Below are 144179 nucleotides of genomic sequence, written 5' to 3' on the forward strand. Positions count from 1 at the left end.
GGATCCACCCCCTCCAACTTCACCTTACCCGGTCCCTAGTGACTGCTGGTCCCCTCTCCTGCAGCAAACCTCTGTGGAATTTCAGGCATCATGTACCCTGCCCCCACATTCTCCTGTGGACCTACCCCCTCCAATAAGCCCTTGGCTGGAGCCCATCCAAAGCAGTGCCACAAGTCTGACAGTGTGCAAGCAGCCTGGAGAAAGCCAGCACCACTGCAAAGGACTCCTACCCAGGGAACTAAGATAACACACACAGCGTGGACCCAACCATGGGCTGGGGACAGACTTCTGGTCTGACTGCAGGCCCCACCCACCAAGGAAAGATTCTCAGGAGACAAAACAGGGAAAGCACCTTGCAGGTCAGGGCTACTGCATCTCTGGCAAATGCCTGGTCTGACTCAACTTAAGCCCAAGGCAACCCCAGACTGGCCTACTAACAACACTGGTGTCAAACCCTGCCCACAACAGGGAAAGAGAGCCATTGCAGAAGACTGGACTGAAGGCAAAAGCAGCACAGCCACAACAGTAGGGTGCACACAACACACACAGGAGACACTCTTGAAGTACCAGGTTCTGGTGAACAGGGGGCACTGCACTGCAGGGAACTACAGGACCTCCTCTTCAAAAGGCCACTGCTTTCAAAAGCAGGAGACATAGCTGACTTCCCTAAACATAGAAACAGAGACAGAGATTTAGATAAAATGAGGAGACAGAGGGATATGTGCCAGATGAAAGAACAGGAGAAAATCACAGCAAGAGAGCTAAATGAAACAGAGATAAGTAACATGCCTGATAGAGAATTTAAAGTAATGGTGATAAAGATACCCACTGTATTTGAGAAAGGCGTGGAGAACCTCACTGAGACACTTAACAAAGAGAAAACATAAACCAATCAGAGATGAAGAACTCAATAAGTGAAATTAAAAATACACTACATGGAAGAAATAGTAGACTAGAGGAAGCAGAAGAATGGATCAGTGACCTGGAGGACAGAGTAATGCAAAGCAAGCAAGCTGACCAGAAGAGAGACAAATAATAATAGAAAGTAAAAATAGACTTAGGGAACTCAGCCACACCATCAAGCATAATAATATTTGCATTATAGGGATCCCAGGAAGAGAAGAAAGAGAAAAAGGGCAGAAAATTTATTTGAAGAAATAGCAGCTGAAAACTTCCCAAATCTGGTGAAGAATACAGACATCCAGATCCAAGAGACACAGAGAATTCCCAACAAATTCAACCCAAAGAGGTCTACACTAAGATACATAGTTATTAAAATGGCAAAAAGTAGTGACAAAGAGAATTTTAAAGACAGCAAGAGAAAAGAAAGCAGTATAAACAAGAGAAACCCCATAAAGCTATCAGTGTATTTTTCAGCAGAAACTTTGCAGGCCAGAAGGGAGTGGCATGCAACGTTCAAAGCACTGAAAGGAAAACAAAAAACAAAAAACCCTGCAACCAAGAATATTCTATACAACAAGGCTACCATTCAAAATAGAAGAAGAGATAAAGAGTTTCCCCAACAAACAAAAGCTAAAAGAATTCATGATCACTACACCATCCCTATAAGAAATGTTAAAGGGACTCTTTGAATGGAAAGGGAAGACCATAAAGAGGAGCAAGAAAAGTAGGAAGAACAAAAGAAGTACAATAATTATACCTATAAAAATCAGACAAGGGATTCACAAAAGGATGTAAAGTATGACATGATATACCTAAAATGTGGGGTGGGCAGGAGAGGAGTAAAGAATAGCTTCAAACTTAAGTGACCATCAACTTAATATAGACTACTAGATGCAGAAGATGTTATATACAGAAGATGTTATATACAAACCTAATGATAACCACAAATCCAAAACCACTAAGAGAGGGCACCTTCACAATCAGGTTAAGTGTCCAATTCTTGACTTTAGCTCAGGTCATGATCTCACAGTTGTGAGACTGAGCCTTGCACCAGGCTCCACGCTGGGTGTGAAGCCTGCTTAAGATTCTCTTTCCCTCTGTCTTTGCCCCTCCCCTGCTTGTTCACTGTCTCTCAAACAATCAAAAACCCACTAATAGACATACAAAAAATAAAGAGTAAGGAATTCAAGTATATCACTACAGAAAGCCAACAAACCATGAGAGAAGAGAGCAGTATAAAAAAGGAACAGAGAACTACAAAAACAACCATAAAACAAGTAACAAAATGAGACTAAGTACATACCTATCAATAATTACTTTGAATGCAAATGGACTAAATGTGCCAATCAAAAGACATGGCATGGTTAAAGAAACAAGATCAATCTATATGTTGCCTACAAGAGACTTATTTCAGACCTGAAGACACAGGCAGATTGAAAGTGAAGGGATGGAAAAACCTTATCATGCAATCAGGAGTGAAAAGAAACCCAAAGTAGCAATACTCATGTGGGGCAATATAGACTATAAAACAAAGACTGTAAAAAGAGACAAAGGATAAAGAAATTGTGGTTTATATACACAATGGAGTACTATATGGCAATGAGAAAGAATGAAATATGGCCCTTTGTAGCAACGTGGATGGAACTGGAGAGTGTGATGCTAAGTGAAATAAGCCATACAGAGAAAGACAGATACCATATGTGTTCACTCTTATGTGGATCCTGAGAAACTTAACAGAAACCCAGGGGGGAGGGGAAGAAAAAAAAAGAGGTTACAGTGGGAGAGAGCCAAAGCATAAGAGACTCTTAAAAACTGAGAAAAAACTGAGGGTTGATGGGGGGGTGGGAGGGAGGGGGGGGTGATGGGTATTGAGGAGGGCATCTTTTGGGATGAGCACTGGGTGTTGTATGGAAACCAATTTGACAATAAATTTCACATATTGAAAAAAAAAACAATAATAAAAAGAGACAAAGGAGAACCCTGTATAATCATAAAGAAAAAAATCCAACAAGAGGATATAACAATGGTAAATATTTATGCACCCAAGATAGGAGTACACAAAGCAGCTAATAACAAACATAAAAGAAGTAATCAATTGTAATAAAATAATAGTAGGGAACTTTAACACCCCACTGACATTATGGATAGATTATCCAAACAGAAAATCAACAAGGAAATAGTAGCTTTGAATGGCACATTGGACCAGATGGATCTAACAGATATATTCAGAATATTCCATCCTAAAACAGCAGAGTATACATTGTTTTCAAGTTCACATGGAACATTCTCCAGAATTGATCACATATTAGGCCACAAAACAAGCCTCAACAACAAATTAAAAAAGATCGAAGTCATACCATGCATCTTTTTAGAACACAACACTATGAAATTAGAAATCAACCACAAGAAAAAATTTAGAAGGACTGCAAATACAGGGATGTTAAATAACATGCTACCAAACAAATAATGGCTGAACCAAGAAATCATAGAAGAAAAAAATACATGAAGACAAATGAAAACGAGAACACAACAGTCTAAAAACTTTGGGATACACCACAAGCTGTTCTAACAGGGAAGTTTATAGCAATACAAGTCTACCTCAAGAAGCAAGAAAAATGTCAAATCAACAACTTAAGCTTATACATAAAGAAACTATAAAAAGAACAAACAAAACCCAAAACCAGTAGAGGGAAGGATATAATAAAGATTAGAGCAAAAATAAACAAAATATAAAGTAAAAACAAAAAACAAACAAACAAACAATCAAAAAACAGTAGGCTAGATCAATGGAACCAGGACCTAGTTTTTTGAAAAGGTCAACAAAATTGATAGACCATTAGCCAGACTTATCAAAAAAGGGAAAATAAAGAAAAGACTCAAATCAACAAAATCAGACACGAAAAAAGAGGAGAAATAACAACCAACGCAACAAAAATACAAAGATTATAAGAGAATATTATGAAAAATTACATGCCAACAAATGGGACAACCTAGGAAAAATGGATAAATTCCTAGAAACATATAACCTACTAAAACTGAATCAGGAGGAAATTAAAAAATTGAACATACTGATGACTAGCAATGAAATTCAATCAGTAATCAAAAAACTCCCACAAACAAAAGTCGAGGACCAGATGGCTTCACAGGAGAATTCTACCAAACATTTAAGAAGAGTTATGACCTATTCTTCTCAAACTTTTACAAAAAATAAAACAGGAAGAAAAGCTTCTAAATTCATTCTTTGAGGCCAGTATTACCCTGACACCAAAGCCAGATAAGCACACTCGAAAACAAGAGAAATACAAACCAGTATCTCTGATGAATATACATGAAAAATAGTTAAAAATATTAGTAAACAGAATTCAACAATTTATTTAAAAAGTCACTCACTACAATCAAGTGAGATTTATTCCTGGGATGCAAGTGTTGTTCAATATTTGCAAATCGATCAATGTGATACATCACAGTTAGAAGAGAAACGGTCATTTCGACATACACAGAAAAAGCACTTGACAAAGTACAACATCCACTCGTGATTAAAAACATTCAACAAAGTAGGTTTAGAGAGAACATATCTCAACACAATACATTACATATATGAAAAATCTGGATCACGACCCCACACGCCATTGAAGGGGTCCTGAAACAGCCTCCTGACAGATGGATGAGCAACACACGTATGACTCATTACCAGAACCTCCTACTCAAACCTCTACGGGTGTGGTTCCATCTCAGTGCGGCCCTCAATCCTGTAACCCTGCTGCCTAACCTTGAACTAGATGCTCCACTACATGACTGTGCGGGGATCCTGGAGCAAGTACGTGGATTCCGGACGGATCTGACCGATTGGCCCCTCCCCGATGCCAAGGCTACTTGGTTCACTGATGGCAGCAGCTTTGTGCGGGACGGACACAGGTATGCGGGTGCAGCGGTGGTCACCGAAACGGACACCGTATGGGCGGAGGCTCTACCCTCCAGAACGTCAGCACAGCAAGCAGAGCTCGTCGCCCTTACCAAGGCACTAACCCTGGGAGCTGGAAAATGGCTTAACATCTACACAGACAGCCATTATGGGTTTGCCACAGCTCATATTCATGGGGGAATTTATCAGGAGAGGGGGTTACTGATGGCAGAAGGACGGACTATAAAAAATAAGCAGGAGATCCTTGACTTGCTTACGGCCTTATGGCTTCCTGCCAAGTTGGCCGTTATCCACTGCCAAGGGCACCAGAAAATTGATAACCCAGTAGCTAGAGGTAATCGAAAGGCTGACCAGGGAGCCAAGGCAGTAGCCCTTACTTCAGTCCCCACCATGACCATACAACTACTGGACCCGGGAGACCCAGTTTTACCAGACCAGCCCAAATACTCCCAGGAGGAGTTACAGCGGATCAAGAAACTCCCCATGGCCCAGGAGATAAAGGGATGGTGGTATACACCTAACAAAGAGCTCATGCTGCCACACCGGCTCGGAGTCTCAGTATTAGAGCACATGAATCAGTCTACTCATATGGGGGCCCGAAAATTAAAAGACTTAATCCGACATGCCGGAATCAAGATTCACCAAAGATCCAGTGAGAACTTTGCCCCTAACGTCAGGAAAAAGACAGGGCTGTCCACTCTCACCACTTTTATTCAACATACTACTGGAAGTCCTAGCCATAGCAATCAGATAATAAAAAGATATGAAAAGCATCAAAATCAGTAAGGAATTTTCACTATTTACAAATGATATGATACTATATAGAAAAAAAACCCTAAAGACTTCACCAGAAAACTACTAGAATTAATAAATTCAGGGAGGCTGCAGTATACAAAATCAATACACAAAAACTCTGTTGAATTTCCTTACAGTAATAATGGAGTAGAAGAAAGAGAAATTAAGAAAAACAATCCCATTTACAATTGCACCAAAAATAATATACCTAAAAATAAACTTAACCAAGAAAGTGAAAGACCTATACTCTGAAAACTATGAAACACTGATGAAATAATTGAAGACATAACAAATGGAAAGATATCCCATGCTCATGGACTGGAAAAATAAATATTGCTAAAATGTCCATACTACCTAAAACAGTCTACAGATTTAATGCAATCACTTTCAAAATACCAACAGCATTTTTCACAAAACTAGAGCAAATAATCCTAACATTTGCATAGAACCACAAAAGACCCCAAATAGCCAAAGCAACTTTGAAAAAGAGGAACAAAACTGGAGGTATCATAATCTCAGAGACAAGATATACTACAAAGCTGTAGTAATCAAAACAGGATAGTACTGGTACAAAAATAGACACATAGACATTAGAACAGAATAGAGTGCCCAGAAATAAACCTGCAATTATATGGCCAGTTGGTCTTTGACAGAAGAAGAAAGAATATCCAATGGGAAAAAGACAGTCTCGTCAACAAATGGTATTGGGAAAACTGGACAGCTACATGCAAAAGAATGAAACTGGACCACTTCCTTACACCATACACAGAGATAAACTCAAAAAGGATTAAAGACCTAAATGTGAGACCTGGAACCTTAAAAATCCTACAGGAGAGCACAGGCAGTAATTTGTGTGACATCAGCTATAGCAACATTTTCCTAGCTATGTTTCCTGAAGCAAGGGAACAAAAACAAAAAATTAAACTATTGGGACTACAGCAAAATGAAAGCTTCTGCACGGCAAGAGAAAAAACAAAACTAAAAGACAACCTACTGAATGGGAGTAGATATTTGCAAATGACATGTCTGATAAAGGGTTAGTATCCAAACTATAAAAAGAACTTATGCAACTCAACACCAAAATATTACTACTACTACTACTACTACTACTACTACTACTAATCTGATTAAAAAATGGGCAGGAGACATGAACAGATATTTCTCCCTGGAAGACACATGGCCAGCAGACACATGAAAAAATGCTCAACATCACTCATCATCAGGGAAATGCAAATTGAAAGCACAATGAGATATCGCTTCACATCTGTTAGAATGACTAAAATAAAAAACACAAGAAATGACAACTGTTGGTGAGTATGTGAAGAAAAAGTAACTCTCTTGCATTGTTGGCAGAAATGCAAACTGGTACAGCTACAGTGGAAAGCAGTATGGAGGTTCCTTAAAAAATTAAAAATAGAAACAGCATACTATCCAGTAATTTCACTACTGGGTATTTACCCAAAGAAAATGAATACACTAATTTGAAAAGATATATGCAGCCCTATGTTTATGGCAGCATTATTTACAATAGCCAAATTATGGAAGCAGTTCAAGTGCTCACTGATAGATGAATGGATAAAAATGTGATATATATGTATGTATGCATACATACACATACACATGATGGAATATTAGTCATAAAACAGAATGGAGTCATGCCATTTGCAACAATATGGATAGATCTACCAGAGATAATGTTAAATGAAATAAGGCAGAGAAAGACAAATGTCATATGAATTAATTCATGTGTAGAAATCAAACAAATAAAGAAATGAACAAAGGAAAAAACCCCACACACTTTAAAATTTTTTTCACGTTTATTTATTTTTGAGTGACAGAGCATTATCAGGGTAGGGACAGAGAGAGAGGGAATCACAGAATCAGAAGCAGGTTCCAGGCTCCAAGCTGTCAACACAGAGCCTGATGCGGGGCTTGAACCCACAAACCATGAGATCACAACCTGAGCTGAAGTCAGACGCTTAACAGACTGAGCCACCCAGGTGCCCCCAGACTCTTCACTATAGAGAAGAAAATGATGGTTACCAGAGGGGGAAGTAGACAGTGAGATGGGTGAAATAGGTGATGGGGATTAAGAGTAAATTTATTATGATGAGCAGTTTGTAAGGTATACAATTGTTCACTCATTATATTGTACACCTGAAACTAATATAACACTGTATGTTAACTATACTGGAATTAAAATTTAAAAAAACAAAGAAGAAAGAGAGGGAAAGAAAGAGAGAGGGAGGGAGGGAGGGAGAGAGAGAAGAAGGAGGAGAAAAACCATTATTGCTTTTTTTTTAATGGAATAACTCACTACCTAACTATAATCTGTATTTCTCAGATTTTTCTATTGTTCCTTTAGCTAACCAGCCCCACTCTACTCAGGACAGGAAGTGCATTTTCCTAAATGTAGTGTGTTGTGCAAAGAATACTGCTGTTGTTCAGTGAATATAAAACAATAATTATAGCAAAAATTATTCTGGCATCCTAAATGATGCTAATACATGGCAACGGAAATATGCAAAAGGAAGAATAAAATAAGAGTACTTATAATACTTTTTGTTTATTGATCTCAGACACCTTATTAATTCTCATGATTTATTTTTTTTTAAGCAGGCTCCACGCCCACTGTGGACTCACAACCCTGCGCTCAAGACCTGAGCTGAGATCAAGAATCAGCTGCTTAACCCACCAAGCCACCCAGGCACCCCTCTCATGACTTCTTTTAAAGGTTTTGTTACTTTTAAAATAAATAAGTTAAGTTTCTGTCATTTTCATCTACAATTTGAAGGAAGTAACTAAAGCACAGAAGGGCTAAACAATTGTCTCCTAGTTGAATGGCAAATTAGATGAAAATCCAATATCCACAAGTTACTAGATCCCCAAAACATATTAACCTCATGCTTCACATATGGATGTGAAATTTTTCTTTCAGATCTTGTTTACAACCAAGAGTAAACAAAGTAAATTATTTGTTTTTAAAGAGCTATATATTTCAATTAAAAATACTTAAGGTATTTTAATACCTTAGTGTATCTGCTAACCAGTGTAAAAAAAAAAAAGTAAGGAAAATTTAGTAGTCTGAGAATTAGAACAGGGCATAAAATAATCCTGGGATGAGTCCAGTACCTTTTGTTTATCCATGGGTAGATTATCTGCTTTGTGAATTATTCATGACTAATTTTGAATCTTAGAGCTGTATTGCCCCACTGCCTGGTTAGCTCCAAGGCCCTTTCCTCCCACTACCCAGCTGGTGTGTGCTCAGGGAAGACAAACTCTTTTTAATATGAATCCAAGCAAAACACAATTAGGGAAGCAAATGTGCTAGAAAAATAATAATATCATGGATTACAAAGCCAAATATGAAAGATTTGAATGTCGCCTACCCTTTGGCAGTATCCAACTACTGTTTCCATGTGATAGTTAGGTAATTGAGTTGGGCCAGTGTTTTCATCTATAAGAGAGGTCCCCATGGTTTGGTTTGGTCATAATAATTGAATTGCAGAGTTTGACCATATCATAGCCATAGATGCAAACCTGCTTCCTTTTCAATGGCCTATAGGTTCTCCCAGAAGAAATGGCACCTTACACCACAGCCATAACTTCAGCCACACTTCTCTTCCCTGCTAAAAATACCCAGAGCTAAAAAAGACCTCCTGCCTACATCTGAAAGATAAGTGCTCCCAACCACCTCCCTGTCCATATTCCCACCACACACATGCAAACACACACACACACACACACACACACACACACACACACACAGCTCTCATAACTTTTAACACCAAAAAGATTTCACTATAGATTTTGTGGCTTGCATAGGTTAGCTAATATACATAAAAACTATCATTTTAGGGTGTGGAGTTTGGTGAGCTCTTTATAGATTTTGGATACTAGCCCTTTGTCTGATACGTCATTTGCAAATATTTTTTCCCATTCCGTCGGTTGCCTTTTAGTTTTGATGATTGTTTCCTTTGCAGTGCAGAAGCTTTTTATCTTCATGAGGTCTCAATGGTTCATTTTTGCTTTTAATTCCCTTGCCTTTGGAGAGGTGTCCTGTAAGAAATTGCTGCGGTTGAGGTCAGAGAGGTTTATTCCTGCTTTCTCCTCTAGGGTTTTGATGGTTTCCTGTCTCACATTCAGATCCTTCATCCATTTTGAGTTTATCTTTGTGAATGGTGTAAGAAAGTGGTCTAGTTTCATTCTTCTGCATGTTGCTGTCCAGTTCTCCCAGCACCATTTGTTAAAGAGACTATCTTTTTTCCATTGGATATTCTTTCCTGCTTTGTCAAAGATCAGTTGGCCATACTTTTGTGGGTCTAATTCTGAAGTCTCTTTTCTATTCCATTGGTCTATGTGTCTGTTTTTATGCCAGTACCATGCTGTCTTGATGATTACAGCTTTGGTAGAAATGCAAACTGGTGTCGCTGCTCTGGACAACAGTGTGGAGGTTCTTCAAAAAATTAAAAAGAGATCTACCCTATGACCCAGCAATAGCACTGGTAGGAATTTACCCAAGGGATACAGGAGTGCTGATGCATAGGGGCACATGTACCCCAATGTATGGCAGCACTTTCAACAATAGCCAAATTATGGAAAGAGCCTAAATGTCCATCAACTGATGAATGGATAAAGAAGATGTGGTTTATATACACAATGGAATACTACTTGGCAATGAGAAAGAATGAAATATGGCCTTTTGTAGCAACGTGGATGGAACTAGAGAGTGGTATGCTAAGTGAAATAAGTCACACAGAGAAAGACAGATACCATATGTTTTCACTGTTATGTGGATCCTGAGAAATTTAACAGAAGACCATGGGGAAGGGGAAGAAAAAAAAAGTCACAGAGAGGAAAGGAGGCAAACCATAAGAGACTCTTAAAAACTGAGAATAAACTGAGGGTTGATGGGGGTGGGAAGGAGGGGAAAGTGAGTGATGAGCATTGAGGAGGGCACCTGTTGGGATGAGCACTGGGTGTTGTATTGAAACCAATTTGACAATAAAGTTCATAAAAAAATAAAATAAAATAAAATTCAAATAAAAAACTATCATTTTAAATCACATTCCATCATATTCAAAGATGTTTTACTCATTTTTTGAATTTTTAAAATGTTTTATTTATTTATTTATTTACTTGAGAGATAGAGAGAGACAGAGTGAAAGCAAGGAAGGGGCAGAGAGAGAGGGAGACACAGAATGTAAGCAGGCTCCAGGCTCTGAGCTGTCAGGACAAAGTTCAACACAGGTCTTGAAACCACAAACCATGAGATCATGACCTGGGCCAAAGTTGAATGTTTAACTGATTGAGCTACCCTAGCACTCCTGTTTTACACATTTTTTTTAATGTTAGAAGATGTTTTGGTTTTTTTTTAATTTTTTTTTTGATGTTTATTTCTGAGACAGAGAGAGGCAGAGCAACAGCAGGGGAGGGGCAGAGAGACAGGGAGACACAGATTCCGAAGCAGGCTCCAGGGTCTGAGCTGTCAGCACAGAGCCCAATGCGGGGCTCAAACTCACAAACCATGAGATCATGACCTTAGCTGAAGTCGGTCGCTCAACCGACTGAGCTACCCAGCACCCCTAATGTTAGAAGATGTTTAGCAGAGTTGTATCCAAATCATTTCACATCCTCAAAAATTAATGACTTGCATATACAGGTACATAGATAAAATATAAATTTCCATAAAATTTTCATTATGCAAGAGGGCCAATCCTTAAAATCCTTTTTAAAAATTAGGAAAATAATACATTCTTGCTAAAATGTAAACTCGGAACTTTATTATAATTTGACTAATCATTAAATTTACCACATTATTTTTCCAAATAAATTGACTTGGATGCAAATGCTTAAAACATCCTTTGAAAAAAAAATTCTTTGATAATTTTAGAATATATTCAAATAAGTAATCACTCTTTATATTACAACCTTTCTTTTGCAAACAAAGTTTGCAATAACACTTAGTGTTCATATTTAAGTTAATGTTTATTAACCCATTACCATTTGCTGTTACAAGGGGGGTTTCATTAGATGACTCTTATAATGTAAGGGATCTGAATTATAGCATTTACTGTATGTAGTTCTTAATGTCTTTCCTTTCTTCTTTTGCAATGACATATCTAAAGATAAGCATATATATTTTCAAGAAATTAATGCTCTTCTTCAGACTAATAAATTATTCTCATATTGACCTGTTGAACTAGTTTCATATTTACAAAAAATAATTAAGTGTTGATCAGAATGTGGCATTTTCTGCAGCTTTCTAATCACCAGCTATACCAATCCAAGGCATTTCTTTCCTGACCCAACATAAATATACTTAACTAATGAGTTATGGACCTTTAAGGGCCTTCTCTTTCTGCACTAAACCCTCCTAAAAATTCAAACATTTTTTCTTCATTTCATAGACGCACTTTCTTCTTCTTGTTCTACCTTAATCTTCGATTTTGCCGGTTGCTCAAGGGAGCTGATATGGTAGTTTTGTTTTTTTTTTTTAATTCAAATTAACAGTAAAAAAAGTGTAACAAAACTCCATCAAGGTTATAGAGGTATGCCCACTTCATTTACATTAATTAGAAAACTTCCGTCCTCGTTGTAATTTTCTAACAGGAAATGTTTCTTTACAAAGCTTTGCAAAATTTCAGGTTATTTTTAACAGTTTTAAAGCATAGAATATAAAAAATGTAAAATACCCAACGTATCATCAGATTCAACCCACCTTACTTATAGATATGTTGATCAAGGCTCAGAGAAGTGAAGAAACATGTATAAAGTCACACAGCTAGTTAGTATGATGATATACTATTTTTATGTAGTTTTAAAAAGTATATTTCCTATATTAGTTAACCACTTTTAAATTAGTTGTATATACACACACATATATATTCATGAATTTTGTTAATTTTGCCAACTAAAAATTACTGTTATCTTAATGTAATGTTAAACCCTGAATGTGATCCTAGAACAGAAAGAGGAAATTATTGGCAAAACAGGTAAAACCTAACCTAAGGGTTAGGTAACAGTTGTATACCAATATTCATTTCTTAGTTTTGGCAACTGTACAATGGTAATGTCAGATGTGAACATTAGAGGTATTAAAAACAAGACAGCAGGCCCAAAATGGAGTTGCTTTTGCTAAGTTCACATCACCAAACTGAGGCGTGCAGTTTTGACTCTCCCAGAAATAGAATCTCAGTCAGGAATCACCCAATCAACACTAGTTAGGTCATCAACTGGATGGACCCCACCATCCCCTAAAGGAAAGTAACTTTGCAGTAAATATTTGCTTATTTGTCTCTATAACTTGCTTGTTCACACTCCCTTCTGCCTAATAAAAGTCTTTCATTTTGTATAGCTTTTCAGAGCTCCTTCTAATCTGCTAGATTGGATGCTGCCCAATTCTAATAGATTTTTGCTCATATAACTTCTTAGAATTGTTAATATGCTTCAGTTTGTCTTAACAGTAGAAACTGAGTGAAGAGTACATAGGAACTCTGTACTATTTTTTGCAACTTCTCTGGAAAAGTAAAATTATTCCAATAATTATTTTATATAATTTTATATTAAAATTGTTACTTATGATAATTCAGAATTACAAAGAATGCCATTTATAGTAGGCATTTTTTTGTAGGCATTTTTAAAAAAAGAAGAAGTATTCAGATTTTCTCTACACATCAACTACCCTTCTATTATAACTCGCAATTCTGTTTTGGGCCTTGTGGATGTCATAAACTAAGTTCCTCTGACTCAGACCCTTGAGTCAGAGACTTACCTACAAGAGATTTATTGGGTAGAGTTTTGAAGAACAAAATCTGTTAAATAGAAAAAGTAGGACTGGGCAGAGGGAAAAGTTAAAATATGATGAAATTGTAACAGAGGTGTCAGCAGATCCAGTGGGAGGGCAAGATCTTTGTATTCACCACGTTCACAAGTTATTGGAAGTGGGCTACTTTGAGGAGGGGAATACATTTTGGGTAGGCAGAGCTCTTTGGTCAACCGTGATTCCTGGAAGGTGACTTAGCTGTGATCTCTTGGCAGGGAACACCTCTGACAGCTGGAAGAATGAACGTGTTGGTCCTAAAGTGGGGGGCTAGTTGTTGTGCCACAGTAGCCACTAAAATGAAGCCAACTGTTTAGCACAGTAATTGATCATGGGATCAATGTGAAATTAGGCAAGGAGATTTTGCTAGGCACAGGCAGTTAAATCCAGGTAAATTTTGCTCAAATTTTTCTTGTCCCAGGTACTTTTTCTCTTGAGTTTTTCATGCTTGTAACCTGTAATTATTTATACATTTTATAGCATCTGTCCCAAGATGTCTGCTACTGGAATGGGAAAGGAAATTTAGAATAAGGTAAAAAATAGACTCTTTGGGATCTTTAAGAAGTATGATTTTAGATGTAAGAAATATGTAAAGAAAGTCCACTGGGTTTTCTTACCCAAGGATATAAATCCTCACCTGACCCCTATCTCCTATATTTGTCCAAGTGAACACATCTTCATTTTCATTAGATATGGCTAAATTATATAATGGTAACAAACCAAACCCCAAATCTCAGAGGTTTAACACATCAAATTTATGTGTCCAGTATGGGTTAGCAAGGGTACCCAGAAGACTCTGTTACCATATAATGGCCCTATCTGGAGCATGCAGACTCTTAAGATCACTGATGAAGAAGTAGAGAAGAAGAAGAATGGAAAAGACACATCTAGCTTTTATTTTTCAGTTTTTAATATAAATTCTAGTTAGTTAACATATATGGTAAAAGTGGTTTTAGGTGTAGAATTTAGTGCTTCATCACGTACATACATTTAACATCCAGAAGTCATTACAAGTGCACTCCTTAATAGCCATCACCCATTTAGCCCATCCTCTGCCCACATCCTTCCATTAACCCTCTGTTTGTTCTCTATAGTTAAGAATCTCTTATGGTTTGCTTCTCCCAGCTCTTTTTTTCCCTTCCCCTATGTTCATCTGTTTTGTTTCTTAAATTCCACATATGAATGAAATCATATGGTATTAAGACACACCTGTTCTTAAATGCCTAGAATTAGAGTGACTTTTTGCTGACAGTCCATTGCCTACATCTCGCCATATGGTTCCAACCTAACTGCAAAGGAAACTGGGAAATGTAGAGGAATGCATGAAGTACTAACAGACTTTGCCAAAACTGGCTAGTGAACCTTGTGAAATATTCTTATACATAGCTCCACCCCAGTAAAGAAAGACTCAATATTTATGTCAATGTCCTTTCTTTCATTACTGGCTACAGTCTTATCCATCGGTATCATCCTCTCTGAGCAAAAAATAAGGTCAATCTTTTTGCCATATATATTTTTATATCAGCTATATTGGTTAGTGAGGCAACAACTTGAACATTCAGACAGTTAACATTTTTAGGAACACACATGAAAGTGCTTTAAAGAGTTGCATAATCACGGGAAGACAAATTTCATTTAAAATATCTTGAATTTGTTAGGGAAATTATCTTGATAATTCTACAGTCCTGGACTTAAAATACGTAGGCAGGGACAATTTATGCTCTGGTTGTTTTATAAGGAGCCACAATGTATTAGGACAAATAGGATATGTAAAAGTTGTCGGCAAATATCCAAACAGGGCATGAGGAAACAGCACCAGAGGAGGAGACTTTAGTACAAAGGCATGTATTTCCTTACCATATGGTCCTAGTTTTTCAGCTGAAATGTTTTGCTTTCTGAAAAAAAATTGCCTCTTTTCCCTGCTAATGGTACAGAAGACTTGTTTTATAAATTAGAATTACCGTTTGTCACGAGTATTGCTCACGGGTATATAAGTCTTTTTATTACAAATGGATGCATTAATGGCTGAAACCTGGGTGCTACAGTCAGACTGCCTGGGTGGAGTTCTTGGCTCTGTCACTTACTACATCCCTAGGTAGTCAATTAACTAACCTCTCTGTGACTCAGTTTCTTCATTTATAACATGGCTGTACTACCATTATCCACCTAACAAGGTTGATGTTGGAACACAAGAGTCACTATTTTTAAAATGTTTATTACAATGCCTTTTAAATTCTGTTTATTGTCATTCTCACTATTGTTCAGCCACTTATAGTTTTACAAGAGAGGAAGCCTTTAAAATGGAGAAGTCCATATTAAAACATAAAATAATAGTGCCAATATAAAAATTCAAATGCCAAAATAAGTTTTGCCAGTATGATTCATTCTTTTTTCTCCCCTGTTCTATAGTTTTCCTTTTCCAATTCTGAGGGAAAACATGTTAGCATGTTCTGTTTATTAACTAATGTATTTCTCATGTCATAGTCCAAGGAAGCAATTAAGGGATTAAAAAGGACAAGAAAATCTGTTTTTCACATAGTGAATTCTATATGACTTTGCCCTACTCCTGCACACGTACCAACATGCCCACTGTGCCACAGTAATATGGTGGTTGACACACTGGCTGGAAAGACACATCATCATGAAAGGAAGGGTATAGACAAAAAGAGCTGAAGGATGTGGAGAATTTCAGGCTCAGAGACTCTCTGTAGTCAATGGTAAATGCAGGGTAGGAATTAAAGCTATAAAAGGGTAATCTAAACTTCTGCCTCTCCTCCCATGCCTATAATATATATTCTTCTCTAGCAGGTAAGGAAGATGTGTGATCAAAGCATTTATAGGTTCATAATCTTCCAGATGAGCTTCCATTTCACTTGCATACATGGATAGGACTTCTCTTGGGCCTACCAACATATAAGCAAGAGAGTCCCACCTCTGACTGCTGCAGAGCATTGCCAAGAACTTGGCACCTGAAAGCCATAAGCATCCTAACTCCAGAACACATCTGCTATAGGTTGAATTGTCCCCCTAAAATTCGTATGTGGAAGTCCTAATATACTACAATGCAACTGTATGTAAAGATAGGGCCTTTAAAGAGGTAATTAAGTTAAAGAGAATCCATTAGGGTGAAGCCTAATCTAATCTGACTGGTGTCTTTATAGGAAGAAATTTGGGCACATAAAGAAACACCGGGATGCTTGTGCACAGAAGAAAAACCACGTGAGGACACAATGAGAAGACTGCCACCTGCAGCCAAAAAGAGAGGCCTCAGAAGATACCAGACCTTAATCTTGGTCTTCCAGCCTCCAGTAATGCAAGAAAATAAATTTCTGTCTTTTAAGCCACCCATTCTGTGGTATTTTGTTACGGAAGTCCTAATACACACATGCAACATATATTTGGATTTAGTAAGGCCAACCTATTTGCTTCCTATACACTCTCTACCAGACAATCTCATAATATGTAATATGCTTTGGTCTCATTCACCATTAGTACTTTTGTTGGAGAAAACAAACTAAGTGAAGAATTACACACTTACTGGTTCACTTTAGAAAAAATATTCACACTCTGAAACTTTGGAGTGATGATAAACAGTTACATTTATGTTATTTAAACTCTATCATACATTTATCCATGATAATTTTTAAATTTGGAAGAAGTGATGTTGAAATTGTATTTAAATTATCATTCTTTGCCCCCTCCATTGTACTCCCCCGAGCTAAGTTTATTAATATCAAAGATTTCTATTCATTCTATGTAAATTTACTAAAGTCTGTTAAATCTCCTGATTGCTGACATTTTAGAGTTTTATACACTTTTTGTCTCTCTTTTGACAAATCACACACACATCTTCAGGGACTCTTATTACAGAGCTAAGTACATTGTCTGACAAAAGCTGAAGAATTTTAATAGATAAATGACAAATTCTAACAAAGAGCTCTACTGAGTTAATTTCTAAAATCGTTTACTGTATGTATAGAAAACTGGCAGAAGTAATTTGATGAAGTGCAAGTTTTCTATACATAATAAAAGGAAAGACAAAATTATCAGTAGATTATTCGATAAGATCCATCTATTTGATGGATAACCACACATACACACACACACACACACGCGCGCGCACACACACAAAACCTACCAATACAAATATGTCTTCTTGCTTTCTTATTAGGTTCTTTTTCCTTAGGCTAAAAAAAATGTCCCCAGTTATTAATATCTATTATTTCCATCATTTAGAGTGCTGCCATAGTAGTATTCAGAATGAACCCAGAAAGGTCAAGTTCAAATAAGAAAAGGAAGCAGCAGTTCTACTACTGCAAAATCATGACACCTTAGACTTTAAAAACAAAAAAAATCTTTATAATTTAAATATATACCTCTAGTAGTTACACTTTCCATTGACTACTTAGTTTACCTTGTGTGTGTGTGTGTGTGTGTGTGTGTGTGTGTGTGTGTGAAGGAATGTGCTTGATGGGATCACTGCATGATCTATTCTCTGCAGGTGCTAGGAAAGGTCAGAGAGAATCATTGTCACAAAGTGAAGTGATTTTCTTCTTTACAAGCTCCTGATGTAAACAGACTGATGAACACAACAAGATCCTTACTCACTCACATGATATCATACACAATCACAGCTAAATGTTTCTGTCTGTCAGAGCCTGGAGAGTCACTACCAGATTGTTGCTTGATTAGAATACAACCCCACATGGTATTTCCTTGGTTTTAGTTAGTCACTGCTTATTTTTGCGAAATTTCTGAGCTCTGTAACAAAAGGTCAAATGTAGTGAGCACTGAGGCAAGGTGAGAGTTAGCCGGCTCCAAAAATGAGCAGGGCTGTGTCAGTAATCCAGCAGCCACATTATTGAACATTTGTTGACTGAAGCGCAAAAAAATAAATAAATGACATTTCTTATTTTAAAATCAGCAGTTACATAGCACATTCTCTGGAGAGAGAAGTTTTGTAAGCATGTGGCACTTAATCTTTGTTCATAATTTATGCTCATGTTCAAGACATTTTTTTAAATCCATTTTCTTGCAGACTCCAATTTTACTGCTACATTTATTGCCAGTTAAGCAGCAGCTTTTAGTATATGGAGGCCCCACTAAAAATTCACCTTTCCTAACCAAGACATTTAAGTCAGAATCTGGACCCAATCTGCCACATCACAGCTAGCAGCAAGTGAGGAGGACTCAAAGATCCTGCTGGTATAAACATACTCCTTGGAGGAACAGCCAAATAGTTTGGAAGTTTGGATATCTTCTTTTAAGAAAAAAATGTTCCTGGGTAATAAATGCTCCAGAGTACCTGAACAAAGCTGTATATACCTTTTGGGAATGTTAAGTAATTATTTTTCTTTAGAAATGGAGTATGAAATGACACTGTGTATAAAATTTATGAATAAATCAGATGAGAAAGGAATGGGAGATAAAATTTCCTATAATTTAGCACAGTATTCTCTTCTAATAATTATATCTTAATGTTGTGCAATGTCTTACTATGTTTAAGAACTAGGAGCAGTAGGTCAGACTCCTGTTTCTAAGATGTTGTGGGAAATAAGATGGAAAATTTTAGCAGCTGAGTTACAGTCCACTCCAAACAATGCCAAGTCTCTGTTTTGATATCAATATCACTAACTAAACACTATCACACAGGAAAGCAAAAGATAAAGTACAGTGATAAACATCATATGTGATTATGGATTAAAGTGTCATGTAGCTTATTTGCTATTAAAAGGCAAAAGAGACTAGCAACATTTTCCTCTTGTGTTCTCACTGCCAAATAAGCATATATCCAACGTAGGTGAAAGAACATCACATTATCGTACCATCATCTATGGTTACATCAGAAATGATGGGTATTTTTTTTAGAAAGTTTTGTTAATGGCAGCCCTCTCAGTTCATAGATTTTCACCTAATAGCAAGCTGCATCAGTTTCCCAGAATCAAGGAGCAGTTTCAGTAGTCTGAACTTTTGATTGATTTGAGCCATGTTTAGCTTTAATCTATCCTTGCACATGACTAGGGAAAGAGATGTTCTATCAGATCCTGTCCTTGTAGTTTCGAGTCTTTCTCTGTGTGCATCTAGAGTGGGAAAAGTTTTCAAACCCAAGCAGGGTCAGGATTTAACCCTTATTTGGATTTCATTGTGACTGGGCGGAAGGAGGACATGCAACCTCTACAAAAGCATGGGTCAAGACCTAGCAGAAAAGAGAGGATTTAGGTGGGGTTGTGACTCTTGGCTTGAGCAAATACAGAGTTAATGGCTTGGAAACGGATTTCAACTTACTCTAGTATGAAACTCGGTGCTGAGTCACAGATGACCCAGAGCTGACAGCTTCAAACAAGGATGGGCTGGGAGCAGGGCAGAAAGGAAGTCAATGCTACGTGGAGAACAACAGCAGAAGCTTGATGCAGTGCTGGAAGAGCCAGACGGAGTGTGTTATGAGTTGGGGAAAGAGCAGATAGGGTGTAACTATCAGCCTACTGGCTAATAGAAAACACTGGTTTGTTAAACCTGAGCTCTGAGAGAAAAGTCTTTGATGTGTACAATCTGACAGAAGGGACAGTTGATTATTTTTTTTCCTATAAACACATCCTGAATTCCTCCATAATACCACTTTTATTTATTAACTATATGTTTCTATGACTTGAAATGGTAAGAAATGTCATTTCCTCTGAACAAGGAAAATCCTTCCAGAAAAGTTTCAAAATAAATTACCAACTACAATTTTCAATAAGGTGTAATGCCTCAAGATATTATACAAGAGTAATATAGTTTAATATTATATTAAGCAAATATACTTAAGAATATCTTAATTGTTATTGACCTGAAAATAAACCTTGATTTATTTAGAAATAATAGTTCATAAGTTAAGAATAAACCATCATATTTGGGAAGATGGGTCCATCAAATCACTTTGATACATTATCTTTTTAATGAATCAGAACATAACTCATTGTACATGGAACATATAACTTAAATTTCAATCAGGCCCTATTTTAGTTTCCTGGACCAAAATTCCAATGTGTGCAGTGTGTGTGTGTGTGTGTGTGTGTGTGCGTGTGTGTGTGTGGTTGGGGGTGCTTCCCACACAACATCAAACAATTCTCTGACACCAGCTGGGTGTTGGGAACTCAACTCAATTCTGACACAATCTACTTAGATATAGTGTCATATTCCACAGTTTGAGGGCTCAGTCCCAGAAGACTGACCCCACCTTTAGACACTGTCCCTAGTCACAAGCCCAGGTTATTATCTGTGCTTCTGACCAACCAGCTAAAAACTGGAGGTTCCAATGACACCCCACAACTTGGGATGCCAGTAACAAGTCTGACACTTCTGACCAAATGGCTGGGTTCCAATCTATCCCCTCTTTGGATTCAATTAACTTGTTTGAGTGGCTCACAGAACATGGAGAAAGAGGTTACTTACTAGATCACCAGTTTCCTGTAAAAAAATATAATTAAGGAACAGCTAGATGGAAAAGTTGCACAGGGCAAGATGGGGGGACAGATGCAGAGCTTCTATGCATGCTCTCTCCAAATGTGTTACTCTCCCCACATCTCCAACTGCTCACCAACCCAGAAGCCCTCCAAATCCTCTACTTCGGGTTTTAATGCAGGTTCTGTGACATAGGAATGACTGATTAAATTATTGGATATTGGTGATTGATTTCAATCTTCAGCCCCTCTCTGCTCCCCCAGAGCAGGGGAGTAGGAATGAAAGTTTCAACCCTCTATTCACAAGGTTAGTTCTTAGGCTAACCAGTCCCCATCCTTAGGTGCTTCCAAAAGTCCCCTCATTCACATAACAAAAGAAAGAGTTGTGGCTTTCATCACTTAGGATATTCCAAAGGTATTATTTAGTTCTATACCAGAAACAGGGACAAAGACCAAATATATACTTCTTATCTATCACAGACCTCCTTCCAGCAGCCTAATTCCATCTGCTTTATAGAAGCCATAGCTTAATGTTGACAGATTTGGGGTCACATGCACCATGGGTAAATACTGCACTAAAGCATTGCTTGTGATTCACTTTCCATTCCGTTGAAAGTTAGACCACACTTACCAAATCCCTCTAGCCTGATTTACTCATTATCATTAATGATTGTGGCAGTACTGGGGGTCATAGTAGTAGTCGTCGTCGTAGTTGGCATAATAGTAGTAATAATACAACCATTGCTTGACTGGCCAGAGTTGTGGAGTTTTGTGTGTGTTTTGTGTGTTTGTTTTCTAGCTTTGAATATAGAGTGGAAATGCCTAGACAAGAGGTTTTCATTCTTTTCTTTCCACAGAATATAATTCACCGACTTGAATATTTGTACTACCAAGACAGGAATGTCTTCTAGATAACTATGAAATGTCTTATTATGGAAAGCACTGTCTATTTTGGATCAGAAGTGAAAGGCATCTTATTAACCCCTCTTAGGCTATATTAGATATATTTTATGATGTCACCTGACCTCTGAAATTGAAAAATTAGTTCTGGGGGGAAACTGCTAATGTCCAATCACTTTTTTCTCTCATTTAATTGCAATGGAAGAGAATAAAATGAACCAGAAATTTAGGGTTTGACAAAATGGCAGACATGAAAAGAGCTCAAACTCATGATAAAAATATGAAAAATGTCAAGATAATAGAAATCTCATATTATTTGGATCAAATTCTGCTTTTTATTAATGAGGAAAGTAAAGCTCCAATGTTGTTTTTATCACGTCTTTATTTTCCATTCTTTCCTCAGCCTCTCCAGTCAGGCTTTTGCCCATAGTTTCCCACTGAAACCTTCTCAAGGACATCATTGATACCTTTCATTTGCCAAATCCGATGATCTATTCTCAGCCCACCTCACACTTGATCTCTTTGCAGAATGTGACCGGGTGGCCCACTGCCTCATTATTGACATACTCTCTTAACTCATGAGACACCACACCGATCCTTTTCCTCCTTCCTTACTGATTTTTCTCAATTTTCTTTGTAGGCTCCTCTTCTTTACGTTAGAGAGATCTGACTCAGTTGTTGATTTTCTCTTTTCTATCTACAGTCATTCTACAATCTCTTCTAGTCCCATGACCTTAAATATATCATCTAAATGCTGATGTTGTCTAAATCATTTCTGCCAGTGCAGACTTCTCCCCAAGGATCTCGACTTTTATATTCAATTACCAACTTAATATTCCCTTTCTGTTGTCTAATGCACATCACATACTTCATCTAAATGAGAACTTTCTCACCTTTCCCCACCCTCCTCTGTAACATGTTCCTCTACAGCGTTCCTCACCTCAGCAAATAATGCTGCTGTTCATCCATTTGCTCAGACCAGAATCCTTGGAATCATTTTAAAGATTTAAACCAATTTTATATCTCTCCTCTACAGAGAACTTACTAATGGTTTCTCATCCCACTCATGATAAAAGTCAAACCCATTGCCATGGCTTATGAAAACCTCTGGGATCCCCTTGCCCAATTTTCTACCATGATTTTCATCCATTCTCTACTTAGATCCCACTCTTTGCTTTAATGCTAGCTGCCAAACTTTCTTTTACTTTAGGTCCTTTGTATTTGCTATTCCCTCTTTCCTGAAAATTCTTCCTCAGATCTTTACATGGTTCACTGCCTAACCTCTTTTACATTTCTGTTCATATTCTAGCTCCTCAGGTAGGTGTTCACAGATCAGCCAATTAGGAAATAGTGTCTGCCTTCCCCACCAGAGATGGTCAGTATCATTATCCTCCTTTATGTTTCTTAATAGCATTTGAGACTGCTTGAAGTATAATGTATATTTACTTGTTTATTGTTTGCTTCCTGACTAGACTGTATGTTTGCGGGCAAGGTCTTCATCTTATTCAGCACTATATCCATAGTATTACAACGGTGTCTTAAACACAGATTGTTCTCAATAAATATTTGTAGAGTGAATGAATGATGACCAACTGAATGAAGTACACTCTTTGAATGTTCTGCCTGACTCAATTCAGCAATTAGGTTTGGAAGCATAGGTGCTTCCCAGTGTGGGGGAATGCGTGGTCATTGTGTTTGTAATCATCACTCTTTAGGAGATCGCTCCTCACTTTCGTCACTTCTCCTCCTTCTTCCTTATGTACCCTTTCATACGCAGTGTCCTTATAATCCCTGCCTTTCTTCACCAACCCTCAACTACTGCTTCTTTAGCTATATCAGTGTATGGGAGAGTAGCATAAAGCTGCTCTGTCTAGCTTTGAGTGGTGGTGGCGTTACAGGCTAGATGGAAGAACTCTAGCTCAGAACTCTGTAGTCCCCGTCCTAAATGATAGATTTTATTGGCCCACCTACAGAGTGTTCTCAACTTCTCTGTGCCTGGCCAAAACAAGGATGGCATCACTTTCTGTGAGTTCACCCTCCTTCCTTCCTTTCCAAAGTTTCTGATGTATTTTTTTTTTTTGCCACTGCTGCTGCTGCACATTTCTTTAAAAAACTCATAACAGAAAACTGAGTTCCCAAACAAAATCCCATACCATATGTAAAAGAGCATGTCCCTCTCTCAACTGGAGGTGTATTTTGAAATAAGAAAGTAACAGCTCAGCAGTCATTTGCCATAGCTTGCTGAGTAAGCTGGGCTCAGGTTAAAAGGGGGTTATAGGCTGTCAGCCAAAACACTGACAGCATTGCTGGATTCAGAGATTCAGAAACTCTATATGTCCCAAGGATTCTGTGTGGATGCCATTAATTACACTCCCTTCTGCTCTATCACTGAGAGTATCTCAAATCAGTTACCTCCTGTGGATCAAAACAGATAGGAATTTTAACCTTTTAACTTGTTAAATTCAGTTTTAAAAAATATTCAGCATTAACAAAAAGATCATGGAAAAGTAATGCCATCAAATTGAAATGAAATCAGAAATGTTCATAATCACATGTGTTTTGTGTCACATCTCTCATCAATTTGGATGAAAGATGACTTATACAGAGCATGTGGGTCATAATTCAGCCAGTAGTAATTCTTAATGGTGTTAGAGATGCAGTCATTAGGAGTAATAACAACCAAATTAAAATAAGTCAAAGGGAAATAACTTCAAAAGTATATATACTGTATATGTTACAAAATGACTATGGATGGTCAGCAATACTCAAATTATTTTTTAGTTTATTAATTTTTATACAAGTTCTTGAAACTGAGGAGTTCTTGAGGACTCCATGATTCCAAGAGCACATTTAGATGTATCTATGCTACTCATAATAATGACGCCATTCATTGTCCTGTGTGATTCTGTGAGTAGCAAAGGTCTTTGCTTTTGAAAGTGTCCTATTTATTTCTTATAAAATTTCTGATAACAAGAATCCTCCAGATCTCCCCCAACTCTACCCAGTAATATACCAACACAGTAAACTCTGGTTTGAAAGCAGTTTCATTCTGTAGGAGCTTTTAAACTATCTCCAATCTGGAACTTGGATATATTTCAATCAGCATTTACATTTAAAAAATGTGTATATCCTAAGAAAATATTTTGCCTTCACGTATTTAGAGAGTATCCAGACATAATGTTATTTTCTATTAGGAACAACATTTAAAAGGATAATGAGAATGAAGTTTGCCTTGTGAATCAACACTTACGTTTGTGATCTTTATCTAAGATATTTAAAAAGTAAGTGTACAATTTGTTATCACTATAATCGAGTAGACAATTTTTTTCCACAAGGTTACATCTGTTTATGCTATTTTATTATCTGTTGAATGGTGTGATATGAAGTCTCTTTATTGCAGTTTAGCTAAAGAAGTACCATGTCTGTGATGGAGCTGTCAATCAGCATTTAGTCATACAGTATCTATTTCTATCCCTGTTCTTCTTAGCACAGAAGGGCTATTATAGTCTACATTACGGCATAGCTACTTTGGATATAGATATCCTTGAGGGGCAGGATTTATTTTGAAAGAAGATACTCAACATAACATGACACATCATTCAGACATCTTTAAAAGTACACATGCAGGTATTTCAAAGCAAAATATAGCCAAGGCTAATTTTAAACATTTAACATTTGTGAATGCATTTCCTTTTTTTTCCCTCACCTTAATAGCAGTAAAAAAGACCCGATGGGGTCATGTGACTTTTCTGTAATTGAAAATGCCTATTTAAAGCAATCCCTGTGCAAACCTTTATTGCAGTGTCACCTATGAAGGGATCACTTTGGTAAGATATTATGCAAGTCAAACGAGAGAGAACCATTCAAGGCCAAAGAGAAAGAAAAAGAGTGCTGAAATGCATTTATCAACACCTGAAAAGTGAAACTTTTCCAGCTGTCCAATAATATATATTTCCAAGTACACTAGCATATATGGAATATGACTAAAAATTAACGAGACTGATTACAAACCACAAACATGAAAATCAGTCATGCAGCTGTATACCACACTGGATGTGCTTCCAGATGTGATGATAAAAATGGATACAACCTTTTAAAGCTTGAGCTTTGGATATGCTGTGCATGTGGCACTCATTAGCTAAGCAAATGGATGTTAATCTTTATGACAGTCGATTGCTGTGCTGCATTCCTACAGAGAGCTTATCAGCTGGTCTGACCCGATCATCAAGACCATCATGACTTAATTTACAGGAGGATTATTTTCCTTCCCCTGCAATTCCATGGATTTAAAATGCACAAGAAAGTTTTTCAAAAGAAATGGCTGAAGCATTTAAACTTTCCTATTCCCCATAGCTCTGCAATAAATAGGTAATGGCATAAAAAGATTTAGATTCACAGATTCCATTAGGAATTCAGCTAGATTGCATATCTAATTTCTCATGTTCAAGACTGAAAAATTAACCTCATTTTCCAAACTGATTTGATTTCCATTGAAAAGCTAAAGATGCTCATATAAGAAAAGCTTTAGTCTCTCCAAAAAAAAGGCACTGTCAATCCATAGCATATAAACGGTATCTTCAGTAGATAAACAGAAATGTCATGTCACAGCTTAGGAGGAATCAGAAACCTCTCTAGTGTCCTAACAGACATTACTTCTCTTAGAAAAGTCATCATATTAACATATTTGCTTCCACACTCATGGTATTACCATCAGGAAACTTGTTGCTTTGGGCTACCTAGAGCTAATTAGAAAAGGCGTGATAGAATACCAGATCTACCCCTCTGAAACTGAGTGCTTGACATGCTAGACATAATGCAGGAAGAGGCAATTCAGACTTCTCACGTAACTCTGCCAGCACACATCAACCTATTCGACAGCAACTTCTGTTTCTTAGGCAATTTTAGCTGAAGACAATCATTGTGCCAATATTTTCTCTTTGTGGTGTGCTTCACTGTCCCCAAAGGGTGGCAGATACCAATAAGCCGCATGTGTATTCTAATAATAACAGTTAGATAGAAAGTAAAGATGGTCTCTTCAGAAAAAGACTGAATCATCTCTATTTTTGGTAAAAGCCTAGGGTATCGTGAGCACTTAATTAACGAGTTCATGAAAGTAAGCAAATCACGTCTTTCCAGAGTTTTAGGTGCTTTGGGAGTAGGTTTAACTCATTTAGTTCAGTATGAAACTATTTAATGTCCTGAAATTTATACTGTGCTTTCTTGGTGGTCTGGATTAAGAGCTTTTCAAAATGTCTGACACTTTCATGGAAAAAGTCAGGAATGATACCTAGATTGCTCAATATTAATGAAACAACCCCGGGTTTCAAAAACAATAAGGTATTACTCTTTCAATTAATCTATGAAGGAACTTCACCCCCAAATTGTGAAACTTTCATTGAATATTTATGGGTAGAGTCGATCATGTTAGGCATCAGGGAAAAAGAAAAGATGAATGAAGAAGATTATTCTCTCCTAAGAAATGATGACATATGGAACGGACTGTGATGTATGGCAGAGTGAGAGTCTTGGAGGGCTGAGGTAGGAGGACCTCCTGACGACAAAGAGCAGGAAGAAGCCATTTCACCAGCCCCAGCACAGCTTTTGCCTCAGTGTATTCTACACAATAAATACATGATTCAAGACTAGATTCTTAAAGATATTACTTTCTACACCCTTCATGTCCTAATATTCATTATTCTTCTCAAACAGGTTCTAACACACCTTACTCAAATGTTTTGACCGTTAGTTGTTTTTTTTTTTTTCTTCAAGGAATATCTCTTGATATGAGTTTCCCTTTTAAAAAAAAATCATGGGCACCTGGGTAGCTCAGTCAGTTGAGCATCTGACTCTTGATTTTGGCTGAGGTCATAATCTCATGGTGTGTGGGATCCAGCCCGTGTTCAGCTCTATGTTGGCAGTATGGAGCCTGCTTGGGATTCTCTCTCTATTCTCTCTCTGACCCTTCTCCCATTCTCTCTCGCTCTCAAAATAAATAAACATTAAAATAATTTTTTAAAATACTAAAATCTCTTTAAAAAATCACCTAGAGAAATGAAGTTCTACTGACATTAGCTTGGAGATAAAGGGCTAAAGGACAGAATAATAAGTAACTTTAAAAAAAAATTTTTTTTACCTTTATTTATTTTTGAGAGAGAGACAGAGTGTGAGCAGGGGAGGAGCAGAGAGAGAGGGAGACACAGTATCCGAAGCAGGTTCCAGGCTCTGATCTGCCAGCACAGAGCCCGATGCGGGGCTCAGACTCACGAACTGTGAGATCATGACCAGAGCCAAAGTTAGATGCTTAACCAACTGAGCCACCCAGGTGCCCCAGTAAGTAACTTTTATATTAGATTACATGAGAGATATATGAGATTTGAGCTAGATTAAAGTAGGGACACTGGGGAAAAAATGATAATCATTCCTGATGTATTTTAAAGGGTAGAAGGAATAGATTTTGGTAATTAATTAGTAAGACATTCAGATGGCAGTGTTTAGCAGGCAGAGAGAGGTGCAGGATTATAAGTCACACTTGGGAACCATTCACATAGAAAGAAATACATAAGGCTACCAGGGACTGATGAGGTCACAGAATCTATGAAGGGCCAGAAGAAACAAGAATTCTATCTTCAACTCTGCAGTCTGCCTACCTAGAAGGACCAGACAAAGGGAAAAGAGATTTTCTAGTAAACTAAAAAATAGAGTAAAATTGGCATCTAAGGAAACATTAGGGCAGTGGGAATTAGGGGACAGTTTCAAGGGATAGTTCAGTTAAGGAAAAGACTAAAAATATAGGAGCTTAGGAAGGGTGTGCAATATCACTGTTGGAAACAGAATCTGGATGGCAAAGCTTCAAGGGGTTGACAAAGAGACAAGGAATACGAACTCCCTCCCTCCCCTTCCCCCCAAGTAGATGAAAAATTCCTGAGAAAAGTGGGTTAAAAACTAAGGTTTTATTGTTGTTTTTGCTGTTTTATTTTTTTCAGTTTTTGTTTTGGGGGTATGACTTTATTGGGTTTATATACTAAGAAAGGGCCTTTTGAGAGGGAGACATTAGAGATACACAAGTTGCAGAACAGCTATAAACTTCTGACTCAACATTAATTATAATTCCTATGTTTAGTGAACATAGAAAACACATAAAAATTAACAATAATTATTGTATTGGGTATTACATGCAAGGAAATAGAAAAAGTATCTTTGGAAATAAATTTTGTTCACTTATAAGCTAACTAAGCCCTTTCTAATTTCTGGATATTTTAATGGCCAATCAATATAACCTATTCATCCGTAATATGATGTCTAATCACCTAATATGTTGTCTAATCACAGTTAATTATTACAAAACAGAGACTTTAAAGGCTCCATGGCAGGAGAAAGACGGAAGATCTCATGGAAGATGCCCCAAACTTCCGTCTATTTAGTCAATCAGCTATTATTTTTTGAACATGCATTACTTGTAAGTAGTCTGCTATGTGATGTAAAAGATACAATTAAAAACAAGATCCATATCCAAAGATCTTATAATCAATATGGTGAGACAATCATATATTTATAAAATGAAACTGGCACTGAGAAGAATGCCAGCCTCTATTTTCAGGAGCATAGCTTTGAATCAACAAATGGAAAAAAATACTCTGCTTAGGAAACACACCCGCCTTGCCCAACTAGTTTATTTCACAAGAAAGAATCTTGGATCTTTACCATTTTATAATTTATTATTATTAATTTTTTAATGTTTATTTTTGAGAGAGAGACAGACCACGAGTGTGGGAGGGGCAGAGAGAGTGGGACACAGAACCTGAGGCAGGCTTCCAGGCTCTGAGCTGTCAGCACAGAGCCCAACGCAGGGCTCAAACCTCCAAACCATGAGATCATGACCTGAGCTGAAGTGGGATGTTTAACCAACTGAGCCATCCAGGCACCCATATTATTTATTAACATTTTGCCAAGAAGTCTATTCACAAAGAATTCTTTATTTGTATAAAAGATTTAAAATTTAAAAATGTTCTTTATGGATTGACTTTAATTATTATGAAATTTCTTTATTTCTAGAAATACTACTTGTCTTGAAGTTTACTTTGTTTGATATAAATATAGTTACACCAGTTGTACTTTCTTTGGTATTTTCATGGTAAGTCTTTTTATAGCCTTTCTCTTTTAAACTTTCTACAAACTTATATTTAATACGTGTCTTCTGTAAGCAGCATATAGGTTTTTTAAATCCAGTTAAATAGATTCTAATTAGTGTATTAAGTTCACTCAATTTAATATAACTACTGACATATATTTTTTTAATTTTTTATTTGTGTATAGTGACACAATGTTGCATTAGTTTCAGGTGTACAACATGGTGATCCAACTTCCGTAGACATTATGCTATGCTCACCACAAGCGTAACTACACCGGTTACCAGACAAACACTATTATTATATCAATGACTATATTCCTTTTATTTATTTTACTTATATGTATATTTATAGGCTTTTATTCCCTTGACTTATTCATTCCATAACTGGAAGTCTGTATCTCCCACTCCCCTTCACCCATTTTGCCCACTTTCCACCCCACCCCTCTGGAAATCATACGGTTAGTTCTCTGTATTTACATGTCTGAATCTGCTTTTTGTTTGTTTATTGATTTTTTTTAGGTTCCATATATGAGTGAAACCATATAGTATTACCAACAGACACATGAAAAGATGGCCAACATCATCAGGGAAATGCAAATCAAAACCACAATGAGATGTCACCTTATACCTGTTAAAGTGGCTAAAATAAAGAAGACAAGAAAGTGACAAGGATATGGAAAAATGAACTTCATGCATGGCTGGTGGGAATGTAAAGTGGCACAGTCACTTGGAAAACAGTGTGGAGGTTTCTCAAAAGTTAAAAATGTGGGAGCCTGGGTGGCTCGGTCAGATAAGCATCTGACTCGATTTTGGCTCAGGTCATGGTCTCATGGTTCGTGAGACTGAGCCCCATGTTGGGCTCTGTGCTGACAGTGGGGAGCCTACTTGGGATTCTGTCTCTCCCTCTCTCTCTGCCCCTCCCACCCCAAAATAAATAAATTTAAAAAAAAAACCTAAAAAACCAGAAATACCATATACTCCAATAATTCCACTGATATATTTGGGTTTAATCTACCAATTGTTTTCTATTTGTCCTAACTCTTCTGAGCACATTTTCTTTTTCCTTTCTTGCCTTCTTTTGGAAAGTTTGAGTACTATTATTCAGTTTCTCCTATGCTATTACTTATATTCATTTTTTACCACTCTTTTAATGGTTCTTCTAGATATTACAATATTCATCCTGACTTATTAAAGACTAATGTAAATTGATACTTTTACTTTCCAGACAATGTTAAGGACCTTAGAACATTTAAAACATTTTAGTACCATTTATCCTTTTTCTGCTTTTTTGCTCTTGCTATCATAAAATTCTACATATATTTTAGTCTTTTGAGAATTTTTTTATTACTACTTGTATGAAACCTAAAAGTGTTTCTTATCAAAAGTTTCATCACTACAGAAATATACAACATTTAAAGTATTTCCCTGAGAGAATTACTGTAAACAATTTGGTTTCAGATAGGGTTTTCCCCCACATATTTTAATATGGTTTAAACAAGAGATGTGAAACACCTTCTCCACCCACATAGACAATACATTTGTTCCACTTTACCCTCTTTTTATTGCCCTTGTTGGGGACATCTTATAGTGGAACATGGGATAGATGGAATAGGAAAATTATTACTTCCGCCCTCCCACTTTCACCTTGAGTTGTTCTGGCCTCATCTTGCCTCTATTTCTTCTACAAGCTTAAATTTGGGGTTTGTAGGCATAAAGAGATAATTTGTTGTTTCATGCATCTAATAATATATCATTGAGCTCTGTTCCTAGGGCCAGGACCAAGGCCATTGGAAAGCAGAACCAATCCTGTTTCTGTATTCATGTCACTCACCGTCTGGCAGAACTTGCCTTTGTCCCTGATTCCACAGACATCCAGTATTCAGGATCTAACTCCTTACTTTTCATTGCCTCAGTTTTTCCATCTATACAGTTAATGATATGTCCTTCATCTTTCTTGCCCAGAAGCCTCTTCCAGTGTTGTGATTGCATATTCATATGTATGTATGTATATTTATATTACTCTAGCTATTTATCTTCTATCTACATCTATGTCTATGTCCATATCTACATCTATATATCTATACCTATATATCTATATCTGTATATAGATATATAATGGTGGATATCAGCACTCATTTCCAATGGGAATACACATAGGAGTGAAATTGTTGGATGGCAGATTGAGTGCATGTTTAGCTTTAGACACTGCCAAAGAGACTTCAAAAGGGTTTGTACCAAATTGTACTCCCAGTTTTCTCTCCTATCAATGATATGTTAATTTAGAATTGACCCATTTTTCCCATTATTTGGTATCGCCCATCCTTTTTACTTTAGTTATTCTTGTATGTTGTAGCATAACACTGGGGGGTTAGTTTTCATTTCCCTATTTAGTAATAATGCTGAATATGTTTTAATATGCTTATTGTTCATTTGGATATTTTTGTTAAGTGCCTATTCTCTTGACCATTTTAAAACTGAGTTGTCGGGGCGCCTGGGTGGCGCAGTCGGTTGAGCGTCCGACTTCAGCCAGGTCACGATCTCGCGGTCCGTGAGTTCGAGCCCCGCGTCAGGCTCTGGGCTGATGGCTCGGAGCCTGGAGCCTGTTTCCGATTCTGTGTCTCCCTCTCTCTCTGCCCCTCCCCCGTTCATGCTCTGTCTCTCTCTGTCCCAAGAATAAATAAAAAACGTTGAAAAAAAAAAAATAAAAAAAAAAAAAATAAAACTGAGTTGTCTGGGTTCTTTTTTTTTCCCTATGGAATCCCAAACATGCTATGAATTTGAGTCCTTTGTTGGCAGATATTTGAAATATGTTTTCCTAGTTTCTGACTTGCTTTCACTCTATTAATTCATCTAATTTTGTTTTAATGATTAGTTTTTTATATCTTGTATAAGAAATATTTGCCTATCTCAAAGTCATTAAGATCATTGACTGTTTCCTTCTGGAAAGTTTAGACTTTTTAATTTCCACATTTCTATATGGATCATACACTCTGAACTGATTTTTGTATATGGTGTAAAGCAGGTAAGAATTCATGTTTTTCAAGCAGTTACCCAATTAGTTCACCACCATTTATCGGTAAAGATACGCTTCCCCTCCAGAATTGCGGCGGTGGCTTTGTGCCAATCCTTGTGCCTAATACCTAATACCAATAGAGTCTTAATTACTGTAATCTTATCGTAAGTCTTGATATCTGGTAGTGTGTACCTTCTAGCTTTATTCTTCTTCTGCATGGTTACTTTGACAGCGTTTCCATAGAAACACTAGAATCAGTTTTTAAATTTCCACAGAAAAAAATCTGGAATTTTTATTGGGATTCTAGTGAATTTGAGGTCACCCTGAGTAACAACAGACAAAACAATAGGAGTCTTCTAATTGGTAAAGAGGGCATATTCCTCTGTTTAATTTTTCTTTAACTTCTTTCAATAGTGTTTTACAATTTTTAGTATTGGGGACTTATATCTAGATAAGCATATTTTAAACCCCATAAGATATTAGTATTAATGATTTAGATAGTCAGCATTCATTTGGATTTACCCATATTTTCACTCTTTTTATTTTATGTTTCTCCCTGCACACCCTTGCTTTTGTCTTTCTGAAGAACTTCCTGAGATATTTCTTTAATATGGGTCTGCTCAGCTTTTGAATCTAAGTGGAAACTTCATTTCTGAGGAATATTTTCTGTGTTTATAAAATCGATGGAATCACTAGAAAAAATGTCATATCACTGTTTTTTGGTTTCCATTATAACTATTAAAAATAAGTTATTAGTCTTTCTTTTACTGCTTTGAATATAATATGTCAGGGTCTCTCAATGCTTTTATGAAGTTAAGAGGTAAGTTTCTTTCCACCTTGGTGGGCTATAAATTCCAATTTGTAAGGACTTAGATATGTCCACCTATACCACCAAAAAGCTCCAAATTAGAAGGATATAAAGAAAATGTATTAAAGTGGATTATTTTTTTTTTCTTTTCTGAAAACAGTAGATAAAGAAGGTATTATAAGAAAGGTTGCATCTGACATCAGGTGACTATGGAAAATGGGGACAGATATTTGTCATGTTAACATATGAAAAGATGAAAATATTGTAAGACCAATCTGGAAGAGTTCTGAAGGGGAGATAACCAGCCATGTGGGGTATAAAGTAGAGCAGAGTTGGACAGGAAAGAAAAATATGAAATTATTCTTACTTTGAAAGCTTTTATTTTTCTAAAAAGAAAAGAATTATTCTAATACTTCAAAACACTGTTTCTATAAGAGTTTGAGGTTTAAATTATTATACTGCAGTTAAAATTTTAGGTTTTATCTTGTTCAAATAATCAAATTTGGCACTTTCTTTAATTTTCATTTATGCTCTGACCTGAATGAAAGACTGGCATACTAAATTTAATTGCACTCAGTTTAATTGCTTCTTGATTTTTGACTCATTATTTGAGTTGAATAAGTCAAAATGTTAGAAATGAACAGGGAGTTCTGAGAAGTGAAACTCTGAAGGCATGCTTCCCAGCTAGCATGCTGAATGGGAGAGTTAGAACTGACTGAGGTCAAATTTGACTGTACATATTTTCATGTTATTTGGAAAGAAATATAACAACTTGGTATAACTTTCCTTGAATCTAGTCTCCTCACTATTTATCACAAAGGGGTAATCATCATATATCCTACTGACATCTGAGTAGAGGTAGACATGTGGGTGCTTTGGAAAATGTGCCCTGACCAACATAGTGTCTATTACTAAAGAATATAAAGGAGACTTTCAAACCCTTATCAGTTTCTAGATTTTTTCTTGTGTCTATGCTCATAAGTCAGAAGAAAGTAAGACACTACATTTATGATTATGTGATTAACAAGGTAACAACTGTATTTTCAGTATAAGTGCAGATGAACTGAGGGACAACTTCACAAAGCCATTCATTAATGTAACTGGTTGCTAAAGACAGAACAATCAGTTGTATTCAGTCATAATCAGTTCACATTCAATGGGTCTGAATTAGACTGGAGTCAAATGTTATTTAAAAATTAGAATAATTATTAAAAGTACTTCCTAATGGGGTGACTGGGTGGCTTAGTGGGTTAAACAACCAACTTCGGCTCAGGTCATGATCTTCCAGTTTGTGAGTTCGAGCCCCACGTTGGAGTCTGTGCTGACAGCTCAGAGCCTGGAGCCTGCTTCAGATTCTATGTCTCCCTCTCTCTGCCCCTTACCCACTTTCCCTCTCTCTCTCTCTCTCTTTCACAGAAATAAATAACCATTAAAAAAATAGAAAAAAAATTAAAAGTACTTCCTGATGAAGAAATCTGTAATGCTTTGGAGATTTTCTATATGTTCATTTTGGACTACTTAGGCTAGTTTGCTAGGATTTGGTGGAATGAATTAAAGGATTGCTTTAGTGAAATTGTGAAATATTAGCCTAAGAGAAATGTAACACCCACATATTTAAATCATTTTTATGTGTGAACCCTCAAATATTTCTGAAGACAAGTGTGTGTGTGTGTGTGCGCGCAAGTGTATATGTGTTTTAGCTTATTCAGATGGGGAGTGGTTGGACAAGATTAAAAATTTATGAAAAACCAAGAGTTTCACTGATAAATAAGAGACTGCAAATGCACAAATCTGAAGTAGCTTTTCACAAATGGGCTCTAATAACTGATGGGAGTATTTTTTTGCTGTTAGTATTGTTATTGTTATGAATTAATACCCATGATACAAATTCATCCAAGTTCTAACGTCTTCCTGGTCTTGTTATGCTTTACCCCATAGAATAGAATTAACTTTTTCTTTCCTTTTGAAATACTTATCTTTAGATTGGTCATGCCTATCACATGAAGCATTGTTCATATGAGAATCATGGTATCAATTCTCTTCGAAAACCTCCCCTTTTATCCCCCTGGCAATGGATAACACAGTATGGAATCTGTGCGGAGGAAAACTCCAGAAACCAAATTCTCCCGGATGCTAACAATGCTTCCCTGGGGCATAGTGAGAAGGGTCTCAATTCACCTCCTCTCCATGTTCTAACTAGACACAGGAAGCCCTTTAGCCACAAGCAATGGGGTTTCATTAAAGCCACTTCACTTTAGGTGTAACAAAGCTCCTTCCAGGAAGCAAACCAGAAACTCTAGTCAGATTGTAGAATTGCCCAAACATTGGGGTCCCTGCTTTTACACAGCACAAAATTGTGTAATGGCACCAGAGGCTCCTTAACAAGCTAAAAACCCTATGGAGCAACAATGATCAGGCGAAAGAGTCATGGAGTTTCTGATTGAAGCTGAAGTTGAATTGCCATTTCAATTCTTCCCTCAAAATTATCCAATTAATCTGCATGGATCTTTTTGGAAAAAATTCCTGTTATTCAAATGATTGCTAACGAGAAATGAATGGAGCTTTTTTTTTAAATTACTAAACCTGGTACATTTAAAAAACTTTTACTTCTTAAGTCCATTGATGCTAGAAATACTTAAGTGGCATTCAAATAGAGCAATATAAAATCCCTTAAAGCCAGTAAAACCTGAGGAATGATTATTAAGGAAATCACAAAGATCTTCTCCAAATGGACCTTCTTTCTCTAAATCGCACTTTAATTTTTTTAACATTTATTATCAAGAGACAGAGAGAGGCAGAGCACGAGTGGGGGAGGGGCAGAGAGAGGGGGAGACACAGAATCCGAAGCAGGCTCCAGGCTCTGAGCTGTCAGCACAAAGCCCGAAGCGGGGCTCGAACCCACAAACCATAAGATCATGGCCTGAGCCAAAGTTGGACACTCAACCGACTGAGCCACCCAGGCATCCCTCTCTAAATCATTCTTTAAAGTAAACTCCACTGCATAAATTTCATTTATCTAAAATTCCCTTTTTGTTTTTTTTTGTTTTTTTTTTTTTTTTGGTCAAGTCCCCTCTAGGAAGGGCAGGAGCTAAACGATAACCAGCATGACTTACTTCAACAACACTGATACCTTCTGAATAGTCATGTAAGCAAGGAAGCCAGCCAGTACTTCACCTTTAATAATAATAAAAAAGAGGAAGATAGGTCAGATTACAGCAACATTTTACTATGGAAGCTTTTACAGCATATTGCAAAATATCTAACATCCTAGTGTCCCCCCTTTAGTACTTTTGTGTGTAGAGAGACCACTGACCTCCCCTTCCCAGGGAGTCAGGTACTTAGTTGGTATCACTTCCTCACCCCGCCCTGTGGCCTGGGTCAGATTGCAATATATGTTTTTGGTGTGTTGTTTTTTTTTTTTAACTTTGAGGTAAGGTAAGAAAAGTAAAAATATTACTGTACAGAGGACACACATATGAATCAGAGGTTGCTTTACCTCCTAAAAAATGACATGGATCTTAATCTGAAATTTAATATGCAGTTGACATAATAAATACTCAATGCTCCTATCTAATTTTTCTTCCTTATTCAGTTTGTACCCAACATCTGAAAATTGATACTAACATTTTGGACAAAATAGCTATGTCCTTTGACTTCTAGGACCTGTTCAACTTGCAAGACTCTCTTATGTTCTACTCCAAGGTTTTGTTTATGTAGACGATTGTAGTAATGAAAGGACATATTGTTTAAGGATGTATGAAGAGATTTTCGGTCATTCATAGTGTTATCAGAATTAAATTCGAGTGGAATATCCAGTTATACAAGGATAAAGAGAGAGGCAACACTGCTTTTCAATTAGGGTCTTGACAATCTACATATTTATACAATGAAGAAGTGGCCAAAGACATTTCTAAAACATTTTAGTAGAAGATACTTCTATTCCTGAGAACAAGAGTTAAATCTTAAAAATTAATGGGAATTTAGAAAATAAGATATATATATGTGTGTGTGTGTGTGTGTGTGTGTGTGTATAATTTAACACACCACATATTGTATTTTTTAATGTGAAGAGCCAGTAATGAATAATCAGACCATTCTCCCCGAGAAGGAAAAGAACTTGTGCCTTCTATTTGAAGAAACGAAGGTAATAAGATGCAACAGATTTGCTTAAGGTAATACACTTCAAACAGAGGGTAAACCTGTCTTTTACCTTGATGCTCCAATACACAAAATGATCCTACTTTCCATGTTTTGACATACCTGTGTCTGTCAGTGTTGTTTTGGACCCGTGCCATATGAACCAAAAGTATTGATCCACTAAAACTGCTGTATTGACACCTGGTGAAGTTAGAGCCATTGGAAGATAAACAACTAGTAATAACCATTCTTTTCTTATGATATTAAAATGCAAAGATATTAGAGATGATTTTTCATAATAAGAGTCTTCTTTTTTTCTGGATCAGATACAGTAAACAAGAATCAAATATAGGCAGAAATATGTAATTTAAAATTTTATGTTACATTTCGTTGAAATGTTAGCTGAATAATATTGCTTTGGCACATATGTTATATTCATGTCAATATGTTTCATATGCTAAAAAGATCTATGCAAGAGTGCCTAGCCTTCCCTGTTTACAAAAGAACTAAACAGCTGTGTAAGTTCATAGAAGAAGACAGAAAGTGAAATAAGAAAGTTCTAGGACCAGTTCAGATTATTTAACTACAAATATCTAATGAATCTTGTGACTTATTATAGAAAATAAAATATGCTTATGATGAAAATATTAACTGGCTGCTCCAGCTGAGAAAGAAGAGCCATTTGGTTGAATTTAATATCAGAAGGTTCTTCCCCTTCTCTCCTTTCTTTTTATAACGCTATGTTAAAATTTCTCCATTCAGGTTCTTTTTTAGGCTTCACTTTGCCAATAGGTCAAACATATAATAATACTAAACATTATAGAGAGATAGATACATAGGTGGATAGATACACACACACACACGCACTCATGTAAGTTATAATGAAAGTGATGAAATGAGTATTAATGTATAGAATTTGACTGTAGGAAGAACCTTGAAGCTTTCTCTAACACTGTATTCCAGCCTGGACTCTTAAATCATTGGCTGGATTGCAGACTATGTGAATAGCCTCAGCAATGGATGGATGGATGAAAAGTCATGGATGGATGGAAAGTCATCTAGAAATCTTGTAAGATAATATCCTGGTAACTTCTTAAAGAAACTACTCATTTTGCATAGTTCCAGATCCAAATGCGGCAGCATAACATTTAAAATTTTTGTTGTCATATTTGCCTAATTTTGACCAAACACACCTTTTCTTCCCTTCCTCTCTCATCTTAGAAAATTAATTCTCTGTCAATTCTTTAGCAAAAAGATCCACAGCAGAGAGAACAGGTCAGTCACAAATCATCCAGAGAGGTCTGGAATTATTCTCCATCAAATTGGTCTCCACATGATAGCTTATAATAGCCCATCAAATGTTTTATTACAAAGATTTTTTAAAAGTCTTCTATACTATCAGAAAGAAAACATTGAATAACATTGATTGGTGCCTAAATATTGCAAGGATAAAACTGTTTGGATTGTAAATCATATTGGTTTCTCAGCAATTTACCTCAAATTTGTGAATGAAATAAAGTTTATATTATAGCCACATTATAAGCATTATTTATTCTTTTTCTCCACAATACTCAATGAAATGTTAAATACCTTTTTCATAAGTATTCTTGCATATATAGATGTAGACTGCTATATGAGGAGTGTCTTTATAGATAAAAACTATTCAGACATATTGGGAAAAAAAAAGCAGTAAACTATATCTTTTAATCTGAATAGCCAGTTCTTTTTTGTGATCCTACAGGATAGGATTTCCTGGCTGTTAAGTGCCTTTTTATTTCTCTGAGTTGATCTTGGAAACGGAGTGTTTCAGATTTTAGTTTATCTTGATACAAGCCAACCTGTTCCTGCTTAGAACACTTTGGTTTTATATCTGAGAGCTTAATTACTAGATCCTTGGGTAGAAGTTGTGCTACCAAATCCTTAAAAAAAAATGGTGACAAGATAATTCTAAATGAAATTTTCTCTAATCTTACTATCTATATACCCCAGAAATTATTCACTTCACTAGAAAGTTTGGATTGGGAAAATAAAAATTGCATTTTTCATTAAGCATTGAGCAACTAATATGTTGATAGCATTATGATATGCATACATGGATAGTGATTCCTCTGTTTAAGATTATAAATATTCCAAATATGAATCATATATATTTTTTGTTCCTAATTTTGAAAACATGAGTTGGTAATAGCACAGATATATTTTGTTTTTATTTGCAGTACAGAATTCCATTCTATAAATATAACTTATAGAAAGCAATTTACCATTTTAAGCACATGGATGAAAATACTACCACATAGAGTGATTGGGACTTATTCTGAAAATAAATTACTTCAGTGATGGGGCAAAAAGCCCTGATGAGGAAATCATGAGGTGAAAACAAACAACACTTCTATACAACAACGAGAAACCTTTTAAGTGCAAAGAAACTGTAATCCATGTGGCACTTGTAGGTACATTAAGATAAAACATCCAGGAGCCAGTAAATTTTTTCATGCTGTCAGAGTATTCAGCGGTACATATGAGCTGTCGTACTTCAGTCATCAACATCCAAAAAAGCTTAGCATTTTAGAAAACAACTTCCCATAGAAACAATTCAACTCCATACTAACAGGCATATGGATACTAACAGAATAAGTAAAATAGCAGTTGTCAGTCTCTCAGTCTTTACGATCTTTCTCCACCTCCTATTTGACCAGAGCCTGGTCGCCTCCAGTATCAATATCTTCCTTTCCTTTTTGCTAAGGCAGAGAGGAGAAAAGGAAGAAAGAAAGGAGATTGAGAAGGAGACAGGGAAAGAGAATGAATCAGAAAAGCCAAGAAGCACCAAAAGGCAACAGGGCTTTCTGGTTCTGAGAAGTCTGTGTGATCATTTGGGTTTCTATTTGCACTGGGTTTTACCATGGGTTTATCTGGGGAAAGAGAAGCAGAAAAGGAAAATATTGAGAAAGTATGTGTGCTCCTCATGTTCTCAAGTGATGCCTTCATTTATAGGACATTCTGGAACCACCTTTCACATAAACACTGATACAGATGTCTTTGGCATGAAAGTCAAAAGAATATAGGAATTTATTAAATTAGAAAAAGAAAACTCTATCAGCTCCTTCACCTCCACGCCAAAAAGGTTTTGACATACAAGACGTTGGTTTCCCTAATGCTTAGAGTTGAGTTTTGCGATTCAAAATTCAAAACCAGGAAAAATATTAGATCGGTTGAACTACATTTATTAATTCTCTAATTCTTTATATTTTATAGGAATCCATTCTTAAAATATAATGGCATATATAGCTAAAATAATTAATTCTTTGGCACTGTACTAGTCACATCTTCCTTCTCTCTAAGACAAGACTTTTCATACTTACTTTTCACTGCAGTGACCTTTACAATACCATCATTTAGGGATAAAGCATTCAAATATGACTGCTCAACAGGAATTCCATAACCATGGTTTTAGAGCCAGAAGTATATTTTAGGTATATAGACATATAAATACATTTGGTTTTGGAGCATTCATTCTGCATTTATAAAAACCTAACATGGTATTCTCCCAGAGAACAGAGAATGATTAGAGTGTGTATATGCAATATTCACCATTAAAATATATTTACTATGCATGACTGTGTACCCAGAGATAAGCAAGTCATAGTTCTTGTCTTCAAGGAGTGTATAGTTTATGAAGAAGAGAGACAAGAAGTTTAATTTCTTGCTATTTAAAATTCACCCTAAAGACCAGCACAGGTACCTGTTCTGGGAGCTTGTTAACACTGTAAAATCTCAGGACATACCCTAGACATCCTACGTCAGGACATACATTTTCACAGAATGCTTAGGTGATTTTTATGCACATTAGAGTTTGAGAAACACCACTCTGATTGGAACCTGAGTGTGATTATTATCCTAACACCTAGAAGAAACATGGAAATGGGCAAGTTAGAAGGTGGAAGGTGGCATGATGGGAAGGAAGGACCCTGGTGCCTGCGTTTGGTTTCTCAAACAGAGGACAGATTGCCAGTCAGGCACCTTTTACTAGCATAAAAATAAATGTCTTAAAAGGAATATTTGTTTTTGAATGTTTTTGTTTTACATATTATTTGGAAAAAAAAACAGTCATATTACTGTTGACAATATGTCAGTTTGACAGAAATATGATTGTATAAATCCATGTCAAAAGAAAGTTTTATATTTTAATGTTTTCCCTCTTATGGTTTGCTGAGGAATAAGTGACCATGGCTTTTAAGAATGGCTTTGTCAGTTATGTCACAGTTCTTCAGTTATGAGCATGGTGACAACCTAGGAAAACTTCTGCCTCAAGATCTCAACTTAGAACACATCAGTAGGACCAGTTCACATAAAGATGATCATTTGGAAGTGGAGACATTTAAATTCATTTTTATGTTGTTTGCGAAGCTCCGAATAGATCTGGGAATGAAGATCAGAGCAACGTATTTTGATCAAGGCTGTTTGGGCACATCAACACCAGCCACACTCTGCCTCCTTCCACTGCCTCCTCCACTCAAGACACTATGAATATGCTGTCTATGGCCAGGGCAGAGTCATACAGGGAACAGACCATCTTCTCTGCTTTGCCTTTACATGTTATATTAGTGTGTTTGAATGTTATCTCTTTTGTGTGAAAGACCAAATAAGGGATGCGTTCTGAAATATTTTCTGAATGTGACTGTGTGTATATATATCTATATACATATATATATATATGTAAATGACATGTAAGAATCACATATAAGGGCTGACAAAAACATAGTGTATTAATGGGTTAATAATACCCATGATACCACGAGTAAGATGCAGAAACAAAAGTAAAAAAATAAACCCTTAATGTTTCAGGGCATGTGGAGGTATTAAATTATTCTAAAGTAATTCTTGATAACATTTGCCATATTAACTTGTGTTATACCTCCAAAGGCAAAGATATTTTGTGATAAAATACTTATTACCTAGAGTCGAATTAGGAAAATAACAGTTAAGAAGGAGAGAGCCCTATTTCTGGAACTTGATCCAGTTATTTCGTTAATAATTATTTGATTCAATTAGACATAGACTTTTTTTAACCTCTGCATGTCTTTTTTATTCTTTATATATCAGTTGTCAGGTCAAATCATAGTTAGATTATAATTTATTGTTATTGTTTATATTTTAATATCAGTTCAATTGAGATTTTCTTTCTCTTCATTCAGGAGGAAATGCTTGGACACAAAAACTGACTTTATAAATTAGAAAAGGTAAATAAGTTTTTATATGCCATATAAAACTACCTTACAAATAGCCTAACTGCTTTTCCTAATAAGTTTTTTTTTTAATTTTTTTTTTTAACGTTTATTTATTTTTGAGACAGAGAGAGACACAGCATGAACGGGGGAGGGGCAGAGAGAGAGGGAGACACAGAATCGGAAGCAGGCTCCAGGCTCCAGGCTTCGAGCCATCAGCCCAGAGCCATCAGCCCAGAGCCCGACGCGGGGCTCGAACTCGCGGACCGCGAGATCGTGACCTGAGCTGAAGTCGGACGCTCAACCAACAGAGCCACCCAGGCGCCCCTCCTAATAAGTTTTAAATGTCTCAAGTATTTCCAAATATCCAGTCCAATTAATCCCTTTCTGAGATGGAGTCCCATCATTAGGAACTTTTTAGAGGATTATTCCAAACAGTAGAAATACTGTAAAAATATAATTAGTTATTTAAAATATACAATAGCCTTCATAAATCCTCTTCAGCAAGTGCCAGTGATAAGTTTGTTAAATTTAAAATATTTTTATTTATATTTAGCTAAGAATTGATGCTTTTCCAACTGGATTTTAGCCAGCAAAACATAATCTACTTCAAAAGTTTATAAGAAAGGGAACTTAATGCAGGGAATTAATTGCACAGGTAATGGAATCACTGAGAACAATAACCAGTAACAACAGAGATAGAGTAACTCACACATTAACACCATCAGGAATTCACTAACATCCTTACGCTGGGGAAATCAAAGGAAACTGGAAGACTGGAACCCCAGATCTGTGTGACTCTCAGGTTGGATGATAGAATCACTGGGGGGCCTGATGGTGGCAGCTGGAGTCACAGAAGAGACAAGCTGCTACCAGTGAAAGTGGTTAAGGGAGGATATTTGAGCTGCCTCCCTACCCTGCCCCCCATCTCTCATCTTCACCTCCATGACCAACAGAAGCTGGGAGTCAGCTAGCATGGGAGCCAAGAAAATCAGCCTTTAGGGGTCACAAAGATTAAGAATCTATCTGCCAGCAAACAGGCCCAAGTCCTGCAAAATAATCTTCCAGGCTTTTACAAACAAATGTAAAAACTAAAGTTTTAAAAGCAATTTGTGACAGTAAAGATAGGAATGCACACACATTGCCCTCAAACTTAGCCTTCCAGAGAAATCTAGCACCTACATTTTTCACTCATCAAAGAGGGCAGTGAACAGCACAAGAAATCATAGCCGAAAGAGAATTATATTAATCAAAGCAATTTCTGGTGAAAGGAGGCATGGAAATCTCTAAGCAAGTTATAGAAAGAAAGCTACACTCTTCAAATCACTGAATTGAAAACAAAGCTTCAGATGATAACTATATGATTTGACAAAGATACTTCAAATTGCTCAGGAAAATCTTCTTCTTTACAGTAATGTTTCAGGCTATTTAAAACAGAATCTCAGTCGAGGAACTAAACAAAGATGCTAGGATTGGACATAGAAGACAGATGAGTTTGGCTGTTATCCACATAAGAATAGAAGCCAAAATTATGCTGACTATAAATGGAGCCAAGCGATGTCATATAGATTTGAAAACCATGTTGTGCCAAGGAAGATGTTAATGTTTTTCAATTTTCAGGTTCAGTAAGGATCATAAGTTGTTTGATTTCTTAATCTAGTTTACATATCCTAAATATCACTGCAACTCTGCAAGCCCCCGACCCTCCACTTTTTTTTTTTTTTTTTTTAATTCTAGATTTGACAATTTGGTCTAGATTCCAAGACTAAGTAGATGAGTGGTATGTTCCAGTATATTGGTTCATTCAGATATATCTCAGCAATTTGTACTTCATGACTTACCAGATCTATTAAATCTTGGGAGTAAAAATAATTTAAATTATTTATAACTCTTGCTTAGACTAGTAACTGAGTCCATCTTGCCCTTGAAGGAGATATACTGGGACTTTACTAGAGGTGAAAGTTTCAAAGGATGTCTCCTTGCTTTCTCTCTCTGCGCCCTGTAACTAAGATAAAGAACAGGGATCATTTGCTTACCATAATGATGTAGAGAAACTACACCAAAGAAATATGTGGTGACATCATTTGTGAGCGTATTTTCAGACATGTTCAAAAACTCATGTGCGCATGTATGTTTATCCATTCGGGGCCTGTAAACATTTCCTGGTATTTTAAATCTCTGAAATGATTATTATAGTATTTGGTATCCTCAGATAAGGAATGAAGTTTAACTGGAAAAGGAATCTTTTATAAACCTTTTAAAGGTTGCCATTATTTTCTTTGTAAATCTATGGATGATAGCTAAAGTAATCAAAATCTTCCAGAAGATAAACCTCCTAATGTTAAATGGCATTTGTATATTTGTACCACTGCTTTGTTTCAGAAAGGATTTCCAGAGGGTTGTAAAGGTATATAACATGAAACGAAGTGGCACAAGCTAAAAAGTAGCATGACAAAAACTAAGAGGGATTAGAAAAATATGTGTGTGTGTGTGTGTGTGTGTGTGTGTACCGGGGGTGTTCTTTTTATTTTATTGTTAAACAGGATGTAAAACAACCCAAGCAGCACCATTAAATGTTCAAGTTATATAAGGCAGTGATAATAATAATAATAATAATAATAATAATAAATGCCAACATATTATGTAAATATTATAGAATAATACACATGAAATGTTATTATAATTATCTTATTTGAGCCTAAAAACACCTAGTAGAAAGGAAAACATATTGGATTCTATTATTTGTTTCAGTGGTTTTAAAATTTTTAAAAAATCTAACATTTTTCTTAAAATAGACCTTTATACATCATCTTTGTCTTACCCCACTCCCTATTGTTAACATGACTTTCTTTTTTTTAAATTTTTTAATATTTATTTATTTTTGAGAGACAGAGTGTGAGAGGGGAGGGGCATAGAGAGAGGGAGACACAGAATCCAAAGCAGGCTCTAGGCTCTGAGCTGTCAGCACAAAACCTGACACAGGACTCGAACTCACAAACCGGGAGATCATGCTCTGAGCTGAAGTCGGATGCTTAACCAACTGAGCCACCCAGGAGCCCCAACATGACTTTCTTTACTACATCACACTTTCATACAATTAAAGGTACTTTCCAGTGATTAGGTCCCCCAATTCAGGAACCTGGAATCTACTTCAAGGCCTTAAGTCACCATCTGAGTCATACCTCTTAATCTCTGCTCTGTATCAACTGTCAGGTGTATAAACTTCATCAGTCTGTATCACTGGATCCCTTGCACAGTCTGCTTTTTCCAGCCTCCAGAATATTGCTGGTAAGATCAGTGATCCTAGTTTCTTGTCTTGCTTATCTTCTTTCTCACTTTATCCATCATTTACACATCAATTTTCTCAGCTCTCACTTACTGTAGCTTCTAGGTTCCTGCAGAATCCTGCTTTGGGTTAATGGTGTGAACATATCACCTTTGCATTTGACCACTCCCTGTTGCCCCACGTGACTGAGTTGCTCTACTTTCTCCCTCCTGTTTGTCCTCCACCCCCCAGACCCTCTCAGGATTTTAGTAAATATGGCCTCTCATCTCCCTTGTCATCCCCTTCTAATTAGGATATCCTATTCTAATTCCTCTTCCTTCTTCTATCAGAGTCCTTTCCATAGGAATTACCATAATCCTGCCAGAGTTACTTCCAAATTATGGGAAAAACTAAAAGCATTTTCAAAAACAAGTACTTTAACCATTCATTCATTTATTTTCTCTGCTCTGTAATCACAACCACTGCCTTATGGAGCTCATGGTCCAGCAGGGAAAGAAATAATTAGTTATGATATGGTACAGTAAGTTTTATGACAGAAGAAAGTCTCAAATATTACAGGAGCCCAGAGGAATATGGAGGGGGCATGAGTGAGAACAGTAATTTTGCCAGGAATAGGACATTTCAACTAGATCTTGAGGGATAATTGGGAAAATGTGGCAAAAGGCTTTAGAGGAGAGGCAACCTCAAGGGTACAGGCTTGGAAGGCATTTTTCAGGCTTGGAAGGCATGAAAAATTTGATATTGATTTGATATAGAGTGGAGTGTCAAATACCTACATATGACCAGAGTGTGAGGCTTAAAATACACAGTTGGGAATTGGCACTGGTCCTGCAAGTTATAGAACCCAAGTGCATCTGAAAAGAAAACTTAAGTTTTGGGTGGCTCAGCTGGTTGAGCATCTGACTCTTGATTTTGGCTCAGGTCCTGATCCCAGGGTTGTGGGATCCAGTCTGTGCTAAGCATGGAGCCTGCTTAAGATTCTCTCTCTCTCTCTCTCTCTCTCTCTCTCTCTCTCCCTCTGCCTCACTCCTCTGCTCTCTCTCATTCTCTCCCTAAAACAAAAAAAACAAAAAATGAAACAAAACAAAAAAACCTTGTTTTTAACTGCCCTGGGCTATTCTCTCAGGAAAGCCTATAATAATAAATAAATCTATAATAAATAACAAATCCATAATAATAAATCCATAAACTAGTTCAGAAGTTAGATTACTCTGACATAGGAGTCTGCACTACCAAATGTTATAATGCAGGCTTTGTAAACTCAACTATCTACAAAGCCTAGACAGTAACATAAATCAGTAGCTCTATATCAGTAGCTCCATAATAGGGTAAATTTATGACAAATATGGAGTTCTGTGAATCTGGAGAATGGATGTACTGTTTAAATTTTTTTTATTACATTTATTTATTTTCGAGAGACAGAGAGAGACAGAGCTTGAGCTGGGGAGGGCCAGACAGAGAGGGAGACACAGAATCCGATGCAGTCTCCAGGCTCTGAACTGTCAGCACAGAGCCTAACACGGGGCTCAAACCCAAGAACCATGAGATCATGACCTGAGCCAAAGTCATCAGATGCTTAACCAACTGAGCCACCCAGGCGCCCCATGGATGTACCATTTAAATATGACTCCCTCTTCTTATGTTTACAGATTGATGCCATAGAAAATGCCAACTTATCACTGCCTGACACTTTCCTTTCCAGAAATCATAGAAATCCAGATGTTAGCTACCCACTAATTTAAACTTTTTTTTTTTTTAAGTAGTCTTCACGTCCAGTGCAGAGCTCAGTGTGGGGCTCCAACTCATGACCCTGACAGCAAGACCTGAGCTGAGATCAAGCATCGGACATTTAACTGACTGAATCACTCAGGCGCCCCTAAACATTTTAAAGTGGGCCAAACGTCGGCAACCAAACAGGTTGGAAACCTGCATTGGGAACCAAACAGGTCTGTAGTCAATATTTGGCTCTCCAGCAGTCAGTTGACAGCCTCTATTAGACAACCAAAAGACTCTTTTTCTGAGGCTAGCCCAAGAGCTTAGTCCATAAATGAAATGTATCGGGTCGCCTGGGTGGCTCAGTCGGTTAAGTGGCCGACTTCGGCTCAGGTCATGATCTCTCTGGCTCAGGTCATGATCTCTCTGTCCGTGAGTTCGAGCCCCGAGTCGGGCTCTGTGCTGACAGCTCAGAGCCTGGAGCCTGTTTCAGATTCTGTGTCTCCCTCTCTCTGACCCTCCCCTGTTCATGCTCTGTCTCTCCCTGTCTCAAAAATAAATAAAACGTTAAAAAATTAAAAAAAAAAAAGAAATGTATCAAACACAGCAGGAAAAAAACCCAGCATTCTGCTTAAAACAATTTGATGGCTCTGGATTCTGATTGATGTGAAATGCAGCATTCTTCACTACCAGCAAGGCCCTGCATGATCTGGCAACTCCCCAAATCTCCAGCTCTCCACTCAGGTACCTTCCTCTTTGCCGGCCACAGTCTACCCGGCTCTACTTTCTCGGAGGTGCTAAGCTCCTCCTTCTCAGAAATGGGCGAATTATTGCGTTAGCTTAGAATGCGCTTCCTCCTTTTCTCAACTGATAAACTCTTATCCATCATTTTTACCTTGGATTAAATGTCACTTAGGAAAATGACCTCCACAAGATGACATTATGTCCCCTCTTAAATGTCTGCCTCATGTCACTCTGCCTGTTTTCCTTTATAACTTCTCACTATGGCAATTAAATAACTATTTGAAGTTTTGGTGTATTTGATATCATCTGTCCCACTATTCTATAGCTCCATGGGGGCAGGGTCTGTCATCATGGAATAGAGCGCCTTCCACACAATAGGCACATGTTATTAGTTGAATAAATAGATGAAGCATTTATCTGTTCATAAATCGTGTATCACATTTAGCATTTCTTGTGAGATTTAAATAAGTTAGTCTATGTCATATGCTTAACACATTAGGAATATAGTAGTAGCTCAGTTAATGTTAAATATTCTTATATGTATGTTTTCACTTCCATGGTTAGAAACAGAAAAGAAAAAGCACAATTTCTATTTTCTTGTGTCATACATTGGGTTTCAAAAAAAAAAAAAACAGACCCTGAGGCAAGATTTTGTTGCAAAGTAAACTTTGGAGGTAAACCCCGGCAGCAACGGCAGCAATGGCAGCAACACAATGGAGTGGGAAGGGAGGAAAGCCAATAAAGGGCTTTTTTTTTTTTTTTTTGAGTTTATTTTTGAGAGAGAGAGAGAGAGAGAGAGCGCAGAGGAGGGGTAGAGAGAGAGGCTCCCAAGCAAGCTCCGTGCTGTCAGCACAGAGCTGCACACGGGGCTTGAACCCACAAACCATGAGATCATGACCTGAGCTGAAACTGACTCAGTCGGACAGTTAATGAACTAAGCCACCCAGGTGCCCCCCAATAAAAGGCTTGTTAATTAGCAATTCACCACTGGGCTCAATCCTTCTAAAGACCTTTTAAACAAAAAGGCCACGTTAAATATACCCTCAGGTTTGCCCCATCCATGAGCAAGACAGCTGGCTTATTGTATACAAACTTCTGTTTCTCATTAGGTGGGAGTTGTTCCTGGGGGCAACTTTCACCAATAAAAAGCATCAAAAGAAACTCCTGAGGCTTTTTGAACTGATTGATTTTTGTCTTGTTTTTTGCTGGATGTCTGAAGGTGTTTTTTAAGAATCATATGTGCTTTCTTCAAAATAAGTGTTTGTTTTGCTAGCATTATCCTAATACGGTACAATATTTTTGTAAGGAGACTCAGTAATGTGTAGCAAACAAATACATGTCCTCTGACCCACATAAGTCTTCCTCAAGATGCTTTTCCTTAGGCAATAATTATGAATATGTGCTAATACTTCCTTATTTTACAGATACACTAATTTTTGTAAAAATGTAAAGAACACTTAAAAATATGTAGAAAATAAAAGCTAGCAGCACTGCCGCAACAGTCATAAAGAGTATTTGTATCAAATATAAAATATTTTTAAATGAAATTATACTACTCCCGTTGAAATTTTCTATACATTTTGTATGATAAACAATTCCTCATGGTTTTACACTTTTTAGTAAGTCTCATTTGCAATAATGGTGTAATTCTAAGACATTCTAAAGCGTATTTAAACATTACATGCCAATTTTTAAACAATTACGTAATACTCAGGCCCATAATATTCTAAGGCTAGATACACAGTAAGCACCCAATAAATGAAAAAAATAAGGCAAATGAAAAAGAAATACCTCAGGTTAGTTGCAGATATTTCCATTATAACGTTGTTGGTGCCAAGCATCCTCCAGAATACTTCAATGGTTTTCTTATGACGTACTTCCCTGCCTTCTTCCTCTTCTTTCTCCATACTTCATTGTTAAAAATTTGTTGACATGGTTTCCCAAAAGGACCGTAGTCAAATAATCACTGAGATGTTTTTATTCAGCGAGAAAATTTGTGGCACTGAGTATCTCACTGCTGTCCCAGTCCCAGAGCTTTCCCTGGAGACCATTTCCCATTTTTGTGTCCCTGCATACCAAGGCTGAGATGGCCACTCTTAGCATCAGTCCAGAGACACCTACATTCCTGTCCTCTTACTTCACACCTACTCGTCACATTCCCAACCTCCACTCTTAGGTTTCCATTCAAGGCTAATGATTTCATCTCTGCTCTGCTTCCCTTCCCTTCTGGCTTCCATAGTAACAATTAAGCTCTCCAATCAGTATTTGAATTTGCTAAATCTCTACCTTGTTAAAACAAAACAAAATTATCTCCTTGATCTAAATGCTCTAATTACTGACCCATTGAGTTTCTATTCACAACAGAACATTTTGAGAGGACCCCATGTTCTCACCTAATCCTCATCCCTCATTCACCCCTTAGCCCTCTGTAATCTGTTCCAATGACCTCAGCAAGGCCCAGCCACTCCCTCATTTCAAAATTCGATCATAGCAGACAGCATTTTTCATTGTTCTTTGCTGCAATATCACAAATCTTGTTTTTTGCTTGTTTGCTTGTTTTATTTTGTTTAGTTTTATTTAGTTGTTTTCTTGTTGTTTTGTTTTATGGGCAGCCTGGCTAAGTTCCCTCTGTGGCCTCTCCATGTCTGTATATTTTATGGTGTCTTCCTCTGGTGCCCCTTAAATTTTGCTGGTCTTACGGATCTTTATGTCTCATTCTACACACTTCGCTACAGTTCCAAAACTTCAACTCTTATTCATTTGTTAATGACTACAAAAGCTATAACTTTATTTCACAGGGCTCTTTCTCCTGAGCTCAATAAACACCTATTCATTCAAAAAATTCTTTAATGAGTGTTCACCATGTGATAAGCAAATTGCTACATGCTAAGAACACAATGATGAACAAGGAATAAGAGTTTAAGTTTTGGTGATGAATGTAAACAACAAATAAATAAGCAAACAGATTTTTAAAAGCAATTTCTATGGTTATAAGGACTAAAAAGAGACTAAGAAACTAGTGTGATCAAATAACCAGAGAGATGATGGTTACTTTGGAGAAAGTAGCCTTGAAGCTGACAGAATATGAAATCAGGCAAAAATGCCTATTAAAGAGGATCCCGGCATGTACAAATGCTTTGAGGCAGGATAGAAGTTGGCATGTTTGAGGAACCGAATAGAAATTTATAAGTCTGAATATTGAAATTAGGGTAGGATAGGACATGAGGTTGAAGAAGTATACTAGAGCCATAAAAATCTTTGTAGCCCCAATCTGGAGTTTAGATTTTTATTTCAAAGGCAATGAGAAGCCACTGGAGCATTTTTAACAAGACAGAAATACATTAATAAAAAACACTTTTTTTTTTAAGTACAACCAGGGAAATTGCACACGTCGTGAGCGTATAGCTTGCTAAAATTCTGTAAATTGAACACATCCATATAACCAATGTCTAGGCCTAGAAATGAAACCTTATTTCTATGTCAGATGTTCCCTGTGTCCTCTCCCAGACACTAATCTGTTCCCTGCCCAAAGTAACCACAATCTTGACTTCTAACGTATTCACATAGTCTGTTTTTGTACTTTATATGAATGTAATCATACAGTATGTGCTATTTTTTGTCTGGCTTCTTTCCCTCTACATTATATTTTTGAACTTCTCCCTTGTCATTATGTCTATTGGTGTTTTTTTTGCGAAGAATTCTATTATATGAAGATTCCACAATTTATTTACCCATTCAACTGATGATGGGCATTTGAGGGCTTCCCAGTTAGGGGAAATTATTAATACTACTCCTATGAACAATCTAGAACATGTTTTTTGGCATGCCTCTGTTTTATGGGACTATACCTAACAGTAGACTTGGGGGTAATAATTAATGCATATATTCACCTTTAATTAGGTTCTACCAGTTTTCTGAAGTAATTATATTTGTGTGTGTGTGTGTGTGTGTGTGTGCATATTATATTTAGCTTTTTACTTGGAAAATATTTCAAATATATGGAAGAATTGCAAAACATTTTAAATATTCTTTTACTTAGAATCAAATGTTAACATTTCCCCCATATTCTTGATCATTTGTTCTCTTTGCATACGTGCATATTACATTTTCTATACCATTTGAGAGTAAGTTACATAAATGATGGTCTTTTATTTCTAAATATTTTATTGAGTATTTCCTAACATTAAGGATTTTGTTTTATATAATCATAGGACAGTTTTGTATTTTAGTAAATTTAACATTGATACATAATATTTTTCCTAATCTATTGTTGTAATTCTAGTTTTATGAATTTACCTAAAATGACCTTTACAGCATTTCTTTATACCACTACAGGGTCACATAATGCATTAGTTTTCAAATATTTCGGTCTCCTTTATTCTAAGTTCCTCTGTTCTTTAAGTCTTGTATGATATTGAAATTTTTGAAGGGCACAGTCCCCCTTTTTAATAGAATATTTCTCACTTTTGAGTTGTCAGGTAATTATTCATAATTAGTTTCAGATTATGCATTCCTGGATGGAATACTGCAAATCTATGTTGTATACTTCAGAGACAATTATACATAGAGACATACCATATCTATTTTCCCCAGCCAAGGTTGTCTGACCTATCATTATACTTACTAGTCTTTCCCTTGCTCCTGAAAAAAAAAAAGTGCAGATACATTTTAAGATCATGCAAGTATCCAGCTCTTCACCAAAATCCGTCCCCTCTAAATTTAGCCTAAATTGATAATTCCTGCTTAAACCAATGTGTACACTGATATTTGAAAGATGATGGTTTTTGTAACCCTAACATTCTCTTTACATTTAGTAGACATCACTTAGCCCTTGCTATGCTTAGCCCTTGCTAAGCAAAAGCCCTTGCTATGCCTTATTCATTTATGATCGTAGGATATATACTTTATTTATTTTAATTTTTTTAAATTAATTTATTTTTGAGAGACAGAGAGAGACAGAGCACAAGTCGGGGAGGGGCAGAGAGAGAATGAGACACAGAATCCGAAGCAGGCTCCAGGTGCTGAGCTGTCAGCACAGAGCCCGACATGGGGCTTGAACTCTCAAACCATGAGATCATGACCTGAGCCAAAATCAGATGCTCAACTGACTGAGCCCCCAGGCACCCCTGTAGGATATAAATTTTAAAGAATAATTTTGATTGCTGTTTAGAGTATGGTTTAAGTGGGGCAAGAGTAGAAGAAAGGGAGACCAGTTACCTGGCTATGATGAGTTAAGGCAAAACTCAAGATCTTAAATGAGAATGGTAACAAATAAAATGGGGATAAATTGAAATAATGTTGGAGTTGAAATAAACAGGATTGGTTTCGATAAAAGGATGAGAAATAAGGAATCTCCCAGGTTTCAATCTTGAATTTCAAGATGGTGTAGCTATTGGAGAAAATTAGGAGAAAAGTAGGGTTGGGCAAAGATGGGATTGATTTTAGGTCTGCTAAATTTAAGATGCCTCTCAGACATGAAAGTGGTCCTGTTAAGGAGGCAATTGCATAGTTTGTAACTCAGGATTTTGATCTAGATTGGAGATTTATATTTAGAAGCCAAGATCATATAGAAGATATCTAATCATTGAGGTTTCACTTAGGAAAAGGAAAATGAGAGGGTCTAGGATAAACCTGGGCCCATTAGAATTGGGTAGAGAAGAGAGAGCCAGCAAAGAAATATTAGAAGAGTATTCAGTGAAGTAGAGAAAATTAGTAGAGTCATCCCTCTTGGAAATGCAGAGAAGAGAATGTTCTAAGAATAAGACAATAGCCAATTGGGTGAAATATATTAAATTCTTCTGAGAGCTGTTGAAATATTCTGTTGGTTACATAGACACTGCCACTTAGATGTCCCATAAGATTCTCCAAAACGTTGAGTCATCCTTGAGTCCTTTCTATACCCATTTTTACTCTATTAGGAAATTCCTCTGGGGGCACTGGGTGGCTCAGTCAACTGAATGTCCAACTCTTGATTTTGGCTCAGTCATGATCTCACAGTTTGTGGGTTCAAGCCCTGCATTGGGCTCTGCAATGACAGCGTGGAGCCTGCTTGGGATTCTCTGTCTCCCTTTCTCTTTGCTCCTCCCTCTCCCTCTCTCTCAAAACTAAATAAACTTGAAAAAAAAAAAAAAGGAAATTCCTTTGACTTTACTTTTGAAATATATACTGAATTTGACCACTTCTCACTACGTGTACTGCTATTCTTCCCATCTAAGCCACCACTATGATTCAAATGGCTAAATGTAATAGCTTCACAAATGGTCTCCATCTTTATGCCTTACCTCTCTTTGGTTATGCTCAACATACAACAATCCAGTGAAAAAGATAGTTCAGCTTATGCCACTCATCAGCTCTTAGAATAAAAGCCACAGTAATTCTCTAACTTCATTTCCTATTACTTTACTCCTCATTCTCTCTTCTAGCCACACTGGCTCTCCTAAAACATGCTAGCCAAACCTTCACCTCAAAACTTAAAAAAAAACAACAACAAAAAACGCCTTACATACAGATGGCAAATAAGCACATGAAAAGTTGTACCACATCTCTACCTATTAGGGAATTACAAATTGAACCATAGTGACATAGCGCCATACATCTACAGAATGGTTAAATAAGTTATAGTGACAGTACCACATGCTGGCAAAGATGCAGAGAAACTGGATCACTCCTACATTTCTGGTAGGAACGCAAAATGGTATGGTTTGAAAGGGTTTTTGTTTGTTTGCTTTTATAAAACCATACAGGAGTCCAGCAGTTACTCCCTTGAGCATTAAGTCAAGAGACATAAAAACTTAGGTTCACACAAGAAGTGGTACATGAGTGTTCACAGCAGCTTTGTTCATGGGGTGAATGAATGGTTAAATGGAGTGTGGTACATCCATACACAGAAAATTACTCGGAAAGAATAAAGTAGCAAATTATTGATAAAAGCAACCAATTGGATAAATCTCAAGGGGATCATGTTGAGTGAAAAATGTCAATCGTAAAGGTTATATACTGCATAATTCCATTTACACAACATTCTTAAGTTATTCAAAAATTCTTAAGTCATTCAAAATTATAAAGGTGGAGAACAGATTAATGACCACAAGAGGTTAGAATAGGAGAGATAACAGGAGGGAGGCAGGTTTGGTTATGAAAAGGAAGCATGAGGATCTTCCTGGTAATGGAACTGTTTGTTCTACATCTTTACTGTGGAGCTATTTATTCCCACACACATGACAAAATTGCATAGAACTCATTGTACACACACAAATCCATATAAACTTGGAGGAATCTAAATAACATCAGTGCATGGTATTAAGATCAATTTCCTAGTTGTGATATTGTACTATTACATGATGTTATGGGGCAGGGGAGAGTGAAAACTGGGTGAAAGATACACAGATCTTTCTGTGTTATTTCTTACAACTTCATGCGACTCTACAATTATCACAAAAGTTTTTAAAGTTATAAAAATTATAAATCTTTTATAATTGTGAAATATAATTATATAGAGAGTACATGAATTATAAATGTGTAGAAGAAAATAAAAGTAATTCCTTCCTTATACCATACATAAAAATCAAATTCAGATAATTTATAGATCCAATGTTAGAGCAAAACAATAGAGCATTTAGAAGATAACATACAAAAATATTTTAATAACCTTGGTGTTGGAAACTAATTTTTATTTTTGTTTTTAATTTTTTTTAACGTTTATTTAGTTTTGAGACAGAGAGAGACAGAGCACGAACGGGGGAGGGTCAGAGAGAGAAGGAGACAGACTCTGAAACAGGCTCCAGGCTCTGAGCCATCAGCACAGAGCCTGACGCGGGGCTTGAACTCATGAACCATGAGATCATGACCTGAGCCGAAGTCGGACGCTGAACCGACTGAGCCACCCAGGCGCCCCAAGGAAACTAACTTTTATATAGGGCACAAACTTTAAGATAAACATAGAGATAAATCTGACTACTTTAAGAAGTATTTAGCAGAGCCTTGTTCTTTCTGGTCTCTCTCTAGAATGCCATGCCTCCGGAGCCCCCATGGCTGTCTCCCTCACCTTCTTTATTTAGCTTTCACCCTGTCAGTGAAGCTTTTCTCGGCTATCCTATGCAAAATTGTAATGCCTCCTCCCTGTTACTGTTCACATTTCCCATCTTTCTTTCCTACTTTTTTCCCCCTCCTTAACATTCAACTCATTTAATATGGTGAACTTCCTTGAGGACAGAAAATTTTGTCTTTTTTATTATAATGCTATATTCCCAGCACTTAGTCCAGTAATTAAGTGGCAAATAGTAAGCACTAAACAAACATGAGCTAATGAAGAAATCTTCTAAGCCTTCCCTGGCTCTTATTTTCTCCTTTCTCGAACACCCAGTGCTCAAACAGAAACCTGCGTGCCATATTAGATAATCCCCCCACTTACACTTCGCACCCAGCCAAGTCCTACAAATGTTTTGATAATGTTTCTATCCACCTCAGCTGGCACCCCTTAGTTCAGGGTGCTGTCATCTCTGACCTGGCCTACTGCAGCCACCTCTTACTGGCCTCACCCTATTTTTCTCTCCTGGGTTATGATCCTTTCACAGCAGGCCAAGTGGTATTTTTTAAATACCAATTAAGTAACCATCTTTAATTCAGTGTCTCCCATTGTCCTCAAGATGAAATGCAAGTTCTTTAATGTGATTCCAAATCCCTACATTTCTCCATTCTCCAGCCTCATCTTTAGCCCATTCCTGTAAAATTCTCTCCTCTCCTCATCCTCCCCCTGGCCCCAATACTATATTCTTCCTCATCCCCTTATCATTGCACTCAGCACATCTCTACTGTCCCTTCAGGTGTCAACTTATTTCTTTCAGGTCATCTTCTTGTTCTACTTGATGCCCTGGTTGAGTTCTTTCCCTCTTTCCCTGACAATGAGGACAGAGTAACCTGTACTTCCACCATGACACTGTTTTTAAAAATGTGTATTTATTTATTTTTGAGAGAGAGAGAGAGAGAGAGAGCGAGCGGGAGAGAGAGAATCTCAAGCAGGCTCCATGCCCAGCATGGAACCTGATGTGGGGCTCAATCTCACGACCATGAGATCATGACCTGAGCTGAAATCAAGAGTCAGACACTAAACTGACTGAGCCACCCAGGCACCTGATACACCATAACACTTTATATCACACAACATTTAATTTCCTGGAGACTTGTCTGTGTGTGTCCCCTGCCAGATGTAAAGAAGATGACGGTAAGGACCTGACTATCTTGGCCTTGATCCCAGAAGAATTTCTATAGCTGTCCAAACTCCTGCAATATGTTATATGTATATATGATATATGTATATGATATATGATATATATGATATATATATATAGGCTCAGCAAATATATGTTGAATGAATAGTGCCTTTCCTTCTCCATAGTAACCCTGACTTTACAATAGAGATAATCAAGTGATAATAGAGTATGAAATTAAAAAAAAAAAAAATACAGAGAGCGCTATGGTCAGACTGTGAGTCTTTAAGTTCCAGGTGTTGAATGTAAGTGTTAAATCACTAAATGGTACACCTGAAACTAATATCACACTGTATGTTAACTAACTAGAATTTAAATCAAAACTTTAAAAAGAAATAGAGCACTATGTTCAGAATATGAGTCTGTGTGTAAATAACTGCAGGAACGTATGCAATTAGCATGGTCAGGATATTTTCTAGAAATCACTCACAACTATAAGGTTGAAAATTCTTATCATGATGAAGATTATTAAAAGATGATAGCAATGCGACAGATTGATAGGGCTCTTTTTCTTCCATGTTTCCTCAGTATTATTACTTTCAACACCTGAGAACAGACACAAATGTAGACAAAAAATGTTAATGATCCTAAAATTTCCATTTCAAAACATCCAGATCCTGTCTATTTCTGAAAAACATCATTTTGAATTTATGCAGAAGTGTAACTTATTTGAAATACATCTCACATTAGTAGATTCAAACTAACATCTAAATGTCAAATAGTGTTGCTATTTCTGATTTTTATTAACTCTGATAAAAAAAAAATCTATGAATGCTTGCAAAACGATGACCGCCTCAAATTATGTAGGTTTCTTCCATTATTTGTCCTTTTTGTTTCTAGTTATTCAGGAAACTATGAGCAGAACTTAATTCAGTGTAATTCATAACTGCTGCTAAGAAGGGATGTATTAAATGTAGACCCTTTCCAAAATCACATTTCTCCTAAGAAGTGCAATACTTCTTGTATGCTGAATATGGTGGCAGAATTAAAGGCAAAAGTTACTCTATATATTCCTGAATATGGAATAAAACTGCTCTTAGATCCTGAGCTCACCCTACAGTCAGTGTTTCTAATATCGAATAATCACAGGGAAACATATGATGACAGCCCTGACAATCACTGAGGAGGATGTGGTGAAAGGGGTACACTTAGGCACGTATGGTGAGAACTGCCCCCTATTCAGGGCTTCTAGAAATTGATATGTTCCCAGATTGCCAAAATTGCAGGGTGTAATCTCCCTCTGGAGTCCACGGAGTTTCCTGTGGGAGATTCAGGCCACTTACAGAGGAGAGGCTGAATGGACAAGTCATACAAGTTGTCTGATGGTCACAGAAAGTGAGACATTCTTTTATCTTTCAATGGGTGGGGGTATTCTGCATGGAGAATTGTTAGCAGACCATGGCAATGCAAATGATTACCCAAGAGCATCAGCTTCCCCAGAACAAGGATCTTAGTCACTAAAACTATTAGAAATTGTGTTTTTACTCCTAGCTATGAGTCTAAGCTATACACTGACATACTAGAAGAGAACTTTTAAAGTAGCATTTAGGGGAGGTGGACTGAAATATACTAAAACGTACTTTATAAAGGATTATGGTTTTCAGTGTTCACTATTATTCTCAAACAGAAATTCTGAAGGTTAAAATTAGTGCTGCTTAAGATTCCTCATGGATGAGTTCAATTATTTCTCCTACAGTTGGTATTGGGACAACCAAGCAGTGTTAAATTTAAATGAAAGTTATACATGTTTTTGTATGTGTGTAGATGTGACTCAAGTATAACACATAGGACAAGGACTGCTTAAGAAATTCCACGGAAATTTGGGGCACTTGGGTGGCTCACTCGGTAAAGCATCCAACTTCGGCTCAGGTCATGATCTCACAGTTCATGGGTTCGAGCTCCGCATTGGGCTCTGTGCTGACAGCTCAGCCTGGAGCCTGCTTCAGATTCTGTGTCTCCCTCTCTCTCTGCCCCTCCTCCACTCATGCTCTGTCTTCTCTCTCTCTCTCTCTCTCTCTCTGTCAAAAAATGAATAAACATTTTAAAAAGAAAAAGAAATTCCAAGGAAATCCAAATGTTTTTATTGTCATGAAATTCTGAGGGAATGACAGTATTTCCAGAGACATCTCATTCCCAGCAGGAAAGGGTATGGACAGACTCACAGAGCCAGGAAAAGGAAAGTCCAAAACACAAAAGCAAATATAACTAAAAGGACATTTTGTCCAAATGGTAGGTATATGGAAAATACTATCAAAGAAGGAAACTTGGTGAGTTAGACTTTATTATATCTGACAATAAAATAAAAGTTGGACTTTGTTTTTTTTTGCTCTATTTCTCACTATCTCAATCATAATAGTCTTACAACATTTTAACTATAAATATATAGGTATATAATATACATGCACATTTATATACATATACACATATAAGTTTATATGTACATATATATTTTTAAATATAGAATCTCACTGTTTTGAATTTACAAAATATTAAAATTCATTTTCCTCCAAACGGTTGGAACACAAGCTACTCTGATTAAGTAAATGCTATATTTGGCTTAACTGAGATTTATTATATATAATGTGTGATATACCCAGTTTCAAAGACTGAATATGGTAAATAAACACAATATACTTATAGCCTAAATATCTTTAATCTCTTTCTTTTTGGGTGATTTAAAATATGCTTGTATGTCTTCCAGTAAATGTGATTTTAAAATAATTAATATTAACAAAATGAAAATATTTCCATATTTGAAGCCTGAGTGCATTATTCATCTTTATATTTGAAATTGGCCACTGTACAAATTGTGGTTGTTCAAGAGGTGATCTCCTAACTTCAGATTTCTCAAGTACAGTCTTTAACATTTTTCTTTCTGCCTTTGACTATTTATTGTCCTCTCACAAATCTATCACAAAAGTCAGGACATTTTTAGAAAGGAAAACAAAACATAAAATACTATTTACAGTGTATAACATGTATTGGGTGTACTATATTCCTCATTTTATAGACAATAAAACTCAGTTCTGATAGTCTAGATGCAGAAAGCTATTAAGTGGTAGATTCCTAAACTATCAGGACAGACTGAAAAGACAATTATTTTGTTCTGTAAAATGAGCCAATAAGTAATTTTATACTAACTTGGAAGTTTAAAAGTCAGACAAATTACTGCAAAGCTTAAATAAAATGGGGTTCTCTACGTAGTAATGAAATATTTCTGAAACAGTGACATTTCCAGAGACTTGGCATTCCTAGCAAGAATGGGTGAAGACCCAACCAACAGAGCTAAGACACAATAACCACAAAGGTGACAGCATGAGTCAGGATTTGAACCCAGGCTCTCTGGCTCCAGAGTTCACAACCCACAAGCAGTGTTCTATGATGCCCTATTGATAGTCAGTCTTGCAAATTACCAGAAATGGTATTGAAGTGGTTGGTAAAAAAAAAAAAAAAATCCTTTACACTATTGATCAGAATTATATTGTGAACTCCCTGCTCTGAGAAAAATCTCATTCTCTTCATACCACAGACTATTTATTGGCAATCAGTCACAATGTTATCTAAACTGATGAGGGAAATTAGTTACATAATATTAATAACAATCTGCTAATCCAGTTAGGTATCTATACAATATGATACTTCTATAAACAGAAATATCCTATATAATTTGTTAAAAAATAAAGGTATTTAAATTTTTAAATGTTTTTATTTATTTTTGAGAGACAGAGCACAAGTAGGTGAGGGGCAGAGAGAGAGGGGGGCAGAGGATCTGAAGCAGGCTCTAGGTTCTGAGCTGTCAGCACAGAGCCCCGACATGGGGCTAGAACTCTCGAACCACGAGATCATGACCTAAGCTGAAGTCAGATGCTTAATCAACTGAGCCACCCAGGTGCCCCCTAAAATAAAGATATTTTAAAAAGAAAGGCATATACTTTTGAAATAGTAACTCCAAATGGTTCAGTATTAACTAATACATACCAATGAGTTCTAATTATTATATTAACTGGCTGAATATAAATGCTAAGTGTAAAGGTCTTGGAGGTGATTTATTCTCTTATTTAGATAAACATTTCTCTAAAATTATTAATTACATTATGAATTTTCTCTACAAACTTGTTTAAGATAATTCACACACAGAGACTCCAAGCTCACTTTATTGTGAATTACTTTAAATTCCATATAATAAGGATTCCAATTAGCATTTTCTTTTAGGTAACTTAACATAAATATGTGTATAATACAGATTGGGAAAGATTTATAATTTTTTAGCTCTTAGAAGGAAAAAACTCAATCAAAAATAGTATAATGATGCCCCTAGATAATTATAATGAAGTAATAACTGACCTTAGCCGTGTACTAAACTGTGACATCTTGAATTCAGTTGCCAATATAAACTACAATTACCAAATCACTCGGTAGTTTAGAAAATCAAACCATATTCTTTCCAGCTATTCTTCTGGCTTGGCATTACCTTCTAAATTTCAGGCTTACCCAGGTCTGCTGTGGTGTAGCAACTGCCTACATTTATTGACAAGCAAATATTTTCTGATCTGTTGCCACAAAGGAAGGATCACCCAAACTGGGAGGCCAGAATAAAATTGAAATCCTGTCAAATGTCCAATTCTCAGCATGACTTATTATTTCGTATTGTCATTTTCTGTACCCACAGAGTTAAGTCTTGTTAATTTTAGCACATTTAAAAGAATCCTAAATCATGGGTTTAAAACTAATGGGGCTGAACAGACATTTATTTATCCTGCAAAGCAGGCCAATAAACAATTTTATGTTTCCAAATGCCAATTTGGAAGTTTGAAAGTCAAAGAATGTATTGCTAATTTTAAGTAAAATGGATCACTTCAAGTAGGCAGAAAAACAAACATACACGCACAGAAAAAAAGGTTCTTGCATGATCCATGTGATGACCATTTTTACTGATGAGATGTAATAGAAAGTAGAGAGCTTCCGTTCTTTAGCTGCCATTTAGATGCAAGGTGTTGGGGAGGGTGAGAAAAAGGCATGGACTTGTCTGCATCACCTCAGTTCTTAGGTCTGAAACAAACTCCATGCCTAAAAACAATAGTTTGAGCTGATGGTCCCAAACTTTATTGTGTTTACCTGGTATGGTGAACTCGCCTGCTGTTTACGCTTAAATCTTTTCTAGTGTGCACTTCAGTCATTAACATATCAAGGTTAGAGAAAAAAACAGACAGTGAACATTGATTCCCTTAAATGGAGTTCTCAGAAAGTTGAGAATTTACCAAGCCAGGCATATTTTCAGTCTTCATAAGGAAAGCTTTAATTTACAATCACTGTGAAACCCCATGATTCACTAAAATAGTACATTGTCAAAAGTACCAAACTATTGGGAAAAAGATGTTAATGTGATGATATTTCTAATTTTAGTCTATCCCTATATTACAGTCCTATAGCACCTTTCCTCCAAAGAGATCAGGATGTTTTATATTTAGAAAAAGACGGAAATGCAAATCAAAGTGAAATTTCCCCCAGAATTATGTTGAAAGATAAAGAGTCATAAAAAAAAAAAAGAGAGAGAGAGAGAGAGAGAGAGAAGTAAAGGGCATTAGAAAAAAATAGAAACATGAGCAATAGGAATCCATGCAGGTCCTGGCAAGTAGTCTGATTTAAGTGTTATGTTTTTATACTCTCTAAATTTAATAGCGATGAGAGACAACAGATACTGTCTAAGGGAGACCTCAGGTCTGGTCCAATCTAATGTATCTTCATGTAACACCCTCATTTGGCCATTTCTATCATTCCCCAAGATCTTTAAGGCTTAGTTCATAATTTCCCTTGGAGAATTATAAAATATCCAGGCTGTCTCATGAGTTTATTTTGCACATGTGATTTGGTGCCTGATGACAGTGGTAGGGAGGGTCACTCAGAGAGTAAGTACTTTGCAGCTATTACTGACATCTTTAGGAATTCAGGTATTTCTCAGAAGCTATGGGCTCTATACCAGACTTACACCATTGGGGTATGGTAAGAGTTTTGTGATGTCAAAAGATGGCAGTGAAAAACTTCCAATAATTCAGAAATACTTAAATATAAATTTCATTTTTGCTTATCTAATGGAATCTATATATAGACATGCAGTCTGAATTAAGATGGCCTATGTTCAAATCATGCCACATTAACATTTGCTAATTACTGCCTGAATTACTTTGGGCAAGTTATTTAACCTCTCTGTGCCCCAGTTTGCTCACCTGTTCAAGGGGGCATAAAACATATCCTATCTTATAGGCTGTTGTGAGGTTTACTGTGTGGCACATAGATGCAACTCAATAAATGTATGTATGAAATGAATAGGAGACATTTTTTGTTCTGTCTACTAATAACAGTGAAGAAGTTTGACTCATTGTCTCTTGACAACACTCTATGCTCTGTCTCTGGCATCTTGAGCTCATCGTTTGGGAACTATGACTATAGGACCCTCCTTAGGGAGCTTTGGAATAAATCCTGACACAAGTACAAGTTTATAGGGATATTTTGAGAAACAGTAAAGGGGGACAAGCCATAATGTTAGACAGATCTTGATAACTACAGAGTTCCACTGTTTAACATAGACCTGTAGAGTGCACAAATATAGTAAAGAAATAAATATAAAAACAGTAACTGTTCATTTTTATCTTCTACTCAGTGAGTTCTCATAGTACTTTGAAGGCACAGATTCAACTGTCACAAAAATAACAGCCGAACCTATGTTATGTTTCTTCAGAGGACTACAAAATATTTCCAACAAGAAGCTATATACACTAAAATATTATGAATTCTATCATTTTGATGCCTTAGGATAAGTAGAAAATTTTGATGAAATTTCTTAAAAGAACTGGACAACACCACCAGTAGCTTAGGAGAACTCCTTCACATGCTTCCCAGAGTCAGGGCTCAGAGCAGTAAGTCACACAACACTCTAGAGGCCCCGTGAACCCAACAGAAGGCACTAGGCTTTGGGGTTTCATCTTAAACTCTGCACCAAACTAGAATGAGGCTAACCTCACATAGAACAGAAACATCAAAAGGGCTTCCAGTTCATAACACAACACAGTAAATCTTCCATTTTGAATTCTTATTGTAAATAGCAAAGTCTTGACACTTGAAGATTTATCATTTCTATTTCTTAATTATGCAGATGCCAAGAAGTAGACCTGAACTGATTCAGAGAATCTGCCCCATGGAAAGGTATAAAATTTGTTCAAACAGGTAAAGAACACTTATGAATATTCAGGTGTCTGCTCAACCTTCTACAAATCCCTAGTTAACATAAAGTTTTGTGGGCAAGAACAATTTTTAAGCAGTATTTCTAAACATATACCTTCTGTTGGAAAAGATAAATAATAAATTGTTATCTTTACCATCTGGTTAGATGCTGTGATTTAAAACCTGGACTCCTGTGCTTTCTAGTTGAGATTTTCCTTATTCTATTCATTTACATCCTCATCTCAAAGACTTTCCCAAGATTAAATGAACATTGTGAATCCTCTAACGGGTTCTGTCAGTCTGGCTGCCCTCCTACATGCGGAGTCAGCACTTTGAGACTGGCATTTTTCTTCATTGATTGATAAGCGACACCACTTTCCTGGGTTCCCAGTCAGAGAGATAGGAACAGACAGTCCGGCTACGCCATGGAGATTTACACACAGACACACACACACACGCACACACACACACACACACACACACACACACACCCTTTAACTGAAGTTAGTTCTTTTTTCAACTAGGGAAGCAATCTAATAAAAAATATAAAGCTATAACATATTTTATGTATCTAACAGTTCCGTGTACATAGAGACAACTGAGTTTTTCTACCCTTGATTCCAGCAGCTTGTACCCACTCATTCATTCATTTACACAGTCAATAAATGAGTACTTATCAGGCATTGAGTGCTATGGATACTATAGGAGCTCTAATCTCAATGGAGGAGGTTTTTGAAAAGACAATAAAACATCCCGTATTGTTAAAGCGCATGGAGTAGAGACGTTTGAACCATTAACTCCATTGGGGGAAGCTCTGGAAACTTCCTATAAGGAGTGATATCTGTTCTAAGTCTTAAGATATTAGCACAAACTACAAATTTAGATTATATCCTAGTTATCTCGCAGCCGCTGGTGATTTTAAAATTTGAGAATGACAAGTTTACCTTTGATGTTTTAAAGGCAGTAATTCTGAGTGTTCTTTTGGACTGGAGTTCAGAGTGAGACTCTAGAGACTGGATACAACAAAATTAAAAGAGATCAAGAAAGAAAAGCTTAGAGTTCCCAAATAAGACAGTGGCAGAGAAGGTTTGGTCACATATTGAATGTTTTAAAGATAATAATGTATATGACTGTTGATTACCATTATAAAAAGTTACCACTTAATGGAATTAATGTATGTAAAAATAATTGAGTTTATCTGTTTCACTTTAATTTTGCTGCCTTATATTTAAAGGCAACTTACTCTTTAAAAAAAAAGTTTACTTATTTGAGAGACAGTGCATGCATATCTGTGACCACATGCACCTGCACGCACGAGCTGTGGAGGTGCATGAGAGGGGTAGGAGCAGAGAAGAAGGAGAGAGAGAATCCCAAGCGGGCTTCACACTGTAAGTATGGAGCCTGATGCAAGGCTCAAACCCAGGAACCGTGAGATTGTGACCTGAGCCAGAGTTAAGAGTCTGACACTTAAACGACTGAGCCACCCAGGTGTCCCAAAATGCAACTTATTTTTGCTTTCTCTATAACCTTACCTGTCACTTATTTCTAAATACACATCAGTTAGATTTCTGAATACACCATTATATTTTAACTATTTCAGGAATTGCCTAATCTCATGGGTGCTTTATAGACCTTTTCCATACCTGCCTGTGGCATTTGATATGGTTGACCATTTACTCTTCTCGAACTCTGTTTTCCTCTGGCTTCGATGTCATTATTCTTTCATGGTTATTATCCTACTCCTCAGACAACTTTTTCCTCAAGGTTCCACGTTGCCTTCTCCTCATTATCTCTCTCCTTAAATGCTGCTTTTTTCGTGGTTAGGTTTCTTCCCCAGCCCCTTCTTAGTTGGCCAAGCTATTTCATTCACTTCGTTATTACTAATCATTATGTATCTGGTGATGACTCCAGTTAGACATCTTTCAACAAATACTTTCTAAGCACTTATCTTGTGCTAAGCTCTATGCTACATGCTAGGATTTTGCGATAAATAAATCTAGCCTCTTTCCTCAAGGAATAAACTGCTATTCACTTTAAAGACAAGTGGGAAAAGCTCAATAGCAAGATGTGATGCGATGACAGACAAAAATTATGTTTTGTAAGGGATACAGGATGGGTAGAAGTTAGTTAAGCAAAGAGATCCATTCCTGGCAGAGGAGATAAGGGAAGAGTAGAACCACTCTATGCCTTGAATTTTATCCTTATCAGGATTCAGGCAGGATAGAGAGTGGCAAGTTGTAAAGAAGGTGGGGTTCAGATGAAGCAGAGCCTTGTAGGACTTGTTAAGAAGCTGAGATTTTATCTTATGGGTCATGAGGAGCCAATGAAGTGCTGATCACTCCACCAGGTATGCAAAGGAATGATTAGAAGGGGGCAATACTAGAGCCAGGGATTTATTAGGATGCTGCTGCTTGATAGTTAACATGAAAGACAATAAAGGCTGACTTAATAGATCTGTGATAGTGGGATGGAGAGAAGGGAACAGTTTCAAGGAGTATACAGCAGATAAAAGCAACAGAATCTAACAGTTGATTTGATAAGACATGAGGAAAACAGACCATCTGGGGAATCGTCTAGGTCTCCTTAATATTTGTGGTACCACCAATACAGGAATTAAAAGTTTATTTATAGCATCACTAGGGAAGGGCACAAGACACATAAGGTGTTCACTCCTGGACATGAACCATTTTAGAAGGTGATAAGATATTGGCACCAGGAGGTGAATCCCTGGTTCTAGCATCCATGTTCTCAACTACTCTACCAAACTGGTTTCCACATATTTGCGGTAAATGAGTCAATGAAAGGTACTGGCATCAGTCAGGGACAGCATGTGAAGTGATATAATTAGTAGATCAAGGACAGTGCCCCTGGAAACACCCCAGTCAGTATATGTGGGAATAAGATAGAAAAAAGTCCAGGAAGAAGACAGAGATTGATGGACTAACGACTCCAGTGTCATGGAAGGGGGTATATGGTTTCTCAAGGAAGAAGGAGTCAGCAATGAGGCCAAAGCTACATCTCTAGGTATATTCTGTATCATCAGCTCCAAATACAAGTTACAATTCCCTCAGGACCTATCTACCTAATGTTTCTTAAGCATCTCAAACTCAACCTGCCTCTAGGCATCATACTATTCATTGCATCCCATATTTCAGGCCAGGGTTTCATTACCTCCACTGGAAATGGGCATTTCTGGGCTGGGTAATTATTTTTGTTGTGTGGGACTGTCTTTGTGTATTGTAAGATGTTTAGCAATAACCCAGGCCTCTGCCCAGTACATGTTCATAGCACTCTTTCCCTGAGTTGCAACAACCCAAAATGTCACTAGAAATTGTCAAATATCCCCTGGGGCAAATAACAGCCAATTGAGACCCATTGTTCCAGTCCCATCCAGATAATTTGTCATTCTCTACAAAATAGAGTTTTGCACATACCATTCTCTGGAGTGGTTTTCTCCCTACTTTCCTACTTTCTGTTTGCCCAGTACCCAGGTTGAGTGTCACCATGACAGTAAACCTCTTTGGTGGTGCCACAGTACCTTCCATGCAATACTTTTATTCCACAAATAGCATTTTACTACAGTTATATCTGTGAATTTGTTTTCCTCAACTGGACTCTTACAAGTTCCTCCAGGCCTGGCACATAGAAGTTATTCAATAATATTTGCTTAAATAAATGAATGAAAGGGGCGCCTGGGTGGCTCAGTCGGTTAAGCGTCTGACTTCAGCTCAGGTCACGATCTCGCCGTCCGCGAGTCGAGCCCCGCGTCAGGCTCTGGGCTGATGGCTCAGAGCCTGGAGCTTGCTTCCGATTCTGTGTCTCCCTCTCTCTCTGCCCCTCCACCGTTCATGCTGTGTCTCTCTCTGTCTCAAAAATAAATAAACGTTAAAAAAAAATTAAAAAAAAAAACTAAATAAATAAAAAAATAAAAAAAATAAATGAATGAAAGAAAATATTTGTATTTTTTTATACAAATGGAATACTAACACTTTTGATTAAAGTTTTCCCATGAGAGGTTATCTTTTAGAAGCCAAGAAAGTATTTCTGACGAATTATTTTTTGTTGTTTATTTTTAGGGTGTACTTTAGTTTTCTGTATCAATATATTTCTTATTGAGCCAATATTGGTATCTATCCTGGCTATTTTAATGTCTTATTAAATTTATTAATAATCATAAATTACATTTAAGAATCTAATTATATTAAATTTAATAATATAAAAATATAAGCATATTCATTATTTTAATCACTTTCAAAATTATCAATTATTTTAATGGGATATTTTATATAGATTTTACTATTTTAGAGGGTGTGTATAGAAAACATGTACAGGATTTTCATGCAATATTTTCAATGTTCTTAACAACAGGAGATTATCTGTCTACATATCATTTTTTATCAGGGAATCATGAAACCATCTCATTTAGGAAATCCCTACATGTTTTAGTGTGGAAAGTAAATGTGGTCATTCCCATTCTGTATTTGAAGAAATAAAATGCAGTATTTTTTTTCCTAGAAATTTCTTGACAATCCCGATTAGCACTAGGAGCACCTGTCACAGGCTTACTGTCATGATGCAAAGCTGCTGGAAATACTAACTGGCATAACCAACCTTAGTGGACTGGGTATCAACTCTGTGGGAACACATTGAGAAGAATCACATGTGGAAATGGTTGTCAGAGAACTTCATCAGATATCAGATTCATACTGAGCTAATATAAGTCTTCCTCACTCTAATAATTTCAATACTTTATCTTATAGACATAGGATTCGTAGGATTCCATTAGGATTTGTGGTAAAAGTTAGAGAACCCCAAATGCTCTCAAGAGAAAGTTACTGGTATGTGTGTTTTTCTAAACATACAAAAGAAAGTGCCTCTTATTAAATAAGATACATAACTTCTTCATAATCCCTTTTGCGGTGTTAAGTCTGGGAACATGGATTCATCACCAGGGAACCACTATAATAGCATTGAGTTTTAAATCCTAAATTACAAAATTCTCAACAAATAATAAGGTTGAGTCAGTTGGCAGTTACAGGCATACAACAGGAAATAGCACCTGGCATGAACTAAAAAAAAATTTTTTTTTCAATGTTTATTTATTTTTTGAGAGAGAGACAGAGCATGAGCAGGCAAGGGACACAGACAGAGGAAAACACAGGATCTGAAGCAGGCTCCAGGCTCTGAGCTGTCAGCACAGAGCCTGACATGGGGCTGGAACTCACAATCTGTGAGATCATGACCTGAGCCAAAGTCAGACATTCAACAGAATAAGCCACCAGAGAGGTACCCCGACATGCACTTTATGATATGCAGATTGAGGCCAAATCCTTAGTTCAACTTCACTCGTAGAATGGTGATTAAAGGTGCCCATCAAATTAGCAAAATTTTAAAGGGAAAGTGCATTTAGGTTGTGGGAACTATAAACCACTGGGATATTTTTTAGAATAGTATTCTGGTAAGGGTGCCTGCATGGTTCAGTTGGCTGAGCAACAGACTCTTGCTTTTGGTTCAGGTCATGATCTCACAGTTCAAGCCCCAAGTCAGGAGGCTCCTAGCTAATAGCACAGAGCTTGCTTGGGATTCTCTCTCTCCCTCTTTCTGCCCCTTACCTGCTTGGGTGCTCTCTCTCTCTCTCTCAAAAAATTAATAAATAAACTTAAAGAAATAACAGGGGCATCCAGGTGGTCTTGATTTCATCTCACGTCACCATCTCTTGGTTCGTGGGTTTGAGCCTCATGTCAGGCTCTGAACTGCCTCTCTGCCCTTCCCCACTCGTCCTCTCTCAAAATAAATAAATAAACAAAACAAAAAATATGAATATACTTTAACCTAGTCTTTAGTTCCTACACTCGATTTCAATGTGTATGTTGGGGGTGGGGGAGCTTCCCATACAACACCAACCAATTCCAAGGACATCAACAGGGTGGTGAAAATTCAACTCAATTTTGACTGACACTATCTACCTGGATATAGTGTCCGATTTCACAGTTTCAGGGTTCAGTCCCACAAGATTGCCCCCACTTCCCATTCCACTTCAAGTGCCAGTCACATCCAAACTGTTGCTCGTGCTTCTGACAAACTAGCTACAAATTGAAGGTTCCAACAACCTCAGGATGCCAATTCCAAGCCCAGATTGTTACCTGTACTTTTGACCAAATGGTTAGTTTCGAACAACCTCCTCCTTAGGTTCAATTAATATGCCAGAGTAGTTCACAGAATGCAGAGAAACATGTTACTTCCTAGATAACCAGTTTATCATAAAATATACAACATGGGAACAGCCAGATGGAAGAGATGCATAGATAGGGCAAGATACAGGGAAAGGGCAAGGAGCTTCTATGCCCTTTCTAGGCATGCCACTCTCCCCCATACCTCCACGGGTTCACCAACTGGGAAATTCTCCAAATTTTGTCCTTTTAGATTTTTATGGAGACTTCATTACATTAGCATGATTCATTAAATCATTGGCCACTGGTGATTGACTCAACTTCTAGCCCCTCTCCTCTCTCTGGATATTAAGCATGTGTGTGTGGGAGGGGGGTGGATACGTGTAGGTGTGGGTGTGAGGGTACTGAAAATTACAACCCACTAATTATGTGGTTGGTTCCCCAGCAACCAGCTCCCATACAGGACACACCCAAGGGCTTTCCAAAAGTTACCTCATTAACAAAACAAAAGACACATTTATAGCTCTTATCACAGGAAATTCCAAGGGTTTTAGGAGCTCTGTCCCAGAAATGAGGTCAAAGACCAAATGTATACATTTCTCATTATAAATCACAACATCACACCTAGAAATCCCACTAGTTACTTGTGATAGAAAGATGAGAAATCTTTTCCACAGAAACGAAATTATCAGTATGTATCGACCTACAAACAATGATGTTTATCACAGCATTTTCTTTTGCAATGCCAAAAAATTAGAAGCAATTTAAATGATCATCCATGGGGAGTAATTGAATAAATTATGCTGTGTCCATAATCTTATGCAATGACGAAAGACACTAAAAGAATGCATCAGATCGGTCTACTACTCTGGAATGTGTTCGCGTTTTATTATAAAGAGAGAAAAGTAAAGTTGTAGATCAATGTGCATATGTGATTTCATTTTATTTAAAAAAAGGAAAAAAGAAACAAAGAGAAAATTTCTATATTTGCATATACATACCTATATGTATGTATACATATGTGCATATTTGTATAAATATCTGTACACATTTGTATAAGCATAGAGATAGGTGTGGAAGGAATAACTAGGTGAGGAAGAGAGGTAGATATAAGTGGAGAGATGGAGAGACTAGGAAGTTATTATACATACATATCCCTTGTGTTATATATATAATATATACATACAGGTATATATGTGCAGTTGGACTTGTTACGAGAAACAGATATTATTTTCAAAATTTGAGAGTCTATTTAATATAAAGGTTTTAAAAAAATACAGTAACAATAACAAAATCATTTCCATCCCTGAGATCAGCTAACGCATATATAAAAAAAGGACTAAAAATGTGTATGACAGAAATTTAGAAGTAGTAGAAAACAATAAAAATTCAACCCCAAGATAGTGGTAACTATAGTGATGAGGCAAGAGAAATTCTGTCTTAGTTTTTGCAACAACATCAGGATAATCTACAAGAAAATCAAGAGGCTGAATACTTAAGTTGACATAGTTTTTTCATTTCTGATGCTCTTGGACCAAATTTTGTATTATGTTAAGGAAATACAATTTGTAAAGTTAAGCTGAAGTTAAATTCACAGAGGTCAAGGTTTGGGCCAATGATCTATCAGCCTGGAACTAGTTATTTAGATAGAACTATCAAAGGAAATAATTCTTGAGTGATACACAACAGTAAGGATTCAAGAGCTAAATGTTGTGATATGGACTTTTAATGCAATATCAGAATGTAGGAAGCCAGTGAAACCTGGAAGAAGGAGACTGGAGATAGTACAGATCAGCTAGGGGAGTCAGCAGGACATGACAGAAAAAGGAATGTGGGGGTGCCTGGGTGGCTCAGTTGGTTGAGTGTCAAACTTTGGTTCAGGTCATGATCTCATGGTTTGTGAATTCAAGCCCCACATCTGGCTCGTTGCTGTCAACTTGGAGCCGGCTTCGGATGCAGCCTCTGTCTCCCTGTATCTCTGCCCCTCCCCTACTTGTGTTCTCTCTCTAAAAAATAAATAAACTTAAGAAAAATGTGGCCAGTGGAGTAAGTAGGCTGGAGTAAATGGGGTGACATCTGAAAAAGAAGAAGACCAAGATCAAGGAGTGGAAAGAAATACATGAGCAGGAGAGGAACAGGTGGACTAGAAGATTAAAATGGTCCTGGAATGCCAGGTAGAAGAGTTTAGGCTTGATTCGATAGAAAACTGGGAGCCTGTGAAGATTTTTTTAAGGAGAGCGATGTGCTCTGGAAAGAGACCATGTCTGGCTATGTACATAACAGAGGAGAGGATGAGGGAGCTGTGCTATTGAAACATTCCTGAAAGGGAAAGTAAAGGTTCAGTCCAGGCACAGGCCACCTCATATGAAGATTTGTCACAAAACAACCAGATTGTGATCCCCTTGGGATTCCCCACGCCTTTGTATTCTACAGCCTGGAGCTGTGCTATACATAGACAAGGATACAATGGATGCATGCTGATGAGAGAAAGAAAAGTAAATATAGGAAATGGGATGAATTTTTAGGGAAAAATTAGATGGAATCTGATTAGTGGATAGAAGTGCCATAGAGGTAGAGCCCTTCCCTAAGGAATATGGTGGAGGCCTCCTCAGAACCAAGGAAGGCAACGTGGCCCAATCACCTCCCATACACCTACGCAGAACGCTGACAGGACTCTGTAACTTGGACTGTGTCCAATCAGACTATATGTGTCCCCATATAGAGGAGACAAGTAGAAATTGCATAAAAGACCACACCCCACTGCCCTCGGGGCTCAGTTTTCTGGTAGGAACCCACTGAGCCCATGCCAGCATGATGAATAGATTTGCTTCCTGGACAAAGAAAGCCTCCATGTCCAGTCTCTCTGTGCGAGAATCCTGTTATAGAAGGAATAAAGAAAAAGCTCTCATCAAATATGACTCCAAAATTCCAAGCTTTCCTGATGAGATAATAGCAATATCAATGAAGGAGATAAGGAGAAGGTATAAAGAAAATAGTTTTAAGGAAAATGCATTAAATTTTTACTTCCGAAGTCCAATTTTTCTAAGCAGCAATTTGATCAGTATCACCGTTGAAACACCAGAGCCTCTTCTGACTTTAAAAACAAAGGGACAATGTCGCTCTCTGAGCAAAGGCAGCACAGCTACTACTTGTACACACGGCAGGTCCATTCAACAAACGTGACTGGAGAATGACTGTGAACCAGGAATCATCCAGGTGTTCATGATGGAAAAATAAACAAGATGACATATTTGCCTTCAAGGTGTTTACTGCCCCAAGGGTGAGACCGACATCATTTTATAGAGTGGTTATTTCTTCATGTAAACGTTCTGAAAAGTGCTACGAGGTTCAGTGGCTATATCAGAAAATGGCTGGGGCACTGGAGAGAACTAAACAAAACGTCTCAGGGGAGATGTTATTTGAGCTTGATATCGAAGATATAGCATAAATAGACAGTTGAAGGAAAAGGGGAGGGAAAGAACATTTACAAATGTGCAATGCATGATATCACCTGTGAGCAATGTTTCTAAAAAGTGACCCTTCCCCATGCCCACCACTTCAGAATCGATCTGCTGCCTTTTTTTGTACCACCCAACCCAAGATGGATAAAAGAGTTCTCCAGGCATGTGCACTCTGAAAGTTTTAATTGTCTGGAGTGAAGCATATATAATTTGGAAGCGACAGTAAGCCATGTCCTACCATTTAAACTGAACCACAGAAGCACCCAAGAGAAAACAATAAAGATTTACCCAGAAAACAGAAAACATGAGGTGAAAAAACGATTCTCACAGTGTTCAAGTGCCCACCTGAGGCCACTGTATTACTGAGACCAACCTTCATTCTTGTCCTTGGCTTCAATTACACACTCCCTTTTGTTTACAGTGATAATTTCTTTTTTGTTTCTTTTTTTTTCTTTTGTCTTCTTTCTTTGTTTTCTTTTGTTGTTGTTGTTTTGTTTTGTTTCGTTTAACTTAAATTTTGTTAGAATAAGGGAAGTCAAAATATATGAATGCCTAATACACTGAGGCAATTCTATTAGGTCAGTCTGCATACATCACTTCACTGAACTGCTTTCAATAGTCCTGGTATTATTTTCCCCATTTTATAGCTGAAGAAATCAAGACTCAAGATTAATGCAGGGCTTTTAGCAGCTAATTAGTGGTAGACCTGAAATTGTGGACCAGATCTTGTTCCAAGGCCATTTTTTTCCTCACAACATCATATTGCATTCCAAAAAAGAACTGCATGTATTAAAAATTCACAGAGTTTTGAAAGGGCAGTGAATGTTCTGAGGACCTATACCCATTCAATGTAGCTGGGGAAAGGAGCTCACAGGAGAAAGCTTTACAGAAAAGAAGCTTGAGAGGAGGTTAGGGTGAGCTCATGAAGAATCTTTATGCTAGGGAATTTGAACCTGATTTACTTACAATGGAGAGTATAAACTCTCTTTCTCTGTTAAGCTTTTTTAAAGCCAAGGGAGAGATGTTATCAGATTTTGTTTAAGAAAGACAATAATGGCAGCATTAAAGATAGATTTGAAAAGAAAAAGATTGTTGAGAAACTCCTGTGATAATCTATAGGAGAGATGGTAAGGGCTTGATCGAAGGTAGTGGTGGCAGGACAGAGAGGAGGTTATATTACAGAGATATTTCACATAATGTCCAGGACTCAGGGCCACTTGACAAATGATAGAATTGAAGCTGATTCCATGGTGTCCAGCTTAGACATCTGACATAATGGAGATTCTTATGACAGGGTAACTTTGAGGTCAAGAAAATGGCAGAACTGGAGGTAAATCCCAGAGCTCTTCAACATGTTTTAAAATGGACCCTTTGTACTGCTATCAGAATCATGCAGACATTCGATTCTATCTCATTGGGCTTAACTCTCTCACTAAGTCTCAAAAGATAAATACAGGACATGTTAGTTTTGACCTTTTCCCAGTTACCAAATTTAATGAACTATGGGTATATACTATTTTAAGTCTAAATCTAATATCAATCACGGACTTTTAAATTTCTTCTTCAGCTGACTGCTCTGGACCTGGATTCTTCAGAATGATAAAAAGAATTCTGTTTGGGAAACAAAAGCTGTTCAGAACTGAAATGGGGGGAAAACCCTCTCCATTTTGAATCCTGATGTATTATTCCCCAAGGCAGTCTCCTGAATGAATCTTTTTCCTTTGTTGTGTAAGAGCCTTCAAAAGCAGTGAAGAACATTCATTTTTCTACTTGATTTTGTTACTTTGCCAGGAATAGCAGAGGGGTCCCTTTAGCAATTGAGACTAAGGGCACTAAAATGGTTGGAAATCACTGAAAACAGTAGCAGGTTTATTTGAGCAAAATCGGCAGGGTGGTGTAATATACATTTTAAAAAATGCATTTTCATTAAAATTAAAAATGAGCTTCCAAACAAACTCTGGAAAGGGCTCCAAATACAGCCTTACAAACCCAAAATGAAATCAATAAAAAGAAACCAGCCAAGCAGCAAGTTGAGAAAACACCAATTAGAGATTTTAACAAACAGAGAAGCTCACTGTGGGGTACAGTTTTTAAATCAGACAAGAGAAATTTGGGCTCTTTTTTTTTCCCACCTCAGCACTGCTCTACTGTGCTCTCCCTGGAACTGAAATTGATGGGATTCAGAATGCACCCCAGGAAGAAACCACAAACAAGCGGGTGCTTTCGGCATTATATCTGAGCAGATGAAAGCAAATATTATTCTGATAGCTTTTCATTTTGCCCTCCAAGGAGCTTTGCATTGTTATCCATGACTAGGGATTTTAATAGTCAAACTACCACAAATTTGTCAAACACTCAATTTCTGCCTGGTTTCAGAGCACAGCTTCCACCCATGTAGGTTAACTCAGGTCTCTCCAGCCAAGGAATTTTTTAAAGCAAACCATGCTCTGATAGCCTGTCTCCACTAACACACCTCTCCATAGATGATCTGAACTCTACAGGCAGGCAGGTGAGGTTCATGTTTAGCCCCCTCCCACCTCAGCTCTCAAGCCTGGCTAGACACTCCTGGACGTAGTGTGGTGCCCAGCAGTGCCCGTTCTTCTGCTTCTCCCAGGCTGGTTCCCTTGGGGTTTATTTGTCCATCTCCTACTGAAACCGCCTTATCTTATTCTTTGATGCTCAGAAATAAATCTCTGTGCTTCCTCCCAGGTGAGGCAATATAGGCTGTCACGAAAAATTACCCTGTCCCGTGCTTAGGGGTCCAGTGCTTTGATCAATTTCACTTAACGGGAGGCACTCACAAAACCAGAAGAATAATAAAGCACTTTTTATGTGTGGATTATCTTGTTTGGTTTTTTCTATATATATATGGCCCTACATAGGTGTGTGTGTGTATGTGCACACAGATGTATGTATATGTGTAAACATCTATGTGCTTATGTCAATGGTCACATATGTATGTGTGTGTGATGAGTATAAATATATATATATATATATATAAATATATAAATATATATATATATTTTCCCCAAATATTTATAAATATTTATTATATATATATATATATATATATATATTTTTTTTTTTTTTCCCCAAACCCTAGAGCTGTTTTGCCTGAAGATGTGGTTTTAGGTTCCTATACAATAAGGAGTGATTTATTTAAAAAAACACCTCCCATGTTAATTGTTTCCTTTTAGCCATGAGTTTTAACTCAAAGTTCATAGTCCTTACTGATATGGTAGGTTACAGACATGTTTATTTGCACATTGCCCACCAATATAAGAACGTAACTTGTGAGATATATTCAGAATCCTACTACTTGTATCACTTCCACTGGCACCACCCTCACTCCCAAGCCACCATGTTTTCTTTCCTAATCATTTTCCTTCCTTCTACCCTTGCGTCCATCTGTCTGTTCTCAACACAGTGTATAGAGTTATCTCAACACAGCATATAGAAGTGACAAGCAAGAGAGTGATTCAGCCACAAGTTGGACACTGCTGAGGTTACAGCAGGATCTCAGTACCGTCAAAGTAACTCTTGAGACCCGGAAACACATGGGAGGGTCTACGATTTGGTTATCTGAATGCAGGGGCTCCTCAGCCACTCTGTTCTTTGAGTGTTCCAGCTCCATTTAGGCCAAGCTTGGGACACAAGCACATGAACATCTCAGAGCTAACGTGCAGATCAGGATAGGGTACCACCGTTGAAGGAGAAGAGGAACAGAAATGAGAGAGAAACAACCCTCCTGCCTCTGTAGGGAGCTCAGGTTATGCCATATCAAGGCTCTACAGGGTAGACGTCAGCACTGACTGGCACCCCATGGCCTTCCAGGAGTAATCTACAAGTAACACACAGAGCAAGGGTCCACTGGTAGTTACAGAAGAGAGAGTAAATGCTCATCCTTGCCCTAGGATTAGAGAGCTCTAGCTCACTGCTCACAGGATGGAGAAAACAAACACAATCACGGCTATCGTCTAAACGTCAATGTGGACCCAACGATAGGCATAAATTGTGTCTGTTTATTTACTTATTCATTTACTTTCAGGTCAAGTTTTGTGCTTGAGTTAAGTTTCTATGGAAATTCTTACTCCATGCTGTTAGGAAGAGACAACTCTGCTTCAACAGGCTTTGGATTCCGGTCCAGGCTCCAGCCTGTCTCAAAATCCAAACAGAATCCTAAAATCTGTTCCTGCCTCCACCAGAACTTGCTGTATTTTCTTTGCCTCCTGCTACCACACAGTTGGATGGACACCAAGTATAGAAAATTTCAGCCTCAAAGGAACATTTTAAGAAAGTTATGAGCCAGATTCAATTATTTGTATAAGAATCATCTCTGAAATATTATTATTGGAATATACCTCGAACACAACTTAAAATAACTATGAGTTTAAACCCTAGATGCAGATGGAATCGCAGTGGCTAGTTGTCCACTTATTGCCTTTTTTACTTTGTGCCTTAGTTTTCCTAATCTGTAAAATGGGGGTAATAATTAAAATGACATCACAGTGATTTGAAACAGCTCTATGTATATACAGTGCTAAGCGTGGTAACTGGCTCCTAACTAATGCTCAACAGATTAAGTATAATTGTTGTCATAGTGATTAAAAATTTTAATCATCAACCCTTTGTAAAATGTTTTGTGAGTTTTCCAACAGCAAACTGACATCTGAGCATTTTTTCAATTTTCCATACACAAAATAAATCCAGTGATTACCATCACTTCTGTGGCATGGGTATCCTCTCTCCCAGGAGGGGAGAACAGTAGGGAAAAAAATGACAATGACCATTATTTTAACAGGAGTTTCCTTGACAAAAGGGTCAGGTGAAATGTTTGTTAATAAATTTCAACCTCACTTCGACATGAGCATGTTAACTGCAGAAGGTGATTACAAAGTTGTAAGAGGAAAATCATGTAAGATTTTTTATGCCACATGTTATAATATAGGCAGTACATAGATTTAGGAATAACAGTTTTATTTACTAATTACAAAATCCATTCATTTTGTACACACTGCACCCTGTCTTTCCCCTCTCCCTTCCCCCTCATCAATAGATTCAGAACTGACAGGGCTTTCACTTCGAAGTATAAAGAATCATTTTCTTCTGAACAGAGAGACAACTATGAAATCAAAGTTTAAAATATAGTCCTCCTCTAACAGTGATTCAGATTTCCATTAAACCTCCTCCCACCCTCTCAAATTAGAGTTTGAAAAGCAGAGCTCAGAAATAAACTGACAGGCGCTCGTACTTCGTTCATTTCCAGCAAGGAAGCACCAATTTGATTCCTACCATAACAATTTTTGCTGTTGCCAGTGCATCAAATTTTTTTAACACAGCTTCTCAAGTGATAGAAATCATCCCGTCACTTTGTTTCATAAAATTGACACCCTGGGGAAATGCAAAATAGGGTAAGAACTTCAGCAAAGCAGCTCCTCCAACCCCTGCTAGGTATTCCTGAAATTCTCTTTTCCTCTTCAGCTAATGTCATCAAGTCCCAATTGCTTGTTGTTCTTTTCTCCTGTTCTGCTCATGTGCTACCACATCCCTTGGCTTCCCTCAGCACGGGAGTTGGTGTTTTAAAAAGTGTTACTCCTAGATCGGGATTCTACTGCTGGCTGATTTGAATGCAGTGACAAAGGAAAAAAAAAAAGAAAAAAAGAAACCTGATGAAATTATTTCACACACAGAGCAATAAACATATGGAATAAATTACTACAGACGATGATTCAAAGAGTTTAAGAAACACCTGGATTTGTTTCTGGAGGCAGCGGGTTAGAGTGCTAGAAAGGCACACTCACAAAGCAAAGTGTTAAGGCTCCACCTCTTATTGAAATGGCACCTCGTGCACTTAGCAGGAGCACCAGCTACGACGCAAGTCTATTTTAAGGGAAAGGTTTCTCAAATACCCTGGAAACAAGTCAGACTGAATCACAGGAGCTACCTTCCTAATGGAGTTGGCCTCTGGCTTTAAGGAAAGGGGGTGAATGATGAAAGGTTCTTCTCGATCCAGAAAGGGGAAGACTATCCGAATATGCAGGAACTAAAATTCAGCAGTCTCTTGGGAACTGGTCCAGCTGTACCTTGTCAGCCACATCTCTGATCTCCTTACACCACCGGCCCTCCCTACTCTCCAGGCACATTCCGACTTTGGATAAACGGCTGGCCATGCTCCCCTGGGCACGAGTACGTTGCGGTCTCCTCTCTCTTCCCCTCGTTCTTCAGTCCAGAGGCCACCCTTTCTGTGATATCCTTGTCTATAGTCGCATCTCCCTCAGTGTCCCCCATACCACATACAAAATGTCTTTAAGTGTTTGCTTTATTAACCTCTATTTCCTTGGCCCTTCACGAAGTGCCTGGTTCATCAGAAGATGTTTAGCATTTTAAAAATTTATACTGCCTCACTTTGTTCCAGAAAGTGCTTGATAAAAATCACAGCTATGGGGTGCCTGGCTGGCTTGGTAGAGCATGTGACTCTTAATCTTGGGGTTGTGTGTTCGAACCCCACATTGGGTGTAGAGATTGCTTGGAACTAAAATCTTAAAAAAAAACAATAGCTAACATCACTGTGCCTTTAAGTTGTACCAGGCACTGTTAAAGTGACTCACACATTTTAACTTCTTTCAGTGCACTGCGGATAAGTGAGTTTATCATTTATCATGTAGGTCCTAAAGTATCCCTATTTTGCAGGTGAAGAAATGGAGGTGCCTAGGTGTTCACTAACTTGCCCAAAGTCAGGTGGCTAGTGAAAAGCAAACTTGGAATTGGCCTCAGCGAGCTGGTTCCAGAGCTAGTATACTTGGCCATGACTCTAACTGAATGCCTAACAGAGAGAAACAAAAATTGGAGAAGGTGATAAGAAATAAACAGTTGAGGTCATAAAATGGAGTTCTTAATTAGGCTAATTAAAAATGCATGTAATAAAGCCCTACACAGTTTATGGTCAAGAGCGTGGACAAGGAAGCCAGCTGCCTGATCTCAAATCATCGCTCTGACACTTACTTAATAGGTGTAAGTGACCATAGGCTAGTTGCTTAAGTGAAATGTGCCTCAGTGTCCTTAATTGTGAAGTACTGATAAGGAATGATATTTACAATGTACAAGTGGTATCACTACTTAACTGTAAGAGTAAAGTTGTTTACACATAAAAGAATAATAAAAAAATAAAGCCCTACACATAGTATACCATTTTTCAGCAGCCAATTAAAAGAAAAGGTAAACTTTTTATCAATTACTCAAACAAAAATACATCTGTTACTCAGGAGAATATTCCTGATATCAGTCCTAAAATAAATTTCTTCTATGGTATTTATAAAAGGTGATGGTGTGTTAGGTCATGCTTTTATTCACCACCTACATGTATGTACGTATCCAGTAGCAGATCTAGGTGTTCAAAACAGAAAGAATGGTCACTAGACATCCTGCAGAGTTGTATGTGACTGTCCAAAATGATGCACATTGAACTTACATGTCCAAATGAACTACACACATCCACTCATTGAACAAATGAACGGAACACATGCTGTTCTGGGCCCTAGTGACTTCATGGCAAACCACAAAGGACCCAAGTCTCTGCCCTCATTGAGTTTCAGTTCAAATGAAAGGACAAATAATAAACAAATAAACAACAATGTCGGCTGGTGTTAAGAGCTAAAAAGTAAAATGAAGCAGATTGAGAAAAAGAATACAGGAAGGGGAGAAGGAGACCTCTCTTTTTAAATAATAGGATCAGGAAACACCTCTCGGAGCAAGTGGTATGAAAACAGAGTCCTGAGTCAGAAACATATTAGACGCAGCTATCTGGTTCCTCCCCATCCATTCCAGCCTAGAAAATTAGATGAAATGTTATCACCTGCCTGTCTACCTTCAAGTCAATGATATCAAATGGTCCTTGAGGATTTATTCCGTAAATCTCCCTCAGTCCCTGAGGGTGCTGCCAGGTTTCCTTTATTTGTAGTACAAATTTCCTTCGGAGGTTTGAATGCAAGCAGATGAAGAAAATAAAAGGGACAAATTTCATACACACCAATCTAGCAATAATCTGAGAGTGAGGTGATTAATTTAGTCTAATAAAAATCCCCAAACCCTACCCTGGAACTATCAAAAAGAAGAGAATGAGAAACAGAATTAGATGCCTTAGAGGTGAGCTAAACGAAGCTATTTCAAAAATGTTTGTTCAAAATGGTTTTCAAACAATGAGAGAGGTTCTTTGAGGCCTGTTGGCTAAGAAATATGCTATTAAGATAGTCCAACTTTGGGAAATGCAATATTTTGAACCTATTTGACAAAAGTTATTATATTCAACTCATTAAAATATATAGGGACTTTAGACCCATGTGTTTGTCATACTGGTCAATTTTGGCCATTTCACACTTGAGTATAGAAAAGTTTGACCAATGGATAAAAGCTCAAACAACGTCAATATGTTAATGCGTATGTTTGCAACATGTAGTCTAGATTAATTCTCCTTTTCAGAGGAGTCACTCGTTCTTTTTTTATTTCCTCCCACCTTGTACTTTGTCGAGAAATAAGCTATTTTCTAACACTGCACACTAAGACAAGGAACTTCTGCCTATATTATGACTCAGTGATTGTCAGATATCAGACTGATTTTAAGAAATTGAAGTTTTGATCTTTAAATACTTTCTGCCCTATAGACATTATGCTTGATATGTGACAAGTTTGTGTTATTTGGGACCACTCTAAGTGAAGATAGCGATAAAACTGCATGCCATTACTTACATGAAAAAGGGATGCCATCATACATTTTTAGGTGATAGTGCCTTGACCTTCTATTCTTTTGATATTAGTTGGTTTTTTGCTCAATCTAAATTGCTCTGCAGTGAAGGGGAACAAGAGGCAAGTCATTTATTTTCTTCTTCACAATGGTGATGCCCTATGAGATTTCGTCATTGGAAGGATGGGGCCTTAGATATTAAAATCCTCTGAGATAAAAATACAAATGGAATAAAAAGCAGAGAGCGTTGGGGGGGAAGCCTCTAAGGCTGACAACCTGGACTAAAACAACAGGGATTAAGTGTGTGTCTATTTCTCTGCTAAAATACATACTAGAACCTTGACAGTTTCTTTGCAAAGTTAGTGCATGTGCTTAATTTAGACTCACTGTTTCAGCATCCAAGAAGCTACCATATATGGGTGGGGTAAGGAGGCAAAATAGGTGTTGGAATCATATGATGTCACATAGTCTCCAGCAGAGCAAAGAGACCAGAGCTTTGTGAGTGCTGTTGCTTATGAACTATATAGTGCTTTCCTTATTTATAAAGCTGAGGCATACATTCTATTACTCTTGTTCTTAGGTTATCAGACAGCCATAATTTCTGGTCTTTTGTTTGAAATGAAGGCCTGCCTGGAAAAATTGAGGGTGCTGCCAGGCTTACTAAAAGACATTTTTTTGTAGCACACAGTATTTTTTACTTCACTACCCCACCCCTCCCCTCTTGGGTGTAGGGGGAGGGGCACAAGGTTCGAGAAAGAGATATAAATTATGAAACTGAAAACACTTTAAAGCAATTTATGGACAGAATCTTGTCAAATGTTCTCTTAGCCATAAAAACACTGACATGAACCAATGTACAGTAATGTGCATCTAAGCGTACCTCAAAGAGTATGTTCCCAGAGTGAAGTTACTTGCGAAATGCAAGTTAAATTGGATTCCTTCTGAAGGAAACAAAAAGTTAAAATTCAGGTTACATATCTGGAAGACTAAAGTAGGCAATCAAAATCAAAGTTCTACACCAGATTCATCTGACATGATTTCAAAATAAACTAAGTTCAGCAAACCTGTTGGCAGAGAAGTATCATTTGTCAAGCGATTAACAGAGGCACAATCTGTAATTACGAATTGCTGAAAGCAGGCTTAATGAGAGAATGACTCACTCACGTTTTGGGGTGAAGGGGGAGGGGTCTCCGAAACTGTAATTTGATTTACAAAACTCTAAATAGCTAATGGCAGGTAACTCTTGCCAACTAACCAGCCAACTCTTGCAAGCTCATTAACAGAACTCCATGGTCTCACTGAAGGATAAACCATATGGAGGTGTCACTAAAAGCTGGAGATGAGAGACTGTAATTCACGTTCAGTCCTTCTGTGAGTCGGTCATATGGGCATTGATTTGAGCCTTTGTTTATCTGACATGACCTGTTCTTAAGAAAGAAGAGAAAATAAATTTTTAGGGGTTATTGGTTTTTTCCCCCTACTGCTTCACACTGCAGTGTTCAACTAATTATTAAACTTCTTTATTCGGCACTAGTTTCTCCAGCTTCCCATATCTTTGTCACATTTTAGTTTCAGAAAACAAAAATGAATAATAGCATTACACAAGAGCCTAATTCGCGGTTTGCTTGAGTGCTGATCTTAGAGGGTTGTTAAATTGCTATTCTACGATCTCCCTCGTGATTGTAAACCTGTGACTGTAAGACCATTTTTAACCCTTTATTCACATGGACCTTGTGAATGCTTGAGGGAACTAATGTATGGCAACACACCTTTACAAGGCATCATTTTGTAAGGGGTTCTGTTTATTTAGTCCATCCAAACTGGGTACCATGGTAATGCGTGCATATATGCTCTGCAATTTTCATTTGATGTCCATCTGGTCCAATAATCTCTAAAGAAATGATCAGACTAATACATGAATATAGTTTTTAAAATAGTATAGTAGGCTAATGATAAATGAGTCTCTTCGTACATTTTTCTATCTTCAGTCTGATTCCCAGAGATAGTTTTAACCATTTCTGTGTAGAGTCAGTCATGGCTCTGAATAATAAACTTTAATGACCAATTCTTGATGTGTTAACTGTGACATCAGCTATTGCTTCTGGACATGACAGATAAAGATTTAACTCATGTATATCTCCTTTCCCATCACCTTAGGTTCTGTCTTAAATTTCTTTAGTATTTTAAAATTTTAAAATAATATAATCATTTATATATTATATACAATACACATATCATAAATATATCTTATTTATATAGTATCAAATATTATTTCATTAGTTTTAAGTTGTACTTATTACCTTCCCATTTTTTAAAAAAGGGAATGTTAGCACATTTCCCCCCCCCCCCATTTTCCTTTCTTCCTATCCCATCTCTAACATTTTATCAGCTATATTCTTAATTTTCTGTCACCAAGATGCATGTCATTTACATTGTTTTATAATCATAATTAAGATTTTTTTTTTTTGCTTTTTCTAGGTCAATACCAAAAGCTGCTACTCAGCACTGACATCATATGGTTTCATAAATACTGTTTACATGTATGCTTTTGTTTCATTTCCTTTCTCATGGGTTTGATGACATGGCTTCACCGCTAAAAATAGAATGGTCCTGGAATCAATGCTTGATGGTCTTTTCTTACATTACTCCAATTGTTCAAACTCAAATTTTCTTTAGTTTGTTCCATATTTGGACTTTTGGATGAGTCTTTTGATTCCATTTTTTATGTGTTCCCCAAGGTTGTTTTGTTTTTTGTTTTTATTTTATTTTATTTCATTTTATTTTATTTTATTTTTGAGACAGAGAAAGAGAACAAATGGGGGAGAGATGCATAGAGAGAGAAAAAGAGAGAGAGAGAGGAAGAGAGTCTTAAGCAGGCTCCACGTTCAGCACAGAGTCCTACATGGGGCTGGATCTCACGACTCTAGGAGCCAAAATCAAGAGGCCAGCACTCAACCAAATGAGCCACCCAGGCACCCAGTTTTCAGTTTCTAATTAATATATCTAACACTATCCACCTCCATAATCAATCTATTCCATTTATTTTTCTTTCTGACATCATTATTCTTAGACCCCATCTGCAAGTCTTACCATAATGGATTAATGGCTTTCTAGACCTGATATAGAGATGAGTTCTATTCTTTCTATTTTATCTTTTCTCAGTGTTTTCCACTTACTTTGCTTTTCTTCTCCAAATGGGTATATACAATTGGATTTTTAAGTTACCTTGGATTTGAAAATGGTTTAATTTTGCTTTCATATTGGTTGCCCATTTGACTGGGTGGAATACCTAAGATTAAAAGCAATTCTCTTTAAACTTCAAAAGTTTTAACAGCTGTTAGCAGGAGTTGTCATTAGAAGCTTGATATCAGCCTAAAATCATTAATCCTTTGTAGGTAATTTGTAACTCTATTCACCTCTTACTTTAATCATTTCTCTTTATCTTTAGTAATGATCAATAATTTATATTATTATTAATTACCTAGACCTTAACAATTATGTGTCTTGCTATGAGTGGTTTTTGTTCATTTCTTATTTAGATGTGTGTGTCTGTGTGTGCGCACCAGTGTTTGTCATTGCTCTTGATAGATGAGGAGGTTTTAAATAATGGTGGTTGCCTCATCCTTCTTCTTTTACTATTCATACCCAACATGACTTTAGTGTTTTCACCATTCATCACAATTTTAACCATTGGATTTAGATATGCATTTTCATATATATATATTTTTTCATCAAACTGCTCTTTGTAAAAAAATTTTAGGATCAAAGTCCAAATTCTTTTTTTTTTTTTTTTAAGCCAGCTGACACAGCACAGACCCAAATTCCTTTTCAGCATATATTGAGGTAATTCTATTATATCTTGACATATTGAAACATATTATTAATATATTTGCTAGTATAAATTGCAGTTGTAATCTAAAACTTTCTGGTAATGAAATAATTTTTAAAATAGCATTGTACTTAATTTGATATAATTTTCTTATTTCTAAATATTGGTGGATTATTTTATTTTATCTTATTTTATTTTATCTCATTTTATTTTATTTTATAAGTATTCATCTATTTTTGAGAGAGAGAGAGAGAGAGAGAGCGAGAGAGAGAGAGCACAGAGCCCGATGCGGGGCTTGATCCCATGAACAGTGAGATCATGATCTGATCTGAAATCAAGAGTTGGACGCTTAATCAGCTGAGCCACCCAAGTGCCCCTATATTGATAGATAATTTTAGAAGGTAGTGTTTTTAGGAGCTAGTAATGACTTTGATATTGTAACATACTACCTTCAGTTCATTTAGAAAGGTTTGTAAATATTATGTGTTTTGAAACATTTTATAGGCAGGAGTGACAATCATCCCATCTTTGAAACCGGAAACATGAGGAATTCACCAATAAAATTATCTATATCTTGTGCCTTTTAAAAAAAGAAACAGTGTGTATGATAGCCTAAATAATTATTGAATTCTTCAGATTTTCTACATTCATAATCTTTAGTATGTCATATTTTTCTAGATAGTTTTCTATTTCATCTACATGTTAAAATTTGCCATCATAGAGTTTGATTTAGCATATTAATCCTCTCGGTGGTTATGATTATATCATCTCATTTAAATTTTTTCAATGTGTATTTCTCTCTTTAAACTTTTTTGTTTTGCCTAACTACAGTTGTTCTATATTATTTACAAACCAATTCCTAAATATTTTTATCAATTCTGCTTTTTAGTTTATTACTTGCTTTTTTATTAATTTTTTCTTAAAAACTTAATATATCTAAATCTCGCAATAAAATTTTAACTTATTTACATTCTTTTTTTGCCTAATAATGAAAGCATTTAAGGTTGTGAATTTACCTCTGTAGTTGTATTTAATTTCTGCTGTGTAGTTTCCTTTTTTTCTTTATTTTTGAAATATTCACTTTGTAGTATTAATTGGTCACTTGATCCAAGGACTACAGTAAGTTTTATTGATTTCCAAGTTGATTTTAAACTTTTGTTATTACTTTGCAATCTCCTTTTTAGTTCTTAAAAATGTGGCCATTTATTATTGACCTTTTTAATGCATTAAAATTATCTTTGTGGTGGGGTGCCTGGGTGGCTCATTTGGTTAAGTGTCTGATTTAGGGTTGGGTCATGATAGGGTCATGATCTCACAGTTTGTGGGTTCAAGCCCCACATTGGGCTCCACGCTGACACTGTGGTCTCTCCCTCTGAAAATAAATAAATAAACTTAAAAAGTTATCTTTGTGGCTTAATATATGATTACTTTAATAAATAATTATGGCTGCCTGAGAAAAGGTTTATTTTCTTTGTTATAGTAAATTATAATCATATATAAGTTATTAATTATGTTATATATACTATGCCTAGTTTATCTAAGATATACGCATGTGTGCATACTTAATAATATCTTCTAAAACTGTTTTTCCACATATTGATACATTTAAAAATATTTTGTTGATATGTAATTTGGAATGCAAATATTAATGTAGTTACATATTCATTGTAGATTATACCTTTTTGAAACGTACTGTCTCATTTAACCTTTTTCCTTAAGTTGTTTTCTCTAATGCTAATATAACTTCACCAATTTTACTGTGTTACCTTATTTTGGGTGTAGATTATACAACATGTAGTTAGAATTAATTTTTCAATCTAACCTAAGGTTTTTAACCATTTTGTGGAGGATATTAATATATATCCATTGCCATACTTGATGTTTGTTCATAATGGTCATTTTATTCTAACTTTTTCTTGAAGGTTTCATTGTGATTTCCTTTGTTTTATGTCTATTTATTTGTCCATCCATTCATTCAACAAATATATATTGAGTACTTATAACCAGAAATTTGTTGCACACTAGTGAAACAACTGTGAACAAGTCAGCATCAATGGAACTCACTTTTCCAGGGAGAAAGTGTCTACAGCAATGATAATACATCGTGAGTAGAGCATAATGACAGGTAGTCTGCTTGTGGATGACAGGCACACAAAGCACCTGCTTTGATGGGAAGGGGGTGGGGTGTAAGAGAAGGTATCTTGCAGAGGTAACAAGCTAAGTATTCAGCAATGAGTAAAAGTCTGAGGGAGGGGCAGAGGAAACTCTGAGTGCATTGAGAAAAATACATTCAAAGACCCAAAGGCCAGAGGGCCTACTATTGGGGGAAATTAAAATAATTCAGAATGGAAGGTAGCATTCAAGAGGTACATGAGTGGAAATAACACAAAGACTGAGGAATTTGATATTGACTTATTGATATTCAAGGGTGTGTGTATGTGTGTGCTCGTGTAAGTAGAAGTGCAGTGGCTCTGGAAAGATGTCTAGATTTCCACGTGTCAAACAACTGAATCCTTACGGATATTATTCGCCAAAGAAGAATGTGGGAATCAAGAAGATATGAGGTCCTAGGAGAGGACATCAAGATTGCAGGGACAGGCAGCAAGTTAACAGTGATCAAAGAAGATTGATCAAAATGATAACCGTATCAAAAAGGTGTGGTGTCATGGTGCCACCATGATAGCTTTTCAAAAAGAATGGATGGATCAGAAGTTTCAAGAGTTTCCACATGGATTATATCTTATTTGATAGACAACTATAAGTTGAGATACATATCTCGCTTCCTATTTGCTTTTAGCTCGACACAAGTTACAAAATATGGCTCCACCTGCCCTTCTTCCTGGCACTTATGTCCACCAAAAAATCCTGCTATATTAAACAGAAGTCCTCTACACTGCAGGTTTTTCCCCCATTTCTCCTCTGTGAGAACCTGAGACCTTTCCGTGTGGATGTTTTGCGTTTTTTGGTTTGCTGTTGTGAAAGGTATAATTTTTAACACTGCTCAGTCTATCAATGGTCTACCCTTGTCCTAAGCCCCCATTTATCTTAATAGGGGTCACTTTAAGTCTTTTGCCTGAGTTTCATCTTAACTGATACTGTGATGTTTTCTTAGGAAATAGAGCTGAGGGTTGGTCTCCCATCTCTCCCTTCACGGTTTCCTCTGTATCAGAAGAAATATATCCGAATTTGTAATGTATGGTCACACTCTGCTTGTTTCCAATAATCGTACACATTTTAAAAATTTCATTCCCTAGATTATTTCCATAAGAATATGGAAAAGGGATTATTAGAACCATTTTACCTGGAGTTCTTCAGCCATTTTATGATGGCAAAACCTGACAGGTTCAATTTAAGACTCAAAAAGTTAACAAAATGGTCAATTAACATTTTGGGGGATAATTAAGATATATTTAATACAAAATAATGCAAACAAAATAAAGTTCTACAATGAAATTTAAGTTTCTCCTCACTTAGCGAGATTAAACAATGGGGATGGCTCTTAAACACTTTCAGATCCATTCCTCTGTTTATTATTCTATTTTTTGGGTCTTTGCCTGCTCTTCTTGGTGTTTCACCTAATTCCTATACAGGCTTTGCTACATCGTATTTGTTTTTATTTCCCCTAAGTGTGTTTATTAATTTTCCCCTTATTTTGAGATAGAATTGATATATAACATTATATTAGTGTCAGGTATAACACATAATAATTTGGTTTTTATATTAGTCGTAGAAATATTTTAATCTCTCTAATTGTAGTCGTTCAATTCACAATTAAGCTTACACAGATATTAAATTATACTTACAAAGATTTTTATCCTTTTCTAGTATTTAATCTTGCAAGACATTCACTATAGCTCCCCATCTGGCTTATTTAATGAACGTGGCATTTTGGCGTTTGGCAGAATCTTACGGATTCTAGGTTAAGATCAACCTTTAAACTCTATCAATAAGTCTAAGAAACTCTCAGGTTATTAAACATACTTCCTGTTGATGTTAATCCAGTGGCCCGGGCTAACTGGGTGGGTGTGGCTACTATACTTGCGTCAGTTTCGATGGTACCTCCTCAGAAGAGCCAATTCCTGACCACCTTATCTGAGTAAACACCCTTATTTTCTAATCATTCCATAATATTTATTTTCTTCAAGGAACTCAACATTATTTGTAATTATTAACTGTTTTATTTCTTTGCCTATTTTTTTGTTTATTTTCCTCACTAGCCTGTAAGTTTTGTGGGAACAAAATGGTATCTTTTTGGAGCTTCACCACAGTCTACATAGTTCGCTAGTAGAATACCTTGAGGTTTAATATGTATTTGTTCAGTAAATAAATGAATAAAAACATTGAGTGGAATGGCCTATGTTGGAGATCGATGTCTACTACATATTTATTGAGTTTTCAACAAATCAATTTAAAACATGTATTAAGCAACTATATCTGTCTGTATATGATATTTAGTAAATACTACCAAAAAGAAAAAAAAATACCTATGGAACAAAACAAGACAATACATTCTAAGAGTCACATGCCTTAGTTGGTAAATAAGTGAAAATCTTATGTTTAGATTTAGATGGAATTATCTGATAAATTGATACAAACTTTTTCAGTTTGAGGTATATAGACATGTCAGTTCACCCACTAAGATTCTCATACAGTTTAAAATCTGATTAAAAATGTACTCCTCATAATTTAATTATCCTTCTGAATAGATAACAAGTCACAAATACTATATACTCATAAATGAGGAGCTAATTGTGAGAAAAACAATGTGGTGCAGTAAAAAAAGGAGCTATTATTTGGTCCTAGATAGTCACTCATCCTTCAATCCACCTACCCATCAACCTTCCACTTAACTTTTGATCTACTTAACAAACATACCAACTATTTACTAAATACAGCCACACTTTGTATTGCTTGCTCCTGCTCACTGGATTTGAATAGATAGAGTGCTACATATTAATGATGTGCCCTGGGCAACACTGCTTAATCCTCAGTATCCTCAGCCACAAAATAATTATTTGGGATTGTAAGAAAAAGAGATAGTACCATTAAAGCATAGTGCCTGACACTCAAAGGCTATGAGAATATGGGAACAATTATTAGTTTTAAAGAATGACTTTTATTTTATGATTACGTAGTAGAACCTAGATTTGAAGCATTCCAAAACTGAAACAACACTGGCTGGCACTGGTTGCAAAACCAGATTTTACAAACTAAGAACAGAATTTGATGAGTAGAGAGAACTGAAAGTTTGCAATTCTGATGATAATTCACATCAGAACCTTAAACATTATTTGTGGGCCACCTGTCTAAAGGCATAAATTTTTGATATAAAGGCATAAATTATAATAATATTGAATAAGCAATGTATGGAAGAAACCTAGATGGTTTTCTCTATCTTTAGTTAGACTGCCAGAGAATGGAAGAGTTTCACTTTGTCAGAGGGAATTTTTCCTTTTGTTGCCTCTTTCTAAGCTGTCCACTTTTCCTATTAGTTGAAATTTGGTTACTGCTGCTTTGTACTTATCATTTCCAGCATTTTAGGGAAGTAATCTGAAAAAGCCATAAAATCCTGTTTAAGGCACGGAAGAAAGTTTCTCGATATGAACAGCTCCTTTCAAGCATATAAATAATTAAAACGTAACACATATTTTTGCCATTCAAAACTATATATCATTTCCCTTAGGAGTAGCCAAATGAACTGTGAAAGAAATTTTCCTTCCTATTAAAAACTTTTTATTTTCATTCTGAGGTATTTCATACAAAAAGAAAACTACTAAAAGTTATACAACAGATATCTATACTAACATTTGGCCATATCTGGTGATATTTACTTGAGTCATTTTTTTATAATAAAAAAGAGATAAAGGACACATAAAGTTACAGCCCTCTCTCTCCCATTCTGTCCCCTCCCCACCTCCTAGGAGACACACATTGTCTCAAAACTGAACACTCCAAGACATGTTTTAAAAGTATTTTTTGAATGTATATGCATTTCTAAACCACACATTCTAATGGTTTTTTGTGTATAATATTATTCATGAGTGGTATCAATCTGAATTTACAATTTCATTCCTTATTTACATTGCATTGTTGAGGCATATTCATGTTCCTATATGTAGATAAAAGTCCATTCATCTAAACTTCCAGATTCCACAATTTCACTGTATGCATAAATCAGGACAATAAGGCTGTTACTTTTCTATTACTTTACAAACAGGGCTGCAATGAACACTACTGGATTTGTCTTTAGGTACGTGTATGGAAGTTTCTCAAAAGGAGACACTTAGTATTGGTTGCTGGGTCTAGGGTCTATACATCTTAGACTATAATAATTTACCTTTCCATCACTATATATATAAGAGATCCATTTTCCACTTTCCTCCAAATTTCTATTACTTCCAAATAGTTCATGTGGGAGGATTAATGGTGAATGGTCTACTTTCATCTGACTTCTCACTTTTTCAATTACTGGTGAGGTATAGTAAATTTGTACAGTTTTACCATATTCTATTCTGCTTCTGTGAATTTTCTGAAGTCCATTTTCCAAATGGGCTGTTCTTTAACTTCTAAGATTTTTTTTTTTATGTTGGATATAACAGTTTGTCAGTCATATGTGTTAAAAATATAACTTTCAGGGGCACCTGGGTGGCTCAGTCGGTTGAGCGTCCGACTTCGGCTCAGGTCATGATCTCACGCGTTTTGAGTATGAGCCAAGCATCGGAGGGCTCTGTGCTGACAGCTCAGAGCCTGGAGCCTGCTTCAGATTCTGTGTCTCCTTCTCTTTCTGCCCCTCCCATGCTCATGCTCTGTCTGTCTCTGTCTCTCAATAATAAATAAACGTTAAAAAAATATAACTTTCAGTTTGTGGCTTGTCTTTTCACTTTAATTATGATGGCCTTGCCATATAGAAGCTATTTAATTTTAATGTGAAGTTATTTCTTTTCTTTTATGATTTTTTGTGACTATTTAAGATAATCCTTGCCAATCCCAAGATTCAAAATAAAATAGCTCATTCTCATTTCAATCCTTAGCTGAAAATTCCTTCATTTGATTGCACTGTTTAAATTTTATTTCTCTCATTTTCCATTATTTAATAATTCCCTTGAATTATTTAGTTATTTTCTAAGGTGTTTTAACATAATTTGTATGAAAGATTCAATATAAAATAAAATTGTTCTATTTGAAAAAACAGTAAGTAGAATATAATCATTTGCTTCTGGACTCCATCCAAGTTTTTCTTCATTTTGTATATAAATTGTCTAAAGGCAACTCAGCTATATTAATGACTATATCATAAAGCATAGCTTCGTTAAGATTTAATAACTGTTTGTAGAATAATAAGGAACTTTGGTTGACATTTTGTTACTATAAATAACAAATAACTGGCAATTATAGACATTTCAGAGTATATCTGAAGAGTTTACCTTGAGGAAAGCAAAACATTTAAAAAATATTTTAATTAGACTTTGGAAAGTGTGCCCAGGATAATGGCAAAAAACAGATAGGACACATATATCAGAGCTATACAAATGTCCCCAAATAACCTAATTAATTTATTACTCTTATTGAACTACCCACATCCCTCTTTGGAGAATCACAACATGAGATTTATAATTGGATATTTGTTAAGTGTGTAGATCTTTTGGGTTCTTGGACCCAGTTCCAACATGGTAGGGGGCAGGGCCTCCCACATAACATCAAGCAATTCTCAGACACCCTGAGAATTCAACTTAATTATCCAGAGATAGCATCGGATTCCACTGGTTAAAGCTCAGTTCCATAAGACTGACACACACTCCCACCTTACTTCAGACACCACTTGCAAGTTACCTGTACTTCTGACTGACTGTTTACAAATCACAGGTTCCCACAACCTCTTCCTCAGGTTCAGTTAATTTCTAGAGTGGCTCACAGATACCAGGAAATCATTTTACTTAATAGATCACGTTTATTATGCAAGGATGTAATTCAGGAATAGTGCAATGGAAGAGGTAACTAGACAAGTTATGGGGAAAGGCTGTGGCGTTTCCATGCCCTCTGCAGGTGTGCCCCTCTTCCAGCATCTGCATGTGTTCACCAAGCTGGAAGCTCTCCAACTCCATACTTTGGGATTTATGGAGGCTTCATTACATCTTCAGGGTTGATTAAATTATTGGCCATTGGTGATTGATTCAACCTCCAGGCTCAGGCTCTTTCTTCCCAGTGGGTGGGTAATGGGACAAGGTGCTCTCCTGAAAACCAGCCTTCATATTTAGGTGGGGTACAAAAGTCACCTCATTAACCTAACAAAAACTCGTATCACAGGAAATTCCAAGGGTTTTATGAACTGTGAGCCAGGACAAAGACCAAATACATATTGATACATACAAATTGCAATATCACAATAGAGACAGAGTAGAGGATCGCGGTGTGAAAATATAAGACCTATCTTCTCTGATATTCTAATACATATTGCTAAAAAAATAAAACAGGCTTAGAATTGAGTAGCTTATGCTAAGCCCCACATCACCAAATGAAGACTTAATTACACTTTGGCTCTCCTAGAGAAGGAATCTTAAACCAGTGTAGGGGCTAAGGGCAGGCTGCCCCAAGATGGGCCACTTTGGCATGAAGATTATTTTGAGTTAAAAGCAATTGAAACCCAGCAGATTCAGGAAAATCTCCTTATCTCCTGCTCAGCTGCCTAGAAAGAATTTAGATAGGAGATCTATTCCAGGAAAAGAACTATCTGAATAGGTAACTACACTATACTATGAACTAAGTATGGTGGACAGCATGGAACCTAGCAACACCTGCTTGATGGAAATCCTCTATATCCCCTTTCTGCGTGGCCCAGCGAACATTTGTTTACCAAACATTTACCTTTTCTCTATTTCTGTTAATTGTATTCCTGCCCTTTGAAGCCCCAGACCCTTATTCCCTATTCTTCAGGTCAAGATGACATATATACCTAATTTGCCTGATTGTCATTGGAATTTTCACATCTGTGTGGATTCCCTGTAAATACAAAGTTAAATTTGATTTTCTAATAACCCGTCTTATGATTCTTAGTCCAGCTAGAAAGATCTTGAAGGGCAGAAGATATTCTTCCTACCCAATACCAGTCAATCAGGAATTGCCTGATCAGTGCTAGTTAGGTCAAAGGTTGCCTGGTGGACCATTGCCATCCTCTGAAAGAAAGTGACCTTGCAATAACCAACCCAATTATTTTGTCTAGTATAACTTCCTTATTTATGCTTCCTTCTAATTGTAAAAGTCTTACATTTTGTACATCTCCTCGGAGCTTCTTTTTTATCTGCCAAATTGGATGCTAACCAATTCATGAATCATTGAATAAAGCCAATAAGATCTTACACTCTACTCAGTTGAAGTTTGTTTTTTAACATTATTCATTCATAAACAACTTAGAACAGAGTCTAGCAATGTAAGAATTTTTATCTTAAATTTGAGATTTATAACTTATCAGTAATAAATCTGATCAATGTATGTGATTTATTCCAAGTAATGGCAGTCCAGGAAACCCACTTTCTGCTGAGGGCCCTTCTCTTTTTTAAATCTATTATTCACATCTTAGTTTAGTGAATGAGATATGATGACCACTAAAATTACTCGTATAATAGTTGTAAATGCAGTGGCAAGATATATAATGATCTATTAAAATATATTCTGAAAGTTAGCAATGAAGTGATACATGTATGAGGTATTATTTACATTGTTAAACTTTAACAGTTCTTCAACATTTGAATAACTAAATAATGATACGCTTTGCCATATGTTTCCATTTAATGAAGCCTTGTATTGATACTTAAATGCTTCATTAAGTCACAAGCTGCCAAAATAAGTAGTTTTTCTCTTGTCATAAATGTGACATGGTTTAACTAAAAAGTCTTGTCATTTTAAAAATTAAGAATGCTTTTATTCTGCATATGTTATAAGCAACATCTCAATATTTCAGGTTTAGATACAAAACATTTTTAGGAGGCTGACATCGTAGTTTGGGGATTTTTGTGCACAATTTTCTTGTCAGTAGAAGGTTGTATGAGTTGTTAAAACTATCATTTCATCATAAACTAAACAAAGTTTATATGCAATTTTCAAAAGCTTCTTGAAATGACACCTGTTTCATTAATAATAATAAGCTTAAAAAAGTCCTAGTCTGAGCTGTAAACACCAAATAAAAAACTATAATTTCACCAAAATCATATTTTTTCAAGGCAGCAAGACAAGTTACTTTGAAAATGACAAGTTCAGAAAATGATGAGTTCACATATCCTGCAAAACACATGTGGCTTTGAACAGTAACATCAGATTTTGCCTTTCTACTTTTTCCATGACATACCTAAGACTTGATGATACAATGTTAAGGTTTAATTGGTATGCAAGGTCTAACTTGTGTTTATTTTGAGCAAAAATAAAGCTTTTAGATCCTGATGTATTATTTTCTGGGAGATTCACTTAGATCAGAGACAGTTCAGGAATAAATAAGTGATTATTTCAAGACTGGTTCATTAAATATGACTGCTCTTAAAGAAAATGAAAGGACAACTGATTATATCTAACAGTGGACAAAGCGATGTGTTTTTGTAAACGATAGTTTGCAGAAGAAATGAGGCACTGCTGTGTTTCTGTACTTGAGTGTTAACACATTTGGATTATAACAAATATATTTGAACACATAGGAAATGTTACCTGAGATTTTAAAAATACAGGATTTGTAAATATTTACTCAGGACTCTGAAGTTTCATTTCTTTTTTCAAGTGAAATTAATGTAGCTTATTTTAACTCAGATCCAAAAGAAAATACATTTTAAAAAATATAGTCCACCAATTTTTAACCTCTCCCATAGAAGTTTCCAATTAATAACACTAGAAATTAATAATTTATCATTATTATCTGATGGTCTTTTCAATGTACTATTCATTCAAGTTATGTTAAATAATTGTCATTTTTCCTACTTTTTTCTCCTTTTCATTTTCCTCTCTTTTTACACCTCAGGGTATAGAACTATAAAAATAAAAAACAGGATGGACAAAGAAGAAGTATTTTTTTAAATAGATATTAACTTGTTTCTCAGTGAGAGTCACATAGCATTCTTATGAAAAGATCTCACTCTGAATGGTATCGCAAGCACTTCAGGGTTTTTTGTTTGTTTTATTTGTAGAAATTGGAGGACATTTGTTAGCAAAGCCACTTAAGACAATGTATCCTGAACCTGGCTGTCCATTAGAATCACCTGGATTTTATTCATTTATTTATTTTTAATGTTTAATGTTTATTTATTTTTGAGAGAGACAGAGACAGAGCACAAGCTGGGGAGGGACAGAGAGAGAGAGAGAGGGAAACAGAGAATTCAACACAGGCTCTGAGCTGTCAGCACAGAGCCCAACGCGGGGCTCCAAAGCAGGAACCAAGAGATCATGACCTGAGCCAAAATTGGAGGCTTAACTGACTGAACAACCCAAGTGCCATGAATCACATGGGTTTTAAAACTATGCTCCATTTTGGTGATTCCAGTTCAGTAGGCTAGAAGTAATTCCTAGAATGCTACTTTAAAATGTCCTTAGGTGATTCTAATTTAGAACCACTGGTCCAAGGCCTTAATTATTCACAAGGTGCTTCACACCCTAGCAGCAAGGGCCTTCCCTGAGATCTTAGAAATGCATAATCTGAGACCTCACCAGAGATTTACTGAATCAGAATCTGATGTTCACGAAGTTTCCAGGTGATTCTGCCTTACCTGGGAGCTTCTTAGAAATGCAAAATCTGAGACCTCACCAGAAATTTTACTGAATCAGAATCTGATGTTCACAAAGTTTCCAGGTGATTCGTATGAACATTAAAATGTCAGGTACTCTGGATTAAAAATCAAGAAACCCTTTTGGATCTAGATAGCCCTCTACTAGGACTATAAATAAGACTTGCTCTTGTTAGATTTCGAAGGTGACCAGAGACTGACTAAAGAGGACTAAAACAGGCCCAAGTCTTGAGAATGACACTGACCCCAGAATGCTGATGCATTTGTTTACAGTGAGAAATGACAGTTGTCACAAAGGCCAGACTATTAAAATCAATATAGTTAGCATCGTCTCTTCCAATGTAACCAACTATGTGACAAGCCAAATTACAATCAGAAGAAATTTAGAGGATCTCATCCAAAGTTATCAGTGAAGATAGCTAGAAGAACTCTTCTAATGGAGCCACTAGATGAGAATACTCTTCCAAAGAAGATTCCTCCTCCTCTGGACAGTGCAAACTGCTCCTCTGTGTAGCAGCGAAGTTCTTTACCTATTTCCCCCTTGTCTGTTTGTACTCCTCTGTTTATCTTCGTGGATATTTTCATTTCCATCTCTTTATCTGTATAATTTAACACTGTTATCTGGATCACATCTTTAATACTGATGGCTTGCCTAGTAAAGATGCTTACAATTTACTGACTGCTTCTCAACTGTCAGGAATTACTTCATGTAATATTATACTTCCAAGTTTTAAGATGAGAAAGCCAAAAAATATAGGGATAAGTAAATTGCTCATTTTTCAAAGTGAGTAAGTGATAGAACTCAGCATTCAAGCACAGGCTTTTCTGAATCTAAGCCCATAAAGCAGAAACTGGAGCAAACTCCTGTATTATCAAGTGTAGAAGCACCCCCATATCATCTGATTAAAAGAAACACTTATTTTGCGTTATACTTTTAACCCAGTGCTTTTGGGGCTGGTCACATTTCACCTAGGTGTTGTTTCCATAGTTTAAATTACATTTTTCATCATTCCAACATTTTTGGGTAATTCTTTAGTGTAATTCTCAAGCACTAACAATTATTATCTTTTCTAAGATTATTAAATGCTTACAAAATATTTATTTAGTAATGCTTTAGGTTGGATGAAGATATCGTTAAAGAATCTCAATAATTGGGCAAAATGAAAAGAATGCGATTAAGTTACTTGAGATTTATTTTTATTAATCTCTCCTTTGTGCTGTTGAGTTTAGCAATGAGGAATTTTAAAGAAGAGATCAGTGATGGGTAATTAACTATTCTCTATTTTCTTGATTCTGGGGTTTAAAAAATATGTTCTCAGCAACACAAATATTAATTAGATGCTAATTAATAATTTCACCCATGAAACATTTACAAAACAAATATGCAAATCCTCATAAACCAACTTGCACTCTAGTGATGATTAGGCTATCATTATACTCAGGAGCAATTCTGATGAATGCATAAGATTTTAAGAGTATGACCTAATGCTAATATAGTGAAAACTTAGAACTTTTTTTCTCGTTTTTGTTTCTCTCTGTAGTTCATAAGGATGACAATACATTTCTAAGACTCATTTAAACTACCTTTATACTTTACTACTTCATCTAATCTTTAAAATTATAGTTATCAACTTGATTTAGATCAACGGTTCTTAACGTTTCTGGTTCATTAACTGCTTTTAGAACATAATGAAAGTTGTAAACCAGTTAACAATAAGTAATGTACTGTCCATGTGAACAGAATTTTCCACACAATCCAGTGAATTCAGAAGCTTCTCTAAATTCATACATGGATTTCACATGGATAGCCTCTGATGTAGGTGATTAGGAGATAAAGCGTCTAGTCCTAGTTTTACCACTAATGAGATATGTGATCATCAATCAGCACTTTACATTTTATCTTAGGGTATATGATTCTTGATCCATAAAATTAGCGAGCTGATTGTTAAGGTACTCTCCACCTCAGAGAAAATGAATATGAAATTTAATTCTTAGATGTGGATATAACGATTGTTTAAAAAAAAATAAATTCAACAACTTAGAGTCCATATGAATAGATTATCTTTAAAGCACTCACCTTGGGAGGCCAAATGCTCACTCTAGGGATGAGGATGTATCACTCAATAAAGGAAACAGTGCTCAAAATATTTCAAAAATCATAGTTTTGTAACTGCCAGCCACAAAAGCTTTTTACAACTTAGTATCATGAAAACACTTGTAGAGAAATTGCTGGGCAACTGTTGGGATTCTTTGAATCAGCACTAAATATCAGGAGCTCCAGAAAATTGAGGCTGGGTGAGATTGCCAACATCTTTGCAATAACCGAGATGGTGTGCATGATAGAATATGGACTAATCAATTTGATATCAATCACAGGTAAAATATGGATTATGTTATAGGCAGAGAGTTTCTTTTTATTTGAAAAAAAGTATTTATGTATGTATGTATTTATTTATTTATCAGAGAGAGGGCACGAGTGAGTGAAGTTGCAGCAAGTGGGAGACACGCAGTCTCTGTGCCATCAGTGCAGAGCCTGAAGCGGGGCTCCAGCTCACCCAATATGGAGCTCAAAGTCACAAACCATGAGATCATGACCTGAGCCAAAGCAGGATGCTTTACTGACTGAGCTACCCAAGTGCCCCAATAAGCAGAGAGTTTCTAAATCATATGTCGGTAGTCAGGGGATGTTAGCTTAAAAGAAATGATGTCAAACAAGTTTCATTTCCTTTCCTGATAGGGTTGCTAGGTTGATTGATCAGAATTGCCTTTTTTCACGATGTTGGACAGTCTCTACCATACTGGGCTTGTTAAGGGGAGAGGGATATTTGGGTAAAATGATAATGTAATAAGTGGATTCATAACTAGAAAAAAGTACCTCCTGTAACCTGTTATTGGGCCCTGTATCTGTGCCTTCCTTAGCTATGATATATATTGATGAGGTAGATGATAGCACAGATAACAATGAACTCTGCAGAAGAGCAAATCCAACAAATGACAGAAACAATATATCTAAACTCCTTAGCAAAAAGATAAATCCATTTTAGCAAAGTATATGTTTTTAAAGAATCAGTATACTTTGCACTTGAATCTAGACACCCATGTGAAATTTAAGCATCCATCAAATATTTACTGGACAACTACTGAATGCCAAGAGCTGTGTCCCATGCTGTGTAATACCTTGTTACTCCCCAGCATGGAATACAACAATTGGCATATATTATTGTCCCTTCAAAGTTTTAAGTTGGAGACTAAGTAATCAACAGTAATAATGCAAAAAAAGTGATGAGACATTAATAGCAGCATGCACATAGTACCAGGGGAATAAAGAACAAGGGGCTCCTAACTCTGACTTAGTGGGTAAATCAGAGAATGCTTCACACAGGATGTGCTGTTTTAGCTCTGTTGAATAGAACTTTGTCCAATGGGTAAGGACAGGAGGACGTGGTGTGTGGCAGGGATGGAATCCCCGACAGAGAAGACAACACCCACCAAGATGTGGAAGCCTGGTGCCTTTAAGGGAACTGCAAGTAGTTCCAAATAAATTCAAGTGAGTAGAGAAAGTTTAAACTGGAAAAGGCAGATGACAGTCAAGTAATGGAAGGATTTTTGTACATCCTATGAAAAAGCATTGATTGTTTAAGTGGGGAAAGGAGTAAAAGAGAACTAAATTTTAATTAATCCCTGTTCTATGGCAGACATTTAACTAGATGCTTTTCAAAACTCACTTCCTCAATGCCCTCCAACTGTTATTAATGAGAAAACCCCTTGCTTGTAGGGAATTATTATTCTTCCCATTTTGTAGACAAGAAAACTGAAGCTCAAAAAGATAAAACAAATTGCTGAGGTTCAATTTTTTTGTTTGAAAGATCACTCTAGGGAATATGGAAGATGCATCCTGTGGGGAAAGACAGGAAAATTACAAGCTTGTTTTTAGGTATGCTGTTAAGACATCTAAACATTTTCAACTAATGATGGGATATCTTATGTGAGGTGTGTTGACAAACATGACTGGGATGGCTATTGTTTTTGTCGAATCAACCTCTTCTTCCTCTCCTGGTAACAGACCCTACTTTTCTGCTTATTGGGTAAGAACACAGTAAGTTGAAATAATTTTTAAAAATCATATTCCTACCACCAAATTCTGGTACAAATAAGGACAATGATGCAGACAGAAGTAATCAGATCATCAGATCCTTCCTAATTTTTCACTATAGCCAAAAGGAAAGAGTACCTTCTCCCTACTTTATCACTAAAGCAATAAAGTCATCATCACAAAACTGCAGACAGCCATGGCTCTACTATATGAAAAAAGTCAGAAAATGAAGAAGACCACCATAGAGGTCCCACTGTAAATCCCCAAAGTCCCCCAGATTGGCAAGATTCTGGAAGGTATTCGAGTCTTTGCTGTGCTTCAGTTTCTTTCCAGTAATTCCCTTTGCTGTTTACGTCAATTTACAATCTACTTCCATCACTTGCAATCAAAAGTGCCCTAACTAAACTCTAGAGTTTCTTTCATTTCCAAACGGAGGTTAGCTAGGTGATTTCCAAAGACACATTGGCTCCTTGCCTTCAGCTGACTTTGCTCTAAATCATTTCATTGTTTCCAAAATCCAAACCCACCCTCACTGCAAATAGTTGGACACTAACCAGCTATCCCAGGAAAGAGGAGGTCTTTACTCTTTAAAATTTATGTAGTCTGGGCCTTTTATTCTTGTGACTTATTCATCTTTATTTAAACACAAAACACTGACAACACAATTGGAATACCTATCGTGTCCCAGATGCTTACATTAAAAGGGGTAGCGTTCATTTTATATTCTGATTAATTTGCTATTTTGTTGATTAAATTCTATGTAAAGTTGAAGACTCTGAAACCAACATTACCCCATATTTTAATTAACTAGAATTTAAATAAAAATTTGAAACTAACTAAATAAATAAAGTTGAAGAAAAAAGAAACAAAAATGGTACAACATACTAGGTGCATTTTATGTTTTATTCTCTTTCATCCACCTTCCTTTTGTGAATATGTGTGTATGTATACATGTATGAATATTTATATGGTAGGTATGGATATAATTTTTACATAAATTTTCTTACTTTAGATTTGCCCTCTTTCATGTTAAGTTTTGCAAATATTTAACCTTTAAATATCTCTCTAGAAATCATTCAACTAAAATTAACTAGACCTATTTAAATCCTTCCAATTTTCTTACGAAACCAATTATCTTTAGATTGAAAATATTTTTCTTATTTCTTCTCTTCAGTTACCGATTATTTGATTGTATATATTGAACTTAGGAACAGAATTTTTAAATTATGGTATCAGTTTAACATTGTCAGCTTTATCACTCATACTTTGATAAAACTTCCCTTTCAGGTTTCACACTTCTAAAATTTCCCTTAATGTGCTTTGACTTCATTAGAAGACTTTCTATAATCAACTCTATTTCATGACCACTCTGTCTTAGATACTATCTATATCAACGTGCTAATTGTCCTCCATAATACTTGTTTCTTTGCCTTGCAGGGACACTGCTGTAATGTGGGTGGAGTTCATTTTGCCTACAATCCGTCTCAACTTTCAGATTGTCATGCATGTGGCCTCTACCTATCAATTTCCTATTTATTTGAGTTATATATGGCCTTCATTTGAAAAACACATCGTACTACATAGAAGATACTTTTTTCTCACTGTGAGCACTAAACCACTTTTATAGCATAAACTATATATATATATATATATACATATATATATATATGATGGGATTTGGCTAAAAACAATCAAGTATGAGGAGCACATGGGTGGCTCAGTGGGTTGAGCATCTGATGACTTTGGCTCAGGTCATGATCTCACAGTTCATGGATTCGAGCCCCGTGTTGGTCTCTGCACTGTGAGTGCAGAGCCTGCTTGGGATTTCTTCTCTTTCTCTCTCTCTCTCTCTCTCACTTTCTCTCTCAGCTCCTCTCCCACTTGCGCTCTCTCAAAATAAATAAATAAACTTAAAAAAAAAAAAAACAATGGCTAACAGTTAAGTAAAGGAGAATAAAAATAAAGAACAGTAACAGTATACTTAGAGGCATATCTAGCCTAGATCTCTGCCTTTTGAAATAAAAGATAATTTGTAGGCTCCTTACCACCTGCCTAATAATGTCAAACTTCTGAGCAAGGTACTGAGTCACTGACATAAGTTTCCTTTCTAGTTCAATCTTCCACTGAACCCAATGTCAGTGAGACTCCCTAAACATGCTATCTTACCTGTTTATCTTATTAATGTTGTTCCATTTTCCAAAAAAAAAATTCACCCGGCCAGAAATATCTGACTTCAGAAATATCTACAAGTTTATCTTTACAGTATTTTGATACTTTCTCTATATTCAAATACGCTTTTCTTGGATTAAAAAATGAGATTGAGGGGTACCTTGGTGGCTCAGTTGCTCAGTCAGTTGTGCATCTGACTCAATTTCTGCTCAGGTCATGAACCCAGGGTCATGGGATTAAGCTCTTCATCAGGCTCCACAGTGAGTGTGCTTAAGATTATCTCTCTGTCCTTCTGCCCTTCTCCCCAACACATGGATGCTCGCTCTCTCTCTCTCTCTCTCTCTCTCTCTCTAAAACAACAACAACAACAGCAACAAAACAAATGATATTGAAATGGAGAGTAAGCAAGAGAAGTGAAATTTTAACACTAATAACTGAATTAGACACATTCTGCCTTATAGTACAAGTTGACATATAAGCTTTATCTCATATCATAGGGTCTATTCATTATTTGTCTCTCTTTTTTCCAAAGAGATTTAAGATAACTTACAAAATAAATGACTTTTATTTTATCTTATTTTGAGTTCTTTTGTTCACTAAATAGATGGGAGCACTTCAGGGGATGTACAGAGATGAAAGGACGAGTTTTATCCCTCCTTTTCCATTGAAATTATCTAGAATATTCACATGGGAGAAGATCTATGACAAGGAATGTCACAGATGAGGAAGGACACTATCTATATGACCCAAATAACCCTAAGAAATTCTTTTAAATCTAGTACATGTGGGTCTACTTAAAATGTGATTATCAAGGACATTTAAGACCTCTCCTTGCTAAAATTTATATGGTTCATTAGACAGATAGAAAAGGCTGCCTTGAGGAAAAGAAAATAAATCTGTTGATCAGGAGGAGTAAGGACTGGGGACACAGTGGGCCTGACTATTTTGTGTGCATTTTCTGCTCCTTAAATAAGCTCTTACGAAACCAGCACTAACACAGACCTGTGTTCACACAGCAGCTATCTACATCCTAAAACCTGCAAACGGATACCTCTAGCTTGTTGTAATGTATACAGGTAGGGCTTAGAAGTGAGAGGAGGCACTGAGGCAGAAGGAGACCACACTATTTAGGTAACTATTTTTGGCTGATATTGTATCAGTAGCATGTCAAAGATTTTGTTCCATACCTATCCCTTGGTTACCCAAAGAGAAAGCAGTGTTGTGAAGAGCAAAACCAGAAAGGTTCCTGTGAAAAAGCCACTTTTTGGGTCTGTTTTGGTGGAACAGGCCAAATATAATTATGGGTAGAACTTAGGACATACAGTAGGCTTATCATTATCATCATCAATGGGACAAAACAGAAGGGACACACTGAAGAGCCCGGTTGCTAATGTTCACTTTTGCGCTACTTGGTGGTTGTAGGTTGGCTTCCAAGGCAGCAGATTTAGTCATGCTAATTCTCATCATGCAGATTCATGGCCAAGATCAAGTGAAAATATTTCCATTGACCATAAGGGTAATAAAGGAAGCCGCTCGCACTTTATCCGTAGGCACATATTAGGACTGTGTATATTTCTACTTTAATAAAAGTGAGTAAACAAAAACAGGAAAGAATGTGGTGTCTATAAAAAAAAATCTGCAAAATAAATTAAGGTAAATATGGCATTCAGGTTACAGTAGGGAAATACTTCCTAAAAATACTTAGTATAGGAAGGAGAAGAACATTTGGTATTAAAAATTTTGCTTTCTGTAAAAAATATCAAGAAAACACAGCCTGATGAAATAAGGCCAAGTTGAGAGGATAAGGAAATGGAGTTGAACTGCACACTTGTTTCCCCTGCAGCCATCTGTTCTTGATAGCTACAAGTCCATTTGTCTCCATGTTTCTTCATTCTCACCTCCACTCAGCCATTTCCTTTTCATTCTATCCTTGAGTAGAGGCAAGTGGAAGAGGCTTCAGGCCTAGCTTTACCAAAACAATCTTATGTCCACATTATAGATATTGATTTGGGTAGGCTCAGGGCTGGCATCATAGGGGGCAACCTATATGGTTACATAGGATCCCTGTATTCAGAAGGGACCTACACTTGGTTTAATGCTCTGCTGTTGCCATCTTGAAATTCTTTTTTTTTAATTTTTTAACATTTTATTTATTTTTAAGAGAGAAAGCAAGTGTGACTGGGGGAGGGGCACAGAGAGAGGGAGACACAGAACCTGAAGCAGGCTCCAGGCTCTGAGCTGTCAGCACAGAGCCCCATGCAGGACTCAAACTCATGAACCATGAGATCCTGACCTGAGCCATCCAGGCACCCCAGCCATCTTGAAGTTCTTAATTCTATATTGGAACTTGGGTTTTGCAAGTCAAGTCAATTAGACAAGGAAGCATGTGCACAAGCAGAAGAGGTACCTGCTCTCAGTGTGTCTGCCACTAGTCACATTTAGCATTTGCTGTGTTTCATGAGCTAAGCACAGAATGCCAGTGGCTCCATGGTGTGTGGGAGTTCAGCAAAGTTTCAAAATTTGTACAAGGTGTTTTCTATCTATGACCGAGGAGAGCACTAACAGTTTCAGGAGGCCACGATTTCCATTTAAACCAGACTTTGCTTCAAACAGAAAGAAGTCAGTAGAGTTTTAAATGGTTAAGGAACCCATCATCTCTTTTCTCACTCATGTAACTTTTCCTATTAGCTAACCACTTACATCGAAAATGATGATACAGAAAAAAAATTAGAAAAAATAGAACAACCTTTTCAGTCCTTTCCTTCCTTATGAATACACTGAAGATAGAGCGTTGGTAGAGTGTCCGAAGAGCAAGGGAAAGAAAAGAGAGAGACAAACCAAGAAACAGACAGTTAACTCTAGAGAACAAACTGATGGTCCCCAGAGGGGAGGTGGGTAGTGGGGATGGGTAGAATAGGTGATGAGGATTAAGGAGGGCACTTGTGATGAGCACTGGGTGATGTATGGCATTGCTGAATCACGGTATTGTACACCTGAAACTAACATTAACACCGTTAGTTAACTATACTGGAGCTACAATAAAACAGATTTTAAAAATTTTTAAAAAGAAATAAAATAAAAACATAAATTGGTTTTGTGCAGGTTTTGACAGTAGTGGTAAGAATAACATATATATGCAAGTACTACCTGAGGGTTATACAGCTTTGGTGATTCTGCAAGTGTGTTAAATGCCGTTCCATTTGCATTTAAGACTGGCATTGTACAATATACAGGTAAATGGTAAAACTGCTTGCTAGTAATTTAAATTTTTTATCTTTATTTACTTAGAATCATATACAACAGCAAATATAAAACACCATGACAAATCAAATAAGGGACCATAGAAAAAATGAAAAAGATTTATATTTTACCGCACTTAATAGCATTTTTATACTGATTTTTAAACTCTTCATTTGCATTTTGCATTGAGCCCCACAAATTACACATCCAGCATTGGGTAGGGAAGCGTGTAATCCAATTTGGGTCAAGAAGATCATACATAAAGTTTGCTGAGAGCCTCTAGAAAGAGAAAAATGTTTCTTTACCTTCTGAGTGTTTCTAGAAGAGACACAACTTCTCTTTTCCTGGATATGTAGCTGCAGAAATACTGGGAAGTACTGAACCTTAATTAGGAGTCATCTTTGGATGAAGGTGATGCTATTGGAGGACAGGAAAGAAATAAGGCTCTTGAGCCTTTCACTAAATACCTGTTGAATGGAAGACTACATGCAGTCAATAGATTTTTAAAAGTTTGGGTAGGGTTTTTAATTTTTATTTTTGTTTAAGTTTATTTATTTATTTTGAAAGAGGGAGAGAGAGAGAAAGAGTGAGTGCATTCATGGGCAAGCAGGGGAGGGGCAAAGAGAGAAGGAGACACAGAATCTGAAGCAGGCTCCAGGCTCTGAGTTGTCAGCACAGAGCCTGACATGGGGCTCGAACCCACAAACCGTGAGATCATGACCTGAGCTGAAATCGAGTCAGATGCTGAACTGACTCACCCACCCAAGTGCCCCTGAGTAGGGTTTTTAAAAATATAATTTGTTAACTGCTACTTATATAAGACTTAGATGAAAAGACAGCTAGATATAAGTCAGAGATAATTTAAAAATAGAGCTAGGAAAATATTGGAAAATATTGTGCAGAAGATAAAATGCACAAAATCAGAAACTGCAATGTAACAAAATCAGAAACTGCATTTAAATAATAAAAAGAAAAATCTACAAGCTGGATAAGGCGAATCAATAATGTGATCAAACTTGAAGTACTATTGCAGATTGAGAAAATGGCACAAGTTTAAAACAATGACAGAGAAGAAGGTTGATATAGAGGGTAGGTAACAGTTATCCAACACATTTCTGATGCTTTTTCTTAAAAGGAGACCAGAACACATAGACTCTAACAATAACCGAAAATATTCCAAGTGCAAGAAAGATCCAAATCATTTCAAAAGAATTAATCAAGTTATAACCAGAATCAGTAAAAATAGATTAGTGTTTGAAATAACCTGGTGATATTTTATGTCTCAAGAATAAAGAATGTATAAGCATCAAATAAGAGAAAAACAGATTATCCAGCGACTTAGACTTCCCTTTCCAATAGTAAATGTCAGAAAACAGTAGAGCAATATAAAAATAGTTTTGAGGAAAAGAGTTATGGTTCAAGATTCCTAAACCCGGCCAAGTTGTGATTAGTATGTGAAGTCAACACAAACATACACTACCATATATAAGACTCAGAAAGCTTTCTATCCATAGACTTCCTAAAAATATTTTTCAAAAATGCAATTCAGCCAAACTAACGATGAATCAATATAACCAGTATCCCCAAGTCCTGTATATTTTAAACTTTAAGATTGCCCTTCCTATTAATACTCAACTAAATATTTTTGGAGACTCGATCCAAAGAGCATGGAGGGAAGATAATGTTTTCCCAAATATTTCTTGGGATCCAAAGGATCTGTTTTATTACATTACTCCCTTTGAACAGTAGCTCTTGCCATCTCTTTACCATATCTTCATGGTATCCCAGAAGTTGACAACCTGATTTATTTCAAAATATAAATATAATTGTTTTATTTCCCAAGCTTTTGCCAAAACAAGATTATTACTCAAATATAATGACTAATAAAATTTACTAAGGATTTTAGTAAGGGCTTAGTAAAATTTACTGTGGGTTTCATAAAAGAATGATAACACCAAAACGAAACCCTATACTCCATGTAGATATCTGTTCCTAAATTCCACGGTCCAATCCCCACAAGATCTGGGTCCCAGGCTAAACTCTTTGTCAGTGAGAATCTTCTTATCACAGATAGAGGCCTAAAGTATATTCTTACTCTGCAAGCTGTAAGTCTCAGCCCCTCTCTCACTTTATATTTCAATCTAGGAAACCAAAATATCAGTTAACAGAAATTTCAGTACCTAAGGAAGTCTACTCCTTACCATTTATTATCCATTCATTCAATCATAAAACAGTTTTTATTTTTATTGTTCAATCTTGGTCAATCAGTAATAGTATTTTACTTCCCACTGCCCTCTTTTGGCCTAGCTAATGACTCATTATTTTTCCCCCAAACAGTAAAAGTGCTCTTACCAAGTAGGTATATTTGTATTTAGACCTTTAAAAAATCACACACGCGCGCGCACACACACACCCCACACAGGTTCCTAATTAGATTTTCTTTACTGAGCTCAAAGTTACCTATTGAATTCTTTGCTGTGGCTCATATTCAAAACACCTCTGCCTTTACAGTCTTCCAAGATAGTACATAAGTTTAAAAAATAAACCGAAACCTATTTGGAATTCTACTCTCCTTTGGCAATGTGATCCAAAAAAAGATATCTCTTCCCTCCCTTCATAAACTCTTCTTTTTCATCCATTATAAAGAATTCAAGAAAATTTATAGCATTTCAACTATTTTTGTCATTATAAATAATGCTAGGACACAGAAATCATCTTATTCTTGCCATTGATAATTACTGATTTGTTTGTAGTTGTAGAACAATTAGGAAAAAAGATGTATATTTTTCAGTAGAGGAAAACAAAAGAAGAGTGATCCTTATTAGCAAATACAGAAACATCAAGAAACCATTATAAATAAAGGCCACCAGATAAGATGACTAATAGAAAACACATCAACTATAACAAAAGACCTCATATAGGGTAAAAATTAAAATCCAGTTGTGGCCTGTGTCCATTATACTAATATTTGGTAATAGAAAAAAAATGAAGAAAAACAAGTAGGAGAATGATGACTTAAACTACAACGCATCCACATTAGGAAATATGTAGCAGCTAGAAAGAATTTGGTTACGTTATATATTCTATGTGAATGTTCCCGAAGACACAGTAAATTAAAAATCAAAATATAAGGGCACCTGGGTGGCTCAGTAGGTTAACCGTCTGACCTTGGCCCAGGTCATGATCTCCTGGTTCGTGAGTTTGAGCCCCACATTGGACTCTGTGCTGATAGCTCAGAGCCTAGAGTCTGCTTCAGAGTCTGTGTCTCCCTCTCTCTCTGTCCCTCCCCTGCTCACACTCTGTCTCTTTCTCTCAAAAATAAACATTAAAAAAAATCAAAATATAATATCTAAGGCATAATATCATTTATTTAAAATAAAACTGTATATTTCATATATACAAACATATGTAGGTAAATATATAGAGAGTTCTGAGACAATATATCCCATTCAGATAGATGACAAATGTTATGTTCAAAGAGAGGACTAGAACTAAGTGGGATTCAAGGGGCCTTTCACTGGATGTGCATTGTTGCTATTTTTTTACAGTGAGAATTTATCTACCTCTTCTATTTAAACTTATAAATACATATAAAATTTTAAATAGGAACAACAATGCCTATTACTGCTTGAATTAGAAGACGGTTTATTTTAAAATGTTATTTTTCTTCAAAATTAATTTCTAAATTAATGCAATCCATTCTGAGCAGTAACAAGATTTTTCGTTTTACATCTACATTGTTTCTTTTTTTCTTTCTTCACAGTTAAAAACATCTGTAAATTATTCTCATTGACCCTTGACTCTGGAGAGAGGACTCCATGATGAATTCTCTAACATGGAGCTTCAAGCTTAATATTACCCTAATAGGAAATCTTCCTTTGATGCTCAAACAATAGTTTCCCTTGTGACAAACGGAGGAGGTGGCTTTTTCTCAAACTATTATTCGAGATGGAACTTTGTCCTCAGGTGTGCATCTTTATTTTTAGGGTACAAATTCTGTGCCTTTCACCAGTAGGTGGTTTGTTTTGTTTTTAATTCTGGCTGTATTGTTCGCAACAATTCAAGGGGTGTATGTTCTCTTCCCACATCAATTTTTTATCTCTATTTTCATTTAGAGGCAAAGGAATATATTTTATCCCCTCAGTAATTTTCTGGTTACAAAGCAATAAAGTGTACTTCTCTCACTCAGTACTTGTAAGAAATACAGGCAACATAGCTGAATCAAAAGAGATTTGGCAAAACAAGCAGTAGCTCTTACCTTTCTATTACATAAGTAGGATGACCATTTGATTGGTGAACTGGAGAAAACTTAGCATCTACCTAATCACCATATCCAGGGAATGTTAAGAAGCAGGTTAAGAAGCAGACATGGGTTCAAGTCGAAGATGGCTGATGTGGGAAGTCTCTGAACTCATCTCCTCCCAGGAACACAACTACAGCTCCATTTGGAACACCTTCCTCTAAAAATGAAACGAAACGAAACAAAACAAAACGAAGCGCTACCAAAACTTAAAAACTAGCAGAGTGACTCCTTCATTCAGAAGAAATGTGAAGAAAACCGCGTTTGAAGCAGATAGGAAAGGCTGAGAAACAACCTTACCATAATTTCCTCCACCCCGCCCTGTGGTCTTTAAGACCTGCACCTGAGACACAGCCCCCAAACTGTCTGGCTTTGAAGACCAACAGGGCTGGTGCCCCAGAGACCTGTGGTCTGTGGTGAACTGAGGGGCGGCTCTTAAAGGGCCCACGCGCCCAGACTCACAGGCCCCAGGGCTCAGCGCAAAGCAAGTTTTTTGAAAAGCATTCAGACTTTATGTGAAATCGGCTCATTTGGTGACTTTAAAGCATCAGACTGAGGGGCAGGCAATACTCTCTGAGGAAGGAGGCTGGTGGGCGTCGGCTTTGCCCTACCAATCTGCCTTGCTGAAGCTAACAGGCACCAACTTTTTTCCCCTTTTCTCTTTCCTGGCAGGTGCTATCTTTGCACTCCCCATGTGCATCCCACCAGCAAGAGAGCACTCTCCCTCTCCACCTACAGCTTGTGAGTGTCTCCCAGACAGGAGCCTATATACTGGTGTGGAGCCCCAATTGTGTGACTGCTGCCCAAGGCATGCCTCCAGATTTCCTGGTTCTGGTCGCCATTGGGGCTTACACTTGTGGTCCCACAGGACTGTATGTATTTGCATGTTTTATTTAAATAAATTTTAATTCAAGTATAATTAACATATAGTGTTCTATTAGTTTCAGGTGTACAATATAACGATCCAACAATTCTTTACATTTCTTTGTGCTTATCAAGGTAAGTGTACTCTTTTTTTTTTTTCCAATGTTTTTTATTTATTTTTGGGACAGAGAGAGACAGAGCATGAACGGGGGAGGGGCAGAGAGAGAGGGAGACACAGAATCGGAAACAGGCTCCAGGCTCCGAGCCATCAGCCCAGAGCCTGACGCGGGGCTTGAACTCACGGACCGCGAGATCGTGACCTGGCTGAAGTCGTACACTTAACCGACTGCACCACCCAGGCGCCCCAAGGTAAGTGTACTCTTAATCGTATTTGCATTCCTTAAAAGCTGCTGCCTGAGACTCTGACTTCCAATGGCCTGAATCTAGATTCTGACTGAGATCCTCCCCTTTGAGACACTGACTAGTCTTGGCACATCCTCAACTGCTGGGAACAATTAAAGATAAAGTAGGCTGCTTTGACAATTACAAAGGCTTGAGAGACAACCAAGAGCTAGGACAGGGTTGAACCCTAAGATTCATGTCTTATACAAGGCCACTCTAAGACTGGGAGAAATGGCTGTTTCATTTGAAGAATAAAAAACAACACAGAGAGTCAAGCAAAATAAAGGAACAGAAGAGAATGTTCCAAACAAAAGAACAAGATAAAACCTGAGTAAAAACAAACAAACAAACAAACTTAATGAAACAGATACGTGATTTACCTGTCAAAGAGATTCTCTCATCCTCTTGCAGCCAAATGTTGGTTGGAATTTAGTCATCTGAAAGACTAAACTGGTCTAGAAGTCTACAATGGCCAATGATTTGATGGTTAATGCTGGCTAGTGGCTGCAGGGCCAGTTGGACTGTCAACAGGAGCATCTACATGGCCTTCTCCAGTATGGCAGTCTCAAAGTAACTGGGATTCAGGGGTCCAAGCGCAATTGTTCTAGCAAACAAGGTGAAAGCTGCTTCACCTTTTGTGACCTAGTCTTGGAAGTCATGCAACATCACTCTGGGCTGTAATCTTGTAGTTTATGTCTTGTAGTTTGTAATCTTGTAATTGTTATATCTAGATTCAGTGAAAGGAGGTATAGATTTCACCTCTCCATGGGAAAAGTGTGAAGGTTACAATGTAGGACAAATATGTGTCATAGGAGATACTATCTTCTTTGGAAAATATGATCTACAAAAGGCCATCATCTGGCTCTAAAAAGTCACATATTTCCCACATGTCATATGTGAATGAAGACAATTTTACTTCTTACTTTACCATCTGGATGTCTTTTATTTCTCTTCCTAGGTTAATTGCCCTAGCTAGAGTCAAGAGTACAATGTTGCACAGCAGTGATGAGAGCAATATCCTTGTCTTGTTCCTGATCTAAGGGGGAAATGTAGTCATTCTTTCACCATTAAGTATGATGTTTGTTAGACATACATCAACAGGTGGAAAAAATTTCTTCCTATTTCTAGATTGCTGAGAGATTTTATTGTTGTGGCTCTTAATCAGTAATGGACGAGAGATTTTTGCCACTTTTTTTTCTGCTTCTTTTAAGATTATCATATGATTTTCCTTTTCTAATGTTACTATAGTAAATTACATTAATTGATTTTTAAATCAGTTATACCAACCTGATTTTCCTGAGATACATCCCACCAGGTGTATTTTTGGATTCCATTTGCTAAGATTTTATAAAGAGTTTGTTATGTCCATATTCATGAAGAATATTAGAATGTAGTCTTCTTTCTTGTAATATATTTTTTCCATTTTTCTAATAAGCCTTATGCTCCCAGCCAAATGTGTTGGAAAGTATTTATTCCTTCTCAATTTTTTGGAAGAATTTGTGTAGAATTGATTTTATTTCTTCCTTGGTAGAATTAAAAAGTAAAGCCATTGGGACTTGGTTATTTACATACTTATTTATTTATTTATTATTTATTCATTTATTAGAAGGGTTTGTCTACAAATTTAATTTTTAAAAATAGATATAAGTCTTTTGGAGCTCTCTCTTGAATGAACTTTGGTAGTGTGTCTTTAAAGCAATTTATCAATTTCACACAACTTTTAAAATTTATTGGCATAAAGTTGTTCATATTTTATTATTCTTTTAATATCTGTAGTGGTAGCTGCCAACTTTTCTTATTCCTGACAATTGCTAATTTCCATTTTCTTTTTTTGTCATTGGCTAATTTTTTTCCTGGAGTTTCAAGGCTTAGGGTTTTACTGACCATCTCAAAAAGCAGCTTTTGATTTCATGTGTTTTTCTTTATGTCTTTTCTATTTTCTGTTTCATTCACTTCATCTCTTCGTTTTCTTATTTTCTTTCATTTGCTTGTTTGGAGTTTAATTTGGTCTTCTTTTTCTAGTTTCAAAAGGTGGGATTGTCATTGTTTTTAGCCCATCGTTCTCTCCTTCTGAAAATTATTTTACCTGCATCCCAATTTTGACAGGCTGTTTTCGTTTTCATTTAATTCCATTTCATAATTTTTCCTTGACCAGTAGATTATTTCAAAGTGTTTTGTTTGTGAATATTTGAGGATTGTCCAGATATCTTTTTTGTATTGATTTTTAATTTCATAACAATGTGGCCACAGAGCACACTTTGCATGATCGGACTCCTCTTAAATGTTAATGAAACTGATTTTATGGCCCAGCATATGAACTTAATAAATGTTCCACATGTGCCTGAAAAAATTCTTGTGTTGTTGAGTGTATTGTTCTGTACATGCCAGTTAGTTCTGGTTGGTTGATAGCATTTTTCTGGTTGGTTGATCAAGCCTTCTTTACACTTGTTGATTCCTTTCTACTTATATCAATTATTGAGAGAGACTTGTTAAGTTTATGACCATAATTGTGGATTTGTCTATTTCTGTTTCCAAGTCCATTAGTTTTGGCTTCATGCATTTTGAAGCTCAGTTATTAGATATATACACCAAGGATTGTTATATTGTCTAAATGAATCAATCACTTTATCATTATTACTCTCTTTATCCTTGTTCATATCCATGTTCTGACATCTACCTTGGCTGATGTTAATACAGCCACTTCAGGTTTCCTTTGTTTAGTGGTATCATAGTACGTATATTTCCACCCCTTTATTTTTGGTCAATGTGTGTCTTCATATCTAAAGTGAATTGTAGATTCCCAGGAAACTCATAAATAATTTTTTAGGGGAGTGGGTGGACAGCCAAATGATATGTGTGGAGTGCTTCTCAACTTTTTAAACTCATGGTAAATTAAAGGGAAAATGGTTGTTTTATTGATTCCTTCTTCCTCTGGAGCAGTAGGGGATTGAAAACTAGACATACTGTAACCAAGAAAAGGAATACTGGTTAAAAACTCTTAAAGAGAGAAACCGTGTGATTTCTATCCTAAATTATGAAAAGCCTGTAGATCCCATTTCCTGAATCAAAGAAATGTGGAGGCAACATTGTTGAGGAGAGGTAATAGAAACTGCAGTCTTTTGTTTTCACCCCCGCAAGTGTCAGGAGCAGTGGTTGTTCCTGCTGTTGTTTTCTATTCAGGACTAGAGAATAAATATTTTAGATGCTGCAGGCCTTACAGTCTCTGTAGCAGCTACTCAACTCTGTCACTGTAATGCAAAAGCATCCCCAAATGACACCTAAGGGAATGAGCATGGCTGTGTTCCAATAAAACTTTATGTATGGACCCTGTAATTCAAATTTTAATATAATTTTCACATGTCAGAAAATACTAGTCTTGTTTTCATTTTTTCAGCCTTTTAAAATATAGAACTCATTCATACTACCGTTGAGTCAAATTTGCCTGTAGGCCATAGTCTGCAGACTCCTGCACTAGAATGGCAAGTCAACAGCTTCATATCATGATAAAGAATGACCATATCCAGAGGACTAGAGGTAGAGTCAGAATCAAAGAGATAGGAAGATTATGAAAACATAGCTGTGAAGAGAGGGAGATGGCATGGAAAGGAAGGGAGCCAAAGGGAAAGAATTCTTTGCAAATATATAGTTTTCCCTATAAAAGAGTGACTCAGAGTATCATAGAGATTTCCATGGCATTATACTTTTCTTGCTTCCCAGAAGTCTCAAACTCTATCTCATGCACTTGAGGGATCTGCTAGACTACCATTTGTGATTTGAGGACCAAATATTGTAGTTGGCTTCACATTTCCTTTCTTTCAGCAACCTCTTAGGTACAAAAATCAACTAGATACAGCTGTAAAAGCTATGATTCTTAGCTCTCAGCAGATGGCAAATATCATTCTTCCTTTTCCCAGAGGACCTAGACATTTAACATCATATTTAAAAAAACTTTGGGATTCCTGGATGCCTCAGTCAGTTGGGTGTCTGACTTTTGATTTCTGCTCAGGTCAGGTCATGATCTCACAGTCATGAGATCAAGCCCCATGTTGGACCTGGTTGGGATTCTCTCCCTCTCTCTCTCCCTCTCTCTGTCTGTCTCTTTCTCTCTCTCTCTGTCTCTCCCTCAGAAACTTTTAAGTCAGAGACTAAAGCAGAATTCTCTTTTAAATATCAAACATTTCTTTCTATCTAACCCCTCAATTCCCATACTCTCTTCTTTCCCTTACTATTATTCTGCCTTAAGGGGAGAAAAGAAGAAAAAACAAGTTGAAGAAAACAGATTTGGAGTGTTGTATCTGGCAGGTGGCAGAGAGTAGAAATAGAGACCCAAATTACAGATCCTTCTCTATCTTTGCCCTCCACCCATGCCCCCAATTTTCTCATAATAAAATCTAGTACATAGAAATAAAGATGGGTCACTTTGTCCTTAGGTTTGATGGTACAATATATTCAGGTTTTACAAATTTACACCTAAACTCATGGCCCTAGAGGTTTTTAAAAATTATTAAATCAATTTTTTAGAAATACTGTAAAATTATTTAAATTTCTGTGTGTGCAATGTGATATTTCTGGTTCTCTTTCACACTTAAAGCTCTCATTGAGAATAAAACAGTTTTCTGCATTAAACTGTAACATGATTTGGCATTTATACATCCTGTAGGAGAGAGTGAAACACTACCTGCTTTAAATTGTGATTTCTAGGAGGGTTTCTGGATATAGTAAAGCCTCAGATACCAGAAAAAATAAAATAAAGATTTTGAAATTGCCTTGCCAAGGCTAAGATTCATATGTCTATTTTTACTCAACACCAAATAAAGGTACCATTTCTAATCCAAGAACTTCACTCTGCCATCTTCTAGCACATTGACATTTTCCACAGGCGTTTCTTGTTTTACTTAATGTATTTTTTCTAGTTTTTCTTAATATGATATCTGAGAATTTTTGTTGCTAAGTATTGATTCAAAAATTTTAAATTATGGTTAAACTGTGGCTATTCTGCACAGTGTCAAAGGTGATTTACTATTTTCAAAGCTTTATCATTCTTGACTTTGACTAAAATAATATCCAAATAAAATTTCAAGAATGATTCAGAGAATTTTAAGCTATACAATGAAGCAATGCTCTGAATGCAATATTAAACAGAACTCTGCAGCCACACTGCAAAAGATTTCCATTGCCTTCCATATGTAGCTGGAAAAAGAATAGTTTTGATCAAAAGATTTAATTTTTCTATAGCTAAAACATGCTGAAGGATAGTATGATTTCTCTGAGTGCGAAGTTTATTTAATTACTTGGAAGTATTTTGCACATTACAATTCAATCCAAATTAAAGTAATCCATCCCATTGTATTTTCAAGCAGATGAGGTCAAATTTCTGTCTTTCATAACTATTTTGTATTCATAGATTATTACTTTCTTAAAATTTTTTAATGTTTATTTATTTTTGAAAGAGAGAGACAGAGCATGAGCAGAGGAGGGGCAGAGATAGAGAGGCAGACAGAATCCAAAGCAGGCTCCAAGTTCCAAGCTGTCAGCCCAGAGCCAGATGCAGGGCTCGAACCCATGAACCACTAGGTCATGACCTGGGGTGAAGTCGGATGCTTAACCGACTGAGCCACCCAGGTGTCCCTCATAGGTTATTACTTTCTAAGGTTACTTACTTGGTTTCAAAACAGAAAACATGGTTACATGTACATGATTACTATGAAAAGAAGATTTTTAAATATTTGATTTCACAAATTCATGAGAAGGCAAAATTTTCATTTTGTTTGGCTTTCTGATTGCTTCACTTAAATTTTCCCCAATAAGGCCAAAAATACTTTCTGATATTATAATAAATGCCATTTATAATATTTCAATAATATCTGTGGCATAATCTGTACTTTGCCCTACATCTTTTTTCATGAAACATAAGCAAGAGAAATTCTCACTTTCTGTGTAACATATACTTTACCCAGTGAAACAGTCAACTGAAGGATGCTGCTGAAGCCAATAGCTCTGAAAGTTTAGGAGAAAATGATTAGAAACTGATAGGAGCAAAACTAACAATATCAGGGCAATAAATTAGGATAAAATAACCAGATTTATCCATGCTTATTCTGCAGAACATAATCTCCTAACATTTACAAAAACACCCAAGCTCTATTCTTGGATTAAGTGACATGTCTGCATTTTACCACTTATTTAGAATGGGCTGTTGGTTATATCATTTTCCCAGTATGATTAGACTCAAAACCCCAAATCCAGTTTCAATAACAGCCCTGTTATTCCTGTATATCCCATAATCCTAAAAGGAGACATAGAGGTAAAGGTTACAAAAGTGTTTTCTCTGCCACACCATGAAATCTGTCCTACTTGCAAGTGACAAGGCTCCTGTAGGACCCTTTCTTGCCATCAAGAATCCAAATTAGCAACAGCTTGCAGTGATAATCAGTTCATTTCAGTGTACTCAAAATGGGCTCATTATTATTAATTTTTGCCAACTCCCAAGCAATTCATGAACCATTTTTAGATTTTCAAAAAGCAGTTCATGAATCAGACAAAAAAAAATTTAAAAGGAACCCATCCCACAATGAGATGATGACTCAGAGTCCTTTGCTGTAGCTGTGTCAACTGCCGAGCATCTGAAATCTGATGAGGATGGGGCTGATGGAGAAAAGGCCATGATGAGCATGAAACAATGTGTTGAATTTACATGTTAAAACTTCTTGTTGGTTTTGGCAATTTTTGCTGAGGATTATTGAGAAATCCATAACATCTGGATGTGGGGGAGAAGCTCCACTAAAATGATGAAGTTTATATTGGTCGACAAGACTATAAATGGAAAAGAAAGTAGTTTCTTAACACAGCTGTTTCCAATTTTGTTAACATTTTAGGCCAAATTCATTTGAAAAAAAAAGAAATAACATAAAACTCTAATGTTCAAGATATACTTTACAAGTCTGATTTAATGTACACATGCTGAAGACATTCTTGACTCAAACTAATATACCCAGAGAATGGACAAATGAACCAGTGATCTAAGTCTAGGCTCCAAACCTGTCTTTGAAATGGACACTAGCAAGACATTTTGCCAATAAATTTGGATTTCAAAGTGAAATAATCCCTTCAGGTTAATTCATTTTTAAGTGAAATAAAACCATCAGATTCCTGGCACTGCCTTATGTTTCAATACATATATCTCTTAGGTCCTAAAATAATTGAATGGACAGATCATTGATCGAATCTCAAATGAACTAGATAGTCTCCATTTTTCCCACCAACTGGGTGACTTCTTATTCATCACTTACTCTTTCTGCACTTTATTTTCCACCTGTGTAAGATGAAAATTATGTAAAAAGACAAATAAAATATATGCAAACATATTTTCTTGTTTTCTTGAAAGTAACACCGCGTAACGCAAATACAAATACACACACACACACACACATACACACACGTACACGTTCCTACACATGCAGCTATATCTATTTATTTAAATCACTCTCTCCTTGGTTTCCAAATTTTCATTTTCCTATTATTAGTTTTTTGACATCTCTTTTCTCATATTTTAGCAGAAAAACTATGGCAAACATTAAAAACTTCTCTATTCCTTTCTTTCTTTGTCTCTTACTTCCTTCTTTTCCTTTCCTTTCACATTTCCTCCATTGTGGCCTTCAAAAAGCTTTCTGTTTTCTTACACAAAGAACAAAGGCAAAATAGAAAACTTAGAGATAAATATGCTTTCCTATGATTTTCATTTATGAACCCCTGAAGTCATTATGCAGTTGAATAAAGTGGGAGCAGCATCTTTGAAAAATGTTCTATTAGCTTGTTGATGCTTTTTGGCTAGAGATGACTCTTAAATATTGATGACAATTATAATCTACTTCCTATGCTTTTTTTTTTCAGAATTCAAGATTTGGTAGAGGCACGAACATACCAATATCAGATAGATTTGTTAATTCTCCTTGACATAAGTAAAGTCTGGGATAGCAAGATGTTTTAAAGATCATCAACAATATGATCAATACAGATTGCCAAAATCAATTCTGGAGTCTGACTCTGCCTGCTGTGAGCAGTTGTCACAATGTTCTTTGAGAAAATTGGCAAGAAATGATAAGGATTCTGTCAACAGACACCCATCAATAGAAAATAATCCCCCTCAAGAAATATTGCACTCTTTTTTGCCTTTTCCTTGCAAATAGGTTATAAATAAGGAAAGTCTGGTTGAACCTTGTAATTAACCGAGTTGATATAAAAGATCTTATGTAAGATCTTTGTTATAAATAGATTAAAATGTTAACTGGGATAATATCTTTCTCAACTTATAGAGTGTTTAAGGACTCAGAAGCAATACCTACTAAATGAAATGTACTTGATGTCTCTATAAGGAATTTTTGATTCAGTAAGATCCTTTCCATAGGTATAAAGTTTCACACTTTGGGTAGTGTGTTGATGGACTTTGGTGAGGATCATTTTGTTTTTTTCTAAATTTCATAGGTTTACCACAATTAAAAGCAGCAGGATATTTGGCTAACTATAGCACCTCTGGTTTCACATTTTTCCTGAATTTTTTCAGTTGAGACCTAAGGATCTTGAGATTTTATGAGTGTCTTTACGATGTCTGTGAATTTCTTAAATTGAATAAAAATTTTTGGTGTGTGTATATATCTGTATTGTTTAGGGGCACCTGGGTGGCTCAGTCGGCTGGGCATCCAACTTCGGCTCAGGTCATGATCTCGTGGTCCGTGGGTTCAAGCCCCACCTTGGGCTCTGCTGACAGCTCAGAGCCTGGAGCCTGCTTCCGATTCTGTGTCTCCCTTTCTCTGGCCCTCCCCGCTCACACTTTGTCTCACTCTCTCTCTCAAAAATAAATAAACATTAAAAAAATTTATATTTATATTGTTTACAGTAACAGAAATCCTAACAACTGGCTGGCATACCAAGTCATCTATGAAATTTTTTGAAGGAATGGAGGAAGAAAAGAAGGACAGAAAAAATTTATCTAGAGCAAAATGATTTTTTAAAACTTGAATAACTTAACCCTATCTCGGTATTTATTTAAAAAAGTAAATGCTTATGGAGTGCCTATTATGTGCCATCGTTAAAAAATAACAATAACAAAAAGATCCACACTTAAAGAGGTTATATATAAGTGACAAGAGAAAGACAATAAATTATGTCAAGTTCTACATGATGCAAGTCTAATGTAATACTCTCCAATAACAATTATGATATTAGGGAATGTTAGAAAATTGTTATAAACACAAAGAGGCTTTCTTTTTAGTGTAACTAATATCCTCTAACACTTACACAACATTAGAAACAATGTCCTATTTTAAAGATTTGTCCCTTCTCCTGGGCACTACCAACATTTGAGCCAGATAATTCTGTTGTGAGGAGTTGTCCTATGTATTTGTTTAGCAGCAATCCTTGCCTGCACCCACTAGATGCCAGTAGCGTCCCCCCTCCCCAGTTGTTATAACTAAAAATTTCTCTAGACATTGCCAGATGTCCCCTTGGGGGCAAAAATCACTCCTGTTGAGAACCAGTACTCTGAAGGATGCATCTATCAGTAGCTCAGGCCAATGGCAAGATATGTAGAGATAAATGCAATGTTTTCATTGTCATGGAGAACTTCACATGTCTCAGAGAGAACTCAGTCTTGAGAGAACCTATTTTGGAATCCATTAGTCTACAAAACATCTACTAAAAATCCATACCTTGCCCTTGAAGGAAGTTTCTCTCTCTCTTTCCCATTGTCTTTTACTTCTTAGTTGCTTATTTATATTTAGCCTGCTTTTCTTCCACACCTAAGCTCACAGAGGGCCAATGTCATAGGCATTCTTACTTTATAAATATTGGCTTTGTAACAATAAAATTGGCTGTTTAAAATGTAACACATATTGGATATACCTAACTAAAGGAAGGATAATACATAGAAATGCAATAAAATAGCTAATGGAGTAAAATTTAAAGAAAGATTATATACAGATTTGTTGACATTTTCATTCACTGAAGCTCAAAATTTCTGGTTTTATTTTGTCAGAAATTCAGAGCACAGCAGTAATAATCTCTTTTGACTGTCACTGTCATCCCTGTAATGGAAACACCTCACCTTTATTTCCAGAAAAAAAGAAAACAATGCAGTATTAAAATGAATAGAGGAAACTGAAGAGAGCCAATTTATGTACAAATAAACTATTGGGACTTCATCAAAATTCAAAGCTTCTGCACAGTGAAGGAAACTATCAACAAAACTAAGAGGCAATCTATGCAGTATCTTGCAAATATCTTACAAGTATATGTATCCAAATCTATAAAGAACTCATAAAACTCAACACCAAAATAAAATGAATAATCAAACTAAAAAATGGGCAGAAGACAAGAATAGACAGTTTTCCAAAGAAGACATCCAGATGGCCAACAGACAAATGAAAAGATGCCCAACATCACTGATCATCAGGAAATACAAATCAAAACTACAATGAGATATCATCTGACACCTGTCAGAATGACTAAAATCAACAACACAGGAAACAACAGGTGTTGGCGAGGATGTAGGAAAGGGGAGCCTGCTTGAACTGTTAGTGGGAATGCAAACTGGTGCAGCCACTCTGGAAATAGTACAGAGGTTCCTCAGGTCACTAAAAATAGAGTTATCCTAAAATCCAGCAATTACACTACTAGGTATTTGCCCAAGTAATTCAAAAATACTAATTCAAAGAGATACCTGCACCCTGTTTACAGCAGCATTATCTACAATAGCCAAATTACAGAAACAACCCAAGTTCTCACGGACTGATGAATGGATAAAGAAGATGTGATATATGTATACAATGGAATATTTCTCAGCCATAAAGAAGAATGAAATCTTGTCATTTGCAACAACATGGATGGAGCTAGCGAGTATTATACTAAGGGAAATAAGTCAGCAGGAGTAAGACAAATACCACATGATTTCACTCATGTGTATTTAAGAAACAAAATACACAAGCAAAGGGGGAAAAAAGAGAGGGGGGAATAAACCAAGAAACAGACTCTTAACTATAGAGAAAAAACTTATGGTTACCACAGGAGAGGGAGGTGGGGAGTGGGTTAAATTGGTGATGGGATTGAGGAGGACACTTGTGATAAGCACAGGGTGATGCATGGAAGTGTGATGGGTCATAGACATGTAATTTTAGTAGGCCATAAATATGGAATTTGACCATTGGATGTCTCCTAAAGGCTTTGAGGAAAGGTTTTGCTCCATAAAAATTCAATGGGCATGGTCGTGCCTGCACAGGATACCTGGAAGTGTTACAGCTGTCTTGCAACCAGAAAGGCAGACAACGTTGATAGACCAAAAGTGAAAGAATGGAAGAGCCCAAAGAATTCCAAATGATACAATAAATATGTCTTCTATATCTTCATCCATGCTTTCTTTGTATTTATTTTTCATTGTACTAATCTGAATTTAGGAGTACAAGCATAGAGCTGATTCTTTTGAAGAGTTTACCAATCATAAGTTTCAGATCCCTTTATTCAGTGGCCTCTACTTTTTCAGTTAATTCCATCACTTTTCACCTATGACTCATCCTGGAGTATGGACTTTAGTCAAAGTAAGAGAAATATGCAGAAAAATAACATTTGAAACCAAAGTGTATGGAGTATATGCAGACCATATATGGGGGAAAGAGGAGAAAGTCAAGAGTGATGGCTCTGGAAATCCCTTATTTTATAGGATGTAAAAAATTTAAACTGTAAAGTAGACTAAGGAAGCATCTGAGCAGAAGGGGGACAGAAAAGATCGCACCATACGTTAACAGGAAGCAGGCAACCTTCAGAAAGAAAATTCAATAAATTCTTGGATTGGATCTTTCAATGTCCATTTTGCCCTTATTCTACAGAAAGTCTAAGGATTTAAAAATCTCTATTTCCTAAATTCCCTGGCAACTGCGCTTCTGGATGTGGCTTGCATTCTATTAGATGCTCTTGCGCAATATCTAAAAGGCAGAAGAGAGACAGAGGTCATCTTGCAGTAACTAGTGGCTAATACGTTGTGGGCAGACTCCACCCTCCAGTGTCTAGTTGACAGCCTTGCCGGTGGGAGGTCTTTGCAGCAGCAGAAGCAGCAGCAGCAGCAGCGGCAGGAGCAGGAGTAGCAGCTGCAGATTCCTGCCGGCTGCATCATAGCAGCATGACTTTGATGAACAGGCAACCTTTATGATGCACAGGCAGCCTCCTGAATCCTATTTCACCAGGACTTCCAACAAGTTTAACTTTAACTCCCCAGAAGAAATCCTTTTCAGCTTAAAATACCTAAAGTAATACGGAAACATAGGCAACATGGTCAAACACTGAAGGTTTAAGATCATGACTATTAAGAGAACTTTGGGGGTGCCTGGGTGGCTCAGTCCATTAAGCATCCCACTTGGGCTCAGGTCATCATCTCCCCGTTGGTGAGTTCCAGCCCCACGTAGGGTTGTGTGTTGACAGCTTGGAGCCTGGAGCCTGCTTCAGATTCTGTGTCTCCCTCTCTCTCTGCCCTCCCCTGCTCCCACTCTGTCTCTCTCTCTCAAAAATAAAGCATTAAAACAAAACCAGAAGAATTTTGAAGGGCAATTCAAATATCTAGAGAGTATTTCAGCACACTAATGGGAGCACAGACCCAGTCATCAGGCAGTCATCAGGAATTAAAGAATATAACTCAGAAAAATGTTGATTACAAGTTAAAGAAAACGAACTTGTGCAAAAAAAGATATGTGCGACACCTGGGTTGAGGCACACCCTAATTCTAAGGGACATAAATAAATTCATTAAATCTCTCTCCTTTCCTCTCTTCACCCTGAACTCTTGGACTTATTTCTGATGATTTCTCTCTCTCTCTCCCTCTCTCTCTCTTTCTGTGTGTGTGTCTGGTGTGTCTGTGTCTTTCTGTCTCTAGATGAGAGAAAGGCTTCATACAACCTTAAGCTCATAATATCCCAGCAGCCATAAATGAATTTCACAGAAAACTCTGATTCACTCTGGTTGGTTCACCCGCCCACTCTTGGATTAATTTCTGTTTGTGCGTTATTTTTCAGGTTATGTTAGGTGCCCTCCTCTTTGATTGGTAACTTCACCAAAACCACGCCAACAGGGGAACAAATTTCTACAAAGAGAGGGAAATATTATTACCCCATTAATGAGGGAAAGGATGATGCTGAAATAAAAACCGATAGAATTTTTTTTTTCAAGGAATAAGAAAGTAGGGAAAAAAGAAAACACTAATGCCTTAAATGAGATCAAGGCCACTGTAGGATGTATAAGATATTAGAAGTCTGATGTGTATATAGGCTGGGAGAAAGAAGCATTTCAGAGGAAGGAATGTGATTTTTAATGGAAGAAAAGAGAAACATTTGCTCAAAATTTCTAAATGGTTGGGGAGGAGGAGAGACTAATTTGGAAAATAAAACAAAGAACTTGTTCACCTAAATATATATTTTTGAATTGTCGTAGATCATTGATCATTATACATGAATGCTCTAGAAACATTTGAAGTACAGAGGAAACTAACCTGGAAGTTTCTCTATTATTCTTAAAAGAAAACAAGATCTTTTGCTGAGATTTAGGTTTTAGCCACACAGATTGGAACCTTAACTAAGAGGAGGAGGTTTGACCTTTAATTTCATTTGCACACTGTGTTATGTTTTCAGTTTCTATGATGACCATATACTACATTTACTAAAAATAAGTAATGAGAGAGCCAGGTTAGAAAGTTAAGCATTTTTAGGGACACCTGGGTGGTTCAGTCAGTTCAGCATCTAACATTGGCTCAGGTCATAATCTTGCAGTTCATGAGTTCTAGCCCCCCCATTGGGCTCTGTGCTGACAGCTCAGAGCCTGGAGCCTGCTTCAGATTCTATGTCTCCCTCTCTCTATTCTGACCCCCCTCCCTTTCAAAAATAACTAAACATTAAAAAAAAAATTAAAGAAGAAAGTGAAGCATTTCTGAATAGTGATAAGAAATAATGGATGGCTGTGATAATCACAGCACAATATTACATAAGTTACATAGCAACTCAAGGAATTTTACTCCTAGCCTTGCCTTCATGACTCAGGGGGAGTTCAAGAAATATGTGCCACTGGGGATGAGTGCTGTTGTTGGAGGAAAAGCACAGGTTTCAGGCTGGGAAAGGAAGCCGGAAGGGCAAGTGAGAAAAGTGAAAGATAGAAACATCACATTAAATCAAGGGTGCAAGTTGGTAGCCCAGATCGTGTATGTTCATTTTGATGCTTTTATTCTGGGCTTTACGTTTCCTCATTGATCAAAATTTCCACAACTTTTTCTATTTTTCCCCTTATTCTGCTACCTACCTGGTCTCTGAATTTTCCCTCTAGAGTTCTTTTGCAATTTTCCAGGGCTGGTATTTTTACCATAGGCATCTTTGTGGCAAGCTTCCTTGCTGCAAAACTAATTGGCTGTAAGGCAATTTTGCCATAAAAGTTAAACTCATGAAAAATCAAAGACGGACATTCATTAAAAAAACATAGAGTGAAACATAAAAAAAAAGAGTAACAGAATTATAAACACTTTATTGCGAAATACAAAATATTTGAATACTTTTTAAATGTGTGTAGATTCGTGGCAATACTGTGCAAATAATTGATTTTATTTTGTGGATTGTACCTAAACGCTTGTCTTCAAACTCTTTCATTCATGGTATTATACATCTTTGTTTTGTTTTGTTTGTGTTTTGTGTTTCTTTGGTTTTGTTTTTGCTTTTCTGCCTGTTGATTCTTTTTCTTGTTCAGCACTACACTGTTTCTTTTTTTGGTAGAATGTCTTCTTTCCTTAAGAGAAATATCAGCTTCCAAACACTAGGATGCATATTTGTAACTGAGCTTTGCATTGTGTCATGAAAGCTTTCTAAAACTATTGTTTGTTCTTGGCATATTGTCTCATGTGTCCGTTCATAGATGTTCCAAATTTCTTTGAAAAAGGTGAGTTCAAAACTCTGCACCACTGTGTAGACCATTATAAGGGTTAAGATTTATATAATATAAAAATGGGAGTACTATACCAATGGATAAATGAAATCAAACTGTCAGCCAGTTGAAACCAACAAACTCTCAAACCATATTGTCAATCAGTTGTTTTTTTTTTTGTTTTTTTTTTTTTTTTTATCTTTTACAACAAAATTGCCTTGTGGCCAATCAGTTATGCAGCAAAAATGCTTGTGGCATAGATGCTAACTTGAAACTACCTAGAACTGCAGATTTCATTTTTGTTATCTCATTCATGCTCGCAACAATTCTGTGCTCAAAACAGATTTTCCCATTTGCAGATGAGCTTTACTGGACAGCAGGGTGGACCCAGTAAACAAAATCTTTGTCCAAGTTCTCTTAATGTTGTCTCTTATTTCTGGGCTTTCCGTTTAGAACATATGCTGTGTGGACAGTAAGGGAGCATAAAGTCTGAGCTAAAAATTGAGCTTTAATACCTCTTATTTCTCTCCAAGCTCTAGAATATAAGTTATGATCTCAAAGAACTCTGGACTTAAGATTCAGATATTCTGAATCCTTAAATTCTATCCCTAGGACTCTATGATTAGAACAGAATTTGAAGAAATTACAATTTTCAGCCATAAGAGAATGGATAAGTAGACAGTGATAAGAAGACACTATGGAGTCATTAGCATTGTTTATGGAGACATAAAAAATTAAGTAATATAGTAATTGAGTAAAGTAAGATAGGTTACATATGCAGCACAATTTATAATAGTATGTAAATAAACGCACTTATTTAAAATGAAATTTAATAGGCTCCTGGGTGGCTCAGGGGGTTAGGCATTGACTCTTGGTTTCAGCTCAGGTAATGATCTCAGGATTAGTGAGACCCAGTGCACAGAGCCTGATTGGGGTTCTCTCTCTCCCTCTCTCTCTGCCCCTTCCCTGCTCAAGCATACGCCCTCTGTCTCAAAATAAATAAACTTAAAAAAATAAAATGAAATTAAAATAGAGACATACTTTTTTGCTTAGGATATGACACAACTAGTTCTACTTACCCTTTCAAATTTTCTGTATTTTCAAGATTTTTAAAATAAAAGTAATAAAATACAAGTAAGAGTCACTGAAGAAAAATAATTCTCAGGGTTTAGGAGAATACCAACTGCCAGAAAAAGTACATAAGGCCTAATATAAGCTTTTAAAAATGCACTAGGTGAAGGAGGGGGACCAAAAGCTGTGTAGAAAAAAAATATTTGTTCAAATCTCTTAAAATGGAATTAATAGATATTAAGAAGAATAATGAAGTCAGTGGAAAGAGGGATGAAAATGAGTGTGTTTTTCAGAGGAAACAAATACACTTTTTGTTTCTTTCAAAATCAATATTCTTTTTTTTTTTAGTTTATTTATTTATTTTGACAAAGAGTTCATGAAAGCAAGCACGAATGGGGGAGGGGCAGAGAGGGAGAGAGAAAATCCTAAGCAATCTCCTTGCTGGCAGCACAGAGCCCGACAGGGGGCTTGAACTCATGAGCCGTGAGATCATGACATGAGCCAAAACCAAGAGTCAGACACTTAACAAACTGAGCCACCCAAATGCCCCTCAAATTTAATAATCCACTACTAGCTAGAGAATTAATGACCCAAAAAGAGGTATCAAATGATTTGACTTTTCTTTTTCTCTTTCACTTAGGCTATTGCTATTGACCTAACTGCCAGAAAGAAGCACACTGCAAGGAAGATGTTACAATTGTATGAGTTAGGATTAAATAAATTAAGATTTATAATGTTCTTAGAAAATAGTCTGGCACAGAATAAGCACTATTTAAGTATGTGTTATATAAATACTTTTCAGTAGCCTGGGATATTGAAAATTTTTAAAAAACAACTTTTCATCCCCAAGTATGAAAAAGCAACTTAGAAATACTATACATTTTTTTCTAATGCTTCAGAACAACCAATAAAAACAAACAAACAAATAAGTTCAAAGCAAATTATTTTGTTTCATTAAACTCAAAAGAATGAAAATGGGTATATGCCAATTTGGATTAAACAAAATGAGAATAAAATGCACACTATCTTTAAAGCTACTGTAAATTACCAGCTTAATAAATTGCAAGGAATGTGTGTAGCTATTTATTCTTCTGTTCAGGAAAAAAAAAAAAACATAGTTACTATGGCAACCACCAAATCTCATAGTGTGTGTGCTACCTCTATGATATGATCACTTTTTGTAATACAGATATGAGTAATACATCATCTGGTCTCTATTAAATGATTTGAAATGCTTTAAAACACACACATTGCTGATATACATACTCACTATTTTTGACTCCCTTATCTCTCTGACATTCAATACACTTTAAATTTTAACATTTTTGTGTTTCAGATATATTCTAAATGTATAAAGACAAATATAAATTCTCTGAGAATTGTACAATTAGAGTCAACATCCCAAATTTTTCAATGATTTGTAACTGGCTTTCCATGAACACTATAGAAATGAATAAAAGAAAGATTTTTCCTAAATAATTTTAAATGGGGTTACATATTGAAAAACAAACAAACAAACAAAAAAACCTTTTATAAGAAAATAAAATACTTTTTGTATTCTCTTAAAAAAGAAAAGTAACAATTTGTATTAGAAATGGACCAAGATACTGTTTTCCATGTCTCCCTGCTGCTGTTACATTTAACACAGGGTCAGTTTATGAGACACATAAAATAGAATATAGAAGAACAACATTGGTTCACAGCTCTCATTAGACAAAATGATATGAACCCCTAAGGTGAACTTGTGCCTTAAAAGTGTTGGGACATAAAGTCATGTCTCACTGATTAAGCTGAAGCTTCAATGGAGCATTGACTCATGTTTTTGTCATCTGTCCTTGGATTCCTATGGAAAAACTCAAGGGGAGTTTATTCTCTGAAAATTTTATCAGGTAAATAAGAGGGCTTGGACTTCTGGGGCTGTTGATGGAATCTGCTTCATAAAAATTTTACCTAACTGAAACACGGTTAACTTCTTTGCTTTCTTGCACCCAAAATTAAGCAGGGGCAGGGCTGAAATGAAGTGGCAATCTCACAAATTACAAAATTATTTTATTTTATTTTTTTAATTTGTTTTTTTAATATTTATTTATTGTGAGGCGGGGGGGGGGGGGGGGCGGAGAAACAGCGAAAGAGAGAAACTGAAGAAGGCTCCACGCTGTCAGGGCTTGATCGCATGACCCTGGGATCATGACCTGAGCTGAAGTCAAGAGTCAGACACTTAACTGACTCAGCCACCCAGGCACCCACAAAGTGATTTTAAACATTATAGATGCCTAATGGTTCTTAAATTGTGCCACTCGTTTGATTTTTTTCAACCTTTTCACAAAGAAGGAAGGGCTTTATTACAATTAATTTTTAACAGAACTAAATTAAAATTAAATTATGGTTACAAAATGTCATACCTTAAGATGATTGTGCACGGTCTTCACTGTGGCAAAACCAAGGTAAGTAATCAATATTATTAAGCAGGTATTTGGATGCTATGCTAAGTTTTCTGATTTTCTTCCATGCCAATTTACTGCGTGTGTATTTAGTTTACTTTGCCACTGGAAAAAAATGTCACTTTTAATATCTTATGAACAACCTGGGTATGTGTTTGTGTGTGTGTGTACACATGTGTATGTGCTTAGAGAGAGAGGAATTTAAACGTTACCTTCAAAATCTTATTCTTACGAAGCTTTCATTGTTTTATAGTTAACCAGTGTTTTTGACAGATACATACATTTGAGGAGAAAAGGAAACAGGCATCTAAAGTATAGAAAGCCCAGTACCAATGTTTCTTGATTCTACTGTTCTAGCAGTTTTCTCTCTTTTAGAATTCCACAAAATTATTTTTCTTGCACTTATCTAAAAATTTCAAGTTCACATAGTGCTTTCATAGACATGATTCCTTGCACTCCTTACAACACTCCTGTGAGGGGACAGGGTTCATAGTATTTAGGTTTGATTTCTATTTACCAAGTCTTAAAGAGGTTACAGAAAGGGGAGAGAAAGGAGAATAGAGTCAGAGGTGGTGGGTAAAGATGCAGAAAAGTAATAAAATTAAAACATAGAAAAGCAAATAAAACAAGATGGAAAAATATTCCACAGCCCTGAGCAAATGCACAGAGACAAACCATTAACAGCCACAAGACATGACAGCAGGATAAGCAAGGAGGCAATTGGGTTTCTGAGAATAGAGAAACCACACGGTAGTCATCAGGGCCTTGATCTTGGGGTTCTAATTTCAGGCCCCACATTGAGTGTGGAAGTCACTTAAAAAATGAGCTAGAAGACATCAAGAACATGTCACAATACTTAAAAGAAAAGCATAAATCAGATTTAGAAATGTGACTGAACTCAGGAAGTAATTAGAAATAAGAGAAAAAATCAACTTTGAAATAAAGACAATACTAGAAGAGCGATTGAATACAAAAGTATACTTTAAACAAAGAAGGTGAAAAGAGGAACATTGAAAAACAAACAAAAATTAGAGAGGAAAAGCTACATGAAAAAATGACAAATACTGAAAAGAGGCAAAAATACCAAAAAACTGGTTTCAATAGGCCTTGTGTAGTCTGATAGTATCTCAAGTCTGAGCTGAAGGCTTGTTAACAAAATAAGGACAAATAGAATCTCTTAGGGTCATCTGATTACTGAAAGACCAGAGATTATAATCCTCCCACCCTCTTCCTAAATGTTAGTTCCCATGAAGACTAATATAATAGAAATGAACCTTTTGAAATAACTCAAGATGATGAGAAAGACATGTAATTGTTTAGCATAAAAAGTTACTCTTGATGGCTAGCAGGATAGCTACTTAAGTGAAAAGGTCTTCCTGACTTTTATTTTTTTAAGTTTATTTATTTTGAGAGAGAGAGAGAGAGAGAGAGAGAGCACAAATTGGGGAGAGGGGCAGGGAGAGGGAAATAGGAAATCCAAAGTAGGATCTGTTCTGTCTGCATGAAGCTTGACATGGAGCTTGATCTCATGATCTGTTGAAATCAAGAGTCTGATGCTTAACCAAGTGAGCCACCCTGGTGCCCCAATCTTCCTGTCTTTTAGATAGTATACCACAGCCAAATCATCATGGGTCCTCCTTGTCTGCCTCTTCCACTTTCAGAATACGAGCACTTCATTTGTTTTTTTCAGTAGCAAAGTTGAAAAAGCAAGAGGCTTGTCATGCTACAAACCAGAGAGAAAGAAAGGTTAACCCTGGGAAGGGGTAGCGAAGGTGGTCAACAGGTTCAAGGTGTCATGAATGAGGAAAAGAGTCAAAAGGAGAGAACAAGAGAAAAGGACTGGAGAACACACATGTGGTTTACTCTGAGTCCAGGATGAACTACATCACTATCCATGGATGGGCCACAGGATTAAACTAAACAGAGTAGAAATTCTACTATGAAACTTTATACCTTTATGGAATCTGTTTGGCTTTTGCAGCTTAAATCTGAAATAATGCACTGGTGATAACTTCTTCTGAACTCTGAATGTGCTTGACCAATCAACAGTGAGAGTACATTCATGTTGTCACAGGTAGTGGCTGAGGTCGCTAATGATATCCCTAAGAGTCATCCTGGACTCTTAGTAATATAGTCCTTTGTAATAGAAATAAAATAAAATTTTAGCAGGGCACATTGTTGACCAGGCTGAGATCACATTTTCCTGTCTCCTTTGCAGCTAGTTATGGCCACATGATTGAGTTCTGCCCAATGAGATGTAAGCAGAAGAAACCTGTGCGACTTCTTAGCTGTGCCCTTAAAGAAACATCTTGCCTTCTAATTCGTCTTTCATCCTTGCCACAGACTCAGACATAGGGCAGGGAAGACCTAAGACGGTGACAGAGAAGTAACATAAGTGGTTTCATGGAGCCATTCTACCTCACTGTACTACCTGCCAGGTCAAATTTTTCTCAATATTGATATCTATTGAAGCAACTAAACAAATATCCTAGTTAATATACTACTGTTCTTTCCTGTACATGATTAAGGCCTAGCAAATGGGCTGTAAGAGATTATTGTATCATGGCAGGAACCAGTTGTGCCTAAATCAAATTACACTATAGCATCGAACCAAATGATACTTCAACAGGGCAGCCAAAGTCTTAGAAGAAAGCTGCAGAAGAACAGAATTAGATCAGGTACCAACTCAAAATATTTAAGAAGAAACTCAGACATGCTAGACATTCTCTCTGGAGAGAAAAAACAGTGGAGCCAATGTATGGGTTTCTTAGACTCTACATATCATGCTACTGGAAATAGCATCATTCAATAAGGATTCATCTCTTATTTTTATATGTTTAAGTGGGTGCCCCCACCATCTATGCTCTCATATTTTGTGAAGTAAAGGGAAGAAAGAAGAGAGTTTCATCTCATATGACCATAAACTGAAGGATAAATCCAAAATGGCTTATCAATTGGCTACTATGTAAATATTAAGTAGTGGTTAAGAATGCAAGGGAAGATAGTTTAGCTGAGATTGAATCAATAGTGTGTATTCAACTTCCTCATGTGTCAGTTTCTTCATCTGTAAAATGAGTAATAAGAATACCTACCTTATTAAGTTTCAGCTCACTAAATGAGTTAATACATGCAAAACACTCAAATCTGTGCCTGTCACATAGTAAATAGTCAATAAATGTTAGCTAATATTATTGTCTCAGATAGTCTAGTGAGGGAAAATAATCTCGCACACCCTAAGGGCTACATCAAAAAACAACAAAATAGAGATAGGGTATTTCTACAAAATATTAAAATAATGGGTGTCCATGAAATAGTCAACCACTAAAAATGATCCAGTATTCTGTGGTGAATCAGGTGCCTATCAGTTTATAAACTACAATCAGAGTTCAGAGAAGATCCCATCATGGAGGGGAGAGGTCTGCTGAGACCCAAACACTAAGTCTCAAGTCAGAATTTGTTAGAGAGAGGTGAGATAAGATCAGTAGACTGAGAAGGCTTTAACCAGAAATAAAGGTGGGCACATGAAAGTGAAAATTCATCATGAAGCAATAAGTTTTTAAGTTCATTAGACCCTGCTTGATACTACAAACAATGATGAAGATTGAGAAAGAGATACCTTCAAACAAGAGAAAACATTGGCTCTGCTCAGAAGGCATGGGATATCTCCTAACACTGAGTTAGTTTTAATGAAAAAGACTCATCCGGGTGGGGGACAGTTTCTATGAGTGGAGTGATACGGATTTAGACACCCAAGTTGTCTTTACAACTGAGGGTCATGTACCAGGAGCAGCACCTGCATTTGAGGACTCAAAATGTTGGAGTGGGGAGTTAGTATGCAGACTAGCTTTTTTTTTTTTTTTTTTTTTTTTTTTCCCCTAGTCCTCACCACCTGATTCTTGAAGTCTGGAGATTTCTCAAGCTAAAGTCAGGGAATAGGACATTTTGAACTATATTTCAAAGAGATAGTCTTCTGGAGTAATCAAGTATGGAAGATACACAAGCAGGGGAATGAAATTCAAAATGTGAAAGATCTGATAGTTGAATACTGCAAATTGATCTTATACTACCATGAAGACCACATGACCTATTCTTAGCTCTTCATCTATCCTCTCCAGCTCCCATCCAGTAGTGGAAACTAACAGAGCACATATTGACTGCCAGTCATGCCAAGGACCATAGTCAAGGGATGGCAAGGGGGGTGTGGGGGCTGGCAGAGTAGGAGGGAAATGAAAGAGGTGCCAAGACAAGGCACATTGGAAGAGGGAGAGATGTACAAGGAGGGCACAAGAAAAAGACGTATGGTACTGTGTTGAATTTATATAACTGAATTTTACAGTTTCAGATCATCTTGATTATTCTCTTTTTAAAGATGATCTCAATTTTCAATATTTCTTAAAAATGTGACATTTATAATTAAATACAAAACTTGAAACAGACTCTGAACATTACAGAGCACAGCATAACATCCATTCTTGTAATCTGGATATTATGCTTTTAATAGAATATTAGATTTGAGTCAGAAAATATTTTAAAGGTAATGAAAAGAAAGTCCAATCCAATCCTTATATCTCCAATTATCATTTTACAGGCTAATATACAGAAAGCCAGAGGCACACTGCTTCCACACAACCTGGCAGATTTGTATAACAGAGTGATGACTCTGAATCCCCAAATCACATAACAGGCCCCATAATTAATTCTAAGATCATGTTTTTCCCCCCAAATAGTAGTACTCATATAGAGCTATGGTTAACTAAAATCCATTTTCCTTTCATTATAAATTGTACAATCCATTTGCCAAGTAAATGCTATCAGTTATTGACTTTTTTGTTTACCTAAATAAAAATATACTCTAAGACTAAATAACACACATGAATATGTCAAGTGCTGAATCCCCTGTCTTTACAAAGCTCTACAAATGCAACTGGATTGCAGCATAACACCCGGGATAAATATATTTATTTGTACTTACATATTTATCATAAATTAGTTTAAGATTGCATAGCATTGTATTTGGTACTATCATGAAATTCCTGTGGCAGCAAAGATGTTTCTAACACTGTCTGAAACTGTAGAAAAAGCACCTACATCTAAAATCTATCCTTACCTGTCTACATATGTAACATTTGAAACCTACACTGTCTAGCTCACACAGGGCAGTTACGCCTACCAAACATTTAATCCCCATGAATCTTTGCTGTGTTAACATTTTTCCCGTAATAGGAAACATCATTACTGGGGAGTATATATAGTCAGTTAACTTAGAGATAGGACTAGTTCCTCCAATTCCAAATAAATTCTTACATGCTTTCTAAAAGTTACCTTACTATAACATGTATAAAATACATAATGAATTAGATAATAATATACGTAAAACCCATGTGACCCCTCCCCATCTTTATCAAGTCTCAAACATTGCTATATTGCATTGTTTTGTTTTGTTTTTTGTCTACACGCCTTATAATCAAAGCTCCTTGCATACACTTTTCCAATCAAATTCTCTCTCATTTCTCCCCCAAATGTAACCACTCTCACAGATTTGGTGTTTATCCTCCACAGGCATATTTTATACATTTACACTTAGCATTTTAAAACATAAATCACATACATGTATATATTTTAAATATATATGCATGGTATCATACTCTTCAGACTTCATATTATTGTGATTTATCTCTGTTGATATATTCAGCACAATTTCTACTTTAATTAAGATTTTTCCTTTGGTATGACATCTAAAGCAAAGCAACAAAAGCAAAATCAACAAGTTGGGTTACATCAAATTAAGAAGCTTATGCACAGCAAAGGAAACAATCAACAGAATTGAAAGTCAACCTAAGGAATGAGAGAAAATATTTGCAAACCATATAACTGATAAAGAGTTAATATTCAAAATGTGTAAGGAACTTATTCAACTCTATAGCAAAAACCCCAGACAGTCCAATTAAAAATGGATAAAGGCCCTGAATAGACATTTTTCTAAAGAAGACACACAAATGGCCACCAAGCACATGGAAAGGTAGTCAACACCAGGGAGTCAAAATCATCAGGGAATAATCATTGGGGAAATACCAATCAAAATCACAATAAGTTTCACCCCACATACGTTAGAATAGCTACTTATTTATTTACTTTTTATTATTATGAATACCAGACAGTTGAAGAAATTTTTTTTATTATGATCAATACATTCCATTAATTCCTTAGTCTTTAGACAGTATATTCTTATCTTTGGATTTAAGAAAAACATATTTTTAAAAAGTTTTTGCGTCTTTTTACCTTTATTATCAAGGGAAAATAATTGATGACATTATATCCAATTAACTTGTGCACTGTGCATTGCAGTGGTAGAAATTGTATATAATGTCTCTCAAAGCCGAAGAAGGTTACCATTTAGAAATACAGACTAAAACTAATTCCAGGGGTTCATGTTCACATGGCCTGCTTCCTCTTTTTGTATCTACCCTTAGAAAGTAAATGTAGCCTGGCCATCTAAGAGAATTTTTAATAAACGGTCACCGTAATTTCTTAGAGATGGAACATAAGTAGATTTATATTTTTTAAAAAGGTTGCATATACTCTTAGAAAAGTGATCTGAAAATATTTAAATTACAGATAAAGGACCCCCATGTTTAAGTCTATTCACTGAATTACGGGATTTGTATGCACAAAATAAAAATTTGGTACATAAACCCATGGTGATAGAAAGTGTTTTGATAGTGTTTATATGTTTAAACATTCAAGATATATAACACCCTTTGCTAGAGAGTCTCCATTAAAAAAAAATAAAACATCACCATTTCGATTATAAATGTAAAAGTGCTTATGTTGCATTATCCCACGTCCCATGGTTAGGGACAGAATGCAGACATGCCACAATAATGTTTTTTATTTCTAGCATTTGAACCATATTAATGAGAACTGCATTTTGGAGAACTAATTTTTTCCATTTGTCTTGTGTCCCACTATATATATATGCTTATAATAATACTTAGTACATTCTCTTTACCCATTTATCCATCACTGAACAAACAGGTTGTTTTTAGGTCATGGCTATTGTGAATAATGCTACAATACACATCAGAATTCAGGAATCTCTTGATATAGTGATTTCATTTCCCTTAGATAAATACCTAGAAGTGGAATTCCTGGATTATATGGTGGTCCTGTTTTTAATTTCTAGAAGAACCTTCATAGTGTTTTCCATTGCGGCTGCACCAATTTAGATTACCACCAACAGTCCACAAGTAGTGTTCCTTTTTCTCCACATCCTCACCAGCACTTGTTACCTCCAGTATTTTTTAGCAAATCTAACGCAGAGCATGGTGATTACAGTTAACAATACCATACTGGATACTCAAAAGTTGCTAAAAAGTAAATATTTAAAAAGTTTTTTAAATATTTATTTATTTTTGAGAGAGAGAGAGAGAGAGAGAGCGAGAGCATGAGCAGGGGAGGGACAGAGAGAGAGGGAGACACAGAATCTGAAGCAGGCTCCAGGCTTTAAGTTGTCAACACATAGTCTGATGCGGGGCTCGAACTCACAGACAACAGGATCATGACCTGAGCCCAAGTCGGATGCTTAACTGACTGAGCCACCCAGGCTCCCCTAAAAGAATAAATCTTAAATGTTTGTTCCACAAAAAGAAAAAGGAGGTAATTATGTAAGTGATGGATATGTTAATTAACCTTATTGTGATAATCATTTTTCCATATATGTGCATGTATCAAATCATCACTTTACACACCTTAAATTTACAAAATGTTATATGTCAACTTAGGTATTTCCAGGTGGTTGTATTTGCACAAATAGTTCATTCATTTTACCTACTGCCTAATAGTCCATTGAGCAAATTTATATATTTATATTTCTATTAATGGATATTTAGATCTGGGAGTTTTCACTATTATAGACTAGACTGCAAATGAATACTCCTTTACGTGATTTCTGCTGTACTTCTGCAGCTGCTTCCCTCTGTTATGTTTATACATCCAGATGTGAACTTTCGGGTCATAGGGCAGAGCAAATTCAATTTCTGTAGAAATGGCCAAATTGCTCTCTTATTTGGCTTTACCAACCAACACTAAGTTCTGTTTTTTTTTCCTAAATACCATAATTCTGATCATGCTATGATTTATACCATAAATCATATCGAAGTACATGTTTCCATTTTAACACTATATGACACTACATGAACCAACTTTTAAATATGCCTTACAAATCAATGCTTATTTCTTATCTATCAGAGGACAAAGACAGGGACAATACATTAAGACAAGCCTTAGAATTTATAAAAACAGGGTTGTAAGAGAATAGAAAGAAAACAACAAATGTAGAATTGTTTTCTTGCGGAAACAGTAAAAATAAACTTCTTGGCTACAATTACATTATTTTTTTCATGTCTTGTATTTCAATAGTTTTGTATCTTTCTCTGCACAATGGAAGACAATTCAAAGATAAGATAGGAAAAAAATAGAATAGGAAATGTAGAAATAGACCTTACATATGGCTCTACATAAAGCACTATATTCTCTCTATATATTATAATCACTATAAAGCACTAGGGAATTCTATATTATAAAGCACTAAGGAATCATTATAGCATATTTATATTTAGTCTGCACTTAATATTCAACTCTGTAACCAAAAGCAAAGCTAGCAAAAATGTTATTTACATATATAAAACATAATTGTGATTTTTTTCTCCAATGTTTCTCTTTTTGATGATATGTTTTTCAAAAGGAGTACTTGAGAAATAAAGACATAGACCACATAGGCCCTTTTTTCTGCTTAGAAGAGACACAGGAAATAAGAAAAGCATAAACCAAAGAGTTTTCACAAGTGCTCTGAAACAAGCAAAGGTGCTGCAAAATGATATCATATTAACTCAATATTCTGGACAAGTTTTATATCATAAACAATTTTTTTTCTACCTTACCGTGCTAACTTCTCAAAGACCTATGTGCATATTTTTTCTCTGTATTATCTATTCTATTCAGGTCCCATCTTTTCAGTACCTTGAAATGATTGTAATAGCAAATTGTTGATTTTTAAAAGTTAAATCAGCGATAGCTTCAGTGATGTACTGTCATTACATTAGAGACTTTAGACACTGAGGTATAAGTCAGATGTTTAGGACACAGACTATTATTGTTGTTGCCTTTCTTTCCATTTAATATAATTGTTCATTCAAGAAAGGCCATCATCTGTTATTTTTTTATCTATGCAATGCGTTGCTCTAAATGTTTTTGCCCTTCTGTTTTGCCAAAAATAATTGTTCTTAACTAGCAACACAAATGAAGTCATCAAGTCACTTATCACCCTTGTATTATCTCTTCAATTGTCTACTGTTCTCTATTCTTTTGTTTTGTTATCAACCCACAAAGGAAAGACTGATCTTGCCCTCTCCTCTGTTCATAGCATAGGTGCCATTTATCCCAGGTCAGGTGTGCAGAACTATTACAATGATCTTAAATGATATTATGAAAAGAGAAAAATAAATGCTTTAAAAATATCGAAAGATTCAATGACTTGCTACAGGGGAACATGCTAATTTTTTTTTAAACCCCAACTAGGAATATGTATGGCACACCAAAGGGGGTGCATATCTTGAGAAGGTCTTCATAGCAATAGTTTGTGGAGTGGATGAAATGTTTACCTTTCATTTCTCTGAATTAAAGGATAATGTTAATATGAACATACCAAAGTTTCAATATTTTCTTAAATTTTTCATCATCTCTATATTGGTCTTTAATTTTTTATAAAGTTTATTTAATTTGAGAGAGAGATAGCATAAGCAGTAGCAGAGGAGGGGCAGACAGAGAGGAAGAGAGAGAGAGAATCCCAAGCAGACTCCTTACTGTAAGTACAGAGTCCAATGCGGGGCTCGAACCCAGGAGCCCTGAGACCATGACCTAAATGAAAACCAAGAGTTGGACACTTAACCGACTGAGCCACCCAGGTACCCCTCATCTTCTCTATATTTGTCTTACACCAGTATTAGACTATTTCAATTACCCACACAAAGAAGTACTCATGGTTGTTTAAGTTAAAATTTTTCACAGTAAAAGCTAAAAGTAAGTGGAGAGCTCGTCTCTTTAACTCATCCATCTTAGTTATAAATATTTTTAACTTTTGGCATTGAATGTGAAATAAACAACTCATTTTATAAGTAGCTCACTTCACAGGGCAGGCAAATTGCTAAAAATAACAAATTAAAAATTATTCTTGTTTGGAAAGATTATTTCAACATTTATTTAATATAGGGTAGCTTATCAATTATTTGTAATTTTAGAAGTGTTAAATAAGATTCTAAGGAATCTAGAGGACTAGCCCTACTTCTGTCACTAACAGTGTATTTTAGGAAAATGACTTAGTGTCTCTATTTTAAAATGTATAAATATTGCAAATGTAGACTTTTGTAACATAGATTTGAAGATTCGGAATAGGTTCTCTGGCACAGTCATAATTGCAGAGTGTGCACTTGGCAGTGGGAGAAGGAGAGATGCCAAAAGGTTGAAGGAGCAGGAATACAAGACCCAATGACAGTACCTAATTTCACAGCCTGGACATTCATGAGCCTTCTAATCTTGACCTTTGGACCAGTTTGACAGACCCCAGGTAAGTCTTTGTAAAAATGTCCCCTTTTTAGGCTTCAAATAATATCAATATGAAATGAAAGTTATTTTTAATGACTCTGTTTTTTCCTGCTGTAAGAAAAACATGGTTTATATATAAAACATTTTTGGGGCGCCTGGGTGGCTCAGTTGGTTGAGCGTCCGACCTCGGCTCACATCATGATCTCACGGTTGGTGGGTTTGAGCCCCGCATGGGGTTCTGTGCTGCCTGCTCAGAGCCTGGAGCCTGTTTCGGATCCTGTGTCTCCCTCTCTCTCTGACCCTCCCTCGCTCACACTCTGTCTCTCTCTGTCTCAAAAGTAAATAAACATTAAAAAGAAAATTAAAACACCTTTTGTGAAAGTGAAAAGCAGATGATAATAAAATTTCCTTTTCTATAATAACAAATATGGCGATAGGAACACATCCTCATTAATACCTAATGAACTCGGACAGCCATATGACATAGCCTCCTCTCTTTTCTATCATCTTAAATTTATTCTCTACTTGTAGTCTTCACACAAATTTTTTGTACCTAACTATTGCTGTGATGATACTATTTCATTGTGGCCAATATGGGACATTACATGATCAAAGTCTTCACTACTGTTGCCTTTCTTCTCCTCCAAGGAATGATATAAAAGACATACTCCCACTTATTGCTTTATAATTTACTTCTAAATTCAGTTTTATGAAATCTTTTTATCATATAAACACATGTATCTTGGTAAGTATCTTATTTCACCGTCTTCCACCCTCCCCCCCCCAGATCTTGAATT

Source organism: Panthera leo, chromosome B3 (assembly GCF_018350215.1).
Source record: "Panthera leo isolate Ple1 chromosome B3, P.leo_Ple1_pat1.1, whole genome shotgun sequence".
NCBI classification, from domain to species: Eukaryota; Metazoa; Chordata; class Mammalia; order Carnivora; family Felidae; genus Panthera; species Panthera leo.